Source organism: Cyprinodon tularosa, unplaced genomic scaffold (assembly GCF_016077235.1).
Source record: "Cyprinodon tularosa strain WSP-4 unplaced genomic scaffold, ASM1607723v1 ctg1017, whole genome shotgun sequence".
Classification (NCBI taxonomy): domain Eukaryota; kingdom Metazoa; phylum Chordata; class Actinopteri; order Cyprinodontiformes; family Cyprinodontidae; genus Cyprinodon; species Cyprinodon tularosa.
Window position 1 is genome coordinate 173136 of NW_024037802.1, and position 141906 is coordinate 315041.

At 37.5% G+C, this 141906-nt stretch overlaps 8 protein-coding genes and 1 long non-coding RNA gene across 12 annotated transcripts; 6 read left to right on the forward strand and 3 right to left on the reverse strand.

Moving 5' to 3' along the window:
* Positions 1-260: 260 nt before the first annotated feature.
* gucy2d (guanylate cyclase 2D, retinal) lies at positions 261-22862 on the forward strand. 2 transcript variants are annotated; one of them, XM_038278789.1, is made up of 19 exons: positions 261-724; positions 1685-2718; positions 2814-3115; positions 3215-3587; positions 3691-3775; positions 3859-3970; positions 4061-4180; positions 4278-4358; positions 5213-5389; positions 5934-6090; positions 6176-6325; positions 6422-6570; positions 6648-6811; positions 9335-9527; positions 10533-10707; positions 12145-12243; positions 14821-14915; positions 15015-15097; positions 19220-22862. In XM_038278789.1, exons 2-19 carry the CDS (start codon positions 1848-1850, stop codon positions 19302-19304), a joined length of 3471 nt encoding a protein of 1156 aa, XP_038134717.1. In that variant the 5' UTR covers positions 261-724; positions 1685-1847; the 3' UTR covers positions 19305-22862. The 2 variants fall into 2 exon arrangements, with proteins under 2 accessions (XP_038134717.1, XP_038134711.1); XM_038278783.1 differs by having other exon boundaries at positions 1689-2718.
* Positions 22863-29462: 6600 nt separating this feature from the next.
* Positions 29463-42857, forward strand: si:ch211-284e13.4 (insulin receptor substrate 1-B). The gene is made up of 3 exons (XM_038278802.1): positions 29463-30237; positions 33091-36216; positions 41763-42857. Exons 1-3 carry the CDS (start codon positions 29889-29891, stop codon positions 41768-41770), a joined length of 3483 nt encoding a protein of 1160 aa, XP_038134730.1. The 5' UTR covers positions 29463-29888; the 3' UTR covers positions 41771-42857.
* An 8598-nt stretch (positions 42858-51455) lies between these two features.
* On the forward strand, positions 51456-58446 carry slc25a15b (solute carrier family 25 member 15b). 2 transcript variants are annotated; one of them, XM_038278813.1, is made up of 7 exons: positions 51456-51638; positions 52419-52508; positions 54851-55109; positions 55198-55335; positions 57337-57512; positions 57584-57742; positions 57829-58446. In XM_038278813.1, exons 2-7 carry the CDS (start codon positions 52454-52456, stop codon positions 57948-57950), a joined length of 909 nt encoding a protein of 302 aa, XP_038134741.1. In that variant the 5' UTR covers positions 51456-51638; positions 52419-52453; the 3' UTR covers positions 57951-58446. The 2 variants fall into 2 exon arrangements, with proteins under 2 accessions (XP_038134741.1, XP_038134748.1); XM_038278820.1 differs by lacking the exon at positions 51456-51638 and adding an exon at positions 51674-51745.
* A 2029-nt stretch (positions 58447-60475) lies between these two features.
* Positions 60476-73539, reverse strand: LOC119779152. Its single transcript, XM_038278700.1, has 9 exons — positions 73332-73539; positions 72931-72996; positions 72341-72477; positions 72082-72262; positions 67935-68129; positions 64815-64880; positions 62968-63101; positions 62662-62881; positions 60476-61070 (listed from the first exon to the last, which is right to left on the reverse strand). Exons 1-8 carry the CDS (start codon positions 73506-73508, stop codon positions 62680-62682), a joined length of 1158 nt encoding a protein of 385 aa, XP_038134628.1. The 5' UTR covers positions 73509-73539; the 3' UTR covers positions 60476-61070; positions 62662-62679.
* A 3811-nt stretch (positions 73540-77350) lies between these two features.
* LOC119779145 (mannose-P-dolichol utilization defect 1 protein-like) lies at positions 77351-84456 on the forward strand. Its single transcript, XM_038278686.1, has 7 exons — positions 77351-77530; positions 77734-77799; positions 78835-78967; positions 80841-80926; positions 81845-81960; positions 82046-82156; positions 82885-84456. The coding sequence occupies exons 1-7, from the start codon at positions 77440-77442 to the stop codon at positions 82999-83001; spliced, it is 720 nt and encodes a 239-aa protein (XP_038134614.1). The 5' UTR covers positions 77351-77439; the 3' UTR covers positions 83002-84456.
* Positions 84457-94042: 9586 nt separating this feature from the next.
* Positions 94043-106726, reverse strand: slc25a35 (solute carrier family 25 member 35). Its single transcript, XM_038278830.1, has 5 exons — positions 106237-106726; positions 106094-106159; positions 105871-106023; positions 99722-99856; positions 94043-94916 (listed from the first exon to the last, which is right to left on the reverse strand). The coding sequence occupies exons 1-5, from the start codon at positions 106606-106608 to the stop codon at positions 94746-94748; spliced, it is 897 nt and encodes a 298-aa protein (XP_038134758.1). The 5' UTR covers positions 106609-106726; the 3' UTR covers positions 94043-94745.
* LOC119779252 lies at positions 99792-100465 on the forward strand. Its single transcript, XR_005280202.1, has 3 exons — positions 99792-100083; positions 100199-100284; positions 100431-100465. It is a non-coding gene; the product is annotated as an uncharacterized LOC119779252 (long non-coding RNA).
* A 22239-nt stretch (positions 106727-128965) lies between the features above and the next one.
* On the forward strand, positions 128966-135973 carry LOC119779262 (claudin-15-like). Of its 2 annotated transcripts, none has more exons than XM_038278835.1 (5): positions 128966-129416; positions 132368-132532; positions 135180-135261; positions 135364-135474; positions 135546-135973. In XM_038278835.1, exons 1-5 carry the CDS (start codon positions 129200-129202, stop codon positions 135643-135645), a joined length of 675 nt encoding a protein of 224 aa, XP_038134763.1. In that variant the 5' UTR covers positions 128966-129199; the 3' UTR covers positions 135646-135973. The 2 variants fall into 2 exon arrangements, with proteins under 2 accessions (XP_038134763.1, XP_038134771.1); XM_038278843.1 differs by lacking the exon at positions 128966-129416 and adding an exon at positions 130775-131334.
* A 2290-nt stretch (positions 135974-138263) lies between these two features.
* LOC119779276 (thialysine N-epsilon-acetyltransferase-like) lies at positions 138264-139673 on the reverse strand. The gene is made up of 4 exons (XM_038278857.1): positions 139466-139673; positions 139283-139384; positions 139118-139158; positions 138264-138985 (listed from the first exon to the last, which is right to left on the reverse strand). The coding sequence occupies exons 1-4, from the start codon at positions 139590-139592 to the stop codon at positions 138803-138805; spliced, it is 453 nt and encodes a 150-aa protein (XP_038134785.1). The 5' UTR covers positions 139593-139673; the 3' UTR covers positions 138264-138802.
* Between the last annotated feature and the right edge of the window lie 2233 nt (positions 139674-141906).

Genomic DNA, 141906 nt, shown 5'->3' on the forward strand with positions numbered 1-141906 from the left:
AAATCAGTACAAGCTTCAGCTTTTTTGAAAAGGAAGTAAATCATTTAAACCGGATTTAATTAATTTTAAACCCTCTATATGCAACAGTTGCTTGGATAAATCAGCATGAGCAGCACATGAGCGAACAGTGAGTGTGCTTCTACTTTCACCGCCCTCTTCTTGTGAGCCCACCCCCCCACCGCACACACACATGCTTCCCACACTAGTGTGGATTAAGAGCTAAAGAGGTTGAGGAGTCAAAGCTTGGCAGCCCTTCCCACTTTTTCCTTTCCTTTACTTATTCCCTCTCTCAAGATCTCAGCCCATCGAGCCAATCTATTTTTACCTATCCCAACTCTGGAACTAGGCAGCATCTCCTCTCATGTACCTGTGGTTTGGGGTGGGTCCCAGTCCAAAACAGGGACAACATAAACTCAACCAGAGAGACAAACACCCTGGACATTTGAAGAGTTTTTTTCTTTGCTATGTTTTGTTTTTGTTTTTTAAACCTGCTCTTAATAACCTAGACAAGAGATGAGAAGCATCTCCCAATATTACCTTCTTTTTTTATTCTTCATTGTTTTATATCTTAAATGAACTCTGGATTTGTGATGACATTTTTCACAATACAAGAAAAAAGATAAGTGCTCAACCTGAGCACTCTTAATCCACTTGGAATTTAGATGGTGCTATCTAATGACTGACTCAAACCCTGACATGGCTCCCGTGTAGGAAACTACTACAGGTAAGATTTCCATTATGAAGAAGGCATTTTGTTTTAATTGTTTTTTGCGTTGTAAACTTCTGTAGCATTGTAAAATCTGTCTGAAGAGGTGAGAACGTTGGAATCTATGGTTAATTTAATCACTTGTATTCTACTCATAGAATACAGAAAAAATTAAGATATGACGAAATATTTTACTCAACTTTAACTCAAAAGTTTTGTTTTGTTTGACAATTTTGATTTTCAGAATCACCTTCTTCAAGAGCTAATGCATAATAACACATATTTAAATTGGATATCTAATATTTTAGTTTAAAAATAACTTTGATCTCTACTTATTTGTGAGTTTTATATAATGAAAGGTAAATTCAAGGTTTCTAACTCTGAATAACTGCAAATTATACACTGCAAGAGCAAAAGATGTAGAGATTTACTGTAGATCTATGTAAAATGAGATTAGCAAACTTACTAAAATATCTTTCAGTAATTTCTGTACAGTTAAAAATACATAACTTTCACTCTAGTATGTTTAAGTCTCCTTCAAAGTCCATTGGCCTTTATTTAGAAAATAACTTTTAAGATAGAAGCCTATTCATCAGGCATAGATGAAAGTGTGTAACTGGGTGAGACTTAAAGACAGTAGGGAAACATCTAAAAAAAAACACAAGATAAAAGGAAATACAAAAAGGTTAAAGAACCAGATCCAGATTTAGCTCCTGGTTACATGGCATTTGATTTAAAGTCCATGACTATGAGCTAATGAGCTTGGTTACACACATGCAAGTAATTCTCCAACAGGCAGCACAAAGCCTACATCCTGAGCCATGAGGCCATATGGATGCTGATAAGAGTCATAGTGGAATGGTGACATTTCTTTCTTTTTTAAGATTAATATCAGGATACATATTTTGTTCAACCACAGATATCATTAAATGTTTTGTTTCCAATTTTCTAATATGTTTTTATTCTTGTCTCCTGGAGGCAGTGATGGCTTGGGGTCTTCTTGTTGCATGTCCGCCTTTGGACTAGAAGCTTGCAGAGTGCAAAGGGGAATAATTCCAGAACCAAAGACACTCACAAGCTTACCATTCTAAACACTCAGTTCACAACTGTGTCTGAGGCATCATAAAAGCTGCATGTGAAAATGAAAACTCATAGAGACCCTCAGTGTCTGCACAACCTTGCCTACCACCCACGATGGCGGCACCACTCTGTTAAAGTAATAAGAAAGAGGCACATATGGACGGTGATCATGAATAGTTTTGCTGAGTGTAGAATGTTTGAATTATCATCAGCATCATTATCATCAAAATTTTTGTCATCATCAACACCACAGTTGCCATCATCCCCAGTGCAGCACACCAGAAGATCAAGGGGGAACTGGTTTCATGTCCTTTTACTCATGATCTCAATATTCCCCTGTCAAGCCTGGGCAACAACGTTCAAGGTGGCCCTGGTTGGACCCTGGACATGTGACATCTTGTACTCTAAGGCTCTCCCCGACTTGGCAGCCCGTCTTGCCACCAGTCGTATAAACAAGAACTCCTACCTCAATAAAGGTTACTGGTATGACTACACACTGATTAATGAGGACTGCAAGTCAACTCGTGCCCTTGTTCGCTTTGCTGATATAGAAAGTTACGGGTCGGCTTTCTTGGGCCCTGCTAATCCAGGCTACTGTTCCTCAGCTGCACTATATGCAAAAGAGTGGGATGTCGGCATTCTGTCCTGGGGTTGTCTCAAACCCAACATGAATGCAGGAGACAAATACCCTACATTCCTAAGGCCGCTGCCACTGTCCGCCCATGTTATTTTCACTGTGTTAAGGTATTTTCGATGGGCTCATGTGGCCATCATCTCAGAGGAAACAGATATTTGGGAAGCCACAGGCCAGGAGTTGGCCACTTCCCTCAGGGACCTTGGACTGCCTGTAAACCCTGTTGTCACAATGGAGAGTGATAAGGACGGGCCTCGGAGAGCTCTTACAAAAGTGAGGCAAGCAGATCGAGTAAGAGGTATGATGCAATTGTTTGAGAACTTAAAATTCTATTGTATGCAAACTTTGAAAAGCAGTTTAGTATTTTGATTTTTTTTTTTTTTTTTTTTGCAGTGATCATCATGTGTATGCCCTCTGTCCTGATTGGTGGCCAAGCCCAGTACCGACTCCTGACCACAGCCTTAGCCATGCGTATGATAGACCGTGGCTATATTTTTATTACCTATGACACTCTACTGTATTCCCTACCTTACAAAGACACAAACTACTACATGCTAGGAAATGATACCAAGCTCCGAAAAGCCTATGATGGGGTTCTCTCTATCACTATGGAGTCTGGGGAACGTAATTTCTATGAGGCCTTCAGAGATGCTCAGAACTCTTATGAAATACGCAGCAGTGCTCCACCAGAACAGGTAAGACTTGTTGAGGAATCTAGTTGCTAAAAGTGAAAAAGAAATGTCAACAAGCATAAATCTTTTTACAAAATCTATATCATGACTTCCCTCTATTAGGTTTCTCCATTCTTTGGCACCATTTACAACATGATGTACTACATAGCTATGGCTGTTGAAAAAGCCCGATTAAGTGACGGCCTCTGGGTATCAGGTACAATCCTGGCAGACAGTGAGGGAGACTTCGAGTTTGAAGGATTCAATCAGCACTTGCGGGCCGGAAGAAACGGGGAAGGGATGCAGGCTGGCTACGTAGTGCTTGACTACAGTGGCATGGGAACCTCACTCTACTCCACGCATTTTCTCCATGCTAGTCACACAGATGGCAAGACTGGGGGCTTGAAATATCTTGGTCGCTCCGTACACTTTGCAGGGAGCACTCCCTACACAGATTCAAGTTGCTGGTTTAGTCCATACTTTGCTTGTACTGGAGGTCAGTGTGTTTGGAAGCAAACTGTTTTTCACAATATATCTATTCACCGAGGGAGTCGATGTTGTAAAATACTCAAACGTTTGTTCTTCTTTTCTTTCCAAAGGAATGGATATGACCACTTTCCTCTTTTTATTGGTGGTGTTCATTCTGTTGTTGGGAGGTGTCGTAAACTTCTTTCTTTATCTAAAGTATGTATAGCAGGGCTGGAATATGATATCTCACCTTAATCAGTTTTGATTTCCTCAATCTATTATGATGTCTTTGTGCACAGAAAACAAGGCAGGGTTGGGTTCAGCTTTGGTGGTGATGGAAATAGTGGCTCATCGAAGGTGATCCTGACTCTTGATGATCTGGTCTTTATCAATACCCAAGTCAGCAAACGGGTCAGTCTAACAGGATCAATACAGACAGATCTTTTACATCTGCAAGTGATTAACTCTGACATGACCTCTTTAATCTCTGTGCATAAGCAGAAGCTAAATGATGAAAGCATCATGAAAAGCCAAGGGGACATGAAGACGCCTCACCACTCTGTGTCTGGTCGTAGTTACCTAGCCTCCACTCCTGACAGTTCAAATGTTGCAGTATTTGAGGTTAGAAAATCCCAGATACAATGATATACAGATTTTTTGCTTTGAGTTCACGTCTCTGATATAGGAAAACAACTGTTTTGTTTTATTTATCTTCCAGGGTGACTGGGTTTGGTTAAAGAAATGTCCGATAGGAACGGTTTCTAGTGTAAGTGGAAGCACGGAGGTGATCTTTGTAAGGGTAAGTGACTCTGCAAGAGATTGTTCTTTTTGTTTAGGGGAAGCTTGCTCGAGAGCTGTTGATGGATTCCTTTTGAGTTAGTTAATCTTAATCAACATGCTTATCTTAAGCTTAGATTTCTAAGCTAATAAGTATTCACTTTTGTGTTATTCCTGTGCATAATGATCACATCGGCAGATAGGCATACTTTGCAAGGACAGAGAGGATCTGCTTAGTCTTTCAGAGGTGCTAAAACTAAATAAAAGTATTCTGTTTCTACAGCACTGGTTTTAGATTAGTTACAGTTGGTACTAGAATTATATTTTGGGGAAAAAAAATGTTCTGCACATGTTAAAGTATGAAATGTACTATACAGTGTTCTTGTTTTTGCACACTTGAGTAAATTAACAAAGTATATCTGTTCTTGTACAGTATGTGGTAGCCTGGAGGTTATATATTTGTGACAGGTTTAGTGAAATACAAATCAGAAATTATAATTAAAAAAACACCTTTAACATAGCAAATATAGCAATGTTTTAAACTATGAAAGCAGGGTTGAATTTTAAGGTCTTTCTTGGCTGGTGATAAATTGTTATTTTTTTCTACATGGGCTTTCCTGTTTATCTTTCATCATGGACCTGAACTTTAGTCTTAAGAACAAAATAATATTAAAGCTGAGATGCAGTACAAACAGAATATTGATATATATATATAAAACATAAAACAAGTCCAAGTTTTATTACATTAATATTTTAAAAAGGTTGAAATTGGGAATCCCAGTAAAAACTGGACAACATGTTTTTTGGTCACAAAAGAGCAAATTACAGTGATTTATAAGCTATTACAAAAATGCTACCATTTGTTTTCTCTTTCAGCTAAGGGAGATGAGACATGAGAACTTAAATCTTTTTCTGGGCCTGTTCTTTGACTCTGGCATCTTCGGCATTGTGACGGAGCACTGCACTAGGGGAAGCCTGGAGGATTTACTGGGCAATGAGGATGTGCGTCTTGACTGGATGTTCAAGTCTTCCTTGTTAATGGATCTCACCAGAGTAAGAAATACTCCTTTGTGTGTGTGTGTGTGTGTGTGGGGGGGGGGGGATTTTACAAGTATTTTATACTTGAAAATAAACAAGTATAAAATACATGTCGTGGGAAAAAGTATTCAAGTATTCATCCTAGTTAAATAAATGGAGATCGATGGATTTCACTCAGTTGGCACATTTATTTATATCTTTGCAAAGAGAGAACAGTCATCATACAGCCCTTATGGCACAGCATTCTGCTCTGTTCTGATCTGGACAGCGTTCGTTCCCCCTTTCTTACAACAATGGAAAGTAGTCAGAGTCATAACAAATTACAGACACTTTGGTTAAACAGTAACATGTTATGAATAAACCTTGAGAAAGAATCTGATTTGTTATGGGAAGAAGCTATGTCTGGTCTACAAACACAAGCCTGCAGAGAATTGTGTGGCCTTAAGAGAGAAACAGACTGAGTGAAAACTTTTATATTGAGTAAATAGGATAAATTAATATATAATAAAAGAGAGATAAAAAATTTCCGACAACATCATTTATTTATTTTTTTCCTTAGGGAATGAAGTACCTGCATCATCGCAACATAATTCATGGGAGGCTCAAATCCCGTAACTGTGTGGTGGATGGGCGCTTTGTGCTGAAGGTGACAGATTATGGGTTTAATGAAATTCTGATGGCACAAAACATAGAAAATGACGACGAAAAGCCTGAAGGTGAGAACACCTATAAAATTAGAATAACAAACATGCCCGACTTGTTTATTGCAAACAGTTGTGAATTTTTCTTTTCAATAAAAAGACTTGCTTTGGACTGCTCCGGAACTTCTGCGGGACCCAAGTCAGAGGAGGAAAGGCACTTTCTATGGAGACGTTTACAGTTTCGCCATAATCGTGCAGGAGATCGTCTCTCGCTCTTCACCTTTCTGCATGCTGGACATGCCTCCAAAGGGTGATTGACCTTATACTTCTGACATTTACATATAGCCTTCAGTTCTGTGTACTCTATGACTCACAATATATTCATGCTTATTATGTGTTTTGACAGAGATCATAAACAAGGTGAAAGATCCTCCACCTCTGTGTCGACCCATTGTATCGGTGGAAGAGGCCCCTTTAGATGTAATTCAGTTAATGAAACAAGCCTGGAGTGAAGATCCAGAGAAGAGGCCAACATTTGAGGATATCTTCAAACAGGTGAAAATACGGAAACGCATTCACTGGTTATTCTCTGATAAACTGAACCTCACTCTGAAACACCCTTTTAATGGCAGTTCAAGGGTGTCTCAAAAGGGAAGAAAACTAACATAATTGACTCAATGCTGCGAATGTTGGAGCAATACTCCTCAAACTTGGAGGACCTCATCAGAGAGAGGACTGAAGAGCTGGAGATGGAGAGGCAGAAGACAGATCAATTGGTGGCTCAGATGTTGCCCAAGTAAGTTTTCAACATGAGAAAATGTAATAAAGATGTGCTGGTGTGTTCTAAAATGGAATTTCTGATGTTGACAGATCTACTAAGATCTGTCAACAACATGAATAAGATAAGCCTAGAAAAAACCCTTAAGATGCATGTCTCTGACCTTTTCATGACAGTTTGAATGGGCCAATTCATCGGCAAACATTTCACTTTAAAAACAAATCATACTTGATTGTAAGTTTTCTGACTTCCACTAATCACTCACTCCTACATAAAGCCCCACTGGTCATTTTTGAGGACTTTATTGAATGCTTCTACTAATATTCACATCCATTATAACAAAACCCTCTGGCTAATCTAATTGATTGATTATGATTGCACTTGGTTGTGTTTGTCAACTACAGGGGTGGGTTATATTTTGGAAAATTGGTTTCCGTTTTCTTCTGAAAAAGTAGGTCTAGTTTACTGGTATCCTAATACAAAAAGAAAAACTACCAAAGGGTGGAATTACAACTGCACTTGAATTACTAAACCAGAGGTTGCAAAACACTTTGGCATATGCTTCAGGGTACACAATAGGCATCTAAAAATAAATATAACTTCACTCTATATTTATAGATTATATACTTTTAAATATTCAATATTTAATATAATTTTGAATGTATGTTTCATTGTCTATTGAATTGTGCATTTTACAATTTAGTTGTATATTACGTATCAAATATTATAAATATTACATCTACTTGGCTTGTGGGACATTTATATACGTTATTTCATTATATATTTTGAGCCTCCGTGTACATCAGGGATGATAATAACAAGGATTGTGAAAACACACTAGCCCCTCCTCACTTAAAGATTAATTTAATTGATTAGAACTAAAAAATAAATAACATTACAATCTTTTAATGTCTTTAAAGACATTTATTGATAAACATCTCACATTAACTCATACCGTTAATGTTAACCTTCAATTTCTCCAAAGTGTAGCTGTAGTTAAAGTTGAAAATGTAAATCAAATATTCAATTTACACCGCCAAGGAAAAAAATAAGTTTGACTAATATAAATAAATAAAGCTTCAAAGCTTGTTTGTGTTCATTTGAACAATTTTATTTTGGTCCAAGTCTGAATTTTAACATAGTTAGCATTAGCATGCGCTAACTAATAAGCAGATAAAATAATACTGTTATTCTGTGTGAACAAACTCATTCATTATTGTGAGGAGAATTCATTAATGAATTAATAAAACATTATAGAGCAACTTTGTCATTCCTACTGTTTCTTTTTTCACCCTGTAGAAGAATTTAAGAGAATGTTCAAATATTGTATAGCCTAGCAAACAATGGTGTTTAAAAAATAATGAATCTGCTTATAGTCCAGGTGAACAAGGTTATAATTTTCATCACAATGTTTAATTAAAACTAACTATTCTTTGTCCTAAAGGTGTAGTGGAGGAATTTTTAAAAGACCCGCCCTCTCCACTTAAAAAAATGTGCATGCACACCCCTGTACCCGTTATCGAGAGGGAACGCCTATTAAACGCGTGTGAGCTTTCAAACAGAGCCTGCACGAGCAGAAATGGGCTTGTGCAGGCTCTGTTTGAAAGCTGCTGTTATCATAACTCATACAAGCTTACTGTGTCCAAACGTCCGCCTTAACCCCTATATCATTCAATCACTATATAGAGCGGGGGCTATATAGTGGACAATGCATGTGCTCACACTGTGCAGCCTCACACTCTGATGCGATCTTACGACGGCCGACTGAATTTCAAACATGTTTAATTTTCGCCCGACCTTACGATTCCTGATCGGGATGTGGTCGTGAGAGGCTAATCGCCCCCGGTTACCCCCTGTACAGTACACAATGCACAACGTGCGATGAGGCTGACTCTCGGCCCCATCTAAAAATTCTCACATGACTGGAGAATCGGCCCGAAAAGGGCAAAAAAATCGCACCGTGTATGCCCGTCTTTAACTGACCGTTCAGACAGATGATCACTTGCTTTTGCTCCCCGTTGGTCACGTAAGTCCTCCTCCGCCGTGTGGTGCCTGATCCATTTTTGTTATTAGTTGCAGCTGTCGGGTAGCGACAGCCTATGGTAACAACAGGCAACTGTGACAGCAAATCCCAGAATGCTTTGCGTGGAGAGCTCTCTACGCAAAGCATTCTGGGATATATATGACTCTTCTGAGGCCTTTCGTTTCTTTTCATAAACTTCTTAGACACTTTTTCTCTTATGAACCTCGGCCATTTTAAAAGAACGTCAGTGAGACAGGTGAGCTTCAATGACTGTCTGAAACCGTAGCTCACCACAGATATACGCCTGAAAGTGTGCATGCGCAGAAAATGAAAGCTAAGGCCACCCTTTCGTAAACATATCACCAGAATGATTGACAATAAGGAGGACCACTTATTTAGATGATCCACCCGGAAAAAGAACATCCTCCACTATACCTTTAATTCTGCTTTAGAAATATGTTTCAGCTTGAATGTACATATGTTTTAGAAAAGGACACTGAACCACATTCCTCATTCAGGTCTGTGGCCCAGGCGCTGAAGCTGGGCAAGCCTGTGGAGCCGGAGCATTTCAGCGAGGTCACGCTGTACTTTAGTGACATTGTGGGTTTTTCCACCATCTCAGCTCTGAGCGAGCCCATCGAGGTGGTTGACCTGCTCAACGATCTCTATACGCTCTTTGATGCCATCATTCCGTTGCATGACGTATACAAGGTCAGCGTTAGCAGCCTGTTTGCAGCATTTAAAAGAAGCTTTATTCTGAATGTTATTCGTTTTTTTTAAAGGTGGTATTCTTACATTTCATGAAACATTTAGTTATTAATGTTTTTTTTCTTGACATTTTTAAGATAGCAGACCACTGTTTTACTTTATATTCTGCCATTGATAACCTTCACACCCAAAATAGATTTTTGCATCACATTGTCTATAGTTATATTTGTTTAACTGTCAGACTTTGCTTTTTATCTGTGGATCATATTCCTCTCTGCTTTTGATCAACATGATTCCAAGTAAAGCCCACTAACCTTTATTTTAGGCTAATTAAACATAAGCAGCAACAAAAATGTGATTCTTTATATCAATTGTTTAAAACTGATATCACCTCTAAAAGGTATTAAAATGAAAATAGAGTATTGGTCATTACTTTATGGTTTCAGTTGATTTCTGAAAGTTGTTTGTAACCCTTAGGTGTTTCAAGGTACATAATAGACTTAAAAACCTTTGGTAACATGATAGTACTGTGCACAACCTAAAAATATATAAGTTAGCTGTATTCATCAGTGGAAACTTAGTTTCAATACATTTGTTGCAAACTTACTCTTACTTATCTTCCTTATTCTAATTTCATTTTGTTTTTTTATTAGGATGAGACAGAAGTGAACAACAGACACTGAATTACTACCATTGATAAATAATTTAACGATACAGAATACTTTATTAGCTTCTTAATAAAATTTAATTATGGACTGTGCATCCAGACAAATCTGTATTTTTATTTTTTATTTTATTTCTAGCCAAACGCAACAGTGATTAGTGTTTTTCAAAACTTAAGGTTAATTTCGTTAGTTTATGATGGACTTTTCCATCATGCAAGCATATTTTATTATTGGGGTTTAGTTTCCTTGGTTCACTTTTTAGCTTCCTAATGATTTGTAAATGCAGGTCGAGACGAAAATCCTGCAGATGGGTTTGTTCACCTCTTCGTTTTGTGGTGTTCAGGTGGAAACCATTGGTGATGCATACATGGTAGCTTCTGGAGTCCCCACCAGGAACGGCAACCGTCACGCAGCTGAGATGGCCAACATGTCTCTTGATATTCTGAGCCTGATTGGAAGCTTCAAGACTAGACACATGCCTGACCTGAAAATCCGAATCCGCATCGGCCTGCACTCCGGTGAATATCAAGTTCCTCCTTTATGTAGATAATTATTACCCCCAACATTACCACCATGTACCTCAAAAACCATATCTGAACATTTCTTTAAAACTGAACAATATATTTTGAGTAACCCTCATGGCTGCATTTTTTAATCATTAATCAGCTCTTTTTTAAATGTATTGTAAAGAATCCCAAGGATTCAAAAATAATAATTTTTAGAGTTACATCTCCTTTGTCTCCATCCAAAAACTCTGATCTATATATTTCTGTCTTGGTCATTTCATACCAAAAATAAATAATTTCACACCCAAACAGAATTTTAGTCAAACAGTAATTAGTTAAAAATATATCATAATATGAAGGAAATCTTAAAAAAAAAAAAAATAAAATAAAATAACAATTAATTAAATGATCCAAAAATATTTTTGAATAAAAAAATATTAATGCAAATAAAGTAGATTTCTGAAACCAGTGGCTTCAAAGGACTGAAAATGTAATTGAACTAAAGTGTAATTATTTTAAAAGAAAACTTAACCAAGGACAGCTAAGAGCTGAGCCAATTCCTTGGAAGGTCCCTCAGAGCCCACAGATATATGCTACAGAAAAGCTCCCATAAAAGAGTTCAAGATGCATAAAATTATGAGAGATTTACTAAAATATTTTTCTTTTATTTCTAAAAAAACTGTCCCATGCAATGCATTTCTTATTACATGAGCATCATAAAAGAAACTTGCTGCACAATGCAAAGAGAAGAAACTAAAAAGTGCAGGAAGTCAGTAGTTAAATGTGTGGGTTCAGAGTAATACGGGGTCAAATAAACCAAAACTTCATTTCAGAGTGAGCAGCTGTTAAAGAAGAAGCCGAGTCCCCGAGTGGCTAAGTAAACGAGATATTTTTACCTCTTTTATCCTCGTCTGAAACTCGTTCCTGGAACACCGAAACACTATCCACTTAGAGTGCTGTCATCCAATTAAGTAACTGCACACTCTGGACCTTTGACTCTTTCTCTGTGTTCTCTCAGTTAGAATGCCATTTACACTGTAAAAACGTGATCTAACATTAATAAATAGTTCTTAAAATATGTTTATTTGTCCTAAATTTGTGCAGAAAAATAAGATGATCTGCCAATGGAATAATTATTTGTGCCCTTAAATTAGATAATAAGTTAATATTCACTTGGAATAGGATAACAGAGTTTTTTCTTATTTTAAATCAATATTTTAATTTGAATCATTTTATTCAATTGGCCTGCTCAAAAAAATAAATAAATAAAACACTCATTTCAAGAAAATCTGACTTACTTAGATTAAAATTTTTGCAGTTTCCAGTCAGAGATACTTTAATCCAGTGAAATAAAAACGAAATTATATGTTTTTTTAAATGTCATATTACTGATCAGAGAAGATGTTCCAAAAACATCTGGATGTTTGTTTTCACTTGCTTCAATCACAGGTCCAGTTGTTGCAGGAGTGGTCGGCCTGACGATGCCTCGGTATTGTCTTTTTGGAGATACGGTCAACACTACATCTCGAATGGAGTCCACCAGTTTGCGTGAGTCTTTTTAAATACAAGATTTCAACACTAATCACTTTTTCATTTTAATTTTTTTTAAGAGCCCCCTGGGCTGGAGGACAGGTGTATGGCAGTCTGAGTACACGTTGCCTCAGGCTAAATGGGGCTTTAGGAGAGCAGTGCTCACTAATCCTTTAACACTATCAGCAGAATTAAAGGCCAAGTTGAAGTTTCAGGATAAACTTAAATAATTACCACATTTAAATTTGTCATACTGATGCTTACTTTTCAAATTCATACATAAGGTTTAACATTTAATGTAAAGAAAAGGTAATTAATTCATCCATGAAATCTTTAGGTTTATGTATAAGAAGTACTGCTTATTAGATTAGTAACTCTTTAATCAAACACATTTTTTTTTTCTTTTGCACAATTTAAAATCAAATGCTGGGGATTATGGATGGACAGATGTTTAATTTAACTGACTGAAACTACCACTTGGGGTCTGCTGCCCCCTAGTGGAGCAAAATTAAACATTAACCAGATTCAAATATTGGCAGTGTGCAGGTTCTCCCCTAGAAAACTAAGTGAATTGATCTTACTTCCACAATTATCTGGTACATTTAACCTGAGCCCCTTATTTATTTAATTCTAAAACTTTTGTTAAATGAGGGAAATTTCTATGCCTCAATTCTTATTTATATTGAAGTAATTTGTACCAAATACTGATGCTAACATCCATGCAGAATAATAGAAACGTGTCTTCCCTCTCCAGAGGAAAGGCTGCCCCTAGAAGTAAAGTTAATGTGTAACGCAACTTGACAAGAATGCAGGTTATAAAACCACATCTGAAAACGGAAATAATCTGTAAAAAATACATTATGAAAATAGAATAAGAAAAATTGGGTAAAAAAATTACTGGCAAGATAAAATCTTAAAAAAAAACAAAAAAAAAACAAAAAAAACAATCAAACATCAAAGTTATTCTCAAGACCCTCACAATCTTTATTGAAAACTTTTTTTCAATTCTTTTCTTTTCAATTCTCTTCAATTACATATTTTGTAAGTTTTCATTTACTAAATGTGTTCATTGCAACAATAAAACAGCAGAATTCACCTCATATAGCATAATTGTCCCTCCAACTTTGCTGAATAATTGCTTTAATAAATAATGGATCTTCCATGTTTAGTCAAATGATCAGACCTTGACTGTTTTGGCATAAAAGGAACTAAAAAGCGTGTTAGTTTTTCTTTCTATCCAACTCAGAAAGAGACTGAAGTTGCAGAAAACTGGCTTAGCCCGGTTGTAGGTGATGTTAGAGCAGCCTGCCCACGGCCCACTGTTTAGAAATGTTAAAAAGAGGGAGGATATGTCAAAATATAAGTATTCAATTACATTTTATTTTCTCATATTATTGACAATCCTTTAACCCAACATAACCATTTCTAGACAGAGAATCTTATGCCCCTGTGCTGAAAACACATTATTTTTTATTTAAATGTACTTATTTTAAAAGTATTTCAAATATTTCAGATTGGTTTCTGCATTGTAACAAGAATCAATCTCTCAAAATAAGAGATGACAGAAGAGACTCTGACCAATTTAATATTTTATCTTTAAAAAGTATTTTCACACTTATTTAGAAATTACCATCAATTAGGTAATTACCGTAACCAGGAAATCTTAAAATAACCAATGTAATAGATTAAAATAAATAATGTGTAAACATAGACTTAACAAACTGTTGATCATATAGAACCCAAAGCATTTAAACCAATCAATTATTGCTTTGTGTTCCATGTTGATCACTGGCTCAAAGTTTTCAGTTAAAACCTAAAATAAAAAAAAAGTAATAGACTTTTAATTTTTGTTAGTATATTTCCTTTTTTTATGTTTACGTATGTGTGCTGCCATCTTAACGCAAAAGTTATAACTATTTGTATGGAGTGAATTTTCTTCCATTATTTTTGCAAGCAAAGAAGAATTTTTCCAAATGAAAACATGAACAAAGAAATATAATCCATCCATGAAGAAAAAAAAAATCGATTAAAAAGTTTTAAGAGTAATGGTGCTATTTTTTCAGATTTTATTTTTCAAATACTTGTTTGTTAATATTTTTAATGTTTGTTTTTTTATTAAATTTTTTCCAGACTTTATGATTGTGTTTTACTATTTTTTTTTATATTTAATTTTTTTCTTTCTTTTTTTATTTTATGAATTTCCTTCCTTTTAAATTGCATTTTGCAGATCACATTCTTGTAACCTCCAATCTAATAAAAACACTCTTATAACTCTTGACCAATGAAACTGTTGCTAAGGTCTATGCTGACCAATAGAAATATGTCCTCACTCCACGGCCCACCCCCAGAAGTGAACAGAATGTGACTGCTAAAAGGCAATTTGAAAAGGTTGCAATTCATATGACTAAATTAAATTAGTCTTAAGAATGTAACAAACTCTTAAATACATGAACCACCTCTATTTTTGATAAACCACATGTAGTCCTACAGTTTAGAGCCAGGTATTCGATAATTCTAACTCACATCCATCTGCTTGGACTAGTTCTAAAGACATTTCTGCATTACTGACACTGTGACACTTTTCCACTTGCTTAGCTTACAGAATCCATGTTAACCAAACGACAGTCGACATCCTGAACAACTTGCAGATGGGATACAAGATTCAGGTCCGGGGTCTGACAGAGTTGAAGGTATGTACTTCTAAAGGGTTAACTCTTACTCTTTAATATGTACAGAGGATAAAACTGTCCCTTCTGCAGAAATTAAAGCATAATATGATCTGATTTTAGGGAAAGGGTGTTGAGACCACCTATTGGCTGGTGGGGAAGGAAGGTTTCAACAAGCCTCTGCCGGTTCCCATGGACACCAAAGAGTAGGAAAACATTTTCTTTGCCTCTCCAAATATTCCTGAATGTATTTTCTCTTATTTAAACAGTGCAATGTTAAATGTTCATGGCAGAGGTGTAGACAACCTTATAGCTGCAGCAAGATTATTTGCATTCAGCCAGGAAAGCATAAATGCAGTAGTTGTACACAGTTGTATCCTCGCAGTTACAATTATACTCAGAAATTGAACATTTGATAAACCGGAGTCCTATTTACTCGGTAAAGGATAGGAAACTCTGACCACACAGAAAATTCTGTGTGGTCAGAGTTAATACTATTCAGAGGTAAAGCTTGTTTTTTAACAAACTTGAGTTAGTAATTTACTTGCACGTTTCTTTGAATGAAGCTGTTTCTCCAAATGGAATCTTGATTTGCTGTTACATTTTATTTAACCTTTTTATTTATTCAATTAAAAAACTTCAGAAAAGGAGTAATAGTTTAATATTCAAATCATTTCTACTCAGTACTCAAAACTTCTCCACTTCTATTTCCTATGGAGACTTAAGACAACAAAATTTTATTATTAAATATTGTGTAATTTAAATAGGTGTACATTTATTATGAAGTAAATAAATGTACCATGAAAAAAGGCTACGTCAAATTATATGAATGAGTATATTATATAATCTATATAATCATATATATTATAATGAAATTAATTGATAATGTTTTTTTAAATAAGTTCATTTACACTGCAAAAAACAATCTAGAAATAAGTAAAAATTCCTTCAATCAAGTGTATTTTACCTTAATTTTAGTAGGTAAATAGGATGATTTGCCAATGGAATAAGTATTTTTACTCTTAAAATAAGATAATTAGATAATATGCACTTGAAAAAAGACAATGCAGTTGCTTTTTCTTATTTTAAATGTAAATTGTCTTGTTCCATTGGCAAAGTGTCTCACTTACCTCCTCAATTCAAGAACAAATGCACTTAGTTTAGGAAAAAATTATTATTTAGATTTCCATTTTTTGCAGTGTACATTTGAACTTCTGGGGGCGGGCATTCCTCTGGACTGAGAAGCGAAGATGCATTTCTATTGGTCTGCATTAGGGTCAGCAACAACATTACTGTTGGGGTGAATAGATTGTGATCTGTAAAACAGAATTAGAAAATAACACAATTTATAAAACTCAATCTGAAAAAGAGACATTGGAAAAAATAAAGATAAAAAAAATGGAAAAAATAAAACCTAAGAAAACAGAAAAGTTCCTCTCAAAACTTTTTTTGACTAATTCTTTTTAAAGATTCAGTCTGGGTTTAAATTTTTTTTTCAATTTGTATTTATAAAATATGTTTTTTTAATTTTCATTTACAAAAAGTTTTCTTTGTTGGCAACGATATTGGAACAAAATCCATGCTATAATTGAAAAGAATCTAGGAGAATCTGTTTTGTTAATATTTGTTTGTATGGAAAGGTTAACTGAGTCATGGATAATCTTTTTGGAATAATCTGAGCAATAAAAGTTTAGCAGTTTTTCAAAATTTAAAATATATTGATGCTTGTTTGTTCCCAGGCTGTTTAAATAGGCCTCTGTCATAATACTAAATTGTGAATAGATACTTATTATTCCTCAGACTCTCCTGGTTACACTGAAACTATTGAAACGAATGTTTACAGTAGTTTGATAGCAGTGAACACATTTCAAATTTTTTTTTTTTAAAGTGAATTATTTAATAATTTTGTTTAAAACTAATTTTTAAAATTTAACCAAACTTGTACTGGGATGTCTAATAATAATTTGAGGATGAATGTAGCTCGACCAGAACTAGGAAAATAATCTATATAATATATATATATATATATTGAATATAAAATATTACAATACTAACACTTTCTGTTTTTCAAAAAATATATTTTCTCATATTTTTTTCATGTTTAATTTTTTCAAATAAATAATTTTTACTATACTTTCTCTTCACATAAGCCAAAAATAAACGCCTGCTCATGACAGTAAGAAAGGTCCTTGCTGATATCCATGCAGACTGGCAGAAGAGATAATATAAAACCTGTGAAAAAACAAAAAAAACAAACAAAAAGACAGTAGTGCAGTTTGTAGCACTGCTGCCTTGCAGCAAGAAAGTCCTGGGTTTGAATCCCTACCCAGGGTCTCTCTGTATGCTGTTTACATGTTCTCCTGGTGCATGTGTGAGTTCTCTCCTAGTACTTTGGCTTCCTCCCAAAGAATAAAAACACGACTGAACTTATCGGGAGAAGATGTATGGAGCAAATATAGAATATGGAAAAATAATACCTGAAAAAACAGCAATACTCTCAAAACCATTTTATTAATTTAAAACTTTTTTTTAAAGTTCCATTTCTAAATAGCATTTTGTATAGATTTCAGTTTAAGAGACGTGTTCTTTTCCCTCCATATTACACACACACAGAACCCCACGCCCGTTTACACACAAAGCATCCCTCTGCTCTCCCTACAGGAATCCTCTGTCTTTTGTATTGAATTATACATAATGCTGACACACTCTTTTTAAAGCACAATGATTGCATGTTTTATGGAAATACATGTTTTCATTACTGCATGCTAGTAGCTGACTTCATCCCTTTCCTTTACCAGCATTTTAATAACAGGGGCACGTGTCCTTGTGATGTGAATGAATATTCTTAATTTTTCTTTTATTAGTCAGTCTTAACATACTCTGTTACTCCTTACATGGCTGTAAGCAGCTATTGTGACCTCCTCCTCCTCCTCCTCCTCCTCAGACTCTCTTTCTGGGCATGTCTCTCCCCTTCTCCTCCTTATCTGAGTCCTCCTGCATAATTTTTTCTGCCATCTAGTTTTAAAGTCACTTAAAACCTTCATGTGGTTTTGTTTATTATTAATTTCCAAAGGTTGAGACACACTGATCTTTCTAGCTACAGTTTCTTAAATTGATAAAATTATAAAAAGGACATATTTCATGTGCCCTATACTCCTATCCTTGCATTTTTTAACACTATATTAATACATTAATTTAGTTAAACTAATAAATTATTTATTGAAATGAACACATTGAATTGATTATGCAGCCTTTGACATATGACAGCCTAGGACAGGTCCAGAAATTCACTATGGCCAACCGGGCTGTCATGGCTCAGCATCTAGAAGGGAGCAAGGGGAAGGAGATTGACACAAGGGGGCAACAGAGGGTATACAAGAAATACATAAGAACTAATAAACCAAAAACAACTTGAATAACAAAAAATTTAAATTAAACAAATGAAAACTCAAAAGGAAAACTTAAACAGATCCAAAACCACGGCACGGGCATTACCCTGATGGCCAGTCCAGCCCTGTGTAGAAGCTAGCCTTTTCATAATAAAACCAATAAGCCCTTAACATGGATGTCATATGGGGGGCCGCTTTAGGGATACGACCAGATTTCAAATTTAGGATTTACTTTGTTTTAACCACAAATAAGTTTATTTATATAGCACAATTCATTACAGAGCCAATTCAAAGTGCTTTAAATGACTGAAACAATGAAATAGACAATTAAAAGCCAGTAAAGATAAAAAAAAGGGTGGTAAATCAGGTGATAACTAAATATAAACCTTAAACCAGTGATACCTCAGTCAAAGGGAGTTCTAAACAAATGGGTTTTTAACTTTCACTCAAAGGAACTCCGGCTTTCTGCACTTTTGCAGTCTTCTTGAAGTTTGTTCTAGATAAGCAAAGCAAAGGAACTGAATGCTGCTTCTCCAAAGTAACATCCGCAATGTTGCTTTAATTAGAAAAATATTCTTCCTTTTAACAAGTACCAAAAGTTTGCATTAAGAGCTGGTAAATGTATTGTTATTCTTGATACATTTTGTTGTATATTTCAGTTGTAATGAGTTTAAAAACCCTCTGGGTTTAACAGTTTATACATTTGTCATCAGCAAGGGTATTCTTCCTCCGTCTCTCCGTCATGAACTGGAAAAAGTTGAAGACCCTTAACTCAGTCGGTGAAATAAGAGGCTTTGATTTTGAAGAACATGAGTCCTAATTTCTACTCTTCTTAATACTGCTATCTGTAAACACATATTATCTTGTGTTATATTTGCTGAGGGTATTTTCAGGTTCTGTATTTAAAACATAAAAGCTGTTTTCTTGTTGCTCTTACAGCGGAACCAATCATGGCATTGGACTGGATGAGCTCCCTCCAGACAGAAGACAAAAATTCCTGGATCGACAAAAGAAGACAAGCTAATTCATGATCGGAGGCTAACGATCATGATCTGGGAAATCATGTTTTTTACATGCCAAAGACATGTGCGACAGGAAACGACAAACCAATGACATACACAGTGATTTGGAATCAGTGAGAGTGTTTTTTGCAAAAAATGCAAAACTCTGTTTATAGTTTGAGTACAGCCCTTCATTATTAGGTCCAGACTTCTGTATGTAAAATACCGTAAGAAGAATACGACCTTCAATTGACTGTTGGCATGTCAGCCGTTTTCAAAGCAAAATTGCATAAGATACTGCATGGTGTGTCAGTGGAACATGACATGTCTTAAACGTGCTGATCTGCAGATAACTAGCAAACAATGACAGATATAATGCACTGCTGTACCATGGTTCCTGCCATGGTTTCTTTTGCTGCATGTATTCCTACTAACTGTTTTGAGTTGTAAAGATGTTGATCAGATTTTTCCACAAGTAGCACACAGAGCTCTCTATCTGGAACCATAGAGAGCTCTGTCATGCCAGACTCACTTTAGAGGCCCTGTTTATTACAATTACACATATATCAGACATTACCTCCCATTACAATGGAACTATTCAGCTTTTTTTTTTTTTTTTTTTTTTTTTTTTTTTTGCTGCAGTTCCATCTAATTAGATTGCTATTTACATTTATATAAAAATACATTAAAAATATCTAAAAAATGTTAATTAAAATCCCAATAGTGCTCAGGTCTAGATCATCTTTAGCTCCAACACAGAGAAAGGATCTTCTCACAATTGATGTAATTTTATCAACTACCCACAGGTTATTTCAATTAAGTTTCATTTCACTTTTATTTAACTTTTTTTAAAACCCACGTCATCTCAAGCAACTTTACAGAATCAGTTCAATCAGATCATCCCCAGATTGTAAGTTTTTAAATTAAGGAAACCCAGCTGACTGCATCCAGTGATTGACTTTGGTTGCAGCCACAGTTGAAAGGAAAACTCCCTTTAACAGGAAGAAACCTCTAGCAGCACCAGGCTCAGTGAGAGCGGCCATCTGCTTAGGGTGACTGGGGTTCAAGGAGACAGAAGCATACACAAAAAAGGAACATAGAAGCAATGATCCATGAAATATTTTCTATGTCAGAGAAGGTTACAAACTATAGGTGGCTCTGTCTTGGAAAGCAACAATTAAGCAGATGAGCTCTGAGCCAGTTTTTATGTCAAAGGGATGAAAGAGAGTACACATGATTAGTCAAAATGAAAGCCGAACCCATACCTATGTCTGGGAGTGAAACAGGACTTCACACTAAAAACAGGCCCAACTTTATAATCGAATTTTTGGTGGCAGAAGCCCAGCTGATATTTCCCCCTAGGTTGGAGTCACAGCCAAACAGGATCAGACCAGATGAAGCTGCTATGATGAGAAAACGGAGCGAGAACATTAGGTTAGGATTTGAACCAACAAATAATGCAGAATTTGAGAATAGAAATAGAATGAAGCAGAGAGAGGAAAGTGGTCCCTATTTCCTCCAGCAGTCTAAGCCTATAGCAGCATAACTATAGAGATAGCTCAGGATAACCTGAGCCACTCTTGACTATAAGCTTTACTTAAAAAGGGAAGTTTTAAGCCTAGCCTTAATAGTAGAAAGGGTGTCTGCCTCTCAAACTAAAACTGGTAGTTGGTTCCACAGGAGAGGAGCCTGATAACTAAAAGATCTGCCTCCCATTCTACTTTTAGAAATTCTAGGAACCACTAATAAACCTGAGAATGGTGTTCTCTGTTAGGAACATAAATAACAATCTGATGAGTTTTGTTATTTAGGCTTTATACATGAAAAACAGAACTGGCATAATCTGGTATAATGTTGCACTGCCCCTCCACCACATGCTGCAATCAGCTGACTGAAAGTAAATACCACCCTTTACCTTTTATTGAGGTAACATTAGTTGGCAAGCAGTTAAATCAAATAGATCATTTTAGGGACATTTACTTCTAAATCCCCATGTTACTATCTGATACATTAAACTGTAATTTTAACCAAGCCTATTCAGAGATAGTATCATAACTGCTCTCAAACTATAGATAACATGTGTTTTAACCATTTTCTAAAACAACTTGCTTAGTTTTGTTGTTGATTTTTTGATGGAGTGTATTTTGCTTTGGCTTTTCTTCCTAAATGGTTGCTTGCTTTCAGCAATGCCACTTAGGCTATATCAGTAAAGGCTGTCTATTTTACTGTAACATGCTATATGCATGGCTGAATGCACTTTTTGTTCGACGCAGCCCTTCACTTCATTCGGCATGCTTCGTCTGCAATGATGCACAGGTTTTTTACAAGCAATTGACTGAAATGAATGTTTTCAACACTGTGCTTCAGCAGATTATACTTGGAGAATCTCTGTCTTTCAGAGGGAGATGTCAGGGTTTCATTTCTCCAACCCAGAACTTCTGTTTGGACTCTTCAAGACTTGGAAAAACATGCATTGTTCCTTTAGTTTGGGGAAGGAGGGATGTATATAATGTAAATGTGTACATAGCTTGCATCCTGGACAATTAGGATTTTTTCTTGTTCCATGTTTTTGCCTGGGTTTCCTCGGACTTAAATGAAGATATCGACAAATATGGCGGTTCAGTCGCCATCTGCCACATTTACTATATTGAGGTAACAACAACCAGGTAATGATAAGATCTGAACTCTGTTAAAAACAGGCTGCAGACCCTTTTTGTTGTTGGCAGCTTGCTAATTATCACGTTTAACCTTGCTGCAGTACGGTAGTTTAGTGTGTAATGACAAAAAACTGGACGCCTGATGACTTGATTATTAGGTTGCATGTGGTGTATTACATACCACTCACTGTTTAGCAGTTCTGGCTCTTCAAGCACGATTAAACCCATGACAAAGAGAAGATCCCTAATTTAAATGAGCAACATGGGAGGAGTGGTCTTCTTTTATTGATGGGTATCTGAACAACAACACGGCAAATCCTATTTTAAAAGCAAGACCTATTTCTTTTTTTTTTTTTTTATTTATAACCAATTTGCCAAACAGATAGGTCACATCAAAACTGAATGGACAGCATTGTTCATTTTGGAAGTGATCTCAATGTGTTTCTGTAAATAAATCATGGTGTTAGTGAACACTATGTCGTCTTATGTCCGTCTCGCTCCTTACCATCAATTCTGCTGAGGCTCATCTCCCAAATGGTGGCCTGGCAGTTCCTCAAATCAATAAAGACGCTCAATGAAGGCAGTATGTCAATGTTAAAAAGTCTAAAGAACAACATTTAAAGGTGTCACAAATAACACATTTCTAGGGAAGTCCTCCCTCTCCATTCCAGCCTGATTGCTCTGAAAATTATGATGAGATTTGAAGCCTGTTGTGTCTCTATGTGCTGCAGAGACTCAGCTCTATAGAGCACAAATCTAATAAACGCACGAGAATGTTTTTTTACACAATGGATCTTCTTTAAAAGCATGTATGAGATCATTTTTCAATAATCTAATCAACCGAAATAAACTATATTTCACACGCTTATGCTGTGTATATACTACTGTAAATGAGAAGTCCTGAGTTATATTGTAATTGTTTTAAGTGGTTTGTGTTTGCTGATTAAAACTCCAGTACCTGGCCAGAGTCATGTATTTAGATAGATGATGATCTTCTGATTGTATTTGGTGCTTAATGCTGACCTATTGGCTTTTCCAACACTAAAAGACTCCTTAATTTAAGAGACGAGCCACTGTCGTAAAAATATAATTTTGAGAGAGATATTTTACCTTGGAAATCATTTTCCAAATGTCAATTTATCTTTTATTTATTAAAAGACAAAATATTTTCTCTAAAAACTTTTCTGCAGTTTCAAATAACATCAATTTTTTGCTATCTGTGTGAAAATCTGTTCTCTATGATAAATTTATTTCACTTTCAAAATTATTTTCCACTCTCGAGTAAACACACATCTGGACAACTCAAATGTTGGAAACTTATTAATAGACTTCTCTTTATTCTTATTATAAGATCAACTAATTTCACATTACCAGACCGGCATGCTTTGTAAAAACAAAATATTGAATAACAGTAATAATAAAATAGTAATAATAGTCAACAAGTACAGGGACTTGATACCTTGACGATCGTAACCAAAATATTTATACAGTAAGCTGTAAAAGCCTATGAGAAAGTAAAGTAGATGATATGAAATAAGGGAGAAGTTTATCACTGGGAGCTTTGGGGAACTGCTTTAAACTTTAAGCTGTTCTTACTACTTGCAGGTTTGTTTGCATAAAAACATGGAAAAAAAAGAAATTATATCATACCACTAGGTAAGGGTAAAAAGAAAGCAAATCTTGGGGAAATATCTCTGATTACTAATAAGGGATATTCAATTAGGAAGACAATTAAATAATAAAAAGTCTTCTCATAGCTTTAAAAATCTACAGCAACAAATTTTCATCTGTCTTTCTTCAGTAATGATTATATGACAAAATAAAACTTAAGCTTTGTTTTCTATTTTGTTGTTGTACAGTCTTTGACCTGCTTTATTTTAAAACTTCTGCTGGTAACCCAGTTGCTTTCTTCCTTTCTTTTTTATAAACTTATCACATAAATATCATCTTAATTAAAAGGGACAAAAAAAATACATCCTCCAGTAACCCCTTAATGTCTAAATTCATACCCAGTTGAACAAAACATTTACCAATTGTTTCCTTTTAGTTGATGTTGGATTAAACAGAGGTGACAAATTTTAGGATTTCATCTATATTTAATGCAAATTCAGGTATGAAACAATTGGTGACACTAGACAACTAAGGGATAACATGAAATGTTCAATCTTAGTATGTTGACTTTTTTAATTCTTCTGTTTTGCTCAGACCAAAAGTCATTAAGTCAAAACATGAGACTGTTATCATCTTAGCTTTTCAAATTTACCTAATTCATGGGAAGTCGACTTGTATACACAGTCCTAGGAGCTACTGTCTTTTTTCTTTGCTACAAGAAAACAATGTTAGAAATTGGACACTGTTAGAAATTAAGCTACATTGTGTTTTTTTGAAAATCACTGTTTCAAATTATCCAAATACTATAAAGTTACTTTGCTGCACTTCTCTATGAGCTGCTATTCATATTTTGCAATAACAAATCTGTGTTAGAGATGTTATCCCAACCTTGATCTTTTGAAAACCAATGCTTTTTTGTCAGTTGGTGTTTCCAATTGAGTTATATTTGGAGAAAATAGCTTTACTTGACAGTTCTAGGCGGTTCAATGCCCATATTTTATAAATCATTCTTGTATTATGGTATGAAACTACATCAATAATTATTTATTCATTTTGAAGTGGCTCTGACCTTTGCTTTAAGGCTTCATTTTCCCCAACTTGAAAAGGGAACTTGTTTCAGAAGACCTTTAACAGGACTCCTTTTAATGATCAAAAATCAAATCTTTGTTTTCTTTCTTTTATTTTGAAAGTTGCCAATGTACAATCAGGTGATACACCTTTTAATAAAAACAGGGGAAAAACACAAAAAGGATCAAAGGATTGTAACCTGATAACCAAGAAGGTCAATTTACCCCAAATTTAAATACTTTTAAAAAATGACAAGCGCATACGAATTAAATTAAATATCAAAAACTCACATTTAAAGCATCGAAAAAAGGGATAATTATCTTTGCACTGTTTATCAATACTTCTATCCTTAGTCTTAACTTTTAACTGTTTTAAATACACAAAACCATATTTAACAAACTACAGATAACAGTGAAACCTTTTAAAAAATGCACTTGATTTAATGAGTCTATCAGGATCTAAATCTAAAGCACATTTTATAGCATCCTTATTTCCACAGGTTTATGCATAAACCAGCATTTCCATTATACATAAACCATGTTCGTTGTATTTAGACTGAAACTGGTATGAAGCCAATCTCTTCACTTTTCAATTAGGGGATAATTGAAAAAAAATAATAGAAAGGATTCATGCATCCTGGAAATACAACAGATCACCCTGAACACATCATCCTGCTCATTGAAATATGGTGGTGGCAGCATTATGCAATGGGAATGTTGTCTACAAGCTGCTACTGTAGACTTTCTCCAGTAGGAAAATTGAAGCTGATGGTATGATGGATGGAGCTGAAAAAGTCCTGGGAGAAACTATGTTAGAAAAACACATTAGATGTTTTTCTCTAACATCTATCTCTTCTCCTTGACTCTACCTTGGTCCCACTGTGGCTCTACTGTTCTTATACCTCACCCAAATTACTCAGGTTATCCTGAGCTATTTTCTCCATTTGTGCTGCTATAGGCTTAGCTGTGTGTTTCCAGGACGGGACCGCTTGTGGAGCTGGTTAACAGTTGCCTTTTATATCTCTTCGTTTTCTATCTCTGCTTCTGTCTCCTTGAACCCTAGTTGGCCTCAGCAGATGGCCGCTCACACTGAGCCTGGTTCTGCTGGAGGTTTCTTCCTGTTAAAAGGGAGTTTTTCCTCTCCACTGTCGCTACAAGCATGCTTGGTTTGAGGGATTGCTTTTCTGGTTGACTGTATGATCTCGTTAAACAGTCTCTGTAAAGGGCCATGAGATGACGTGTTGTAAATTGGTGCTATAAATATATATATATAAATAAACTGAAATTCATTGAATAGATGGATTCCCCAGCATACAGCTAGAGGATATTCTGATAATATCCTTCACAGAGAAAACAAAAAAATAAAAATAATTCAGCTTATATTATGTTAGCAAAAATGTTGAATTTTCATTACACTTTTAAAAAATGTAAGAGTGATTTTTTTTTTCTTCCTGAAATAAATTTAAATGTATTTTCTCTTAATTTGAGTATAGGTATAAAAAAACTGTTTGCAAATTGATTATTTACATTTTAAACAAGAAAAAAAAATCAATCACTCTATTAACCAATAATCCTATTTACATGCTCAAATTGAGGGTAAATACATTTATTTGAAGAAATAATCACTAGTTTTCTCATCAGTTTTTGCAGTGGCAGTATTTAATCTTGATCTATGTCAGTGAAAGTAATTTAATATTTCATTTTAAGTGTTTTAAATGTGATAATGTATAACGAATAAATGCTAAAAACTGCATCATAAAAATAAAATATTTCTATTATAACCATACCTGATAGTTGCAGGATCTCTGATCATAGATTCAATTTATTATCACTTACCTGGAATCACTGTAATATTTTCCTGACCAGCCCTCCTGAAATGTTGAAGTTTTTAATAAACAACAATGTAAACTGATAACAAACGCGTTAGTTGCACAATAGCTATTATGCTGACTGTTGCGCAGTATGCATTCTGGGAACTTTCTCCCTCAATATGCATTTAGAGGAAGTGAGAATGGCATTCACCCATATAGGCTGCAGACCGCATTCGACCTTTGGAACAACATGTTCTGCAGCTGCTCTGCTTCTGTTTGTAAAATCACAAAATAAGAAACAGAAACTGCCTGTTCCTCTGCATGAGAGTGTTCACTGGATAAACCCCAACCATTCCCCCCCTGATTATTGTTTTTTTTTTTTTTCTTTTTTTTTTTTCATATATATATTTGACTGACACACCGGCTTGGAGATGCCAGTCAGCCATACGTCAATTTTCACAGAGATGCAAGAACAAACGGGGAAACCAAGCAGGGGGATTTACACAATAAAAGCATGCGAGTAACTAAAAGCTGGTGCAATACTAAAAACTGTGCGAGAAAATATTGTGATTAGTAAGAAGAAACAATATAGCCTTTATACACTAAGGGGCAATTATAAATCCAAGATAAACCTGGTTAAAATAAAAATAATTAAAGAACAGCTTTAATAATTAGTTTTCTTTTAATTTATTAGTGGTGCCATTAAATAGATGCTATGGGATGACATCCTTTGTTGCTCCATCTTGATTCCATTTTGTCCAGACCGATTCAATATTATCAAAATTTGTTTTTTCTAAAGGATACCAGTATCACTTAGATTAAAGTTTAAAAGAGATATAGGTTAGTATCCTAAAACTCAGATTACTACTTAAAAACCTTGAAATGACATGTGTTGTGAATTAACGCTATATAAATAAACTGAATTGAACTAATGGAAATACCACAATTGCAAAACATTTTAGAAATAAGCGGAATATAACTCCTGATTTTTAGATTTATAGAGTGGCGGTTCGAGACCAAATTGACCAGGGGAAAACAGATTAGGGCCGGTGCTTTTTCATGTTACTCAAAAGAAAAATATAAAACAATAGTTATCTATATTTAGAAAGACAGTGTCATAAAGCCAATTACAAACTTTTAAATTCCAGTTAAAAAAGTTATTGGAAAAAAATAATTCAGGGGAAAAACAGTTGGCATACACTGGAAACCCTGGAAGGTTAATTAAAATGTAAACTTATGTGGAATCCACTACCTCAAGAAGAATCTAGCAAATAGTCTAGCAAATAAACTTTTTTTTATGGATGGAAATACAATTAAATATCTATATATATATTAGAGTAAAACGTTTTTTTTTATAAACCTTTTGCCTAGACTGAAATTAAATTGAACTTGTAACTGAACTTTTATTCAATTCAATTTCAATTCAATTCAGTTTATTTATATAGCGCCAATTCACAACACGTCATCTCAAGGCATTTTACAGTTCATACAGTCAAATTGATTCAGAGTTTTCTATTTAAGGAAAACCAGTTGATTGCATCGACTCATTGACTCGAAGGCAATCCCTCACACTAAGCATGCTTGTAAGGACAGTTGAGAGGAAAAACTCCACTTTAACAGGAAGAAACCTCCAGCAGAACCAGGCTCAGTGTGAGCGGCCATCTGCCGAGACAGACTGGGGTTCAAGGAAAGAGAAGCAGACATACAAAGAGCAACTGTAAAATGCTCCCCCGTCCAGGAAACACACAGCCAGGCAGATGAGCTCCAAGCCAGCTCCCATGTCAGAGGATGAAGAGAGCACATCCAGCCAGTCACAGTCAGAGAAACAGGACTACACTGGAAAAACAGGCCGATATCCAACATCTAATTCACAGCCCATCAATAACATCAAATTATTGATCTCACATTGGAGAAATTTAGCTCTGCATTCAACCCACTCCCCTGGGTGAGTTAAATGCAAAGACGTAGCCAGAAAATTTTTATAAGGGTGGCCAGGCAATAACCAATGTACACTGAGGAGTGGCCGAAAGTAGATAGGCACCAAAACCTCACAGGCAATCTACACTGTTCCTACAGGTAAATTAACGAGCAAAACATCTGTAGTTTCTAAATAAAGACAAACTATACTTTCCCACAGCATTTGCTAACAAATAGACAAATATATCCAAACATCCGTGCTTTCTAGATAAAAAGTATAGCGGATAAAATTCTTTCATCTTTGAGTTCTGAGGTTAATATCTTTTCCATTGTCAACACTTACCTACTTTTATCAGTAATCATTCTGCATAAAATTGACATTAACAAGTACTAATATCTACTTAAAATTAGGATTTATTGTTTTATTAAAATATTTGTTTATGTATGATTTTACTGAAGACTCCTAGACGACTTGCAGAGACGCATAATTTTCTCTTTACCCCATAAAACACAAAATCTAGTTCTGAAAAGAGCATGAATTCTGTACTTATCATCTTAAATGTTAGTATATTGATGTGCATAATATACCACTGTGTTTTTGTCATCAAGTAATTGTTAATATATGAAAAATTAAAATATTTTGAATTATCGACTTGAGAGTATTACTGTTGCCACCATCTGTATTAGAGGGAAATAAACGGTAGGGGTGGCCACAGGGGTGGCCAATGATTGGCTAAGGGTGGCCATGGCCACCCCTGGCCCCCCATCTAGCTCCGCCCCTGGGGAGCAGTGGACCTCAGGATTCCAAGCTCTATGCCCTAACCACTCCCCTACTAATTATTTAACATTTTCAAGGATATTCTATCCAGTAGTTCACACTACTTAGTTAAAATTTGTAAAAAGAAGTTGATGAAGTTGACAGCTTTAGTATCATGTATTTTTTTTTACTCTTACATTATCAATTAATTTGATGGCTACATTTTGCTTTGACTCAAGTGGAAATATGTTGAAGCTTGGCTACTTTTACTTGTTTTCTGCCCACCTCCATGTAAACGTTCCAAATGGTTAAAGCGGCAGACAGCAGCTTTATTTTGAAAAGTCATAACGGAAGCTCTGTTTCCATCCAGTCTGGCTCGATGGTGCGCGTGTGGAGGGGAGGGTGAGGGTGTTCTTCACAGGCTCCGGGCATCCTCAGACAGGTGGAAGAGACGTCCTCAAGCAGCTGAACCGCACCGCGCTCGGACTGGGCTGGGCTGCGGGACAAGCGGCGGCGTTCGCTGCGCGCGCTCGGTGCACGGATCCCCCCCACCCCTCCTTCCTCCTCCTCTTCTTCCTCCCTGCAGCTGATGCCTCATCCGAAAACATGCTTTGGCTGATTCCTCCTCATCCTTATCCCCCGCACACATGCTCGGTATTCCCAGCGCGCACGCGGGGAGGACGAGGGATGTAGCCGCAGCTGGATAAATGAGGAGAACCCATGGGCGTCAGCTTCTTCCCTGAGATTCTCACCGTTTAACCGGGGATTTCACACCGCCGCTCCGGTCATGGAGAGCCAAGCAGTCGAGCCGCAGAGCTATGAAGATGTGCAGAAAAGCGGCTACCTCCGCAAACACAAATCGATGCACCGGCGGTTCTTCGTGCTGAGGGCGGCCTCGGAGCACGGTCCGGCTCGGCTCGAATACTACGAGAACGAGAAGAAATTCCGCAGTAAATCACCTGTGCCCAAGAAGGTCCTGAACCTGGAGACCTGCTTCAACATCAACAAGCGGGCGGATTCCAAGAACAAGCACATGATCGTGCTCTACACCCGCAGCGAGAGCTTTGCCATCGCTGCGGACAGCGAGGAGGTCCAGAATGAGTGGTACCAAGCCATGCTGGATCTCCAGTGCAACTGTAAGACACGCAGCGTGGGCTGTGATTCTCTGTCTGTTTCTCCATCAGGCCTGTCCCGCCCTGTGGGCTTGTTGTTCTCCATCTATCCAGATTATTAAAACCCATTTTTTTAATTCCCATTCTAATATTTGCTGCAGGTATTGTTTATTTGTTTATTTCATGCAATGTTGTGATAACTCAGAGCAAATATAAGGTATGTAAAGCAGAAGGTGCGTCTGGCTGAGCGGGGTAGACCATAACGCTACGGGCGGCATGCGTTATGTGTTTGTGCACCAATCCTAATGAGCCTCAGTATATTACAGAGCGAAATAGAGGAACAGTTTCTGTCAGCAGAATAAATAATGTGATGCATTCAATTGTTCATGCATGCTTCAACGCAAAATCATTTAGTCTGACTAAAATGAAGCCCGCATCGTTCGCACGACGGCGTGTTTTGCATGACGCAGTGGGCATATAGCAACCATCCGCGGGATGCATCACATAGTAGTAGCCTATCGCAGCGCGCTCCGCTGCAGCCTGTGTTTTTGTTTTTCCTGCAAGGCTCCTGACTTGCAGTTCGCCTAATCTACATTCTCGATGCACGGAATTTGAGGGGAGTTTTTTTTTTCTTTCCATGATATCGTGAACGTGCTCTTCAATGAAAATTGTTATAATATTTTTCTCTGCTGGTTATCGTCGTGCTTACGTTTTTAGCAGACCACCACCCACATTCCTCCCCCTTTTGATTTGCGTCTCTGTTTGTGACGGATGGTAGCCTACTTGCCCCGCTCCGAGGTGTTGTGCGCTGCGTTGGGATTTTGTTGACATTGCAATATATATATATATATATATATATATATATATATATATATATATATATATATATATATATATATATATATATATATATATATATATATATATATATATATATATATATATATATATATATATATATACTTTAATCAGGGGCTGATTTACCATTAGGCAATACTAGGCAGTTGCCTAGGGCTCCAAGTTAATGGGGGCCCCCATAAAAAAATCTGTTTACATGTATAGCTATTAAGGTACAACTATTACTTATTTGTGCTCATTGTTTTTGATGAAAATCCTTTTGTAGGAAGATAAAGAATGTCTATTATTAAGTATGCCTCAGCACCCCCCCTTCAGTGTCCACCATATTGGATCAGTCTATTTGCTGCACATGTTCAGAAAAGGTCCAAACAGACACCATCAAACTATTTGAAAACAAATGATGCGAAGCAGTGTTGCAAACTTAGTACTTGTGTCGCTATATTTAGCAACTTTTCAGACCCCTCTAGTACTTTTATTAAAAAAAAACGGCTAGTGCCAAATCTAGCGACTTTTTTCTGTTACTGGAGACTTTGGCAACAACATATGAAAGCACCAAACTCTGCTCTCCAGAGCAAGTAGATTGGTAACCCCGCCTCCTGCTCTCCTCTTTCTTGCTCTCTTCATTCATGCAGCTATTATTTCATCCAAATGAAAAATGGAGAACAGATGAGCAGATCATGGCTTTTCCACAGTGAAAAGAAGGAGTGTGTTATTTACTTTTGCCTTTTTGGGAACACAGGAAGAAGTAATCAGCTAAGTGAGCTTAGTGCTTGGAAAAAATCTTTAATTCCTTTTGAGACAGCATGAAAAGTCAGCTGAGTACAAAACATAGAGAGGAAAACAACAAGAAAAGGGTCAAGAAGAGGGGGACAAAACCTAGAACAAATAATGTATGTCTATTCTATAAAAATTTCTGAATTTGTATAATGGGTCTGTTTTATGTGTTGTCTTCTCAGTTCAGAGGGCCCCCTGCCTGTCTTTGCCTAGGGCCCCAAATTTCCTAAATCCGCCCCTGAGTGTAATGACAATAAAACACTGGAACAAAAAAAAAAACTTTTAAGAAATGGAATCTTCATGAGAGCTGTACAAAACAATTTTTTTTTAAATTCATTCTGTGTATACAGAATATTTTAGTTTAAGTCTAGAAGCTTCTCATTTACAAACAACCTGGTCAAGAGGCTACATGAATGAATAAAATATACAGTACATACACAATAGAAAAAAAAATACATTTAAAGAAATAGATATATCAAGAAATAAAAAAGGTACAATATGGCAGTACTTTGTTGCTTGATTTTAAAGCTGCAAATATTTATTGAACATATTTAAACTCAAGCAATAGCTTAGTTTAGTTTTTAAAGTAATGTCATCCTTGATCAAAATTTGAGATCTGTGGAATTATCTTAAATATTTTCTATAATTTTATCTCCTAATCACAGAAGGACATAAGTGAAATTATAAAGTGCAACTAAAGGGATGTAGAACAATTGCACTGAAAAAGCTGGACTGAAAATAAATAAAAGCAATTCTTAAAATGTTCTATTTTTAAGCATAAATCATCTTATTCCATTGGCAACTTGTCCTATTTCACTAATTAAATCAAAGGAAAATACTTCTTTCACTGCAAAAATTTAAATATAAGTAATTGTTTTATTGAAACAAGTGTATTTTCGCTTTATTTGAGCAGGTAAGACAATTTGCCAATGGAATAAGATTATTTACATCATATGCAAAACATCTTCTTATTTTAGGGGGGCAATACTCCTTCCATTAACAGATCATGCATCTACTTCCTAAGTTTTGGGTAAATGAACTCTATTTTATATTTTTTTATTTAATACATTTTTAGATGGATTTTTAGATAGAGTTGTTATTATTTCCGACTTATAGTTACATTTTTGCAATGTGGCTGTCATTTTCACAATATGACAGAGACGTTATAAAATGTCAGATCTACTTGTATTTTTTTACATTTGGAGGCGTAATTAACTTGTTTTTTATCCTTTGTTATCTTCCCAGGTAAAACCCCTGAAGACTATGGCAGCAGTGGGGAGTGTAGCTCTCCATCTCCCATCCCAACATTTAAGGAGGTATGGCAAGTCAAGGTTTGGCCTAAAGGTCTTGGACATGCCAGAAACCTGGTGGGCATCTACCGGTTGTGCCTAACTGATAAGACAGTCAACTTTGTCAAACTCAATTCTGACGTGGCCGCCGTGGTGCTGCAGCTGATGAATGTTCGCAGGTGCGGCCATTCAGAGAACTTCTTTTTCATTGAGGTGGGACGCTCAGCAATCACAGGACCTGGAGAGTTCTGGATGCAAGTGGACGACTCTGTGGTGGCTCAGAACATGCACGAGACCCTGCTGGAGGCTATGAAGGCCCTGAGCGAGGAGTTCCGACAACGGAGCAAGTCTCAGTCTGTAGGAACATCATGTGGTGGTGGTACTGCTTCGAATCCCATCAGTGTGCCAAGTCGGCGTCATCACCCGAATCTGCCACCGAGCCAGGTGGGCTTCTCCAGGAGAGCACGCACTGAGACTCCAGGAACAGGTGGTAGCAGCACAAGCACTTCCCCCACTTCAAGACACGGGTTTCCAAGGGCACGGACAGCCAGCATTGGAGCCCGGTCAGAGGAGGGAGGAGCGAGCGCCAGAGGGACATGGGCCAGTTCCAGCCCAAGTCTCAATGGATCCTGCTCAACTACTCCAACGCTAAGACCCAAACCCACCAGGGCCCCGACCCCAGCAAAGATTACCTTGAGCCTTGCACGTTACACACCTAACCCTGCTCCCTCTCCTGCACCAAGCCTGTCCTCCAGTTCAGGTCACGGATCTGAATGTGGCCTAGTTGGGTCTGTGGTGGGAGGCATGTCCATTTGCTCCTACGCCCGTGTTTCTCAAAGAGTTTCTGTTTCAGGTTCACCGAGCGACTATGGATCCTCAGATGAATACGGCTCTAGTCCTGGTGAGCACTCTCTGCTAATACCAAGTCTGTCTGGACATCACGCACACGGAGAAGGCTCCTCCAGCTACATAGAAATGGGACAAAGAGAAGGGCTGCACGGCTCCCATCATTATTCCAAAGGCAGACGGATTTTGCGACGCTCGTCTAGTCGGGAGTCTGAGGCCGAGCGAAGGCTGCTGAGTAAGAGGGCTTCACTGCCTTTGGCAACTCATGAAAGACTGACCCCGCACAGAAAAGATGAAGATGATGATGACGAAGAAGAGTACGCCATCATGTCACGGAGTACTAACAGAGAGAGGACAGATCTGCACCGGGGCTCAGAGAATCCAGCAGTTCAGGCCAGGCGGCTTGAAGATGAAGGGAAGAACAGGAAGAGGGCTGACAAAAGCAGGGCACATGGGGGTGAAGGAGCAACTCTAGACAGCGGCTATATGTCAATGTTACCCGGGGTGACATCCCCGCCTGTTTCGCTGTCTCTTTCGATGGGAATGTATGACTCCGGGGCTAAACCGGGGGCGGATGACGAGTACATGGCCATGACCCCAAACAGTAGTGTGTCCCCCCCTCAGCACATCCGCCAACCCACTTCAGAGGGCTATATGGTCATGTCCCCAAACAGCAGCAGTTCTACAGACCTGCACGGGCTGGGCATGTGGGAGAGCAGGGCGAGCATGGAGAGCCAGGTAGCCGGTGACTACATGAACATTTCCCCCATCAGCAGCCGCTCCGCTTGCAGCACTCCGCCTTCACACCATGAGCAGCACCAGTTGCAACCCAAAATGTTCAACTCATACTTCTCACTGCCACGAGCCTATCAGCACACCCTCTATACTCGCTTTGAGGAGGACTTGAACAAAGGAGAGGAAAAAAAAGACAGTAGTGGGAATGACAGTGCTGGAAGGGGAGGGAGAACGGGGTACAACAAAAGAAACAAAATAGCAGTGGGCTCTGCAGGAGGCTGCCAACTCTCCATGTCCTCCTCTTCTTTCTCCTCCAGCTCTGCCAGCAGTGAAAGCCTTGAAGACAAGTCCCTATCTACCGGCCGAGGGTTGAGTTTATTAAGAACCGGGACAGAATACAAAAGTGCAGGAACATCCACAAAGGATGGACGTCACCACCAAAAACGTTCATCTAGCAGTAAAAGCCCGAAGCAGCAGAGGAGGGGGCGTCCCCTGAGCGTATCTTCAGATATTGCAAAGGCAAACACTTTACCAAGGGTTAAGGAAAATCTACCACCATCAGGATCCCAGAATGTTGGGGACTATGTCAGCATTGTCTTTAAGGAAGACAGTGCATACGATAAGGGCAGGAGTGGACCGCCCATTATCCATGGAACTCTGCGCCCCATAAACCAGCCTCTCCTCAGTCACGATAACCCTGCTAACCTTCCCCGCAGTTTCTCTGCACCGCTGTCCACCTCTGCAGAATATGTGAATATGGATTTAGGGAAATCCACAACACCTCCAACTCATGTTAGATCCACCTTCAGTACCCTACAGGGTCCAGCAGCTGTCATCCCCAAGGCCCGACATGAACATGGCTCATCCTCTCCGCTGGCAGCAGAAGGCTACAGAGCAAAAATAAACACTGCAACAGTGCTGACTGATGTTCCAGTCCATTTTATTGATAGCAAAGGTTCAGATTCAAGGAACTCAGTAAGACCTGCCATTCATTCTAGTCAACCTCTATCTAGAGAGCAGGAGACAAGTTTGGAGTCTTCCCCGGTTAAGTCCTTCCAGTCGCCAGACCGGAGCAGCAGATTGGTCCGATGTAATCAGCAGGGACACTTGAGCCACAGATCTGAAGCATTCAGCTCACCATCATCTTTACCACCATACCCATCTTCTTCTACCTCCCTCTTCTCTGAGGGCAACCAGGCAGCCAGCCGGCAGGGTTTGGATTGCTCACTGTGGGAGAATGGGCAGGCCTCCGGTTTGTCTGCCCCATCTCCACCACAAGCCTCCACCTCATCCACTGAACAAGGCCTTAACTACATAGACCTTGACCTAGCCTTGAAGGAGAGCGCTCAGACTGGAGTGGAGCACACCTCATCCGTCTACAATGTTGGAGGGAGTGCAATGGGAAGCAGTGTTGGCTCTGCCCTTAACACTTACGCCAGTATTGATTTCTACAAATCAGAGGAACTTCGAACGAGCCAGAACAGTAGAAAGGATGGTCAAGGTGAGTTTTGTGGGTATTTAGACTAAGAATATCTCACATAAAAAAAGAAGTGTTTAGTACAATGCCTGGCCAAATAAAAAATTGTCACCAGAAAGAAAAAAAAATGGTCACACACTCTTCGTTGGACTGCCTTTAGCTTTGATTACAGCATGCACTTGCTGTGGCATTGTTTCCATACATTCCTGCAAAAGAGTTGCAAGATTTAATTCCACACATTGTTGAATATTTCAGCAAGATCTTGCATTGATTACGGTAGTTTTACTGCTGCCCAAGCCTTGTCCTGCACATCCCAAATATTCTTAATGATGAATGATTCAATCCATGTACGCAGATTATGTCTCATGCTGCCTGAACAATTCTTTCCAAATTTGAGTCTGCATCCTTGCATTGTCATCTAAAAATATGCCCGTGCCATCAGGGAAGAAAAAAAAATCCATTGATTGAATAACCTGGTCATTAAGTAGATTTAGGTACTCATCTGACCCCATTTTTTGAACCTTTATTTGACCAACTGCAGTAACCCCAGACCATAGTACTGCACCCACAGGTTTGTAAAGAAGGCTTTAGGCATGATGGGTTCATCATTTTACCTGCCTCTGATGTGTCCATTACCCTGGAATGGGAAATATGGACTCATCGGACCTTATGTCCTTCTATCATTCTTTATGTTTCCTAGCAAATTCAAGCCCCCTTTTTTTCCCCGTTAGCCTCAATGATTAGTGATTTTCTTATGTTCTACAGGTGTTCAGATTTTCTTATGTTCTACAGTTGCAGCATTTACACATTGTTCATGTGTAAATGCTGCAACTGTCACTATTAAACATAGCCCAAAGTTCTTCTCTGGCTCTCTACAATACGATTTCACCAGACGTTTAAATGATCATTTGTCATGATTGTTCAGGATTTTTTTCCAGCTCCAATTTTTCCTCAGAGACGATGGGTCCCCTCTATCCTTCCAGTTCTTAACAATGTGTTGGTCAGTTCTTAATCATTGCTAGTTAAATAACTTGTTGCCAGCTAAAAAAAATATAATCACCAATGCAGTAATTATCTTATGGGAAGCTAAAACCAATTTGCATTGTGAAATCCAGGTGGCAACATCTTTTTGGGCAGGCAGTGTGTGTACTTCAACATTAATCTAATATATTGTATTATCGAGTAAATGAAAAGTTTAGAAGAAAATACAATCCAGGAATAAAACCTTCAAAAAAATCTAATAAAAAAAAATGTTTTTAGAGGTTGTTGTTTTTTTTTGTGCAATTTTATCAAAATATTTGTTTCATATTATTTTCCTATGTTTATTTTGTATTTTATTTACAGATAAATTTTTTAATTTTTTCAAACTGAGTTTTAAAAAATGCATTTTTTTTCAATTGCTTCCACAGATCACATTCTCTTCACTTCAGGCTTAAAACAAAATTGACTGATAAAAATGTTGCTAACATCCAGCAGACCAAAAGAAATGCATATTTGCTCCTTACTATAGAAGAAAGCACGTCCCCTGAAGTGAAGACAATTGATTTGTAAAAAGCTATTTTAAATGCAACTCAATCTCAAAAATACAAATTAGAACAACAAAAATTCAAAAAGATATAATTTAAAAATTAATGTGACGACATAAAATATAATAAAAAAAAATATTTTAAGTAAACAAATATGAGAGAACAGCAAAGTCACTCTTATAACCTTTTTTGATTAATAGGCATTTCTGTGTTTAATTTCCGTATTGCATTTTATTTTTTCCCATTAAAAAACATGTTTGTTGCTTGCAATGATAATAGAGCACAATTCACTCCATATTTTATAAAAAAAATATTTTATTTTTCTTACTCTTTTGAAACTTAGGGTAATTATAAAAAAAACAGAGAAAGACAGGGCACTCTTGAACCTTACAGTAAGTTTGCTCTTCTATTTTCTGATTCTGTTATTTAACAAATAATTCGTCGTCCATGAAGTGCATGACCAGTGTTTTCGGCCTCTCCTGGGTCTTGGTATTTATGAGAAAAGCTTTTACTCTTGTCAAGATAGAGAAGCATCTCTTAGCTTTGTTTTTTTTTTTATGGGTTTGGTCAAAAACTCTTCTACATTGATAACAACTAGTACACAGCACCACAGCAGGCCACAAGCTCTTCTTTTCTTAAGATGAGACAATGTTCTGTCTTGGTCCCATTCATGCACTGGCTAGGTCTCCAGTGTGCTGTGCAGTGCATTTTGAGGAAATCATCTGATGATCTTCAAACCTGTTCCCCTGCAGCGAAGCTGCACAGACAAGATGGTCTGTGAAGGCGAAGCGCTCCACATTGTTTCCCTGAATGGTGTTACTCACCTACAGAGAGATGAATACAAATATACAGAATAATAAAAAAATTAACCGTCTTATTTATACAGTTATTACTTAATATTTAAGAAAAAATTAAAAACTAGCATATAGTTATATAGTAACCAAAAAGTTGTAGAACATACATACTCATTTTGCCCCCATGCCTCACCATTGAAACCTCTATTTAGACTAGTAAAACAATAAAATGCATCCAAATGGAAGTAAGGCTGAAAAGTTTAGGTCAGGCACATTTTATAAAAGAAATAAAATTTGATTATTATTACTGATTATTTACTAATAATTTATGTTTAATGTGTCAATAATTAATTTGTGGAGTTTTCATACGGGCTGCATCCGAGCCCCCTATTGACAATCTGGGAGACAGAAATTGAAAATTGGGGATGAAAATGTAAACAATTTTTATTCCAAAATTAAAAAGAATCATGATGACCTCATTTTAAAGTGACAAGATGAACATGTTGGCCTAAATATTATGTGGTTAGGTCCTACTTGACTGGAACCTACAGGGTAAATGTGTGAAAGCTAACATTTGCAGAGTTGTTTTCATCTTGTTGTGTTTGACTGGTGTAAATTTAGATAATACCACACTGTGTCAATGCCTCAAAGTTTTCATGAGCCTTTATACATGAAATATCTGTGGAAACTCAGTAACTCACCGGGATCACATTCCTGCCTTCCACACATGCAGGAATTAGCGCTTTCCACACATGCAAACTAGTCCCAAAGGTGGATTGGATGTTCCTAATATCACCTGCAGGTGTCAGCAATGCAAGTCAACTGATTTAAGTGATCGAGAAGACATTCAGATGGAAATTATAAGCTGAGTAGCTATAACGAACAATGCCTTTAGGAGCTGTGATTCTTCCAGTTGTCTTTTCATATAAGACTTTCATGGGCAGTTTTTTCGACAACTGACACATTATTTCACTCTTTTTGTGGACGGGGAAAGTTTTATTTTTCAGGACCAACCAGTTTCCATCTATCATCAAAGTTTCCCTTTTCTCAGGGGTGCTGTTTTTGCAGAGGTCAACAACATGTAGTTAGAGTCAGGACTGTTGTGAGGTAAAAGCAGTTACTCGGAACGTTTCACTTAAGTGATACTAGGACTCGACCTGCTAAATTGCAAGGTTCATTATTGTGGCTTTAATCACACATGACCCTGACCCAGTAAATTGCCAGTAAATCTTTGGGTAAGTTTGTCAATGTGAAGTGCCTTATTACTGCAGGCCTTTTGAGATATAAAGTGTGTAAATCCATAAAGAATCACAATTCAGCTGGTCAATAATTGGAATTACACAAATTCTTCTGATCATTAATCAGTAAAGAGTGAAAATGCTGTTTCTCTTTTATTCATTAAATTCATTAAAACTCTGAACTCCCCTTCCTATGGTTCATAAATATGTCTTAATGTAAGTATTGCTCATTTCAATTTGTTTCACTATTCTCCATCAACTGCAGACATTCAGATTTTTCTTTGATTCATGTTGGTTTTATAAATAGGATTTGGTTTTGGTCCCCAGTAGTTATGAAAAAAAGGGTTGACAGTGATGTAAACATTTTAAAATAGCTAAAAGGAGGGGAAAATACGAACGATTTACTCTAATCAGATTGGATACATGCTTTGACGTGATGTTAATAGTCCTCTGATAAAATCCTCGTCTGGGTCTTTAGTCACTGCTGCTTTCATCTTGCACTGATGTTTCCCATGGCTTTAAGCAGGTGGGCAGCGCTGTGCTTCCAGTCTGTGGGCTGTCTGTAGAGTCTCTTATTATCACAAGTGGGTGTTCGGAGAGCAGGGCCAATTGATTTGTCTGCTGGTAATGAGCCATTTCACATGAATGGAGGCATAGGGGACAGAACGCAGGCCAGGTGTTTTTATTTTTATATGTTGGTGGCTGTAGGATTTCTGATGACAATCTATGACTTGCAAACAATGGTTTATTTGGTTTAAGGTCCACTTTCATTTTCATCAATTTCACATTTGCTAATTTTTTTATGGTTAATTTTAAAGTTAACAGAGACAAATGCATCTGTGGCCAATAATCTTCTAGAAAATAAACTATTTATTTGGTATTTATATAATAGAAATCAATGCTCTGGGAATACTCCGCACATAAGTAATTATTTATGCTGTTCTTAATGACCGATCAAGCTTTTCCATAATGGAAACCTGCAACTCATTCATCCTGGTTTCATTAACTGTAATTGTTTTCTAATACACTATACCCCAGAGGTATTGGCCTTATTCCATTATAAACCTTAAAAAAAAACGGTTTAATCCTTAAACGTGGTTTAAGTTCCACTCTTCTTCCAATTCCAATCTTATATTCATTTTGTCTTTTTTAATGATTTACCTAAAGCATTATTTATCCAGAAAGATTACGGTATGTAATACACAGCTTTCTCGTTTTTGAAGATACGATTTGAATAAAATGGAACCGAAATGAATTGAAAATGATATATATATATATATATATATATATATATATATAAATATATACATACGTATATATATATATATATATATATATATATATATATATATATATGTATATATATATATATATATATGTATATATATAATATATATATATATATATTTATACATATATATATACGTATACATATATATATATATATATATATATATATATATATATATATATACGTATACATATATATATATATATATATATATACGTATATATATATATATATATACATATATATTACGTATATTATATACGTATATATATATGTATATATATATATATATATATATATATATATATATATATATATATACGTATAAACCTTTAAAAAGCTGATTGTTATCAATCTGAAGATAAGCAACCTCTGATGGTTCTGCCACTGTGTTATTTTAAAATGATCCAATTTTAGACCATCAGAAACTTTATGCTGCTCAGGTGGAAATAATAATCTGTGGAAATGATAAAGCTTTCACAAAGCCACAATATTGACATCTGTAACAACTTCCATGAGACCAATCAGGAAATCCTTTCACAAAGATATGAAGCGCTCTGTAATGTTTACCCAAGCTGCCAGCAGGCTCTCTAAATTAAACAAAAACAATATGCCTGAGTAAAAATATAAGCTAGAAAGGGGTTACAGAGGAGAAAGTACCTTTGTGTCAAATTAATATTTTTTTTATTATTAATGTCTTCTTTTTATTCCTTCACCCCAGACTGTTGATCTCCATCTCGGCCTCTGATGCGACTGCTCACCACTCGCCTCGCCTCATCATTTGTTGCCACAACAGGAACTGTAAGCTGGAGTTGGAACGCTGAAACTGAGGATTTCTCATCCCGTCTGCTGTTTTCGGTCAACCAAATGTGTGCCAAACACACACACACATTAACACAAACCCATATATATAAACTCTACACACAGCTACATTTGAAGGAAAGAATTTGCCTTGTTTGAACCATTCTGACACCTGATCTTTGTTTAACGTGGTACAAAGAAGGACTGAGCCCACATGTGTCCAATCTGTTGATTATTGACAGTTATTTCAAACTTAATTAATGTATTTAAGGCTAAATGAAACTGTTGAAATCCAGAAAAGCAAATTAAATCTTTTTGGCTGTGATTTCAGAGCCGATTGGCTTAATTAAAGTTTCACAAAACAGAAAATTAGCAGCTGTTTTTTTTATCTAATCGGTCTGTTGAATTTTTATGTGGTTCTACCTCCTCCTTCTTTGTATATATAGTTTTAAAGATCACCATGTTTGAGCAAATAGGAAGAAAACAGGTGAAGGCAAGTTTCTTAAACACACCATCTCACTGTAAACAGTTTAAAATGACCATCTACTGTAAAGTTGCCTAAAAAAGCTTTTATACGTCACTACTACAGCTCTTGTGTTACTGAGTTTCTTCAAAAACACTGCTAGAAATATTTTTACACACAAAGACTCAACAGAGCCCTTCACATTTATTTGCACTCCTGGTAAAGATGTGTAAAAAAGCCTTTAAATAAATGAGTATTTTACTGCATCAGCATAATCATAGTAAAAAAAAAAACTTGATCTTTATTTTTAGAACAGCTTTATTGAAGATACATGTTTACGTTTACTGATTTAGGATAAAAATCTTAATCCTGCAACTGGTAACTGGGTCAGTTTCTTGTGACGACTTGTCTAAGGTTTTTTTATAGTGGGTTAGGAGATTAAAATAAAAATTTTCTGTTGATACTTGGGAGTAAATTTGGATATTTTGCTTGCTGATCTTTTCATGGTCTTTGGAGGAGAAATAAGCCCACAGCACCACAGATCCTCCTCCATGCTTAACTCTTTTGTTTAAAACCTTAGTCTGCTTAGGAAAAGCATTTTATTTAAATTACCAAACCAGCTCTACTTAAAGTCCTAGGGGCATTTACCAGTCATGTCTATGATTGTAAGATGCAACTATGGCCTAGTGGTTTTTACAGAGAAACTTGGTGGTATAGTGTTGCAAACGTTCTGCAAATACATAAATGTGCAGCAAATATAAAAAACATATCACAAACACAAAAACCGGAGGCTAACACATAAACACAAACAATATGTGCAAAGGCCAAATGCTGCAAAAGAGAGAGGCTACAATTGCATTGAAGTAACAGCAGAGTGCAAATGCAAACACAAAACCCACTGAAAGATGCTAACACATAAAATATGTGCAAAAATAAGTGCTAGTTAATAAAAGCTGGCTACTAGGGGGAGATGATCACTAACCTCATAAGGGACCAAAATCTTAGTAAACCCATAAATGCGATACTGAGGAATATTAAGTGTTAAGAAAGGATTCAAATCAGGCATATCGCTAATGTTTTTTGCTAATCATCTGGTCCATAGGTAGTAATTTTAAGTAATATCTATGATCTGGTCCCATTAAGGCTGTTTTATGTTTGTATGTCTGCATGTGTGTTGCAGTTAATGCAGGTATACCCCCGCCCCCTCCGCAGCCACTCTGCTGCACCTCTCCAAAATTGTAGGTGACTGCAGACAGGAGGCCTCTGATTGGTCAAATCTACATCCGCTCTACAGTATGCGTATTTCCTGTTTCTACCTTACCGACTCGTTTTGTTTGTATGACAATTTTCCCCATTGGGGAAAACGATTTGTAAAGATGGACCAGCTAGAAGAGCGAGGTACGCTAGAACGCTGGGACCCTTTTTCCACCTGGACCCCCGCTCTTTTTTGCCCTCATCTCCCTACGTTGTCACACAAACTTGCCCCTCATGTTTTTCCACTTCCTCACCGCCTAGGCCGTATCTAGACCCACAGCTAGTTCGTGATTGTCCCTCTTGCGTTGTGGCGCGGAATAACATAGTGCAGACCATGCTTCAAAATTTGGCATAAATGTAAAAATATCTGCGTCATACCTGCGATAAGATCACTGCAACACAGTATAACCAGGCCTTTAGATTTCATGATTGTCTCCCTCTAGTGGTCGGGAGCAATTCCTGTTATGTGGAGCAAAATTTCAGCTTTTCTTGCCTTGCACTTGTTTTTGCTTCTCGCAGCATTATTCCTGTGCATGTGTTTTTGTGTTAATCTAATTTCTGTTTTTGCAGCACATCAATGTCCTTGCAATGCTTTTGCACCCCTCAACCACCGAACGATCCCTATAACAGACTCTGGAGATCTTAAAATCGAAGCTTTTTGTTTTCCTCAAGCAGCCTTTGTTTTATCCTACTGTTATTTGTAATTACTGCTCCTACGGTAAATATGGACATATTTAGATATATAGCTTTTTTTTCTGGACCTAACTTCTTGAATAATTGTTTAAAAAAAGTCTCATTTTAAAGAACAGGAAAAAGTCATATGTGTCACATTTATGGTTATACGTTAAGGAAACTGGAAGTCAGGAATTACTAAAATCGTTTCTTGACTCTCTTACCAAGAAGAAATTTAAAATAAAGGATCCGACTAATTGAATATTAAATAGGACAATTTAAAGGTTAACGCTAATATTTTTCAAAAAAAAAAAAAAATTTTTCAAGGCTCTTTACACATGTTTATAAAGATGCTTATTCATGTGAAGGTCACTGTGTTTTTGTTTGGGCAGGTTAACAGCTATATTTAACTGAAATCCACACATAGTGTGGAGTCTGCTCTTTGGATGACGGGGTGGGGGGGGTTCACTCCATTCAACATGTTATCGGTGAGATTTGTCTAGTTTTCCAACCTGAATAACCCCATCATTGTCACAGACCATCAAGTCAAGCTAGATTGTCATTGGAGAATATTCAGCTTGTATTTATGGAAATCTGCTTATAAGACGATAATAATTGTTCATTTGACACTGTAGCGGTTCAAAGATCTGCCAGGCAGAAAGACAGAAGAGGAAGACGAACACACGCAGCCGGTCTGCGATGTCAACATGGATATAGAGCTGCAAATATTCCCCCTCTTGTCCGCCTTCAGATTCCACTTAATAGCAGTATATCAGATGAGGCTGACACATGACTGTCAAATCAATTCCATGATGTCTGAGTCACGTCGCTTCAGAGGACAACTGAGGAAAGACCACCAGAGGAAAAAAGGAAACAGAGCTATACATTGTTGTTGTTTTATTTCTCGAAGCTTAACAGCATTTTGAACTTTTTAGTAACACAAACTTAGTAGGAAAATTATCAATGTTTTTCTTTTTGGCATCTTAAATTTTCTATTCCAACTGTATATAACGCAATGGTATATACTATAGTAATAAGAGTAGAATGACAGAAACTATAGTACATACTGTGGTTAGTTTTCCTCATTTGCAAAACAATGAACACAATTTTAATATGAAGTGACACACTACAATGGTATATGAAATATATAGTATACATATAATTGATAATACTATATAGCCTAGATATCTATATACTCTTTTATAAAGTGCCTCATTTTTGATTGTAGCTGTTTTTACACAGGTGATCTTAAAATGGGCTGTTAAAACAGGGGGAAGAAAAACAAGAACATTTCTCTTCAAAGCTTAAATTTGTGGAAGAAAGACAGACCAGAAACGTAACACTGCTGCCATTCAACAGTTAATAGATTGCCTTAAAGTGTTTTATCAGAGACATTAAAGTGAAAAAAATCAATCTGTTTTGATTTTGTTTGCAGTGCCTAACACTGAAGCCACAATGTAAGCACATGCGTCCCTCTCCCTTTCCGTTGGGTTTTGTCAAAATCTGGTTTGGCTGAAAAAAAAAAAGAAAGAAAGAAAGGATCCTCTGCTCATGTGTATTTTTAAAACATTAATCCTAATTTCTTTTCTATTTCTCTTCCATACATGCAGCTCAACAATACTTTATAAATTAGTCATACATGGTTACTTGCAAGTATTTCAAGTCTTTGAATGGTGAAACCACAAATTTTAGAATGCATTTTATCAGGATTTTATAAGACAGACTAACAGAAAGAAGAAGAAATGATTGAATCCAGTCTCTCTATATCCAGATGCGAATCTTTTAGGTTACACCATCTTTGCACGTCTAAGATCCTTGCAAAGAGTCTGGGATGTAAATTTTTTAATACTTGCTAATGATTACCACTTGGATTAAGTCCAGAGTTTTTTGCATTTTTATCTCCTCCCTGCAATTAATAGTCTGTTGGTCTGTCACATAAAACCATGATGACATAAATAAATACCACTACTTTTTAACTTTCCCAGTTTTGTACGTAAAGTGACCATAGTGTTGTATGTAAATAATGAATCCAATGATGATATGAATTATGTTTTCAAAGTGCTCCCTGAACCAGTTTTAGAAAAACGGAGCGTGCTTGTCTGCATCAAAGCAAAATGAACACGCTGTCAATGGTTTGATGATGTAGATGTCGATTGGGATCCCAGAAGTTGTGAATAGTTCTGTTTTATCAGTCATTTTTTTTCTTTCCTCACAATCAAACATCCAAAGTAAAATTGGATCAAGATCTTTTACACCCATTACCTCTTTTTTTATTTATTCTGGTGCAAATTACCCCAAAGAATTAAAACAAGATAAGTTAAAAAAAACAATTAGGGATCAGAATAATTTGTCGGTCTGATTTAGGAAACACAACCATAATTTAGATATATTTAGTTTTTCTCTTTTTAACACTCGTTGTGTTTCTCTGATGGCTGTGCTTTGACTTGGGTTTGACACCAGAGCCCCTGGCGGCAACATTTGGCCTGTTGTGATGTTCATGAAACTGCAGAATATTTGTGTTGCAAATACTTGGTGGAAAAATAAAATGTCTGCTGTGTAATGCCGAAAAAGGTGATGCAACGTTGAACCAAACTGGTTGAATCCAGGGCTCTGGCTGAGTGCACACAGGGTAAAAACAAATGAAAAGCTTCTTGAAGTTCAGATATTTTGTAGCTTTTCCCACATTTAGAGAAATTTTTTTTTTACAACCAATCTCTCGTTTAAACAAAAACAAAACTTCTTTTAAATGAATCCTTTGATCAATATTCACCTGATTTAGCATTTACAAGTGAGGAAAAGGTGGCAACCAGAGTAAAAGAAGTCGAAACTGGCCTAAAGAGATACTCTTCAACAGAAATGTAAAAATATGATTATGTTGGTTTTTCAAAGTAAAAGACTTTTGTTATCTACATTGTTTTCGAGATTTTAATAGCAGTTTGATTACTCTAATTATACATTCCCAGATTCTTAAATACCAAAGAAGATTTATGTTGCCATTAAGTTTCCAATTGTGATTTTTAACATTTGTCAGAATACCATTAATATTGACAATCTTAACCAAACAGCTGCTTGAGTTTATTTTACAGAAAGCATATTTTAATCTGATTTATTTATTCTTGCAGGGCTTCTATTCTAACTGTGGATTGGAGGGATTCTCTGACTCCACTTTATAATCTCAAATCAGAGCAGACGCAACAGTTGGTGTTACTGTAAATCCACTTGGCGAGTCTGATGTTGGCTTAGGAGCAGAAAACACATGATAAGAGAACCAAAACTACTGTAGTTTAACACCTTTGGATCTGTTGCATTTTCTTCTTTTCACCTGATGTGTCATCAGGCCATGTTATTTGTTAAAGAATAAAGATGGTTGCTTCCTCACAATATTTCACAGTGACGCACCGTGCAAACCACTCCATGGACTCTAAATGTGGGAAATGATACCGTATGTACAATCAGGAAACCTGTTATATTACAGTAGAAGAACATTATATGTATTTTGAATCAAATGATCCTACTTTGATAACGGTGTAAAGGATGAACAAGAATTATAGGTATGTAAAGTTTAATGTGTATAGAGAAGCTTGCTTCGAGGGAAGGGAGGGACGGGCGGCATGGGGTTCATTCTGTTCCTGGCAAAACAGTTAAAACAGAATATTGATGATTTTTTTTGTCTGTGATGTAGACAACATCAATGTTTTTTTTCTTTTGATAAAAGGCAAAGTAATATAAAAAATAAGGATTCTGTCTTTCTTTTTATTTGTTTTGTTTGAAGGTCTGAGTTCATAATTTTGGACTCTAATGAGTCTAGACTGCTGCTCAGTAAGCCATCACTGGTCTGAGGTTTTAAAGGATAAGCTCATGGACAGAGGGTACGTGTATTTAATCCCAGCCTGCTCTGTTCGACAGATGGGATTTGTACATTTGGAAAGTTGGGAGGTAAATAACAACTGAGGGAAGTTTCTGCTGCTTCAGTTTTACTTCAAGTATTTTTATGAAATTATAGCTGAGAAGATGGAAGTAAGACGACTGAAGCTTCCTTTCCAGGAAGGAACCAGAGCCAGTTAATACGTACTCCTCCTGGGTGTAAATCTTCTTTTATGAATTGCAGGTTGTTTAAAGAGATTCTTGTTTAAAGACAAGAATTACAGGAATCACGGAGCATTTTCAATCTCGACATGATCATATTTATACATACAATAGCACACAGGCTCAAATATACATGAAGCAATCACTCTTTGTGTAAAAGTCTTCCAAGAAATGGCTCGAGTACGAATGCATTTATAGTAAAAGGGCTGCAAGTATTGAGTACCTGCTGGATTTAATGATTAAAAATGTAGCCTACGTAATTTAACTATTAGCCAGTAAAGCGAAGCTCTGGGGAACTTCTGAATAGCAAAACAATCCTAATTTGTATCACTCTTAAAGTGCTTTCTCTCAGGAACTAATCCGAGTATTTTGCCCTGTTCTTCCCAGTAGAGAGGCTCTCAGAGGACTTCCGTCATTTAGGCAGGGTGATCGATCCATGGTGTTGTATATTACCCACTTGCACCTGTTATCTTCTGAGAGTACCTGGATGAGGACCTTTTTATTTTTGGCCATAATGAAAGAATTAAGGATGAACTTTCAACTCGTGACTACCCTCGGACCCTGAAGCAGCTGGAGGACCTGGCCACCCAGATACAGTAGCAGCTATTCAAAATGGCCCTTCCCAGTCAAACACCAGCCGAATGGCAGCCCACTTCCCTCCAACTCCCAGCGAAATCCCTTCCAACTCCCAGCCACTGGAGTGACCCCCTCCTTCTCATTGGCGTGCATATTTTTTTACTCTGACTTCACCCTTTCACTGAATTACAGGGTCAGACTAGGAGATGAAGCTTCTCTTTAGATCTCAATATCCACAAATCATGACAGAAAGAATATTTTAGTACATATATAGATGTTTAAAAAGGACTTGTAAGGGACCAGCCAAGGGCCCATTAGGGAAGGTGGGGAAATTTTGAATGGCTGCTACTGTAGATCTACGTCTCACAGAACGTCACAGAGAGCCGTGACATTGTCAAATTCACATAACTTATATCGGCTTAATTTACATTTTAACTTAATATGTCAACCATAAACTGATTTAAAAAAGTAGAGTTATTAATTATGCACATCATGATACTAACATAAATTACAAATGTGATGTGTATGTTATGGAGAACCATACCATTTAATAGCATAGATGCATTAATACATGAATATATTTATTAGATAGGGCTTAATGATGATCCAGCCTTTCTGTCTGATGTTATGCTTGTATATTTTGCCGCTGGTTTTGTGTGATTAGTGTAGATTGAACCTGGACGAGTTCAATGGATCAGCAGTCTTCTGTTACTCCTTATTGCAACCCTTATGAAACTTTTCTGGCTTTCTGGAGAAGCCAAACCATTTTCTTTTTCTTATATCAGAGCATTAATTTGTTGGATGATCCATTCACCTTGAAAAACAAACAATTACAGTACCTCAAATGAATACGACACATATCCATGATGAGTTCATGCAATCCTTCCACATGCATTCAATATATTTATTCTCTGACACACAAACAAATGAGTTCTTTTCCTCAACTGCTGTTGTCTCCTCTGGCTCTTTCTTTTGGTGAACTAAAACCTCAAATCAAAAATGTTACAATGTTACATTTCTCTAAGGCTTGGATGCAATGTGTTTCAGAAACACATCACAGGAGGACTACAATCAGTCCATTACTGAAGCCTTGGAGGAAATTGGCTTGGAATATCTGGAAAAGAGAAAATAGTACCATAAATAAAAGCTATGAAAAAACACCTGAGGTCTTGAGAGGTTAATGGCAGCACTAATATGGAGATTTAAACTGGAGGTTAATAATCCATTGATAGAGAGGAAGAAGGAATAAAAGGTTTTTCTCTTCAGCACCTCAGATGTAATCTTGCTTTATGTAACCCAGAGAGTTTGGGATGTTCCTGCTTCGGTTGAAGAAGGAAATGTTCTCTCAGACAGCCCCAATATTAAATCTTGAAGCCTAATTATGCATGAAGCCATTCGAAGAGCTGGGAGCACAGAGTTCCCTGGATTATTCTGATCAAGGATGTTCTGAGAAGTTTCTTGATAAGACGGTGTTTGCTGCGTGCGTGCTTTGCTACTTTGTCATGAGAACTCATTTTGATGCTGCAAGATGCATTTTGGCAAGTGAAACTACTTAATTTATTTGACACAAAAGGATCTGATTAGAAGAGGACTTTAAAGAACTGCCTTTCTGTTGCCACATGGTCTGATTCTAATATTCATGGATGCAATGAAACCAGGCGTAAGCTGCTGACCTTTCATAAGTTGAAATGCTAGTATACATATATATATATATATATATATATATATATATATATATATATATATATATATATATATATATATATATATATATATATATATATATATATATATATATATATATATAAAAGGCATCAGTGTTACCCGTGGTCATTGGGGCACTCGGGGTAGTGACCCCCACCTTGAGGAGTGGTTACAGCAGGTCCCTGGAAATACAGCAGACCTCTCAATCCATAAAAGTGCAGTTCAAGGAACAGCAAAGATACAGCACAGAGCCCTCAAGCTCCCAGGGGGAGGACCCAAGCTTGGAGGGAAAGTATTTAAAAAATACATGAATAAAAAACAAAAGTTTTATTTTTATTTATTGATGAAGAAAAGCAAGGATGTTTGGGACATTCTCTGGCACATATTCAGAGCAGCTTATTTGATAAAAACTCCCACTAAAGCTGTGTTTTATACATATATCAATAGTCAGACAAACAGATATTCGTTCAAAACGTAACGTCAGGAATTGATTGGGTGGTTTTGTGACATGAGCGATTTTTTACTTCAAAGCAACACGTGGGGGCGACATACTAAAAACTGATACTAACCAAGAAAAATGCGAACCGGAAGTTGTTTGATTTGTGCCATGCCGCTCCATCAAAGATCTTATGTTCAGATATTCACGCCTTAACATTTTTACACCCATAGTCACTTTTGCTAAAAAATCTGAAGCACGGCAAAAGATATGCCTATTACCTGCTACATATAGCGCTTTTATTAATTTAGATAATATGGCTGTGTTAATGTTAAGTATTTGACACAGGCTTACGTTTATTTGGAGACAGGAAGTGGGCAGATTTGGGATGTGGAGTTTGAAACAGAGTGAGCGCTCTGCAGTTTTTTCTTCTCCTGGGTGTGATGAAACAACCTTTAGATTTTTGCTCATCTCCTCTGGCTTTGAGAGCTCTGATGGAGCCGTTCAGCGGTTTCTGTGCATAAACTCAGCCGCTGACGGTGGAACCGATGAGACATCATTCCTGTAAAGCAAGGGACTTTAATGCGGCATGGATGCTAGCAACGGTCAGCTGCTCACAGGGTCACCGCTCACAGGTCACCTCCTAATGTTTGACACACAGACTCCAAAATTAACCTGATGCTCCACTTTGACCTAACCTCTGTCCTGTGAGGTTTGTATAACTAAACAATAGTCTGTTTTGTCATTTTAGCCTAAAAAGTTAGGCCCGGGGCGGATTCTTAAAAATAGTAGTTATCTTTGAATTGGCCTCGAGCAAAAAAACAAACAAAAAACCCTAACATTTGTTTTAGTAAAAAAAAAAAAGTCACAGCTAGAAAATAAATAACTTTCAACCCTTTTTGTTGAAGTGTTAAACATATGGTTCGTAAAATTTGAATGCTGAACAGAGAAGAGCATTTTGGCGCCCTCTTGTGGAACTTCTTTGAAAAACAGAAACGGGTTAAGCTGGCCTCTTTTCTATGCAGAACACCCTTTGTTTGGTTTGCATGGAAGTAACACTGTCTTTATAATTTACATATATTTTTTTATATGACGTTAAGAAGAGATTAAATGTAATTATTATGCAAATATGTTATTTGCATTTTTAAATCTAACATTTAATTTTTATAACCAGAACACTGCGGCTCAGGGTGACTAGTTACTGAAACCCTCTCTTGCATGATCACAGCTGCAAGTGTTTGAAAAAAAATCAGTATGTCAGCTGCTGCTCTCTGACCCGATCCAATCCTTACGTGAGGCCCACACATTCCTGCAGACAGACAAGTATTGAATAACTGTTCATGACTGAAGTTCTGTAACAAATTCTGTCCCTTTTTTGTCCTTAGGTTGCTGAAAGAAGGAGAAACCTAATCTGATAACCATGCCTCCACACCCCGTGGTCCAGGCTATCATTGATCTCTCTGCAGGAGCAATAGGTATAAAAGTAATTTTGCGTTTTCTGACTTGACGGCCACAGAGCTCTGTGTATTTCATTAGGATTTATTTTGATGGACCTACTAAAATGTGTGCTCAATTGTAAGGTTCATACTTTGTTATGGGATCCTTTGCAAAAACAGCTGCAAATATTTACTTATTTAGAGCCTGAAGGTTTAGCAATTTCTTTATAAAACAGCCAAATTAGGTGGGGAGAAGGTTTGTGGAGATTTGCTTTTTGAACAGATTTTGGAGTGGACTTGGACTAAACCTTTCTGAAATTAAAATGTTCATTGAATTTTCATTGAATTTTATTTCATTTAAAAATAACTTATAAAATTCATACACTCGCTCCCAAATCAACGCATCCTGACTGAAAAGAAGCAAAGAAATCAGTCTTATTATATCTTCCCTTTAATTAATTTTACAACAGCCCTGCATCAGCTCCTTTACAGTATTTAGATCCATCTTTTTTTGGTTATCGAGAGTATTTTCTGTGATTACATTTTACAGCATTTAAATATTTAGATAAATCACAACATAATACCACCATTATGTCCTCGATATTTCCCTAAAATTGTAGTTTTAATGTTTGTTTAAATGTCATCATCCTGGATTAAGTTCCGTTCCACAAATTAATTCCTTTTACTGTATTTTCTCTTATTTTCTTTTAATATCTGTTCATGTCAGTTTATAGTGACTTTCTATTTTTTCAAACCATTCTTAGCTGTTAACTGTCAATATTTTTCTATTTATTTGATACAAAACCTGGAGACTTTTAATGACCTACTAAATCATGGAATTTTAATAACTTTAAGAAAAAAAAAGGAGGAAATTGTAGCACTAAGTTGAAATATGCAGTGTAGTTAAAGAGAATTTAGTCAGACACCTGTTTGTGTAAGTTCTAGGTGAGAGAGGTCTATAATCTTCATCATAGCTTCACTGTGAGAGACAAAATGAGGAAAACAAATCCAGGAAATCATACAGTTCATTTTTTTTAAAGAATGTATTTGTAAATTTAATGTTCTCACTGATGGGAGAGGTTTTTTTGGTTTAAATCTTCACCTTAAGGTGGTCGACTGCCTCCATCTAACTCGCCTCTCACCGTCCTGATTTCTCCCAGATCCGTCTGCTGATCTCCATCATGTTTTTGATGCTATTTATTCACTAATGTCCTCTGAAAACTTCCATGTAATCAAATTACAAACTAGTTGCTTCACTTTCAGGGTTGTTTGTGAAGGTAACTGGTTCTGACTGATTGTAAAACAGAAACCAGAATGAACAGGACTGGATAAATGCAATGACAGACCAACAGTGTGAAAAAAAGTATTTTATTCTCCACCTTTGTTGCTGTTCTGCACTAAAGTCCCAACAAAGCGCATTCAGAATGAACACAGGGTTCCTGCAGATTCTTAAAAAGTCTCAAAAGCGATTTAATATAAAAATAAGGCCTTAATTAGTATTGAAATGTCTTGAATCAGTCTTTCATAGGTCTTAAAATTGTCACCAAGTCATAAATAGGATACATTTTGTAATTCATATCAAAAATTTAAATAATTCACGATAATATTTTGACATTTGCCGAACGGCTTAGCTGTAACCATTATTAGTTCCATCATGACAGCAGAACCAATAAAAACTATGTTGCAAACAAACCTTGGGGTGATGCGCCAATAATGTGGGAAATGTAAATTCAATGAAAATCCGCTATCCAGCCAAGAGTTTCCTGCATGGCTAACAACAGTACCAGGTGATGTGTTTGAGGAATGGCGTATTTTGAGCGAGAAGTTATTCAAGCTGGAACGATGGGAATTAAAGCTGTGGAGTCAGACAGACGTGTGAAGAGTGAAAAACAAAGCACTGAAATTAAGTTACAGAGAAGCAACAGCATTTCTCAGTTCAGTTCCACCTTTGTCTCTGCAAGGCCTCTACAGCCATATCCGACGTTAAAAACAGAACCAGTAGCACCAAATCTCCGGATGTTTGGTGGTTCACCTATAATGAAAGCAGAGCAATTATGTATATATCTGTTATCAGTGTGCTTTTAGCTTTCTTCCTATATGGAAAGTTTTTCAAAATTTAAACATTTCTACTGGGCCAGAAAGTAGTGGTTTATGTTAAAATAAGCATTAGGATAAATTTGGTTATCTTGTGTTTGGGAAGTTGCTCATAAAGCTTTATTTCAAGGGACAAAAAAGTCTTGGATTTAACTTGCCTTATGTTTTAGAAACTCTGGAACATGTTTGTGTTTTCAGTTGTAGAAATGGGTCCAGAGCTAGATTTAGTGAAGGGATGGTAAAAACTAGCTGCTCACATTTTGGTCCCCCCTCCCCTTCTGTTGTAGGAGGAGCCGCCTGTGTGTTCAGCGGCCAGCCTCTGGACACGGCGAAGGTGAAGATGCAGACCTTTCCCACTCTGTACCGGGGGTTCGTGCACTGCCTGGTGTCCACCTATAAACAGGTGGGCATGCGCGGCCTGTACCGGGGAACCACGCCCGCGCTCATGGCCAACATCGCCGAGAACTCTGTGCTCTTCATGAGCTACGGCTTCTGCCAGCAGGTCATCCGCTTTGCAGCTGGGCTGCATAGAGAAGCTGTGCTGAGGTAGGATGAGCTTCATTGCTATGGTAACCGATCAGAAAACACATCTACCTGTCAAATATCTATCTATCCTAATTATTCTCTCTATTAGCGACATGCAGAAGGCCTGTGCCGGCTCAGTAGCTTCCATCTTCTCCTCGCTCGTTCTTTGCCCCACTGAGCTCGTCAAGTGTCGACTACAAGCCATGCATGAGATGGAGACGTCCGGCAGGATTGCTAAGAGCCACAAGTAAGAATGTTTTCTGCTTTTATTGTCTCAACGTGGTGTAATACGTTTTAGTAAAAAAACAACCCGAGACGATATCTATTATGTGCTCCGGTCATAGGCAACACCTTAAACACTGGGGATGATTCTGGCAGCATCATGCTGTGGGCTGCTTTTGTTCTGCAGGAATAAAGGAAGCTGGTCAGAGAGGAATGGGAGATAAAAACAGAGGAATATTTGCAGAAAACAGCTGCAAAACGATGCAGGGTTCATCTCCCAGCAGCTACCAGGAAATACGACATACTCCGCGTTTCATTCGCCCCCTCCCCCATACCGAACGGCACAGATTGCAAGCTTACAACATCCCATAACACGCAGCAGAAAACACAGCTTTTAACTTTTCCAAGGGCAAGTTTATTTCTATTGAACATTACAGTGGAAAAATGATTCAAAGCTCTAAAAATGAGGGGGGAAAAAAGAAAAGGGGTTAGAGGCAACAGAAAAAATGGGAGAGAACAAAAGTGACGCATTGAAATGAGACAATTATATATATATAAAAAAAAATATAAAAATAAAGAAAATTGAGCAAAAGTCAGACTGAATATATTAGGGTTAATAATGATAATAACCCCTTACTGTCCTAGAAATGAAACCAACAGAAAACGTGTGACTTTTCTGCAAAGAGGGAGAGCGACTGGAGATCCACTGAGAAGTCTGTGGTCAACTCTGCCGGGACCTCTGCTTTTATTATCGGACTTCAAAGGAGTAACAGGAGGGGTCAGAAGTTATTAATCACCTGCAGCATAGCTGGATGAGACCAGACCCTGAGAGAAATATTTTCTCTTCCCGTTTGAAGTCAAAACAACACTTAACATTCCTAGCAGGCAATATGCCTCTAACTTAGTACAAATAAAATGATATTTACGTTTTTCTAACATAAAACTAGACTAATAATGTTTAGATGGCTCAGTTAAAGGTCACTCTAAACAAGTTTATAATCTGGGTTTAATGAACCTGATGGTTTCAGCGCTTTTAAAGTTTTTTTGATAGTTTATTCCAGAAAAATAGAGATTAATAACTAAAAGTGTCTTCTCCATGTTTGGTTCTGGTTCTGCAGAGATCTGATTCAGTAGACCTGAGAGGTCCGGCTGTTGATCCACTGTCTATTTCCTGAGATATGGGAGGCCAGTGGAAGGACTTTAGAACTGGGCTGATGTGATCTACTAATTTACTTCTAGTGAGGATGCAGGCAGCAGCTCTGATCCACTTCTTAGACAGAGCTGTGAGAGCTGCAGGGATCATTCTACTAAAGATGGACAAAGCAGGAATCAGTTCATCATTGTCCAGCTGAGACATTAGTTCTTTAATCCCGGAGATATTCTTCAGGTGATAGAAGGACAACTCTGTTCCTGTCTTTATGAAGGTTCAGGTCTGAGTCCATCGCTACACTCAGATTTAGAGCCTGAATGCTGATTTCTAGCTGGACTAACTGAAGCTGAGAACATTTAGTTCTATCAATGCTTTGATTTCTTCTCTGCATTTGTCCACAGCTGGAATGGGTTCATAGTCACCTGGTGATGTACAGCAAGGTGTCGTCTGCATAGTGATGGTAACTGATGTTTATTAAGATGTGTGTTAGAGGTAGCATGTAGATATTGAAAGGGAGGGGACCTAAGATGAAGCCTTGGGGAACACCACATATGATTTTTGTGGCCTGTGATGTAAAGGGACCTACTGACACAAAAATAGCCCTATACATCAGGTAGGATTTAAATCTGTCCAGTTGTGGACCAAAGAACATTGGTCAAGCCTTTAAGCGTCGGCGCCGACTTAAGGAAGCAGGGGGGCTCAGAAGGCACGCTTAACTTTAGGACAGGTAATCTTAATGTTTATTATTAGTGGCAAACTACGAAAAAAGAGGAGAGCTTGTGTGCACCACTTACTGGCAGGGAGGAGTTACACCTGTGGCAAGATAAGATAAAGATTGAGGTAATTGTGCTTGATTTGTGTCTGTTTTCTCTGAAGCACTGTTTGGTCGGTGGTGAAATCCATCATGAGGAACGAGGGACCGCAGGGGTTCTTCCAGGGACTGACCACCACCATAGCCAGAGAGGTGCCTGGCTACTTCTGCTTCTTCGGCGCCTACGAGCTCTGCAGGACTGGATTTGCAGACTACATGCAATGTGACAAAGACGACATAGGTACGTGCAGCAGAGCGCTTTGTTTCTATGCAGACTGGCGTTGATTTTCCCGCCGGCTGTGTGTGCTGCAGGTGTGGCTCCCATCGTCTTCAGCGGCGGCTTCGGAGGGGCGTGCCTTTGGCTGGTGGTCTATCCTATGGACTGTGTGAAATCTCGAATTCAGGTCATGTCCATGACGGGAAAACAGGCGGGGTTTTTCAAAACCTTCATGACTATCGCTCGCTCTGAAGGTATGCACAACCAGGAAACAAGAGGAGATACAAACACACTGTCTTTCCAGAGTTTAATCAGAATCCATGTTTTTATCTGTGTTTAGGAGTGAGAGCTCTGTACTCCGGCCTCACCCCCACCATGGTCCGCACCTTCCCGGCTAACGGAGCACTCTTCCTGGGCTATGAGGCCAGCAGGAAGCTCATGATGAAGCAGTTCGACAGCTGAACTCCATTAAGCTGCTACACTCCCTCTATGTTACTGCCCATGACACAGCTGCTTTGATGTTTCCTTAACTTGATGTTAAATATATTTTTAAACTCAGTTTTGTTTGACAGCGTCAGACTGAACAAAGCCGTGCAGTGAAACAGTGACACTCCAGCTGGTGCTTTCACTCCTACCTCTACAACATCATGGCTGCATCAAAAATCATCTCATTAGAAGGAAGTGGGACGCTTCCAATCATTGCTCCTTAAGCATAGGGAGCTAATGACCTTTTTATCTAATGTTAAGGTGCTATAAGGAATCCCAGAGTCCTTTGCGTGAAACAATGAATAAGCACAGCCCAGTCAAGCATTATCCATGTACTCAGATGACTTTGGACACGCCTTTCTCTCTCTGCCAGAAGACGTGCTGTGTTGAGAAACACATTTTATTTTGATGCAGTAACTCCTCTTTAAAACTCTTAGCATAAAAGCGTTATAAAAAATATCATTAAGTGTCATATAACGTGATTCAATTGTTTTCAGATCCGGTTAGATGATTTTGTTTTCTTTAAACAGACTTCTTGTTGAATTTGATTCGACTTTTTCCAGGAAAACAAGAAAATATTCTGACGGAAAATATTTCTTTCCATTACAGATTCCGTTTTTTTCACTTTGTTGTATTACTGCACTCTCATTTCACTCCCTATTTTTGCACGTTCTCTCACTCTAACTTTTTCTTTCTGTTACTCCATCATTTATCCTTTCTTCATTATTTTTAATCTTTAAACCAGTGAAGTTTCTCAGTCATCCAGGTGACGATCAGGCTTAAAAAGTTCAGTTGAGGCAAATAGACATGAAGTTTTCTAGAAGATGTTTCTCCTCTCATCCAAAAGGTTTCCTCAGTTCTTACTTGTGGTTGGGTAACCTGTTGGGAGCACTGAGATAAAAATTCTGTAGGTGGAACAAATAAAAGAAATGGTGGCTCTGATCCCACTTACTAGAATCTCCATGGAGGTCACCAGGGGACTGTTAATGGTCGCCAGGGCGTCTGATGGGTCGTTAACTCCCTCGTCAGAGTGGTTTCAGTCACATGCCTCATTGAAGTGAGTCAGGTGAGGGCAGGTGATGAATCTTCTGGGTATTGTTCCTAAAAGTTCCTTGTAAGTGTGTGAAAGGTTATGTGTAAGACCACCTCCTCTGTTGAGAGATGGTTTTTCCAGGTTAAAGAAGATGGCTTCTTTAATCCCTCTTTCAAACCATCTTTCTTCCTTGGTCAGAATGCGGACGTTGTCCTCAAACGAGTGTCCTTTAGCCTTCAGGTGTAGGTGAACCACTGAGTCCTGAGGAGTTGGCCCATTATGTATTGAGCCATTCGCCTGAATAGTGATTGCTTGGTCTCACCAGTGTAAAGGTGTGTGTAGTCTTCACTACACTGAACAGCGTAAACCCTGTTGTCGACCTTGTTTCTTCTTCAAGTCAAAGGGATCCAGTGCTGGTTGAAAATCCTCCTGAGTTTTTCAGAGACTCCAGCATCAAAGGGAATGGTTTTCCTTCTTCTCCATCAGCAGAATCTTCTTGTTGGTTTTTAGAAAGGTCCATCTGGGATAACCACAGTTCTTCAGGGATGTCCTAATGTGTCCCTGTCTTCACTTTATGTCCAGCTGCATAGACTGAACTTTTTCAAGCCTTGTTTTTACCCTTTATTTTCCATCTTTTTATTTATTTTTCACGCTTTTCATTGTTTTAGGCTTTATATAAGAACTAAGAAAGATAAGGACTGAGTAATGCCTTACCTCCATCTTTATCTTTATTGCCTTCTGCCCTGCCATGATTGTATCTGCCCTTTTTATGGCCTATCTTTCCTTCCTTAATTTCTTATTTCCTCTTATTTCTCATCCTTACTCTTTTTCTTTCCCTGCACCGTCTGTGCCTACACTTTTTTTTTTGCACTTCTCTTACATTTTGTGTCCTTCCTTGCTCCTTCATCCTTATTATATATTTGTCTCCCAGTAGTTTTGTATTAAAAAAACAACAGAAATTACTGAGAGCTGTTAAAAACTGAACCTGGATTTAAAAAAAAGTAGCATCTTTGCATAAAGACGTATTTGCTGCTTTAAAGGAACCTTAAAACATTACTTATCTTACTTATGTTTTAATGCCAATAAACCTCCTTAAACCTTTGCTATAGTTTTAAGTGTTTTTAACCTGCAAGACATTAAAATCAGCCGATAAAGGTTTTAATTTAGAGACATTTCTATCATGAAGTTTATGCTAATTTGTTTATCTTTATTTGCAGGTGTTTACAGTGTGTATTTTTTGCCATAAAGAAGAAATAACTAACAGAACATCAGCTGCCTCTCCTGCCCTTGAAGCCTGATTCTGTGTTTTTTATTCAGTGCTTTTATTTTCTAATCAATGCATATTAGAGATTTTGTTTTCAATGTGTATTTATACATCAAATTTAATTGGTGTTGAATGGAAACAAGAGGACCTTAGATTTTTTCCTGTGCTTTGTTTTAAATCAGTTTAATATTGAGATACAATAAATCAGATTTTACAATTTCTTTATTTGACAAATTGCAATTACAAAAATATGTTTTAAAGCTGCCTAAAAAAATACATAATATTTCTTTTACCACAGTTGTTCTGGTTTGTGTGTAAAACATTAAAATGTAAAAATAAAAAGAAATTTAAGCCAAATGATTATCTTGGTTCATTGAGCAGGGTTAACTGATGTGTTCCAGAATTCTTTAAAGCAGCACCTTTGCACATGCAGATAAAATCAAACCGTCATACAGCTCAGAATGTTAATGTGTTAGATTCTCTGCCTCTTAGGAGTTTACCTCGTTTAAGTGATAAAATGTTGAATCTGGACTAGAGCAGAAAATAAGTCCTTTCTTCCAAACAGAACAATAGTAAAAAATATTATTTTAATAACATTGTATTTTAGAATAAACCTTTAGAAGGCTCTACTGCATCTATGATCACTGGAGCTAATAATGTAAGAAGCATAAAATAGGCAAAAAATTTAAAAAACAAAACAAAAAACAAATTCCATTCAGAGCAATACTCCCTGCAGCCTTTACTTAGCTGTCAGCTTTTAACTGAACAGCAGGGGGCGCCCATCACAACCTCACAGCTGCTGTGAAGAAAAAAAATATCAGAAAAAAAATTTTAGTTTATCAAAGATTAACCAGATCCTACAGCAGAATATAGCATTAGAGCAGCACCATGTTTTACTGTTAAATCTCACATTGGCAGGTTTCATTTGTGTATTTATATGTAATGCACATGATCATTCTTTTAAAAATGTAATTTAAGTGTTATACAAATCAACAAAGACCTTCATTTTCTATGTGGTGAATAATTAACTTCAGTCTGCTTTTCATTTAAATTTAGAATTGATTTTGTTTTTAGCTTAAAAAGAGAATGATAAATGATTTATAGATTCATTACGCCCAGAGTAAATTATTGCAGGTGCAAATCTCGATTGTGGCCTACACATTTTTATTTTATTTTATTTATTTTGTTTCTCTGGAAACTTGACCATTACATAAATAACAAAGGTATTTAATAGCTGTGGACCTAGGTCTGGTATAGATTTACATTTGGTGAAAATTTTTAAGTAAATAGTTTGATAAAATATAAACCGGCTGAAAATTTCAAAAGCTTGGTAATTAAAATGGGTTAAAGAAAATCTGATTGGACCATTTAACGAAAAAATACATTTTAAATTTCTAAATATTTGTTTGTGACCCAAATTTTTAGGTCTGATGAATTTATCAGCCTTTTTTGGTTTCACCCCAAAAGACATTTAAAAGCTAGTGGCTAAACAACAGATGAGCTGTTTGACAATATTTATCTTTTAAACCAAAATGTCCTGTATAAATGACTGGATGTTCCCAACAGTCTTTCAAAGTAAAATCATTGGTGCAGATTTCTAAGACTTAAAAAGCCGCTCTGACAAATTGAAACCGATAAATATCATCTAGCAAATGTCATATTGGTTCACATCTTTGTCGTATCTTTACAGCAGTGTGCTCAAATCTGCCCTGCAAAAAAATGTAACCTGGGTGTTCCACAGGGGTCAAAACTTAAGCCTCTGCTTTTCTACCTATGTATAAATGATTTACTGAATATCTACAGACCCTACCTGCCAACTGTTAGCAGATGTAAGAGCTGATAGTCCTTATCAGGCCGCAGAATTATTAACTCCCAGTACACACAATTAGATTTCCTTTGTTCTGAACTCCTCTTCATCATGTCTTTGACAAGTTTGTTATTAAAAGGGGATATAATACTGGATACTGTGTCTAGTAATGTTGATACTTTTATTAACAATTTTCCAAATTTATAATTTTACAAATAAAACAATTTGTTTAACCTCTCCCCACTAAAAATCCTTCTCCTTTCCTTTGGTGGAACAAAGGACCAATAACCTATAAACATATGTGGCCATTTTAAGTTGAAATTGCTGTTGCTGAATACTTGCTTACAAACGTTATATTACAACATGTTTACAATAAAAAAGATAATATCATCAACAACTAATTATACGTAATTTTATATGTACAAATGCCGTAAAATGTGCAAGAATATGAGATGATGATGATGAAAATTGTGTAAACTGTTGAAAAAAGTTGGATTGTCTTCTTGTAGCTTGAGGTTGATGCATTTTGGAGTCAACAAAGCATCATGCAAGTACAGGCTGGTTACCATTCTGATCTAAGTACCTGCTCGTTTAAGGCACTTCAGATCATCTCTGTTTCCTTCCTCATGCAGGTCCCACACAGGCAGCCGATGAGCCCGTTGATCATCTGAACAGCACAGAGTATCATCTCCAGGCCGCTGGTCACAATCAGAGTGCTGAAGAGTCCAATGTTGAACACGACGATGTTCTCAGGCTCCGTGCACGTGTTCCAGATCGAACTATTGCCCAGGTAACTGTCTTCACTGTGAAAAACAAAAATTCTTTGGCACGACCAAAGCTAAAGATGCCAAACAGACACCATCATCTTGGAGTCACATCTGGATCTTACCGGTCTTTGAAAGGCCGCGTCCAAACCAGTAACACTTTACAGTAGGGTCCATTCGTCAAGCCAACGGCAGCCACTATGAAGCAGTACAGGGCGCCGGCAACGCCAACCGCAGCAAACAAGATAGACAGGAACATCTGCAGGGACCAGAGGAGTGGGATACAAACATTTTCTGTTGCTGTTTTCAGAAGTGAGGAGAAGATCCCCAGCTTTACATCCACACAGCAGCATGGGTTTGGTCTCCAGTCAGAAGGAGGAAGTCAATCCTAAACTTAGCATGTGGGGAGAATGTCAGACTGTTTTCTTTTTTCTGAGTCAAGTCAGCATGGTGAGAAATCCTCCTCCTTTTATTTAGAAGGTGATCCACCCTTTTCAATGTTCAAAGTCTTTCTATGTTCAGTTAAATTCAGTTTATCTATATAGCACCAATTCACAACATATGTCATCTCAAGGCACTTTACAATTCAACCAGATCATACAGTCAAACTGATTCAAAGTTTTCTATCCAAGGAAAAAACAGTTGATTGCATTGACTCATTGACTCTCTGCAATCCCTCATACCAAGCATGCTTGTAGTGACTGTGGAGAGGAGAAACTCCATTTCAAAAGGAAGGAACTTCCAGCTTCCATCTGTGTTATATTGTTTTATTATAGGGGTGTTGTTCTGTTTCTACCAGATTTGGAGATTCAGATAATGAGAATTGACTTGTTTAGCTCAGATTTCTCTAAACCAGGGGTTTCCAAGGTGGGGTGCAGGACCACGCGGGGTCCCAAATGGGGGGATCTTCACTGACTGGTTTTCATGATAATTGTCATGATTCCTGATGTATATGGAGGGCCAAAATATACCATGAAATATATACCTGACCTTAACGGGACCATTCTAACACTTGGACTGGATATTTTATTGTAGCTTTCAGGTCTTTAGTCTGCTGGAAGCGGGGCTGTCCGGACTGACTGGATAGAAGCAGGAAAAGCCCATAGTAAGGACCTGGGTGGGACTAATAAGGTCATAAAACCAATCAAATGGCCATGATGGGATGCATAAACATCTTGCTTTTGTTTGTTGTTTTTTTTTTATAAAGAAAGGCTCTTTTAGCAGCCAGTTTAAAAAAAATAAAAATAAAATCCAGCTCATAGAGGAATAATTAAAGGTTACAGTAAAATAATGCTGTTTACGGAAAGGCACTGTTGCATTATGTGCCGGATTATGGCGCTACTCATAATCCGTAAACAATACTCTTTCTCCATGGTCTCTCCTAACTCCTCCCAGAACAAAATACCTGCTTGCTGCTTTAGTGAGTCCAAAAAGCCAAACAACTTCAATAAGACACTTTCAGTTTGAGTGCCTCCCATAATGCTGGTGTCCCTCACTGGGTTTGAGTGTTGCCACCATGACAGACACCACAGACCTCATGGCCACAGCCACAGGCGGCTGCATCAGCAATGGCAGCAGAGAACATGATCCACTCACACTCTGTCTCCAACCTTCCCTGGAATCTGGGAGAAGCTTTACCAGAGGTAGAAGTTGAACATGTTCCTAACTGAGGGCTCCACCAGGATAAATTTGTTCAATGATAAGAAGATTTCCTAAGATAAAAGATTGCACTGAATATTGTTTAGGGGTTTAAAAAAAATATATATATAGTTTTGCTTCTGCATGTTTCATTCAGATTAACAGTACAGGTGATAGGTGGTTAATCTTTGTTAGAGGAACATTTTTGCCTCTTTGATTATTGTTTAATTACTTCCTTGTTGCAATAAAAAAGTGTTTATATGGAAGGGACATTTTGTTCAGTAGTTCCCTTTGTTAATCTCTCACTGTTGTTACTTTTTCCTGTGTGACTCACCCCACAGCGATTTCCACAGCAGCCCTGTTTGCCAGTCAGGTGGATGTGAAGCGCAGGGAGCAGCACCTGGAAGGGAGTACATTTTAGTACATCATCAGATTTAGATTCATGAATCACAACCTCTTTATTTAAAATATAACAGAAGTATTATGAGAACTTTGTTCCATAATTTCGCAAGCAAAGAATACATGTTTTAAATGGAAATTTGATTTGATTTGATTGATTTGGTTTTGAAAGTAACTTTGGTTTCAGAGATCATATTATCTACACTTCCAGCCCAATTCAAACACTACCTCAGACTAAGATAAAAATGACTTTGCTCCAAACTCCAGAGGAAAATCCTGCCTTCAGAACTGAAATAATTTGAAACAATAAAAAAAGAAAATGTGAAAGAAAACATATTTTTAAAAATTACAATCTGAGAAAATTGGGAAGATACTCTAAAAAACTTTTTGATTAAACTTTCATGTCTGGATTGCATTGTTTTATTTTATTTCCATTTACAAAATTTGTTTGCTTGCAAACACAAGTGGAACAAAATTCTTTTTTACATAAGAAATAATAAATCAAAAAGAGGATAATGGTTTGAAAAAATAAAAATGGAAAAAACAGCTCTGTTATTATCAAAACCTTTGTGGATTAGTACGTTGTTTTTTTAAAGATTCTTTTCCAAATGACTTTTGTTTTTTATTTCCTTTTATTAGAAGTTAGTCAGCAGTAAGATTTAGGCGGTTTTATCCAGATGTGGGCAGATAGTAACTAGTTACTTTACCCTGAGTAAATTTTAGGAAAATAAAAGCTAGTTTTAGTTAGTTATACTCTACGGCAATTTTTATTTAATCAACATTCCTGTGAGAGTTTTGCTTACCTTACCTGCATATTTTCAGTTTACTCAGTTTGTTTTAATTATTTAAAATGCCAGAATCTGCACAGAACTTTACATTTCGGTCTGTTTTATGTTATGATTTTAAATATCAGATGCTATGATAAGTTATTGAGCACTTGAATAAAATTATTTTTTACTCTTACTTGCCAAAGTGTTTTTCCAGAGTTAGTGGTTTTCTTCAAAAAAATCTGGGTCACTACGACGGCTGCTCTGATAATGAACTTGGATAAAAGGATTTATCTTATCATCTTGTTTTATCTTAATGCTCTCAGGTCTGTGTTATATTATTACATGCCTACAATCAAAATGAATTATAATTTTAAATCTTTTATACTTTCTGCAATTAAGCGCTTGTTTGTAATTCGAAGCATTGTGTATAAACTATTGTAGCAGAGACTTGTGTGTTTTTCTGTGTGTTTCTGGCCGAGTCGCTGCAATGATTTTACCTTCATGGGATTAATGAAGGTTTCTGTTCCTCAATTCTTAAACGGCTACATTTTGCTCTTAAGCAGAAATATAATGAAGTGGTGTTGCTGTTGCTTGAGTAAAATTTTGGGAATTCTACCCATCTCTGCATATAAACATTATCTACTGTAATATTGGTTTAATACATTTATATATATATATACACTATATTGCCAAAAGTATTTGCTCACCTGCCTTGACTCACATATGAGCTTAAGTGACATCCCGTTCCTAATCCATAGGGTTCAATATGACGTCGGTCCACCCTTTGCAGCTAGAACAGCTTCAACTCTTCTGGGAAGGCTGTCCACAAGGTTTAGGAGTGTGTTTATGGGAATTTTTGACCATTCTTCCAGAAGCGCATTTGTGAGGTCGCACACTGATGTTGGACGAGAAGGCCTGGCTCTCAGTCTCCGCTCTAATTCATCCCAAAGGTGTTCTATCGGGTTGAGGTCAGGACTCTGTGCAGGCCAGTCAAGTTCATCCACACCAGACTCTGTCATCCATGTCTTTATGGACCTTGCTTTGTGCACTGGTGCACAGTCATGTTGGAAGAGGAAGGGGCCAGCTCCAAACTGTTCCCACAAAGTTGGGAGCATGGAATTGTCCAAAATGTCTTGGTATGCTGAAGCATTCAGAGTTCCTTTCACTGGAACTAAGGGGCCAAGCCCAGCTCCTGAAAAACAACCTCACACCATAATCCCCCCTCCACCAAACTTTACACTTGGCACAATGCAGTCAGACAAGTACCGTTCTCCTGGCAACCGCCAAACCCAGACCCGTCCATCAGATTGCCAGATGGAGAAGCGCGATTCGTCACTCCAGAGAACGCGTCTCCACTGCTCTAGAGTCCAGTGGCGGCGTGCTTTACACCACCGCATCCGACGCTTTGCATTGCACTTGGTGATGTATGGCTTGGATGCAGCTGCTCGACCATGGAAACCCATTCCATGAAGCTCTCTGCGCACTGTTCTTGAGCTACATGAAGTTTGGAGGTCTGTAGTGATTGACTCTGCAGAAAGTTGGCGACCTCTTCGCACTATGCGCGTCAGCATCCGCTGACCCCGCTCCGTCAGTTTACGTGGCCTACCACTTCGTGGCTGAGTTGCTGTCGTTCCCAAACACTTCCATTTTCTTATAATACAGCTGACAGTTGACTGTGGAATATTTAGGAGCGAGGAAATTTCACGACTGGATTTGTTGCACAGGTGGCATCCTATCACAGTTCCACGCTGGAATTCACTGAGCTCCTGAGAGCGACCCATTCTTTCACAAATGTTTGTAAAAACAGTCTGCATGCCTAGGTGCTTGAATTTATACACCTGTGGCCATGGAAGTGATTGGAACACCTGATTCCAATAATTTGGATGGGTGAGCAAATACTTTTGGCAATATAGTGTATATATATATATATATATATATATATATATATATATATATATATATATATATATATATATATATATATATATATATATATATATATATATATATATATATATATATATATATATAAAGAGTTTCTTCATTTTAACAATTAAATATTATGAACCACCAACGAATACTTGACTAGACATTTTACCGTATTATTATCTTCCCTACTGTTTTACTCTTAATTAATTTCTTGAATAATTCATTTTTATTTTTATTGAAGTAAAAGATAAACCATTAAAGTATTCTCACTTTGGGTGCTCTACCCACCTCTGATTTTCTCCACCTTAAAATAACTAGAAAACAAGATAAAACTGAAGCCAAAACAAGCAACTCACCAATAGTCCTCCTCCAACGATTCCCCCCATGTAATACACCTCATCCGTAATATGTTTATCTTGGACGTATTTGAGGTCCCCATCAGGGAATAACAGCACAATGTTGCAGATGATGGATATGAGAGCCAGAGGATACAGAGTCACTGCAATGCAGAGGGAACACTTTCCAGTACACATGCTGGCTGGTTGCTGAAATTAAACCTCCTTCTGGTCCACGTTAAGCTCAGGAAGCTTCTCTTTGATACTGGAAAAATGGACCGTGGTATAAAGGCTGTGGCCTAAATGGTTGGACTGTGGGGGCCGGCGTGTTGATAAGAAAGTCAAACAGAGCCTGGGATAGGCCGCAGAGTGACTCACTCTCTGCTGCCTTGGAGATGCACAGAACATGTTTTGTTGGGTTATTGGAGGCAATGTGGACATTAAGGTTTTATGGTCTTAATCAGACCCTATTATGGTACCTGGAACTTGAGAGACCACACCTTTGAAGTTCATTTTTTTCATGCTGAATAAGGGGGGGAATCTTCGTAATTTAATGTAACACACAAGGTTGCTTTTGTTTTTGTGACATGCTGAACATTCTTTAAATATCCGCTCGCTGACAGCGTTTAGGCTTGTTTACTCAGTCACAGTAGGAGCATTCAGGATTTGAACTTTGCACATCCAGCCGCAGATGTACCGGTAAGAGAACAGCACTTGTGTTGGTGAAAAGTATGCAGACTATAACTGGTCAAACACTTTCTCCACATGATGCATGCTTCTCTTTGTTTCTGTGGGGCTGGACTGATTAAAGGGTAGTAGTCTTATCACTAATGGGAGGGAGTGAGCAATCGGACAAGCCAAAGCTATGAATTATACCCTTATAAACATGTTTTCGTCTCTGAGCAACATTTGGGCGAGGCAACATTATTCATCATGATAAGAGTGTCGAATCCTCTTTATGTATCAGCAACTTATGGCAAGACCATCGTTAGTTTCAGCTCACTCTCTTTAAAATGATAAAAGATTTGTAGTTAATGATTGCAAATTTATGAAGAGTTTAGGTTTCGAATCCAAGCAGCAACCAGAGATAAATATTCTGGGATGGCCATTATCAAGGCTCTGAAAGAAAACATGTGAGCAGAGCTGAAATGGTGGGTAATGGAGGAGGGGTGGGTCAAATTTAAAATCAAACTCTTATGTCTAGTGTTTCTGACATAAGTTATACAGCTAAATTAAAGAAATAACTCAGAACTAACTTAAGGAATCAGACATGGAGAGACTCGGGTATAATATGAAAGACAATCTGAAGTATTGTTAGCCAATTTCTAAGCTTCCCATCATTCCTAAATTTATGAGAAGCTGGTTTATTATCCGTTTTAGGAAGAGCAGGTTTTAAAACTACAAAACACTTAAAGGGCTCTTTTTAGAGCATTTAAATTAGATACAGATTCTGGTGGCTGTGGGATTTTTGTTACACAGCATGAAAGACCTGATAAAATTCTTTTAGAAAATCACACCTCTCATTTTCCTAGTATAGTTAAGCACAATAAAATCAATAATCCTTTTATACAGCATACTGTATGTTAAGTAGTAGATTTTAATTGTACAAAAGGAAAAGTTAAGTGTTGAAGTTAAGTTATATTTTGTCATATTTTGAGGAAATAAAAAAACAGGCTAGTGAAATAAAGAAATGCAAACCAACCGTGTCGAAGTTGATGATATAATTGCCACTCCAATGTTAAATTATTGATCAAATTTTTAAACAAGTTATTTTTCCTTTCGCTTCCACAACCAGGGCTGACTACTGCTTGATATGTACATTTTAAGAAACAAGATCAGAGGTGTCAAAAGTATTTATTTATTACTCCAGTAGAAGTATAAATCCTACTGTTTAAAAACACTTGTTGAAGTTAGAGGATAAACTTAAGCTTTTTACTCAAGTAAAAGTATAAAAGTAAAAGTAATGCAGGAAAAAATGTTAAAGACAGAAGCTTTACTGCACTAACCTATTAAAGGAAAAAAGAAATCTGCAATTCCAGATGATAACTTCATTATACTTAATTTTCTGTTTTATAACTAATGGTAATAGTGTTAAATTTAACTTTGCATCAACTTGAAAAAAAATGTATTTTGGTATGTGGTGAACAAAAAATTGGAGCAGCACCGAGTCCCACCACAAAGAAATTTATTATCTGGATGAAACTAATTATTTTGATGGTTTTTATCTTTTTTAAATACCAACAGGCCCTAAAGAAAACGAGATTAAATAAAACTGAACTAACAATACTATTTTTAAAATGTAAGGAGTAAAAAATGTTCTAAAAATTTTTACTTCAGTAAAGTTTAGAGCCAACATTTCTTTTTAAGTAAGGTGACAAAGTATTTGTACTTTGTTACTTGACACATCTGATTCTAAGATAAATACTCTTCATTAGTTAAACCTCATACTTAGATTTTAAAAAACTCCTAACTTGCTATTGTTCTTGAAATAGCTTTAAATTCCTTCTAAATAATTATGTTTAGATATGGAGATACAAAAACAAAAACTAATCTCCATCGAAAAATGTTATTGTGGTCAAAAGTTTTGTATTTTATAGAATTAAAAAATTTTTGACAAAATTTATTATTTCAGTTAAGATTAGTTTTTGTTTGTATAATATTGAGACAAATTTATCCCCATAGAAAGGCTAAAAATAGCACTCTGTGGAGAACACGCTCTTATGGGTTTATAACAAGCAAACACAAAAAAACCCAAGCCGCTCTCATTTCGATATAAAAAAAATCAGATTTCCAGGTGATGAGAAAGAAAGTCGGCATTTATCCTTCTGAAGGTTACTATGCTTTTCTAAGGTTCTTTGGGGATTCTATTTTTAATGACCACTGTGACCAAAGTATGATGTTTCAAAAGGTTTAGGTGCTTTAACCTCTTTCATAAATCATCATCTAATACAGGGGTCTTCAATGATTTCACTGCTAAGGACCCCCAAACTGATGGCGAGATAGAACGGGGACCCCTTAATTATATATATTATATGAAATTGTGTTATAACAAACTGGTTCTATAGTCACTCTACTACAGATGCATTCATATAATGAAAGTATTTTCACCTTGGGATTCTCCCTGGGATTATCAAGGTATTTCTGATTCTGATTCCGGTTGATGGGACAGGTGTTATGAATGAAACGGTGCCCAGCTTGAAAGAGCTCCTGTGTGTCGCTGAATGTGTGCATTGATGACTGAAAGACATCTTCTGCCTCCATTTATCTGTTTACTACAGTGTGTTGAATCCATTATATGTGCATTTAAATACTTTTCTATTAGATGAAAGAAGTGGAGGGGGGAATATAAAAAGAAAAGTCTGATCAAAACTTTTGCAAACCCCATGCAGTACCTCCTTGGACTCCGATCTAATTATTTTATTTTATTATTTTTTTTTTTTTAAAGAACATCACACTTATCAACCATGGTGGTGGAGGTGTGATGGCCTGGGCCTGCTTTACTGATTGAGGACTTATAGCACTTACTGAAATTAATCAAACTGTATGGATAAAAAAAATCAATCATGTACAGTACACTCACAATTCTTGTCTTTAAAAGGCATTGACTGCGCTGAACTTTATTGTCAGGAAAGAATTAAGTTTGTTCCATAAGTTTTTGCAAACGTACAATTAACTAATATTCATTACTGCGAAACACAGAGCAGGCATTTGATGCAAGATTTCATCTAAAGCTTTATTGAAACTTATTCAAACATGAGAAAAAGAAAATGCAATATAAAACACATCCTTAAAACCAGGAGCCAATTTTTATTAACCCTTCAAATATATTTGGATAAGGAGCAAAACGGACCACATTTTAAAACTCTTTAAAGCATTGTTCTTTTTTTGCATGTGCATTTGCAAAAGTGTAAAGCCTTTAGAATAATATGGAAGTGAAAAAGCTCACACAGTTGGAGAGATTGATATTAAATTGAGCAGTTTCTACAAAGGAAATGAAGAGCTTGTTTCCAGACATACATCAGATGATGATGCTGCATGAATACAGCTTCTTGAAAGCCTCCTGTCCTTAAACTTGGGGTTCCTGTAAATGAAAGAAAACCAACCAATGAAAGCTAGGCTGATTGAGGAAGTGAAGTTAGGATGTTTGACTTTACCCAGCTTTTCAGACCTCTTTGTTGCAGGTTCCACAGATGCATCCGATGAGGCCGTTGATAACTTGGCTGGCACAAAGAATCCCTTGCAGAATGCTGGCCACCATCAGGGTGACGAACAGACCCATGTTGAACTGAATCACGTTTTTCGGCTCTTCGCATTTGTCCCACATATGTTTTAACAAATGTTCCGGGTTGCTGAGAGTAAAAGCAAAGAGTTAAATGAGCAGTTCTTGGGAACATCACCTACTGTACAAAAGCATCTTAACTTGTTACCCTTCTTTAAGAGGGGTTTCCCAAATGCCGTTGACAGTTTTGCAGAGAGGTCCATTAGAGAAGCCAAGCATTGCCACGATGAAGCTGTACACGGCTCCTGCAGCGCCCACCGCCGCAAATATGATGGAAAAGAACATCTGTCAACAATTAAATGAGAAGAAGAGGTAAAAAAAACACTAAAGATAAAACTTCTTTACATTATTTACGCATGAGTTTATTTCCCCTTTTCATGTTAAACCATAAGAAGTTTGAACTGATTTCTTATTTTCATCAAAGGCACAAAAGCTTAAGCTTGGTATCTTTTATATATATATGTATCATAAATGCTTGCAAAAAAATTGCCTACTTATGTTTAACTCTAATATTCTTTTAAACTAATGTTAGAATGTCACGGTCACTGGTGAACTGTGGTTTTGTTATCTATATCAAAGAGATCTAGATGTTCTGCAATGATGATGCAGCACAACACAGCATATTTCTTTGGCCCAACATCAACTGACTAGTTTGCTTTGCTACATGTCTCCCATAATTTAAAAGCAAAGTTGTGTTTGGTTTCCTGTTTCACTTGAAATTAGCTCTAAATGACTCACCCCAAAGCGATTTGCACAGCAACCTTGTTCTCCAGTCAAGTGAATGTACAGTGCAGGGATCAGCACCTGTGTTTGGACACATTGGGGCGGTTAAGTTTCATAACGGTTGCATCGTGTGTCGTTCACAAGTCACCAAACTTGTGTGAGTTGCATCTCAAACCTTTCTGCAGTCTACAAGTTATGTTTCTACAAAACGGATGTGAGTTTGTCTCCTACTAAATAATTTATCTCTTTTTAGCTTTTATTAAAGATGGCAACCATCCCAAGCTAATCCCGGAGAAATATCTTAAAACAGTTTTAATATATACAAAAAAAAACTTCTTCTATTCAATAAGCTCAGTACTGAACTAATAATATTTTACAAAGTCTAAAACACCTTTCCATTTGGGCAGTCTACTTACCAGAACACCACCTCCGATGAATCCCCCCATGTACTTCACCTCATCAGTGATGTGTCCTTCTTTGACATACTGGGTGGACCAGCCAGGGAAGAACAGCAAAATGTTGCAGATGATGGACAGAAGAACCAGAGGGTAGAGTGTAATCGCAATGAAGAGGGAGCACTTCCCAGTGCACATGGTGTCTGCTTGAAAACTCACCTACTGCAGCAAAAACCTCTGGTCCTGTAAGTTTTAACCCAAATAGTTCCTGTTTTCAGACCAGTCACACTCAGATCATGACCAAAAATGCCGAACGTACTTTTCCTTGTGGTGATGGGTTGTATGACTGTGAGGTAGAAACAGAATTGTTTAATGATTCATTACACTCATGCCCAGTTAGAATCTGTTTTTTGTTTTTTTGGTGTGCCTATTTTGAAGTTGTTTTATGAGACATATTTGGTGGCCCAGGATTGAGCCAAAAATCATTTATATATATATATATATATATATATATATATATATATATATATATATATATAATTATACAATACAGGTAGAAAAGTACAATACACGTACAAGTTACAATTAGATGGGAGATTTAAGGAGACAGTAATACCAGTGTCTACACAGATCAGGCTGGTATCTGATTGCACTACGTTTGGTGTCAGTGTTAGGAATCCAGTTTGTGTGTCCTGTTTGTTTGTTTCCTTCTCTCCACCACCAGGAGTTGCCCTGTCTTCGTTGGGCTCCCTGCACACCTGCAGCTCATTGGACCATTATCTGGAGGAGTATTTGAGCAGTGGGCTGTCACTACCTCGGCGCCAGAGTGTTTGCCAGTTTTGGGTACTCTAGCCAAGCTTAGATTAGCTGAGTCTAACCTACAGTAGCTTTGTTTCTCTGAGTCTAACGAGTTTTTGTCTTTGCTCCTCGGCAGGAAGCTTTCCTGTGTTACTGGATTCCTGGACCTTCTCTCCCCTGGAAGGAAAAATCGTGTTACGCTGAGCAGGGGAAAACCTCCACATTTTCCGTTCAACTACCCATCGGAAATCCGAGTGACAGTCTGCTCCATTACTCCTCTGGGTCCAACGCTTGTCAACCTGTCCACCCTCCAACGTGTGCACCATTCTCTGGATTTACCACACAGGCTGGATTCAAAGAATAAAAAGGCCCACCTCTAACTTCCGGATTACCAGCTCACTGAGTTCCAGATCCAACTCCTGTTAAACCCCCTCAATAAACCTTGTTAAACTTTTCCGTTGTTCTCTGAGTGGTCTCTCTGCATGTGGGTCAGATTCGTAAACCGATCATGACAGTCAGTATGTGTCAAGATAATATAATTGCCAGATGCATTTATCCTTTTTATAAAACTATACATTGCCTTTTGTAAAACAGCATGTAGGGTATTGACTCTCGTTTTGACAAATCTTACTCGCACTAGTCCATCTTGGCCATTTAAAAGAAGCCGCAAAGCATCATTATAGGCCACCTGTAGCCTTTGCAGGCTGTTTTTTATATGTAAAGCACAGGTGAGCTGTGTACAGAGAGGTACAATATGCATTAAAAAGTTCCACTGTAATAAACCACCAAATTTAGGAGCAAGGGTATTAGCTTGAGCATACAACATTCTACATTGTCTACAGATATCATCATCTGACAGATTCTCTTTGATGATGTTCCCAAGTTACTTGTTTTTTTTTTAGTGACACTCAGCACAGTATTTGACAGATGAAAGTCTGGAAACTGAATATTTGATCTATTTTACTCCAACAGGTCCTGACCACACTTTTAGATGGATTGTAATTAATGTCATGTTCCAGACCGTACTCAGAACAGATGTTAAGTAGTTGCTGTAACCCAGTAGTACTTGGAGTAAATATTACTAGCTCATCTACAGGCCACAAAACCAGTGTTTCAAGCTCCCAACTTGGTTGATAGGTCATTCAAATTAAAAAGAACTGTGGACAAAATACCACCTTGCCTCACCCCGTTACTAACTTTAATCGAATGCGAGACACAGTTTGTATGCATGAACCCTAAGGTTAGAGTGAGGGTCACGGTTAGGCTGTAGAAATGGGTTAGAAATGAATGCAATTTTATGTTTAGAATTTTAAAGTTATTTTAGTTGTTTTCAAATCCATTAATGGACTTGCCCCACTATACCTATCTGAGCTTCTACATCCTTATAGACCTAATGGCTCTCTCAGGTCAGCAGGTCAGCTGCTCATAAGAGAGCCTTAAACTAAGTGGAAGCTCAGAGGGGCCCGCGCTTTCACAGCTGCAGCTCCAAAGCTCTGAAATGACCTGTCTAAGCAGATCAGACACTGTTTTTAAATCTCTTGTCAAAAACCACCTTTCGTCTTTGGCTTTTAAACAAGCAAGACAGAGGGCTTTATTTGATTTTTTATCTTTTTAATCTTTTTATCTTTTTATCTTTTACTTAAATTTTATTGATTTGATTGTGTGAATGTTATTTATACCCATGTTTTAATGTTTACATTGTTTTTTAATCCATACTGTTTTAAGTTTAGTTTTATTTATTTATTTTTTCTGTACAGCACTTTGGTCAGTTCTTTTTTTTTTTTTTTTTTTTAAGTTCTTAACAAATAAGATAGGATTGGATTGGGAATGGAAGACAATTGAAAGTCCCCACGAGGAAAGAGAAACTGGCTTGTGTGTGTGTGATTTAATCATTTATTGTAAAATGAAGCGTTTGTATAAACCAGAAACGGCTTTAAAATCTTATTGTTTACATTTATATTTCTGTTTTGATTAACAGTAATTTGTACTTTTTTAAAGGTAAATCTATATTTTTTTTAATGTGAGTTCATTTTGAGGTCATTTTTTGTCTTCCCTTTATATCCTGAATCTGAACATAAATTAATTTCTTGGATTACTTCATGGACTTCAGGGTTGTCTGGACTCATTAGTAAAGTAGGAATCTGGACGATTGTGGGTTAATAGGGACAGTAGAAAGGAGACGGGGTATGATTAAATACATTTTTACAGCCTAAACTATACCTTTAATGTCATTATATAGATCATTAACTACACATAATGTTTTTATGTGTTAAACAAAGTTATTTATTAAAAATGATTAATTTACTCAAGGTTTGTTCTTAAAATATAGGTTAGGTTTTAATTGTGTGGAACCCAGGATCCAGGTTCAGTCTTTAAGGAATATCTGAAAAAGTATTTTCATATATCTGTTGATCTTTAGTTACAGATACTGAATTCATGAGTTATTAAAACAGATAAATTCTCATTATTTGAACACTGGAAAATTCATAATTTCCTGGTGTCCAAAGAGGTTTTCAGAATTCTGAAATCCACATTTAAAAATAATTGTTTTTTAAAATGTAAACCAGCTTTTTCATCAAATATGAACCAAAGCATCCCTGAGATAATTTGACACAACATGATTAGTGTATACTGGATATGGGATGAAACCCAAAGCATGACCCACAACCTAGAAAATTAAAGAAGAGTTTAATTAGAAATACATCTATGTCATTTTCATGGGCGATAAGAAGGATACGTTCTACAACCCAGCAATGCTATCAACTGGACCCTGGGTAGCCCTAAATAATTTACTATTTACTAAACTAGCTCTTCTAGAGATGATCGAACAAAAGTTATCTCTACTCCATTAAACTTTAAATTGAATTTGCACATGTATGGAAAAGCTCATTCTAATTATTCAACACTGTATGAACCATTTCTTGTTTTCGCTTGTACCAGTTCAGAGTAGATGTCGAACATGCTGTAAGCCATAGACTAACCCCATACTAAATGTGAATGTTAATTTAAGTTTAAAACCTCTTTTATAAACCAAAGCTATAAACAATTGTATCAGTTAAACACATTTTATCATGTCTGTGGAAGAAATATGTCTGTTGAGTCCACCTGAAATACTCTGGTTCCAAACTACACACTAATCAAGCAAAGGTCTGTTGAGCAATCAAGGGTTAACTGCAGTTTCTGGGAGCCCCTGCCATTAAAATCCACGGGAAACAGAAACAAAAGAAAAAAGAAGGGGAGGATCTGCTGAACTACAGGTCAGAGCTCATGTGGGATGTTTGGATGGTTCCCCCTGCTGCAGCAGATCATTCCTGTCCACAGCTGATCCACCATGGACACATCTCTCTTCAAAGACCTCCTCGTAGGACATTTAATGCCAGAAAAATGCTATAATGAGCTTTTTGTCCAAGTTCGTTTTCACGGTGAGGGTCTGTTTGTGGGAAATATCAAAACAGAAAGCAGCACACGTTTCCTGGCATGCAGATTAATAACATTTGGCTGACTTTAATATGGACTAATGATGACTTTAATCATCCATAAATGGGGGAAATAATGTTCATAATTATATAATTTGCTTTGATCTGTCTTTTTTGATTGCTGTTTTTATGTTATGATTGTTTTCCAGCTCCCTGCCTCAGGTTTGTGCTAAACAAAATTGTCGGATTTTGGATCATATTGGATACATTTCTGGGTAAGACTGTTTATTATTGTTTTATTGTGATTCAATGCATTGTCATAGAGTTTTGGTTTTGTCATAAAAATTGGAAAATATAGGCTCATATTTTTATACACGTGAAATGAAAAGTTCAGCTTTTATTCTAAAATTCAATAATAAATCCCAGAGGCTTTTATGTTCAGAGTTGACCTAATTTAAAATAAAATTAAAATACAGATTAATTCTCAGTATGCTCTATGAGCATAAGCAGATAAAAGAAAAGTAACGACACATGATAAAATCATAAAGACTTAGAAACTGAGCAGACAGATCATTGATACGTAGTGGAGAAAATTAAAGCAGGTGAAGGTTAAAAGCAAAGTCTATAAAGTTTGAGCATCCTAAACAGACCGGTTCAGTTCATTTGTGGCGCAAGCATTAAGTCAACTTTTAGGTCAGAGAAGGAGATAATTTATCAGAGAAGCTGCCAAGATGCTGATATTATCATTGGAGGAGCTGCAGAGACTCACAGCTCAGCTGGGAGATCTTACAGCACAACAACCCTAAACATTCAACCAGAGACATGTTTGGATCAAAAGAAATCTAAGTTGTATCTGCAGCATAAAGAATGAATTAAAAAAGTTAATAAAGTGATGAAATGTTAAAAGGTTTTTAAAGGATTATTACTTTTAAGAAGCACTTCAGGAGCACTAGCACCCTGAACCTAAATACTGACTAAAGCTTTTTGCTCTTTCACATTTTGATCAGAGGTCATGATTTAATTAAAGGACTCAAATAAAAAAACTTTGAGTGATTATGTCTTAATCTTGATAACACAGACATCAGTTTCTCGGAATCCACATCAATGTCATGTTCTCTGTATGCAGAAGCGGTAGGGTTAATGGAACTAACTCACATTTTTTAATGTAATCATGTTCTGTGACGAACTCAGCAAGGTGCAAACAAGACAACCATGAAACTTTAATAGATTTTTATCACAGATGATGCCTAATCCTGTTAACGCCTTTCCCTCCAAATTCTGTTTTCAAATCTATCACCTTTGATGAGCAGCGCTGCTCCCTCAGCTGCTGAAGATTGCATGGAGTGGAAGCGCAGAGGGCCTCAGCCTGACCTCCTTCCTGCTGCAGCTCTATGCTTTATCATGTCCGGTCATTTACGCCACAGCCAGCAACTTCCCGTTTTTGTAAGTAATTAATAAAACTTCTACGTGTTGTTCATTTCTTCTGTTTGACTTTTCTGGAAACACTGAATAATTCTCTGTCAAAAAAAGCAATTTAGGATCCTTTTGGACTGGATGTATAAGGTGTAGCCTGGTAACATAGTTTCTTAACCCACTGTCCTTCATATTTTAGATGTGTCTCTATTCAAGCACCCCTGATTCAAATGATTGCATTACCTCCTCAGCAGCCATCAAATGTTGCATAAGCCTGTTGATTACTTTATCATTCAGCTCAGGTGTGTGGAGGCAGGGGAAACCCTTAAAACATGTAGGGCCCTGAGGACCCAGAAACCCAGGTCTATGATATCCTATCAGATTATCCAGAAGTGCTTCTGTTGGCATCTTTAAATCTAACCTGACGCCATGGTTCTCAATCAGAAATATCAGAGCATCACCTTTTGTCTGTTGAGGTGAAGAATGATCAGCGTAAATAATAATGACAAAAAAAATAGTTCACAAATCAATAAATATGGTGGTTTATTACAAAAGTTTGTTTATTTCCACTGTTTGCTGTTGTCACATCCTTGTTCATCTGGAAGGTTTCCTGCAGAGGTAGCGGCTTGATGCAATCATTACGGTTTAAAAAGACATTTTTTTAAATACAGAACGACTATAAAAAATCTCAAACAAAAAGATGTTTGAGCTGAAGACCATACAGTTAAATTTTTGGAGCATACAAAATAGAATCAGATTTTTATTTTTAGTTTTTTTCACATTTCCATGTATTGTTTTTAGCTCTTAGCTCAGTGATGGATATCCACAATCGGTTAACAGTCCTTAATGGGCATTTCAGTTTTTCCTTATATTTCTGTAATGTACCTTATAGTCACCACAAAATACTGATGTTAATATTTGACTAAATCAATTTAGGCCAAATTTCATCCTGATAGCGTTTACTTTGTCCTTTGTGAGCCTGAAAATAATGTTTGCCTTTGTTACAGTCAGCAGACATCATTGTACGCTGTCCCCACCTACTAGCAGTACTTACGCATACATCCATCAGCGGATTAAACTTCTGTAAACACAATCTTTTTGGTTATATTCTGAGCGCTAATAGTCTCTTATCCCTCCAATAAATGTTCAGTATTCTTTGTGCTTTTTCACTCTTGATCTTGGACTTCTCCTTCTTTTCACACCTTCGTTTAAGAAATAGACTTCCTTGTTTACTTACAGTATGGCCCACATCCACTGCACCTTCAGTCATGTGGTATTGTGACGGTAAAAATACAACAGCTTAATTTGACTAAAAAATAGAGTAAAGATAAAGTGTAAATGCAAAATCAAAACGTAATTTAATGGTAAAGCCATTGATGTAGAAATCCATAAAGCCACCAAGCTGCTCATCTTTTTACAGTTTCGGTTTAGCTTTTGGTTTAGCTTTTTGATTCCCTGTTTTTCATGTAGAATTTGGGATCAGATATAAATAATTCTGAAGATTTTTTCCTGTCATTCTATAATTCTCTTTTTTGGTCAAATTTATCATTTGGTTTGCGGTTTGACTTTGTCCGTCTCTCTCCAACATACCTCTTAGTTTGGTGTAAACTTAATTTCATACTAGGAACATCTCTTCCTTTACTTTTGGACGATTGTTCCCCCCTTCCTCCTGGAAAAACACTAAGATATTTGATTCATGAATGTTTGATTTATGTATAAAGACCACAGTGAGAGAGGGAGCTGTTTGCAAAGTTCCCTGAACATACAGCTTATCAACTCCTGACTCCCCCATTAGGACTTCCTCATAGTTCAAAGACGCGGCTTCATTAATGTCCAAACATTTCAGAGTCAGTAGCCCCTCTGTGTTTACCATACAGTACATCTGTTTTCTGTTTCTGTACAGTGCCTGGGCTGAGAGGCTCTTCACGTTGGCTCAGTCAGCAACCATCATCTTCCTCATCCTGCATTATCGGGGTCAATCACTTAAAGGTCAGACCTTAATCAGTGTTTATGCTAAATCCCAAAAAAAATAAAATAAAGGCATCAGTAGGACAGCTGTGAATCATGATTTAATGAGTAATCCATCTCTCTTCATTTACACCGGATGTTGCAAAACAACATGCAGCATGATCAAGCGCTTCTCATGCAGTGGTGGTTTTTAAAATGGACGATTTAGCTTCGAGCCTGGTTTGGCTCCACAAGACAGCAAGACATTAAATTAAGAGTAGTAATATTTGATATGGATCATTGATGCAGACAACAGCTCCAAAACTCTAAAGCCTATGATGGTAAAAATAGCTGAGTAAAAATCCTGATGTTGCTATCTGATGTAAAAAGTCACCGTCTTCAATAAATAAACGGCCTAATAAGCAGTTAGTTAAGGATTCTTGGCAGCATTCGGTTCATATCTAAATCTTATACACTGACTGCAGGCTTAAACTAAAATAAAACTACATTTAGTCTTTAAAATAAAAATTGAAACCATTCTGTTTGTAAAAACACTCAAACAGTTTGGTGTTATTCTTTTTTTTTGTCTTGCTTCCCTGCAGTACCACCTTGTGGTTTCTTTTGGCTTCACAACACTGCAAAGAGTGAAATATAAGTTAGTAAGTTTTCTTGGAGCTTAGTGTATTTCCCCTGTTTTGGGGAAGTAAGAGAATTTGCCAATGGAATAAGATGATTTTCATTCAAAATAAGAAACAAAAGCTCCATTATCTTATTTCAGGTTCCTAATATCTAATTATCTTATTATCCATTCTATGATCAGATCATTTTATTCAACTTAAATTAAGGTCAAATACACTTATTTTAAGATCTTTTTTATATTAGATTTTGCAGTTTAGATTTTATTTTTTAAACGGTATTCTAGATTTTACACATTTTCACATGCATCTATTTGTTTGCCAGGCGTGCTGGTGCTCCTGGGTTATGGAGGTGTAATGCTCCTCCTTGGCTTGTACGCCGCTGCAGCTGTCGGCAAAGTCATACACACATCCACCATTCCAGCTCTCATTTTAAGCAAGGTAGTAATATATCAGTTTATTGTTTCTGCAGATTTCTAGACTCTTCTATGTTGACACATCTTTGCTGCTTATTGCTTTTTTCCAGGTTGTTCAAACTACAGCAAACCACCATAATGGCCACACCGGTCAGCTGTCCATCCTGTCATTGTTACTGTCATGCCTCGGCTCTCTTGGTGCTGTTATTGTGTCTGTGCAGGTATGCAGTCAGTGCAAAAGCCAAAAAGATTATTGTTATCTTTATCAAACATTTATTTATATAAGGAAGAGGATTAGTGCCATAAAAGATATTGATTTATGTCTTTAATATCAGAATTCTGACTTTAATCTTAGAATTATTATCATAGAAATATGACTACTGGGAATATTCCTACTTTATTGAAGTGATAATCCTTGGCTTTGGCGATAGAGTCTTATGTAATTTGACTTTTAATTCTGAACCAAATTCCGAATTCTGGAATAAAGTTAGGATTCCGAGAAGAAAGTCAGAATTCGCAAAATAATGACTAAACTCTGGAAAACAAATCAGTATTCTGATATTAAAATCAGAATTCTGAAGGCAAAGCAAGTTTATGAGAAAAAGTATATAAGGGCCAAAAGATTCTGCTTTGGATGAGATCTATTCTCTGAGCCAAATGGATTCAAGGACTTCAGAACCGGACTGATGTGCTCTACTTTCTTAGTTCTAGTGAGGACATGGGCAGCAGCGTTTTGCATCAACTTTAGCTGAGTGATGGACCTTTACAAGAGTAAAGTCAGAATTCAATAGCCTGTTTTTAATGACCCTAATCCTCTTTATTTATACATAAAGTCTAACTGAGATGGGAGCTCTTATTTAAAGGGTAGACATGTAGCCAGGTGAATGTTTTACACTTTTCTGCCATATTCTGCAATTTAACTCCATTTTTATGAAAATGTTTGTTGCAGGAAAGCGGAGGATCCTTTACTACTGTGTCTCTGGGATTGTCTTCATGTCTTAGCATCGTCCTAATGGCCCAGGTCCTCTACGGCACAAGGGTTGCTGTCTCTAAGAAGATGGAATAGCTCTGAAAGGACAGCAAGTGTCTGTGTGCAGTGATCCTGAGCAGATGTTTGTGCTGTATGTGGATGTTTACAGTGTTTTGATAGTCATTATGAACCAGCGTCTGTCTTTAGAACAAACTCTGCTTCCTAAATTAAAGCTTTTCTGCTGGTTTTAAATATCAGAGGCCCGTTTCACAAAGCATATACAAACTTAGACTCAAATCCTTAAATGTGAATTGATTGAGCCTAAGGTTGGAAGCTCTGAGATTTCAGTTTCACAGCAGCTTTTTGATTTAGTTTAATCAACTTTGAGTAGGTCCACTCAGAGTCGAGCACGTGCATAACAAGTCATTAAAGGTGTGGCCCCAATTTAATGAGTCACCATGACAACAGGTAAGAGGAAGTGCCCATATTGCATAGAGATTTGAATGCAGAAATGGAAAAAAGAGAATGTGTTTAAAAGACAGAGCAACAGTGCTAGAGCTGCAAAGGAGAGGGAGATGATGTAGAAGATTGCTGTACAAGTTAATCCACAGCTTTATATAGTCTACTATGACAGTTTTTTTTAACATTTATTAAAAGTACTTTCCTCTATTTTGTTCCACTTATAGATCACTAAAATAAGATTATTACTGTTCAAAATCACATTCATAGACTGAACTGTAATAATAGATTTTCTAAATTGCATTTTGCAGCAGAAACTGAATTTCAGAATGTAAAACTAATTATACTAGTAAGAATTAAGTTCAATGTACTTAGAAATGTTTACACATTTTAAGTGGTTTTGTACATTAATCAGCATGACTGAATATGTATTTATATCTAAAATCCATATCTTCTTCATTAAAATAATACAAATTATGACGAGTAACACTTTGATAAGTGGTGAATGGTAATGTATCAATGTAGTATATTTCAAAGCAATCCCACCCGGGAGAGGTGCACCTGTCAGCGGGTGAAGGAAAAATGTTCAAACAGGTAGAACCTCTGTATCATGTCCTGGGTTAATTACCTAATTACTTAGCTTCTGTATCACTTACACAGTCATCTGTTCAGATGTGATCAACCATTAAATGGCTGTTATTACAGGTTATCAGTCCCATAGAATATCTTAAGATTGCGCCTTCTCTACCTTCTAATAGATAGCTGATAATATGCTGATTACAGCTGCTTCAGCCACGTCTAAAACCACGAGTTTCACTTTCTAATTACCTACTTTATACTTGTATCTACTTTATTTGCAGCCTATCTTCTTAAAAACAACTATGTCTTAAAACCTGCTTCGAAAGAATTCCACATGTTTCAGTCACACAGATTTAATGCAGTGATTAAAAACAACTCAGTTAACATGATAAGAGATTTTTTTGGGAGAGGTTGTTCGATGTGATTCTGAGATTAAAGTCAGAATTCTGACTTTTCTCCCAGAATTCTGACTTTTTTCTCAGATTTCTGACTCTAATCTCAGAATTCTGAATTAAATCTCAGAATTCTGACTTTTTTCTCAGAATTCTGACTTTAATCTCAGAATTCTGACTTTAATCTCAGAACACTGACTTTAATCTCAGAATTCTGACTTTTCTCCCAGAATTCTGACTTTAATCTCAGAAGACTGACTTTAATCTCAGAATTCTGACTTTAATCTCAGAATACTGACTTTAATCTCAGAATTCTGAATTTTTTCTCAGAATATTAAATTTTTTTTCTCAGATATGGTAACAAAAAGAGAGGTTGAGAAAAAATGTCTTTGTGAAACAGAAAACGAAAAACTTACCCTGAATTTAGGTTAAGAAAACTTTTCAGTAAGCCTGCTTTGTGAAACCGACCTCAGTACCTCTGTAGATAAGTTACAGTTGCCAACAGAATAAATAGCCTTGCAGCACCTTCTATGGTGTCAATAAGAGCAACATTATCTCATATTCCAACAAAGAGACAAACAACCATTCAAACACACATTCACAGCAAAGGAGAATTTAGAGAAGCCAATTAACCTAACAGTCATATTTTTGGACTGGGGGAGGAAGCCAGAGTACCCATAGAGAACCCACACATGCACAGGGAGAATATGCAAACTCCATGCAGAAAGACCCCGGGCCAGGAATCGAACTCAGAACCTTCTTGCTGCAAGGCAGCAGTGCTACCCACTGCATCACTGTGCAGCCCAATGTTCAACTTTAATGTAATTGAAATCTATTTTGAATTTGCTTTTCTGACTTGGGATTTGTGAAAGAAACTAAAATACGTATATTTAAAACTAACATATCTCTGTTTTTTTATGTTCGTTGTCAGAATGATGCTTCCTGTAAGTAAACTATGTTGTTGTTTTTTTTTCTTTTTGAAACTAAAGAACTTTTTTCCCTCTTTATTGATGATTACCCATTTAAGAGCTAAAAATCTGTTTAAGTTGAATCAATAACAAAGCAGATATATCTTTTAAACATCCTGACACTAAACAGACTCTGAACATATAAACACTGAGGTGGTAAATCCAGTGTTCTTCTATTGATCCTAGTGTCCCGATGGAAGCAAAGGGGAAGGACCTTGTGACAATGTAGTAGAAGTAAAATAAGATTCCAGGATGAGTCCCTCTTTCCTTGAACACATCTCAAACATTTATATTTATCTCCTTTTAGGAAGACAAAGTTTATTGGGTAGTTATGTTGCAGAGTTAGCACAACAGCTGGATGCTTCCAATTGCTCTCTTCCAAGACTAACAATAAGGTAAAAACATTTAAGTATCAACAACATTCTTGTACATTGCTGTGTGCCTTTGTGGGGATCAAGTAGGTACAAAAAGTACTTAGTTTCTTCACATTACCTCCTGATAAGGACTTTAGGTGCCAGAGGTTGCTTTTCGCATGGAGAACTTTGTAGTAACTTCTCACACCCGGGATTGTCATCTTTTTTCCAACATGTATATATCTAAGAGCCCGCATCAGGGAGAGACCAATGGCTTTTTAAAAAAGGGGATAACTTCTCCCTTGCATTTTTAGGATAGGGGATTTATGAAAGAAGGCTAAGACAGACAAGTCAGTGGATGAGGGAGAAGATGACTCTCCTGTCCCATTGGATGTGTTCATGAAACTCGACAATGCGTCGGCTCCACACCCTTGTTGTGATTCTATAGTTAAATTCTATTCCCAGCCCGCTGGGAATTTATGTTTATGATACTTTAAGATGTGTATTGCCCTCCCCTGTAGGGGTGGTAAAATATCTTATTTAATCAGATATTATTTCAGCTGTTATATACTGTTTATGACACACAGTCCTACTAACTGTGTGTTAGAAGAATAGATGAAAGAGTGATTCGAGCACTAATCATGGTCAAACAGTTATTTCTGCACATACATGGAATAAATTCACCACAACTTCTGTTCAAAACATAGATTTTATTAACAAAAATCATTCAGCTCCACATCAAACGTATTTCAGTTTAAAACTCTCAACTAAGACTAGTAAAACTCAACTAAACTAAACTAACTACTATGTACAAAGAGGAAGGGGAAAGCGGTTGAAAAACATATTACAGTTTAAGATGGATTCTGTGTTTGAAACCAAAGTTTATCTGGAAGAATTTGGGATATGATCAAATTAGCTTTTCACTAATTTTAAGGACATTGGAATGTTTTCAGACCAATTCACAATGCAAATCCATGAGGTGAATAAAACATTATTTGGCCAAATAATGTTTTATTGAATGATTTGCTTAATCAAGAACCAATAACCTTTAGCTAAATGATTCTTTACCCTCTTTGAAATAACTAGCAGCGAATAGACATCAGGATTCCACTAAATGACTCTTGGTCATACTTGGTAATGGAAATGTAATGAGCATTTGAGGAACACATAAACACTAATGTTATTTCAGTGTTTAAATCCTTAGTGAATAAAGCTTGTCTAAGTTTTAGCAACAGCTCAACACATATTCCTGTAGCATAGCGTAGCATGCAGTCCATTCTTTAGCATCAATTAGCGTTGTCTTTACTCCGCAGTAAACACACGATATGATTAGCATCATCAAAAGACACATTGCTTGTTCTGTCCCTAATCATGCCAGACCTGCAAACCTTTTTCCATGTCCATTTGGAAAGCTTGTGTTTCATCCAGTTTTGCAGCTCTGCAGTCAGGGACTCATTGTCTCAGCCTCACAGAAGGGGTCCTCTGAGTCTCACACCAGGGCATGCTCCTCGTCCAGTTTGGCTCTGTAAGTTCTGAAACTCAAGAGAAATGTGTTGCAAAAGTTCTGTTTGCAGCAGTTAGGTTCTGAAGAGTTCTGACTCATCCTTGATGGTTCTGGGGATCTGGTTCCCCTGGGGCCCGCATCTCCACTGTGGGCCACAGTGGGCCCCAGCTTTGAACGCAGGAGCAGAAGGGAGCAAAAGAGAGAAAGAGACAGAATCCTGCATGCTCTGTGGTTTTCTCTGGCTTCACGGGGAGAGGGGTAGGTTTTCACACCTCTGGTGGCTCCCATGTGACTTGCCTGTGACTTTGGCTGAAAAGGGGGGGGCTGCAGAAGTCCCCCAGCTGTTATCCACCAAAGCTGTGTTCTTTCCTCTGGTCATCCTATCAGGATGAAATATGGACACTGCTTCCCAATGTCCAAAAAGTATGATCATGGCATATGGCACAACACCCTAAAGCCGTTGATCTGGTGTTGGAAGAAAATCAGTCTCTCCCAGAGGAAATATGTCAGCAGGTTGAGAGCCTAACGCTGAAACAGTGGTTCAGTATTTACTTTTTCTGCCTTTTACAAGAAGTTTTCTACAACACAAGCCTGTAAAAAAAAAAAAAAACAACCCGTAAAACTCAAAAGTATGAAGCAATAAAAAAAAGCCCTACCAGATTCATAGTTTGAAGATAAAAAAGGATAATTTCATCTTAAAAGTCATAATTGTTTATATATTTTCATTTATTGGGAAATTAATAAATGCACCATTAAGTGTTACATTTTTAATACATAATTATATTTGCTTTACGGATAATCAAAATCCTTTCTGTGGTCATGTCCCCGTCTTCCACTCTCACTCGAACACCTCCTTGATGCTTTTTGTTGTTATTCTCCTGCTCATTTGCTGCCTGCATCACTTTCTGTCCCTCCTCAGCATCTTCTTTCCCACTTCGTTTGGGTTGTTATACGTTTTGGTGCCATCTTACCAGTGGATTCTGATCTTTGTTGTGAAATTTGAAGCAATTCAAATCTTATTTAATTTGAAAATGTTCCTTTAGTGTCGTCTGAATGTTATTTCACTTTATAGTTTTCTAATGAATTCACCTTGACATTTATGGTAGCAGTGTCTTCTGAGACAGCGGTTCAAGGGTTGCTGTAAATTTCAACCAGTATCTCCATTAGGCGAGCAAGTAGTCGTCTAGATGGTAGTACTTTCTTTGAACTTAATGAAACACAGTGATGGGGTTCCCCATAGTGTTTGTGACTTTACACCTTTTTATTTGGTCCTTAATGTTTAAATGAGAAAAGAAGATAACCTACCTTTTGCTCATTAGCTGAAATAAGATACACCTGACATCTCACCATCATCACCGGCTCGAGAATGCAGCGCATTGTCTTGGATATGCGCACTGTGAAGTTTGGGGCCATCAATATTAATGAGATTTTTTTACTGACTTTTTCCTTCCACTCAATTTTCCATGAGCATGCTTGAATATACCACTCTGTCAAAAGGGAGCTTTCTTAGACTTTTCTGTCGGAAATTATTACAAGTTTAGCCTAATTTATCTTTTTTTGTATTTTATAAATTTGAATTGTATTTAGGTAATAACATATAAAACTATATTACATACTTTGAATTAACTTCATCTGCAATATGATCTATTTTCTGAAATAAGTCGTTAAAATAACACATTTTCAAAAGAATAATAATCCAAAAAAAAAAAACAGATTTGTAATTAAGAGAAAAAATGTAAAATGATAAACAAAACAAGAATCAATACAAGATCCTTCATTTTCTCATCATGGTCAAAATAAACTAATGGAGAACATCCTGCCAGTCATGAAACGCTGAGAAGGCTTCAACCTTTTTTTTAACATTATTTCAAAGGAAAGAAAATATTCCACACTAAGGGTTAATACGTGTGCATGCACTATTCTCACACCTCCTGTAATAACCGAGGGTCATAAAGAAAATTATAAGTAAATTACTTAACAGGAAACGGTTTCCTGGCAAGTTAATTTAACTAGTTTATTGGTTTTAGTGGCATTTTTTATCCCAGTGGAATAAAAAAAAAGTATTGACTATCAAATATTTTTCTAGTTATCTGTATTATTTGAATATTTTAGTACAACCCTATCCAACACAAATCTGCCTTACCTTAATGACAGCTTCTATTTTCTTTGCTTCTTTGGAGAAGGAGATAAAATAATCTGGTCTCTTTATCAGGACATAAATACATATCCAATTTAACAGAATTTTTCCTGCTTCCTCAATTTTTTTGAATATTTTAAAAGAAACTTGATTTTTTTCTTTGAGCTTTATTGTTTACCTAAATCTGCTTTATAAATCAAATTATTTCTTTTTCATTATTGATGGGATAATGAACTGCCTTATATTTTGCCATCATTAAACAGCAAACAGAATCCTTTTTATTTATAACACAAGACATTAAAATGTAAAGCATGTATAAATAAAGAAAAACACCACTTGTGATATTGTTTTTAAAAATTTACATTTCTTTTTATTTCTAAGTTTGTTTTTAACCAATTACTTTTCTCCTCCTGCTCATAAATCATATGACCAAATTTACAGCATCTTATTCCCTGAAGCGATTCTTGGGGCCATTATTCTCATCCTCTGGGAGATTAGGTTGCTGTCAGTGAAAATAAATATACTTTAAAGCTTATTACACATTTCTATTAAGGCGCTACAGCCAATAGGAACAATGGAAAGGATTGTGTGTTTTTTTATTTAAGTTTAGCCCTATAATCAAGTTACTGTAAATATTAAGGTATTAATAAAACACTATGGATTGAAGGCACATTCTAATACCTTTTTCATGTAACACAGACAAAATGAAATAATGCTGATCAATTTTGTACAAAAATGATTACTTTATTACAAAGTCTTTGAAACCCAAACAAATACTATAACATACATAGCATACATAAAAAAAGGCTTCATGGGGAGAAAATTCATAGCTTTATTAAATCTTTGTTTAAAAAAAAAGCTGCTTTTTAAAAGTAGGGGGAAATGGCACATAATCAAATTTTTTCTCCTGCTTTTGCACATTACGGAGATCACAAAGTGCTTTTAAACTCAGCTCATCATGTTTTTGACCCATGTAGGTAGAAAGCACCAGACCAGTTGCCACAGCCACTTTTCTGTGGAGAATAACTCAGTGTTTTTCACCGTATCCTGATGATTATTAAAGGAAAAGTCTGGTAATATTCAGAATTCAATCTTCTGAAAGTGCTTTAAATATGAAATTGTTACATACTGTTCAATAAAAGAGTAATTTTCAATTAAATGTGCTTTACTGAAGACATCCATGTTCGTCAAAGAACACTACGGCCACCTATGGGTTTGTGACGTCACGGTGCAGTATCGGCTGTTGATCAAGTCCCAGTGCTTTATCTGGTGTTTGTCACAACAAGCTATTATCCAAGTCATCTTGAAAACATTCTTCCAAATGTTGGCTACATATTACGTGTTTTCTCTCTGGCCAGAAGTTCGATGGCAAATCTTCCCTCTTCAAGTTGGCAATCCAAAGACAAATCCTTACTTGGAGGATCATGAATCGGAAAGGTGAAATAACTCATTTCTTTTTCACTTTTACCCGATGTATTGCAACCTCCAACTGCCATGCACGTGGGCATTGTCAGTTTAACTATAGCTCTCACGTATTTCAATGGTGAAGTCTTCTTGAAATCTTAAATAATTGTTGTTGATTGCAGATGTGTCTGGTTGTTCCCATTGATTTTGTTTATAAGGCGGGGAGAATGGCGCTCAGCACCGTGACATCACTGCCAGGAGTGAGGCGTTAATATATTTGTCCAAAAATGGCTGGTCCCAGACTCAGTGATACCAACTAAAATTATTATTAATTTATTTTATTTTTTTACTAATTAATGCCAATTTCCATAAATCACTGTGAACTTATTAGTTTTAGTTATAAATGATGATCCATTGATTATTCCTTTCTGACGGGACTTTTCCTTTTAAAAGGTTGATACATTTCAGTGCTGAAAACCAAATGTCACTATGAAGGAAATAGTATCAGTTTATATCCTGGATAAATTCTTAAGGCACAAGATTCAAGAATAAGAATCATTGCATCAATAGATATAATTTTTAAGAGAAACTAAAGTTTAACTTGTGAAGTATTTAGTCATTGTGAGGTTCTTAGTTGGATCATTTTAATGTCATCAAGTTTTAGTTTTGAAGAAGAAGCAAACTTTAAGAATATTATATATATCATATATATAAAGTTGCATTAAAATTCAGAACAATGCAAACACTGGCTATGAAAGATATCAACCAAAGACTGAATAATAAACTAGAACGTATCTGTTCTCCAAATCGCTTTATGACTTCATGACTGAACTTGATATAAAGGTTCAGGCTCAGGCTGATGGTTAACTAATACGTAACGCTTGTTGGTATTAAGGTGCATTAAAATACTTTTAACAACCAGTTACGTCCCCCCCCCTTTTTTTTTGTTTGTTGTTTATAGATTAAATCCAAACTGATCACGTGTTGAACCAAATCTGAGCACTATATTATCAATCTGGGTTGCCATGTAAGTCAAAAGTCTCCTTTTAGGAGGCAAACTTACGGAGACGCCTGTTACACCATTATTACTCTTCTTTGTCCCCCTGCAGCATTATGCAAGAAAACGCAAGACTTCCCTAAGAAGTTTAACACCGTTCCTGCAATGATATAAAGGCAAGCAAAAAAAAAATAATGCAACTGATTAGCTGGGTGACGTCAAAATCTGTCCATTAAAGTGCGAAAGCTTTTAATCAAATAGACCTGAAGAGGTTTAAGCCTGAATGGCCTAATGCTGAGGCTCTGATTTTTGAATATTTGCTAAAAAGTTACCTGAGATTATTTTATAAATAACAGATAACTGGATCATCTGACCTTTAAAAAAAAAAATTTTCAGGATAGATTTTTCATATGAACCTTCAGACCTGAAATGCTTCAGCTGTTGGTCTTTCTTTAAGGCTGTACTTTGTTCATAAACTAAATTAATTGTATCTCAGAAACTCGTCTTCAGATAACCTGGCCTTTAACCATCACTGCTGTAATATACAGTATATGTTGATGCCATGTGGCTCGGAGACATGAAATTCCACTCTTATATCAGGCATAGACTTGGTCAACTAAAACATTTCATAATTTTTGGGCAGAGTAAAATACCTCGGCTTTAAAAAGTTAATCAACCTTTATGAGGTTATTAAATACGGTGGTGTATTTGTCTGTTTTTTCCTAATTTTCTTCCAAACATCAACCAAACTGCAGAGCTGAGTGAACATTAAACTAGGCTACTTCTTTAATGCGGTAATATGGCATCATTCTTGTTATGACTTTATTTTTTGTAATATTACAACTTTATTATAGTAATTTCATTTCTTTAATCTTGTAGGTTTAATATTACAACTTATTGTCGTAATCTAATGGGAAATACTTATTGCTTTTGGGCATCTAAATACTTTCAGGAGTTATATTCTACAATCTGTGGTTACACTGAGCGTAGAGAAGCTGTTCACTGCAAAAGTGGATCTAAAAATCAGGAAAGATTTCTTAAAATAAGTGTATTTGCCCCTGATCTGAGCAGGCAAATGGGATGATCTGCCAATGCAATGAGCATTTATTTCTTTAAAATAAGATAATTATTATAAATATAAATAATCTTAATCTATTGACAACCTGCGATTCTTGTCGGCTCAAATCAGGAAGGAAAAAAAAACACACTTCCAGAAAAACTGGCTAAACTAGTTTTAAATTTTTGAGTATTTGTTGCTTATATTTTTTAAACATAATGTCCAAACCTTAGGTCACCTATGTTAATAAATGCAGTACAGTAATTAATCTAATGTGAGATATTGATAATAGACTCATGTATAAATCTATTTGTAAATGCCTTATTAGGCATAAAAGTTTATGGGAAAATATAGTTGTCTTAAGTAAACTGCTTTAAAAATCTGGATGCTGGATCCCTCACTTTCCTATTGGAGCGATGTGATTTCTAAATAATACAATAATAGAACTTTATTGATCTCACATTGGAGACATTTACCTCTGCATTTAACCCATCCTCTTGGGGAGAAGTAGGCTGCCATTGTAGGGCGCCCAGGGATTAAGAGTCTTCCTCAGAGAGCCAGAATGGCAGTCTGTGGGAGTGGGGCTTGAACTCTGAACTTCAGGATTCCAAGCTCTATGCGCTAACAACTAGGCTGTCACTCCCCCAGGCTAAATATTTACTGCTTTACTTGCTCCAGCCCAAAGCAAAAGTTAGGTTAATTCGAATTTTACAGCCTTGCAATCCATTCTAGGACACTGTAAAAACTATCATTGGTTGTAACTGTTGTGTATTTGCAGCTCGGTTAGCAGCTGGGTGGGGTTAATGCTGTAATTCAGGCGGGAAAACTAAAAGCACATTTACAGAGAACTCTAAGATCGACCAGCAGGGGGCAGCCAATACCTCTCTTACCTTGCACGCTGTTGCAGCGCATTACTTGCTGTTAGGAATTAAGAAAATTCCAAACCTTGAAATAACTTATGTCATATCTTTTTTAATGTTCCTTCAATCAGTTAAACACCTTTTTTATGTTCTGAAGAGTTTTAAAACCTTACTGAACCAATCATAGTATTAAATGTACACCTCTCCATTAGTTTTTTTTTTTTATTTTATTATTTACTTTTTTTCGGAGGGGAGGGCAAAAAAAACCCCAAATTTAATAAATAAGCTTCTGATGAGAGAAGAGTTTATCAGGTTCGACTTGGCCAGAACTGGACGAAGGAGGACGGCTCAGAGGACATAATACTTTCTTTTTCTTTTCATTAATATAATGTTTCTTTTACAAAGACAACACTTGAGAAAAAAAGGATGAGTTTGTAAAAATCTTTTAATCTCAGTTCCTGTTTTAAAGTTTTACTTCCCACGGGGAGGTGCCACAGCAGTACTAAGATTCCCCTTTTTTTTTTTGCTGCTGACAACGTTTCTACAGATTTGAGTTTATAGAGGAGTTTCTTTTTCATTTGACTTTAAAAGGACAATTCCATCTTATTCTTGCCTCATCCTAAATTCTTCAGGAAGATTCAGATCTTCACTTTTTAAAAACTTGTATGCATTCCGGTTAAACAAGCGCCATGTGCACTGATGTGACGATCGACCCCTCAGTAATTAAAGCTTTAGAAGGTCCGACGGAGCCTTTTCATCTGTGGCCGATCTGATCGGACTGTATGAGAGTCACTTCGCTGTTTTCTCTACACAGATCAAATGCAGTTTCGATGCTTCGGAATGGTTACATGTTTACAGCACCTGATGCATCGTGCTACAGTAGGAAGCAAATGCTAGTGGTTAATGACTGAGCCTCTGAGAGACTTTTAGACATTTCTGACCTCATTTCCTGCATAATTCAAGTTGAAACTGTTTTCCCAGCGGAGTGTGAAAAGTAACTTTTGCTCCTTACTTGGAAAAAAAAACAACAGCATCTACTTTTTCTTCCACCTCTTTGAAAGAGGACTCGTTTAACCTCTGCACTCAGAGCTTAATGAGTTACTATATTATTTTTTTTTGGTTTCTTGGTGTTATCTGAGCTTTTGGTAGAGTTTGCGTAGTTCATCCCAGAAGAACAGAGACAGGATGGTGTGTGGGCCCAGACGGAAATAAGAGGCTCCCAACCCTTTGTAGAGTCCAGTCAATCCCTCCTTTTTCAGAGTCTTGGAGAAGCAGTCGGTGAATCCTTTATAAAGCTGTCCCTATAAAGAGAGAAAAGAGAATTGCATTTTACCCAGAAAACAGAAGCTTTCTTGTTTCTTTTCATCCCAGTCACACTGCAAAAACTAAAAACACACGCTAATGTGCTTAAAAACAATCAATGAAGCATCAGAACGACAGCATAGGGCTGGGAGATATGACCTCCAATAAATATCCTGATACATTGGGCAGTTTTACCTCGATAATGATAAATGCACAATAAATGATCTGGCTCCTCTATTAGAAATAAAGGCATGTGTAAAAAAATTCAACTGATCTATTTATAATTTACTTACTCAATAAATCACATTACATATTACTTTAAATTAAATATAAAAGTCTTCTACCCATTCAGGCTTAAACATTGAACAATGTCTCACTGAACAGGAGAAAAATGTTTTCATGCAAACAAATGTTCTCAAAGGTAATGGAGCCTTTTGCATGTTTGAACTAAACAGCGTGGCTGTGCTGTATGTGGTGGAGGTCTGATGTGTTACTTTGGGTAGTCCCGACAGTTTTCAGCCATACAGGTGCTGGTCATAAAATTAGAATATCATGAAAAAGTAGATTGATTTCAGTAATTCCATTTAAAAAGTGAAACTTGTATATTATATTCATACATTACATACAAACTCATATATTTCAGATGTTTATTTTGTTTAATTTTGATGATTACAAATGACAACAAATGAAAATCTCAAAATCATATCAGAAAATTAGAATATTGTGAAAAGGTTCAAAATTGATGGCCCCTGGTGCCACACTCTAATCAGCTAATTAACTCAAACCACCTGCAAAAGCCTTTAAATGGTCTTTCAGTCTAGTTCTATAGGCTACACAATCATGGGGAAGACTGCTGACTTGACAGTTGTCCAAAAGACGACCATCGACACCTTGCACAAGGAGGGCAAGACACAAAAGGTCATCGCTAAAGAGGCTGGCTGTTCACAGAGCTCAGTGTCCAAGCACATTAATAGAGAGGCGAAGGGAAGGAAAAGATGTGGTCGAAAAAAGTGTACAAGCAAGAGAGATAACCGCACCCTGGAGAGGATTGTGAAACAAAACCCATTCAAAAATGTGGGGGAGATTCACAAAGAGTGGACTGCAGCTGGAGTGAGTGCTTCAAGAACCACCACACACAGACGTATGAAAGACATGGGTTTCTGCTGTCGCATTCCTTGTGTCAAGCCACTCTTGAACCACAGACAGCGTCAGAAGCGTCTTGCCTGGGCTAAAGAGAAACAGGACTGGACTGCTGGTGAGTGGTCCAAAGTCATGTTCTCTGATGAAAGTAAATTTTGCATTTCCTTTGGAAATCAAGGTCCCAGAGTCTGGAGGAAAAGAAGAGAGGCACTTCATCCACGTTGCTTGAAGTCCAGTGTAAAGTTTCCACAGTCAGTGATGGTTTGGGGTGCCATGTCATCTGCTGGTGTTGGTCCATTGTGTTTTCTGAGGTCCAGGGTCAACGCAGCCACATACCAGGAAGTTTTAGAGCACTTCATGCTTCCTGCAGCTGACCAACTTTTTGGAGATGCAGATTTCATTTTCCAACAGGACTTGGCACCTGCACACAGTGCCAAAGCTACCAGTACCTGGTTGAAGGACCATGGTATCCCTGTTCTTAATTGGCCAGCAAACTCTCCTGACCTTAACCCCATAGAAAATCTATGGGGTATTGTGAAGAAGAAGATGCAATACACCAGACCCAACAATTCAGAAGAGCTAAAAGCCACTATTAGAGCAACCTGGGCTATCATAACACCTGAGCAGTGCCACAGACTGATCGACTCCATGCCACGCCGCATTGCTGCAGTAATACAGGCCAAAGGAGGCCCAACTAAATACTGAGTGCTGTACATGCTCATACTTTTCATGTTCATACTTTTCAGTTGGCCAACATTTCTATAAATCCTTTGTTTTTATTGGTCTTCAGTAATATTCTAATTTTCTGATATGATGAATTTGAGATTTTCATTTGTTGTCATTTGTAATCATCAAAATTAAACAAAATAAACATCTGAAATATATGAGTTTGTATGTAATGTATGAATATAATATACAAGTTTCACTTTTTAAATGGAATTACTGAAATCAATCTACTTTTTCATGATATTCTAATTTTATGACCAGCACCTGTATTTTGCATTCTTTATTCTTTTGCTCAACATCTATGGCGTAATTGTTTGTGCCACTGAACTGAGCGTGCATTGAGAACAATGTGCATCGTTTAAAGTCGCACACCTTCACTCAAAACCAGTCTGCCTTGCTCCACGCTGAAAACGCGCTCTTGATCTCTTCTCTGCATGCTCAGCTTCATCTCTGCTCTCGCTCGGCTCCACATGATTAACTGATGTGATTTTGTTTAGAGATGTGTTAGATGCTTCTTCACTGGGCTCATCCACAATTCTCTATGTGTTTGCTTCTGACTGGATCGGGGGAGTCACAGAATTATACACATGCAGCAGTGTCCTAAAGAGAAAGGAAATGCCAGCCACCAGCACACACAGGAAAAAAGGCAGAATAAAGTTCATTTATTTTATCGACATGGGAAAATTGTCGCCGGTTATGAATGACGATAGTCTATTGCCCAGGCCTACTGAAAACCATTTGTCGTGTCAGTGTGTGGTATTTTGGGGAGCATTTCATTTACAAAGATTTAGGGACACTTTCACCTAAATGTTATCTGTTAAAATAAGTTCAGACCTTTGAAAGATGTATTTAAGACATTTAATGCCAATAAAAGGCCTATTATTTAGATTCCTGAATGTAATGCCTTTTAAGACTTTCAAACCTGTTTATTGCGATTCTTCTTTGCACCAAGTTAATGTATGTAGATGTTTTACTCCAAGGTTTCGTTGTTTTTCCATTATTGTAGGACTTTTCTAAATTGTGATTATACTGCAAATGTAATTAATTGCCTAGCCACAGTAGGCGTATTTTTATTAGAAGAGAACTAAAAGCAATGGAGCTTGCAGAGTAAGAAGTAAAGACTAACAATACTTTTCTTTATAAGCCACAATTCACAACCTCAAGCTCTTTATAAAAAGCCTACAGAAATACCAACTCTACTCTGAACAGTTCGGTTGACTTATTATACCATGAAGAGCAAAGGAGCCCCTTATGACTTCTAGGTCTAACTTAAGGCCTCAGAGAGCTTAATAAACTGACTTTCCCACAAGAGTTTGCATGAGTTTGCATTTACTGCACAGAAAGAACACCGTGTGCCTTTGAGAGAAAAAATAAAATAAAAAGGTTTTATGAGTCAAATGTAAAACTCCTGCTATCGCCTGAGGCATTAACCGACAGACTGGGCTGAAAGCTGTGCTTGAGCAAAACTAGAATTTTAATTACAATTTTATAGTAAGATATATTTAAATGATCCATTTGCTGTTATTCATTCACTCCTATAGGCTCAACTATCTACTGGTGAATAAATACTAAGAGCAGCTCAGAAAGTCGCAGAATTGGAAAAGCAAACTGTGAATCTTCTCACTGGAATTTAGCCAAACCACAACCTCTTGGGAGCAGTGCTTTTAAACAGCTTCTTATCTTGCCACATGTCTGAAACCAGCTGTCTGTGAAGCTTTTTTAGAGTACATTCAATATCTGCAGAAAGGAAATGTACGAAAAGCTTGTAACTACATTGGGACAGAGAGTCTCCTCTTACAGTGCTTTTAATGCCAGACCAACCGATCAAACCACAGTCCTTGGCTAAAAGTTTATCAGACTCTATTAGCACCAATAATATTGTGTTTACTAAGAGGACCTTCATCAGTGCTGACGGAACATCTGCATAACGTAGACTGAGATTAAGTACCATTATTTGTTCTGTGTGCTGAACTTCAGATTAAAAAATAAATCATTTATCTTGATCTAGTTCAGTTTAAAGAGCGTGATGCTCATCAGGAAGTTTTATTTATACGATTATTTTGAGGGGGTTTGAGAACCATTTGACAGCCTTGTATTTTTGGGCGTTTTCTTTTTCTACATCTAAAAACTGATAGCATTCTATATACCAAGAGAATCCTCATCACACCAGACAGAACGTCTTCTCTAAGTTGATTGGGTAAATTACCAAGAGGCACCTACCTCCCATGTCAAGCTTTAACCAATCACAGCAGCAGTAGCAGCTGTGACATAGCACACTGTGCAAATTTGTTTCACAACTAGCTAATTATTTGTAAGATTTACAAATCTGGTTGCAATGAAGATCTTTCCCCATCCACAAAGGCAAAAATGGCGTCCTTTTGCTCGTTTCTCAAAAAAAAAAAATAGAGCGTATTTAAGCTAAATCGGACTGAATGGTGGAGTCTACAGCCTCATCCAACGGTGCAGCCATATTTATTTTGATTGAGCCTTGCGCTTCTGGTTGATGCTTACAGATCACTGCATTTCATTGGTTCAAAACACTTCTGTATTTGATGCAAAACACCTGTTTTTGCATCTTCATTGAAGTTTATATTGTTCAAAGGTTCAAATCTGATAGCATTTTGTATATAGAGAATCTTCGTAAGTGCAGACAATGTCTGCATAACAGAGTGAGATAGTTACATTATTTATTCTTTGTTCATTTTAGTTTAAAATAAAAATGAATTAAAAACTGATCTGACCATCTCTTAATTGGCATTTTCTACACTTTGTCATTTCGCATTTCACTGAATTTGCTTTTTAGTTAAGTTCCTGTAAATACCTAAAACCTGTCAGTCAAATCAAGATGCATTTTTACATCTATATTCAGCCTAATGAGGCTAAAAGAAACGGGTCAAAACCTCACCCATAAATAACTCTTACATTTGTTTTTACTTACTTTTCCCAAATGATCAACAGGCTGATTGTAGAGCCGTGTGCTGACCACATCAAAAGGCGTCATGGCCAGCACCACCATCACGCTGCTGATCATTCCCGCACTGAGAGCCACCAACCAGCTGTCCTTGGGGAAAACCTACAAAAAGGGGAAAGTATTGTTAGGCTGCATTCTGAGCATGACAGGAGTGAGTTTCCAACAGGGATCATCATTAGCCTACCCCTTCATAGCAGCTAGGTCTAATTTTAGCTCTGCGAAACAGAGGAATGGCTCTAAAATTAGCACCTGTGTTACAACACACAACAGCAGCAGAAGTCTAACCAGTTTCTAATGTGCCTTTCACCATGCTGGCAGACACTGGCCTGGTAAGGATATGGAGAAAGCCTTTATCTCAGTCAGAATAACTTAAATACTTTTTATATGCATTTTGTTTCATAGACTGCATCTGATTGAGTTTTTAAAATGTCAGTTTTACTAAAGAGCTCATAAAAGCAAACAGATGTTACCAAGGAACCATGGAGGACAAACAGGCCCGCAGCATCAGACATCCTCCCCCGTGTATAACAGTAGGCAGAAGCCGTTTTCCACATATATCCTTTCATTCATCCAAAAACAATAACAAACTTTATAGATTATTCAGCTCTTTCATGCCCCGTCTTTATAACGCCACTTTTTTCTGCTTTTTTCCTTTTTGTTTGTGTTCTATATGCAGACAGAACAAATTGTTTTATGACTGAAATCTTTGGTGAAAAATAAACCTGCTGTTAAGAAGAACGCCCAGTAGATACCGTTCTTCCTGCAGGGACTCAACAACTTTCCACTGGAGTAGAGATCTGATATCCATCAGGGTTCTCGCGAGAATTATTCAATGTAACGGGCCATTAGGCTTTAAAAAAAAAAAAAATAAATCAGAGTTTCGCTTAACATCCTGCGTTGACTCAACAACCTTCCATAGAACTTTTTTTTTTGTTTCCCCCAGCAGAGACACTGTTTACACTGAAACTTTTGGAACTACAATGGAATTATCTGGCCCTATGTGAGCATTCTCTAGCGCTTTTGCATTGCACATGCCATCGATAATAATGGATGTAAGAGCACATCGCTAGGTGCAACAGCTCCTGTCTGAAAGCCCATTTACTTGCAGACATAAGGGAAATTGCGTGACAACGTGAAGCGCACCCAAATTAAGACTTGCTGCCCATTGTTCCAGGAGTTCAACTGTTACTGATGTGAGGAAAAGTTCTTCTTTCTACTCTTAAGCAGGAGTCTGTCCTCCAACTGCAACTATTTTATAACCTTAGCGTATTAGCGCCACCCAAAGGATTGGAGTGAGAAAGTTAGCGTCTTCAAAAATGTACTGTTATGAACCCAAAATTCTGCCATAAGTGTCCACATGCTATAATACTCATACGAGCCGTTTTATTTAAAGCACCCACATGTAAACTACACTCAATGCTCATTTTGATCACTTTATGTGTGGAGATTCAATACTATGAGGCCTCCATTGCATCACAAACATGAGTACATGTTCCTTCTCTGCGCTCTCTTGTTTTCCTGTGCCTGTATATTCCCTTCTACTCATGTGTGGATCTGTTTCTGTGCGCTTGTGTTAACTTACCCATAGACATATAAGTAGACATTACAACTAATTTACCCTCTATAGATCATAACATTGATTATCAAAGAACAATCCTTTAAAAAAACAGAATAATAATAATAATAATAATATACTGTTTAAGAATTGTAATACTTGCTTGACTAGTCTTTCATGTGATTAAAATGAGATCTAAGGCTGTCTGATCCAAGATGGCCTCCCTGCAGAGTGCATGCAATGAGGATTCTACCTATAGAATATCTATGGTAGAACCAACTGGATAAAGTTAACAGTGTTTGACTACCTTTCAGGAAATCTTGGCCTCTTGACACATTAGTATTCTTTTCCTAGTTGCTGCTAGTAACCTTAGCAAAACAGCGTCAGGCTAATAGCTGTTCTCTTCAAGGGTTTAATTCTGTCTTCATATGCGACAGCATGTCCGACATCAACTGAAAACTTTACAAACGGTGATAGAAGATGGAAAATGTTTAACAGTAGCTGAAAACAATTGACTGCGTTCAACTATAAACTGTAAATTCAAGCCTCCCTTTCCTCAATATAAAAAGTGAAGCTAAGGCTAGCTTAGCTCAAACAAAGTTCCAAGTTTTACGTGAATCTTTTGTTAAAATTCATGATAAACTAAGTAATTTAGTTATAACTTCACTTAACCAATGTTTACACAAAGCAGTGAATTTTTTGGTTGAAAAAAGGGATTATTATCATATTTTCTATTCAATTGTTTATTTTTCTCCTTTTCTTTTCAGTTGTAGTGTGAAATGTTAATGCTACCTCTATACAAGATGATTTTTTTCCCTTCTTTTACAATTTATCAGAAGTGCCAGTAAAATACTACATAATTGTAGTACTTTGTAAAATGTACTGCTCTTCCTAAAATACCATAAATGAGTAGAAACCATAACAGCAGCTAAACTATTTCTGTAACAGTTACAAACCAATGAGGGGTAAGCAGCTAACATACCAGTTTATGTTAGAGACAAGGATGTGTTTTATTTAGGATGTATAACAGCTCCTAAATGGGCCAGTGTTGGCTGGGATGCTTGGAGTAGGAGGGGGTCCAAACACCCCCCACATCTCCACCCACTGACTTTTTGCAACAGAGTGAGTTGCACAATTTGGAAAATGGTTGAATAATTCCTTAAATTCTTCCTGCCAAGTAAAGATAACAGACTTTAACCATCTGTATACTTCTTTAGCTGCAGATCAGACAGCTGGGCCCACCAGTTAGCTCTTGCTCTGGTTGTGCAAAGCAGACGTTTTCCGACAGAGGGGCCCAGCAAAAGGTGTCCTATTTCTATTCCAGGGAGTGAATCACAGAAGGGTTTTGTCAGCGCAACAATGACTGCTTGTGCAATCTGTGCACAGCTACTGACTACAAATCAACTCCTCTGTGGATCGAATGATTTCATTGGTGTTGAGCGAGTGTGCCAATCTTTTTACCCCATCCAATTATTACAGCTAGAACGATTTGTTCTGTCTGGCTAAAAATACACACTGGAATCTCCAATAAGATTCTCCTGCTGTTGTAACTTGAATGAAAGAGGCTGCCAAAGAAATGTTCAAACAGCAATAAAGAATTTGATCGAATTTCTTTTTATCCAAAAACCAAAAAACATATAATACAATATATGTTTCAGACATGATCCTGATTACATCACCATAGGTGAGAACAGGAATATAGACCGGCGCCCGCTAAACTGAGAGCTTTGCCTTTCCCTCAGCTCTCTCTTTACTGCCACAGATGTCTTTTTTTTTTTTTTTTGTCTTTTTTAAACTGAGTTTCTTCAAATTAGTTTGTCATGTTTACTTTGTTAAAATTATATATTTTTTAAAATATTTATCTTCACTTCAAGCCCTATACAAACACTTGTTCTTGACCAGTAAAAATATTGGTCAAGCAGACCGATAGAAATGCATCTTTGCTCCTCACTTAAGACGAAGGCCTGCCCCCGGAAGCGAACAGAATGTGATAAGTGAAATAAAATTAAAAAAAAAAGGAAATTGATAAAACAAAAACTTGGAAAAAAGGTTTTGAAAATATAAAATTGGTTAAAAAAAAAAAAACTAGAAAAGCAATCAAAGCACAGACTTCCAAGCAGCATATTGGGACTGAAACCTTTAGCTAAAACTAACGCGTGATCTGGATCATTACCAAATTTAAATGAGTTTTTTTTTTTTTTTTGGCATGAGGCGCACCTTTGGTAACAATTTCCTCAAAATCCTTCCATAAGTTTATAAAGCACCACTTTTGTGTCTGCAGCCTCTGGCTTTTTTGAGTCCAATGCAGAAGCTGTCAGAAGTCGTTGCTGACACTCTCTGGTTTAAGGGGGGGGGACTGATTGTCCACCAAATAATGTTAAAGAATCAATTTTTTTTAATCCTGCACCCGGGTTATGATGTGGATCATCACCAAAATTTTATGGATTGTTCATTGAACTGAGGTGCCACTTTAGCATTAAACTCATTAAAATCTGCTCATAACTTTTCATGTTATCCTGTACACAGAAAAACACACACACACACACACACACACACACACACACACACACACACACACACACACACAAACTTGACTAAAAACATAACCTCTTTGGCAGAGGTTAAAAAAATATTTAAAAAAAAAATAAATAAATAAATAAATAAGAGAAGACAACAAAGTCAACAACAAACATTTTTAAAGGTTTAATTTCTAAAATCACCCTTTTTCAAATTTCAGTTTACAAAATGCGTTCTTTGTTTGCAACAATAATGGAACAAAATTCACTCCATATAGATTGAGCTCCTTTAGTTCAGCAAGCATAAATGTCTGCGTTTTTGGTGACCAGACATTATGAGAAAAGTCAGTTTTTGCTTTTTTATCCAAATTTTAAAAATTAAGGCGCCTTCTTTCAGCCAGCTTACAAGCAGTAAGCAGCAATAGGTGGAGAAATGGGAGGCCGGAATGGTTGATGCTCTCAAAGCTTCCCTCCAAAACTTCATGAAGAATTTAGAATATAGAAGTTGTTTAATAAAAAAATGTTTTTTCCATCTATCCATTTTGTTCAGATGAACCAAGTCATTCGGTCACTGGTTAACAGACCCCTCCAGCTCATCGTGGGTAATTCTACCAGTTCTCAACCAGCTCCTTCAGCACCTTCATTAGGATCTTCATCTTCATCTGCAACAGATTGTTGCACCCAGAAAGTCCATAAAGAGGGTCTAATCAGATGCCTCAGCCACCTGTCCAACATCTTTCAGTGAGCAGCTGCTCTACTTTCAGCTTCCAGCAGATGATGAGCTGCTCTGCTGATCTCTGAGGCTCATATCAGATCTTTTTTTTTTGGTATGATGGGTTCCCGAAGGGGGAAGTCACCAGTGGGTTGCAAGATGGTTTCATGATGTGATCCCTGGGGCCATACTATATCATGAAATACAAATATAAAAATAACACCATTGTTTACAGATGTTGGAGATCGGCCTGTTTTCCAGTGCAGTCCTGTTTCTCTGACTGTGACTGGCTGGATGTGCTCTCTTTCATCCTCTGACATGGGAGCTGGCTCCGAGCTCGTCTGCCTGGCTGTGTGTTTCCTGGACGGGGCCGCCTTTTACAGCTGCTTTTTGTATCTCTGCTTCTGTCTCCTTGAACCCCAGTCGGCCTCGGCAGATGGCCGCTCACACTGAGCCTGGTTCTGCTGGAGGTTTCTTCCTGTTCAAAGGGAGTTTTTCCTCTCCACTGTCGCTGCAAGCATGCTTAGTGTGAGGGATTGCATTTGAGTCAATGAGTCGATGCAATCTACTGGTTTTCCTTAGATAGAAAACTTTGAATCAATTTGACTGGATGATCTGGCTGAACTGTCAAGTGCCTTGAGATGACATGTGTTGCGAATTGACACTATATAAATAAACTAAATTGAACTAAATTGCAATATATAAATGTCAGAAAAGCAGATTTAATATTTATTTATTCAAAGCATGCCTCATTTAATCCTAAAAAGAGATTTTAGGTAATTTTATTTTCCATTTAATTGAAAGAAAAAAAGTAAAATTTATCGAATTACTAAGAAAAATAAAATAAATTTAATTTATTAAAAATTGTAGGGGGTCCCTGGTCTGTTGGGGAGTTATATTTGGGGGTCACAGGTTGAATTTGAAAGGAAACCCTGGTTTATGATCCATATCTCACGACCTTAGGTCAGATTTGATACAGGGTTTCTCAAAGTAGGGGTTAGTCCTCTATGTTAAAGCATTTAATTTCTTCCAAAAATTAAAAAAAAACAAAAAAAAAACAATCCTCTGGACTTTGTTTCCAAGTTTGAAGCATTTTGCTTCCATCAAAGAAGATTTTTCCAATTCAAAATGTCAAAATTAGTAATGAGTTCGAGGCTACTATAATTTAGATGACTGAGAATCTTCAGTAGCACATTTCATGAAACTTCTTTGCTCCGAGTTAAGGCATCTCCCAATTTTAACCCCTTTAAGTGTGACCATGGAAACCAGTTTATTGAAAGTGGATTATTAAGATGCTCCAGGACAAAACAGATGAAAACCAGGCTTTTCTTACCTGTAGGTCAATGACTAGCTCCTTAGAGGAGGAGAAGGTGGAAAGCTGGGTTGCAGAGCCCACGCTGACCCTTGGTACAGCAGCACTGGAGCCCCTCCACAGCCCCAGAATGCCGTGCTCCCTGTGGATGACCCTGAGAGCATGGATCATCCCCTGTCAGGAATAGAGGAATCAGATCAGAAACCTGTCTTCAACATCTGTGTGTTTGGGATAGATCTACTACCTGGTGTTTATACTGATGTCCCACTGCGATGGAGGAGGTAGACTGACTCTGCAGATGAGTCTTCACCTGTCAGATGGGAGAGTTTTTAGTTAGAATTCACCAGTTAAACTTTTTAGACCCATAAAGTGAAGTCGGCTGCTGACCAGGTACACAGGGCTGCCCATGACGGCGCCCACCACCCCAGCGGCGGCTCCTGCTGCGATGGTCTTCAGAGCGCTGACCCTTCCGTTGGTGTGGATGTGACCGGCGGACTCAATGATGGCGAAGGAGCCGAGCCGGACTCCATTCATGAAAAACTGATAGAACAGACCGGGGACCAGGCCTTTCTGCAGACCGGCCAGGCCGTCCACTTTACCGATGGTGTAGAAAGCGTGGAAAACGTTGCGGTAGTAAACCTGGTAGGTGCCGCGGCTCTTCAGCTCCCCTTGAAGTTGCATCCGCGTCTTGACGACTTCCAACGGGTTGGTGAAGAGGCAGGCGCCGCAGGCCGCCACGCCGCCCAAGATGAAGTCCATCCGGGTAGATCGACACAGCCGCCTTCGGTGTGTCTGAAGGACAGCGGCGGAGTTTAAGCAGGCTGACCCTGGATCCCGTCCTTCATCTTGTAGGGTTTCTACCGTATAGCCGGGAAGGCCCCGCCCACTTTATAAAGGACGCCACAGACGCACGCAGACGTGGCTACTTCACGGGATTTCTCAAACGTCGTAATTTCAAATTATGAACGTGTAACGCTACCCATCGATCTCTGGACTATTTTATTTAATTAAAAAAATATTGCAAAAAAAGGACATACATGAACAATATATAACATTGATAATTACAAACATATACAACAACAAAGGGCTTTACAGAACAGAGGGTCGAGGGTTATAGGGCAGTTATGATTTCCATAGCTTTAGCATTTTAACAAAATTTTAAGGATTCTACATAGATATCAATAGAGGATAATAAAATCTGGAAATTAGGTTTATGTTGTAAATATTTGGAGGTGTGAATTTGATATTTACCATAAATAATAATAATTAAAAAAAATAATATATAAAAATTCTCTTTTGACAAGTTCACATTTCTCCATTGTCTGTTAAAGTAATGTTAAGATTTTTTGTTGATGAAAAAAAATTGACATATCTCCCCAAAATAGTTTTGGTATAATTACAATCCCAAAAAAGGTGAATAAGACTTTGTTCATTATTTTTACAAAAAGTACACATTTGGTCTAAATCCGTTGAACTCTGGGCTAGACCGCATTCACTAAAAATGTTCCACGTCATCTAGTTTTTTATTTTATTTTATGTTTTTCCAAGGGAAATTTTGTATTTTTGGGTGCAGAATTTTAATTTCCCTTTACCTAAAATTAAAAATGCCTTAAAAATGGGAAGGAAAGTAGCCTAACTGAAATAATTAGGCGCTAATTAAATATCTACTAAAAGTTAAATTGAAGCTATCACCTTAATCTTAAGAGCATAATTAAAATAAAATGTTAATTAAATAAGATGAAATGGGTCAAAGGGAGCATCAGTCACTATTGTCAGGGTTTCATGCAGAGGTTGGTATAGTGTCCAAAAATTGTTGCTGACTAAAAGTAATAGTAGCCTACTTAATCATACTTTTACTCAAGTCAGAAAAAGAAGCCATCAAAGTAATTACCGGTACTAAAGAATATAACAGTTCTTGGTTAAAAAAGGCAATTCAAGTACAGAATGAATTAAAGATAGATAGATAGATAGATAGATAGATAGATAGATAGATAGATAGATAGATAGATAGATAGATAGATAGATAGATAGATAGATAGATAGATAGATAGATAGATAGATAGATAGATAGATAGATAGATAGATAGATAGATAGATAGATCGATCGATCGATCGATCGATCGATCGATCGATCGATAGATAGATAGATAGATAGATAGATAGATAGATAGATAGATAGATAGATAGATAGGTAGATAGATAACGTCCTATTAGGTTAACATCTTTTATGGTTCCACCACTGGGTGTCACTGGTGAAGGGGTAGAGAAAAGAGTGACAAAAAAAAGGAAGTTGATGGAGAACTTACTCTATCAGGAACACATCCATCCATTTTCTTGACACAAATTTTTTGTTGCAGGGTGGCAGGACAAAGTAACCACACAGGTACACATTAGACCTAAAGTTAATTGAGACACAGTACTAGCTTTTGCATACATGTACAGAGTCTGCGAATTAAATCAAGTGATCAAGTCATCTGCAGAAAAAAGCTAGATTTTTATTATACACTTTAGTCAGGATTTAAAACCTGGATCTTCTTGTTACAAGGTGTCAATGCCAGCAGTTCCCCCACCAAAAAACACTAAATGAAATCTGTAATGGAAATGATAAAATAAAATAAACAGAAAGTCTAAAACAACTATTGGTCATTGTTATTAAACACTGACTTTCTAAACCACATCTAAGAAGTAGAAGGTCCTGAGTCAAATGAAAGGCTGAGTCTATAACCTTCTTTAATCCAACTAAACATCACTGAGCTGCAAACAAGGAATGAATGCAGCAGATATAAGAGACCAGCAGGGGGCTATTTGAAGAGTGATATGAAAGGAACAAGTTATTTAGTTATTTTAATCAATCAAGACCAATTTTCTAATTTTCTCCAGTATTTAAATCACTTTCTATTCTTTTGAAATAACCAAATGTTAAATAGGCAGAGGTGTAAAACTAATGATGCAGAATGGTTTGGTGGTAACGTGGGTTTTTAGAGATAGCAATGACTTCTTCACCCCTCTAGATATATAAAAAAAACAATGAACATTTCCATTTTTAAAGAAGTATACTCAGATGTATATATATAAAAAATAACTTTAAAAAACAGCAATGTGCTTAATCACCACAGACCAGAGAGAAGTGTTGATCTGGAAAAACAGAGCACTCCACGCAGTCTCGTTTTTCAGCAGAATTGTGCGGTAACTAGTAACATATACCCAGTTACATTTACTTGAGTAACTTGAAAAATCTCTCTTTAGGAGTAGTTGTGTTTTACTGTACTTTTACTTTGACCTCAGTCATATTTTTTTGAGAGTGTAGATACTTTAGAGTACATTTTCTGGCTACTCCATCTACAACAAGTAATTTAAGCTATTTGGAGATCAGGTAAAAAAATACAGGAAACAGTAGATTTTTCTCCATTTCTAACATGTATGCATTGCCTACTGTAATGATTGTTTTTTTTTTTTTTTATTTAATGTAAAAACAATTGAAATTGAAAAGTTTTGTTAGGTTTATTCTTTTATACATCATGTGAATTGTTATTTTGTTAGTCAGATTAGACAGAGTAGAAGGCCTTCCTTCACATTGTGGATGTCACGGTGTGTACAGAGGTCATCTAATCGGGACAGCCTTCTTATCTTTAAGAGTACACAGGATATGGGCACATCTTGGAGCCGGACTGATAGAGGATAGCTATCTGTAACCCTGAGGCATAGAAGCAAGCTGCATGAAGTTCAAGACATGGATGGTGTGTCAGTTTCTGATACAGCCAGCTCAAATCCTTCTCATTTTAACTGTTTCCTCTGCACAGATTTGTTTTTAATTAATAATAATTTAAATTAACTGATCTCACCTAGAAGAAATTTACCTCTGCATTTAACCCATTCCCTTGGGGAGAAGGGGGGGCTGCCATCACTGGACACCTGGGGAGTAATCTGTGGGAGTGAGTTTTGAACTCACAACCTCAGGATTCCAAATTTTACACCCTACCCACTAGGCTGCCACTCCCTCAATTTGTTTTATTATTTGTTTTCTTACATTTTTATACAATGAAAAAAACAGAATTTTCACAGAATTCTCTGTCTGATTATGTTATATTAAACATGAAATCAGATGTTTCGATACTATAATTACTCAGTAATTGAGTAGCTATTTTACTTTCTTACTCAAATTTCTTGTATGACTACTTTCAACTTTAACGTGAGAGGAGAAAAAAAAAGTTCAAATAATGCTATCCATCCATCCATTTTCCGTCACGCTTATCCCAAGCGGGGTTGTGAGGGGTGCTGGTGCCTATCTCTAGCTGTCTACCTGTGAAAGGCGGGGTACACCCTGGACAGGTTGCCAGTCCATTGCAGGGCAAAACAGAGACAAACAACCATTCACCCACACTCACACCTAAGGAGAATCTAGAGAAGCCAATTAACCAAACAGTCATGTTTTTGGACTGTGGGAGGAAGTCGGAGTACCCAGAGAAAACCCACACATGCTCAGGGAGAACATGCAAACCCCATGCAGAAAGACCCCAGGCCAGCAATCGAATCCAGAACCTTCTTGCTGCAAGGCAGCAAAACTACCCACTGCATCACTGAGAAGCCCCTCAAGTAATGCTACTCCTGCTTAAATAGAATTTTTGGGCACACTACCTAAATCTGGTTTTAGGCAGGTTTTAGAAGTAAAAATTAAAAAAATAGCTGAGCTTTAGAAACGAAACACTAGAGATAAGTTCTATATTTTATTAATAAATACATATAGTCAAAATAAATAACTTAATGCTTGTTTTCCATTTGTATGTGAGGCTTGATTTGTAAAGAGCTCATCAATAGAAGAGGGAAGATCTCAGCAGAATTACATGGTTTGAGAAATGCATGAAAGCTTTATGACTCAATTACTTTGTTCTACTTTGCACATGATAACATTAATTCATGTATGTTGGAACAGCAAAGTCTTTAGAGATTTTAGCATTTTTATGCTACATGTTAACATTCCTTAGTGTGTTTATGTCTTAATAATGTTTCACTTCCATGCAGGCATCGTTTTACACATTCCTCTTTTTTACAAAAATATTCAGGCTGGGCCTATAGTTTAAGTTACTGTCATAAAGTAACTGTATCACATTGGTAGAATATTGTCCCCCCCGGGTTTAAAATCTTAATTAAGAACCTTTGGTAGAACATTTCTAGCAGCTTAGCATGTTAGCAAGATACTTTTAAAATGTAATTTTCTGGTAAACACACACAGTGTAAACTGTCAGAGTTTTGTCTAAATAAACAAAAATAGTGGGTAGTTAATTTCCCTACTGATGGCTAAAATATCTAAACAAAAGAAGTAAAATGGATGAGATGGAAATGGATGATCATGATCAAGTGTTTCACTAACCTGGTCTTATAGTGCAGCTTGAGTCTAAAGGTAGACAATGATTCCGGCCGGTGCGGCGATGGCCACAGGGGAGTATCAGACGCTGTTGTATCAGAGGTCGGAGGATAGGCAGGAGATCCGAAGGTAGGATAATCCAGAGGGTGAAGCCAAAGCCGAAGTTGATGACGCGGTGCGTTGTCAGAGCCAGGAAGTCAGAGATCCGTTGAGGCACAGAAGAAGAATCCAAGACTGAGTCCGGTCACAGTTCCATGTATCGTACACAGTGGGGCTAACAGGCTGGACAAGGGAAACTTAGTGGTCGGGAAATGGTTCCAGTCGCTACACAAGAATTCACTGATCAGGCAGGACTAGGCAGGCTCGGATGTCAAGAGGCAGAACGGTTCAGGATCAGGTAGTCAGAACACAGGGACGCTGGAATAATTGTCACCCACGGCTCGAATAATCTGGCTCTGTTGACTGGTCTGAAGGCTTGTTAGATAAAAACTAATGCAGGTGGATCAAATGAGGTGCCATTAAGCAGGTGAGTGAAATTAGTAATTAGAGCAGACATCAGTGCGAGATCATGAAATTATGTCCATTTGGAAACCTAAAGAAAAATACTTTAATATGGATAATAGACCAAACACAAAAATATATTTTCAATGGTTTATACAACCTGACACTAAATATAGTTGTTCTGTTAAATATACAGCTTTTTACTTAAGCAGTTTTACTGAAACATGTCCAAAAGAGGAAGGGTTCATAAATCTCTCCAACTCGTTAAAAGGCTATGTTTTATGAGCACTATGGAGATACACTATATTGCCAAAAGTATTTGCTCACCTGCCTTGACTCACATATGAGCTTAAGTGACATCCCGTTCCTAATCCATAGGGTTCAATATGACGTCGGTCCACCCTTTGCAGCTAGAACAGCTTCAACTCTTCTGGGAAGGCTGTCCACAAGGTTTAGGAGTGTGTTTATGGGAATTTTTGACCATTCTTCCAGAAGCGCATTTGTGAGGTCGCACACTGATGTTGGACGAGAAGGCCTGGCTCTCAGTCTCCGCTCTAATTCATCCCAAAGGTGTTCTATCGGGTTGAGGTCAGGACTCTGTGCAGGCCAGTCAAGTTCATCCACACCAGACTCTGTCATCCATGTCTTTATGGACCTTGCTTTGTGCACTGGTGCACAGTCATGTTGGAAGAGGAAGGGGCCAGCTCCAAACTGTTCCCACAAAGTTGGGAGCATGGAATTGTCCAAAATGTCTTGGTATGCTGAAGCATTCAGAGTTCCTTTCACTGGAACTAAGGGGCCAAGCCCAGCTCCTGAAAAACAACCCCACACCATAATCCCCCCTCCAACAAACTTTACACTTGGCACAATGCAGTCAGACAAGTACCGTTCTCCTGGCAACCGCCAAACCCAGACCCGTCCATCAGATTGCCAGATGGAGAAGCGCGATTCGTCACTCCAGAGAACGCGTCTCCACTGCTCTAGAGTCCAGTGGCGGCGTGCTTTACACCACCGCATCCGACGCTTTGCATTGCACTTGGTGATGTATGGCTTGGATGCAGCTGCTCGACCATGGAAACCCATTCCATGAAGCTCTCTGCGCACTGTTCTTGAGCTAATCTGAAGGCCACATGAAGTTTGGAGGTCTGTAGTGATTGACTCTGCAGAAAGTTGGCGACCTCTTCGCACTATGCGCGTCAGCATCCGCTGACCCCGCTCCGTCAGTTTACGTGGCCTACCACTTCGTGGCTGAGTTGCTGTCGTTCCCAAACACTTCCATTTTCTTATAATACAGCTGACAGTTGACTGTGGAATATTTAGGAGCGAGGAAATTTCACGACTGGATTTGTTGCACAGGTGGCATCCTATCACAGTTCCACGCTGGAATTCACTGAGCTCCTGAGAGCGACCCATTCTTTCACAAATGTTTGTAAAAACAGTCTGCATGCCTAGGTGCTTGAATTTATACACCTGTGGCCATGGAAGTGATTGGAACACCTGATTCCAATAATTTGGATGGGTGAGCAAATACTTTTGGCAATATAGTGTATCTTCAAGGGCTACTCTGTGCTGAACAGCAGGATGTCTAGTTCTGTTAAACGGACATTACTGGACATTCCTGGAAGAGCTGATATCACATTGTCATAATTTGTTAGTGTCATGATGGGTCTTAGGTTCTTAGCCCACATGCAGAACACAACGGAGGCTGGGTAAAAGTTTAACAGAGTTTATTGAGTTATACACAAAACACAAGATCATGAACTGGATCAGGAACTGGTCCGGGCTGGTTCAATTAAGTCTGCAGAGATGATAGTTTGATTAGGAAGCAGGCTGATGAGTTATGAGTCTTTGATAGTTCAAGAGTATACCTTGACAGAGTCCGGGCTTCTCTTTGAGAGAGAGGGAACTGTTGGGTCCAGAGACTGTTTGTTCAGCAGAGTCCAAGAGCAGCTGCAGCGTCTTGCTTCTGACTTTAATGACAGACCTTGATCAGAGTTTTCAGCTCTTAACAAAGAGCAGCAGGGGAATCCACACAGGAATCTTCAGGTTTGGCTCACGAGGGCAATCTCAGCAGGTTAAGCTCATCCAGAGCTTCAGGTTAGAGACAGGTTTCCTGTGAGGCAAAAACGAGGGAGAGTTAGAATCAGATCTCTCTCTAGAGATAGCTAAGATTCTTCAGGTTCTAGGCTTAGGTCACTAACCAAACTAGGTCAACACTGCGGCGTCGAAGCAAGGTCTGGCAGCTGGTTATAAAGGGCAGGTTTCTTGATGAGTAGATGCGTCTCAGGTGTGCTGGAAGACTCCAGCTCCAGGAGACCCACGGTGCACTCTGCTGGAGGAAGGTGGTACAGCTCCAGATCCCAACAGTACCCCCCTCTCAACGACCGCCTCTTGGCGGTCCAGAAGATGTCGACGGGAGGGAGCTCTCATATTCCTCGATCAGTGAAGGATCGAGGATATAAGAGCCAGGCACCCATGTGCGGTCCTCCGGACCGTAGCCCTCCCAATCGACGAGGTACTGCCAACCGCGACCTCGCCGACGGGAGTCCACGATCCGGCGGACGGTGAAGGCAGGATGTCCATCGATGTCCAGGGCGGGTGGAGGGGAGTCGGATGGAGGGCACAGGGGGCTAGAGACAACTGGCTTAATCTGGGAGACATGGAACGTGGGATGGATACTGAGACTCGGAGGAAGGTGTAGACGTACAGCAGAGGGGTTAATGATCTGAGCAACCTTGTAGGGACCAATGAATCGGGGGGACAGTTTTTGAGACATCCCCTTGAGGGGAATGTCTCGCGTGGAAAGCCATACCTCTTGGCCTATGGAGTAGTCAGGGGCTGGACGTCTCTTGGAGTCAGCAAAGCGTTTAGTGGAAACAGAAGAACGGTTGAGGGTGGCGATGGTGTCCTTCCAGACCCTCTGACAACGACGGATGTGTTGATGGACTGAACGGACCGAGATCTCTCTCTCGTCTGCAGGGAAAAGTGGAGGCTGATAACCGAGACTAACCTGAAACGGGGATAAACCGGTGGAAGCTGACTTGAGTGAGTTGTGGGCGTATTCGATCCAGGTCAGGTACTGACTCTAGTCAGTGGGGTTGTTTGAGGTCAGGCAGCGGAGAGTGGATTCTAGTTGTTGGTTCATCCTCTCCGTCTGCCCATTAGACTGTGGGTGATAACCAGAGGTGAGCGAAGACTTACAGTTCAATGCAGAACAGAAGGCTTTCCAGACTTGGGAGATGAACTGTGGACCGCGGTCAGAGAGAATTTCCTGTGGGATGCCATAGAGCCGGAAAACATGCTTCACCAGAAGCTGTGCCGTCTGGAAAGCCGTGGGAAGTTTTCTGAGGGGAATTAAATGACAAGACTTGGAGAAACGGTCGACCATGGTTAAAATGGTGGACATACCTCTGGAAATCGGGAGACCAGTGACAAAATCAATGGCAATGTGAGACCAGGGACGGGTAGGAACAGGTAGAGGATGCAACAGGCCTGAAGGTGGTTGGTGAGACGTTTTGTTTCTGGCGCAGATGGAACATGCCAACACGTACTCCTTTACGTCCTTGTGTAAGGATGGCCACCAGAAACGTCTTGAAATCAGGGCAATCGTTCGTCTCACTCCCGGGTGGGCGGAAAACTTAGCTGTATGCATCCATTGGATCAAACGGGATCTGACAGAAGAAGGGACATAGGTTTTATTTGGAGGACTGTTACCTGGGTCAGGTTCAGAGGCTAGGGCAGAGTTGATGAGATCAGTCATCTCCCAGGAAACCACTCCAACAGTACAGGAGGTGGGAAGAACAGGCTCAGGCATCTCAGGTTGATCAGCAGAGTAAAGACGAGAGAGAATCGGGTTTGATGTTCTTGGAACCAGGTCTGTAAGAGATTATGAGATTGAAACGGGAGAAAAACAAAGACCATCTGGAATGACGTGGGTTAGCTTGTTTGGCGGATTGGAGATAAGCCAGGTTCTTATGATCGGTCCAGACCAAAACTGGATGTTCGGCCCTCTCGAGCCAGTGTCTCCACTCCTCCAAGGCTAGTTTGATGGCTAGGAGTTCTCGGTCCCCAACATCATAGTTTTGCTCTGCCGGAGAGAGTCTACAGGAAAAAAAGGCACAGGGGTGACTCTTTTGGTCTGAGTCGAATTGTTGGGACAAAACTGCACCAACGCCGGAGTCAGAGGCATCCACCTCGAGGATAAACTGCTTAGAAGGATTTGGCTGGATCAAAATGGGAGCTCTAGAAAACAGGGTTTTTAATTTCTCAAAAGCGTTTTGAGCTTCAGGTGTCCATTGAAAAGTCTTTTTTACCGAAGTCAGGGTTGTGAGAGGTAGAGCTGTTTGACTGTAGTTCCTTATGAAGCGTCTGTAGAAGTTCGCAAAACCAAGGAATCTCTGAAGCTGTTTGCGGTTTTCAGGTGTCGGCCAGTCCAGAACTGCCCTTATCTTGTCTTCGGATGGCTTAACCTGCCCGCCCTCGAGCACAAACCCTAAAAAGGTGACAGATGTTTGGTGAAACTCACATTTTTCAGCCTTTACAAAGAGCTTATTTTCCAACAGTCTTTGAAGGACCAGGCGGACATGTTTCTTATGCTCTGAAAGGTTCTTGGAGTAGATCAAAATGTCGTCTATGTACACAAACACGAAAATGTTATAAAAATCTCTGAGGACATAATTGATGAGCGCTTGAAAACATGCAGGAGCGTTTGTGAGACCAAAAGGCATGACCAAATACTCAAACTGGCCTAAAGGGGTCTTAAAGGCTGTCTTCCATTCGTCTCCTTCTCTTATCCTAAGAAGGTGATAAGCATTTCTTAAATCGAGCTTGGGGAAGACTGTTGCCCCCTGAACAGGTTCAAATGCTGATGCTAGTAATGGAAGTGGGTATTTATTTTTGACGGTTATCTGGTTAAGGCCTCTGTAATCTATACAGGGTCGTAGGGAACCATCCTTTTTGCCCACAAAAAAGAAACCAGCACCAAGAGGAGAAGAAGATGGACGGATTATCCCAGCAGCCAGAGACTCGTTAATATACTTTTCCATGGTCTCACGTTCAGGCTTAGAGATGTTGTAAAGTCTACTGCTGGGCAGGGGAGCTCCTGGTAATAATTCAATGGCACAGTCATATGGTCTGTGAGGTGGAAGAGACGTAGCACTGACCTTACTGAAGACAGGAGCCAGATCATGATACTCGGAAGGAACAGAAGTAAGGTCAGGAGAGTCCATCTCCCCCCTACCTCTAGGAAACTGAACAGCGGGAGCTGCAGAACGAAGACATGTCCCATGACAGGGAGTGGACCAGGACTCAATGTGGCGTTCAGCCCAGTTGATATGGGGATTATGTCGTTCCAGCCACTCGAATCCAAGCACCAAGGGGGAACATGCAGAAGGAAAAACAAAAAAAGTTAATGTCTCAAGAGGATTTCCGGAGATCAACAGCTCAAGAGGTTGTGTTTGATGAGTGACTTGATGGGGTTTCTTTCCATCAATAGCGGATACTCTGAGAGGCTTGGATAACGGAACTGTTTCAATCTGTAATTGCTGAACCAGGTTAGAATCAATGAGATTACGCTCACATCCAGAGTCAATGAAAGCAGACAAGGTGAGATTCTGGTTTGAAAAAAAAGTGTAGCAGGTAGCATCAAATGAGGAGCATTTTCAGTTTTCAAATGGCCCGTCAGACTCCTCAGTTCCTCTGACGGGCCCTGGCTTTTAACTTAGCCGGGCATGAAGCTATGAAATGGCCAGTCTCACCACAGTATAGACACAGATTGCCCCTGAAACGTCATTGTCTTTCCTCAGGAGTTAGCCTTGTGTGTCCAATCTGCATGGGTTCGGCCTCCGCTCCATCTGAGTGAGAGACTTGGACAGGAACAGAATAAGTCTGGTTTTTTGATCTTGGCTTGGAAACGGGTTCTGTGGATCCAGAAAAAAACAGAAGCATTATTTAATGCAGGGGCAGGCAAAAAAAAAATTAGACTTCTTTGTCTAGTGCTGTTTCTAGTTCGGAGTCTGTTATCCAACCTGATGGTTAAAGGAATAGTACACCCAAAACATGATTAGCCTTCATTTTCTACTCACCTCCATGCTGAACAACACTCTGGAGTACTTTTTTGATATCTCAAATGCATCTGGAGATCTGGGAGGCTTCTTGCTGTCTGCTGACATTCAAATAATGGAGGTCCATGGCGCCCGAGACAGAAAGGTCCATAAAAGTCCACAAAAACGTGTCAATATTCCTCCATACTGCTCGTCCAATGTAATCCAAGTGTCCTGAGTGGGTAGCATCCAGAATTTACTCGAAACGAAGTCATTTAGAATGTTTTTAGAGCATAAACAGTAGTGTATAGGATTACCTAATAGCGCCCCCATGCGCGCTCGCGATTCTACGGAAGCCGGCAGACCAAACCAGCGCATTCAGCTCGGCAAAGAACTCATGCTCTTCCTCAACACTGAAGTCCTCAGACATTTTTCTTTCGTTGTTTCTTTCTTTGCACAGGTAAACAGCACATTTCTTCTTCTACGCTTGCATTATCGGCAGACCAGACGCTGAATGCGCACTTTCTTCCGGTTTGGTCTGCCGGCTTCCGTAGAATCGTGAGCGCGCATGGGGGCGCTATTAGGAAATCCTATACACTACTGTTTATGCTCTAAAAACATTCTAAATGACTTCGTTTCGAGTAAATTCTGGATGCTACCCACTCAGGACACTTGGATTACATTGGACGAGCAGTATGGAGGAATATTGACACGTTTTTGTGGACTTTTATGGACCTTTCTGTCTCGGGCGCCATGGACCTCCATTATTTGAATGTCAGCAGACAGCAAGAAGCCTCCCAGATCTCCAGATGCATTTGAGATATCAAAAAAGTACTCCAGAGTGTTGTTCAGCATGGAGGTGAGTAGAAAATGAAGGCTAATCATGTTTTGGGTGTACTATTCCTTTAAGCGGATTAAATCCTCTAAACTAGTTGGTTCGTCGATCGTGGCTAGTTCATCCTTGATGTTATCACTTAGGGCCTTAAAATAAGCACTTTTAAGTGCACATTCGTTCCACCCAGAGGCTGCGGCTTTGACCCGGAAGTCGATGGAAAACTCAGCCACTGTGGAATTTCCCTGCTTTAAATTCAGCAGAGCTCGGGAGTCAATAGTTTGATCAGAGTCATGGTTAAATACCTGGGAAAATTCTGAAATAAACTCAGAAAAACTACACCTGAAACTGGACTCAGAGGAGGACCTTGCCTCCGCCCATTCAAGGGCTCTACCAGTGAGTTGGGACAAAATAAATGATATCTTCTTTCTATCATTCGGAAAACTGCCAGGAGAATGTTCAAAAAGTAGTCGACATTGGAACAAAAATCCCTTACAATCCTTCTGGTTACCTGAGAACTTTTCAGGGAGACTGGGACGGAACTCAGGAAATGACGTCACTACTGGTGACCTTGGAGGCGGAAGTGGATCCGGAACTGGATGTACCGCTGGCGTGGCGTTAGCATTGCCCATGTAGCTGGCATATGTTTGAAGCATTTGATTCTGGTGTTCAATTTTGGTATGCAACTCACGGAGGGTTTGCGCATGTCCGTGGATCTGAGCGTCTTGTTCCTCAAGCCTCCGACGGAGGTGATCTGCTGGGCTTTGTGTTTGGCTGCAGTGTTCTGTCATGATGGGTCTTAGGTTCTTAGCCCACATGCAGAACACAACGGAGGCTGGGTGAAAGTTTAACAGAGTTTATTGAGTTATAAACAAAACACAAGATCATGAACTGGATCAGGAACTGGTCCGGGCTGGTTCACTGAAGTCTGCAGAGATGATAGTTTGATTAGGAAGCAGGCTGATGAGTTATGAGTCTTTGATAGTTCAAGAGTATACCTTGAAAGAGTCTGGGCTTCTCTTTGAGAGAGAGGGAACTGTTGGGTCCAGAGACTGTTTGTTCAGCAGAGTCCAAGAGCAGCTGCAGCGTCTTGCTTCTGACTTTAATGACAGACCTTGATCAGAGTTTCCAGCTCTTAACAAAGAGCAGCAGGGGAATCCACACAGGAATCTTCAGGTTTGGCTCACGAGGGCAATCTCGGCAGGTTAAGCTCATCCAGAGCTTCAGGTTAGAGACAGGTTTCCTGTGAGGCAAAAACAAGGGAGAGTTAGAATCAGATCTCTCTCTAGAGATAGCTAAGATTCTTCAGGTTTTAGGCTCAGGTCGCTAACCAAACTAGGTCAACACTGCGGCGTCGAAGCAAGGTCTGGCAGCTGGTTATAAAGGGCAGGTCTCTTGATGAGTAGATGCGTCTCAGGTGTGCTGGAAGACTCTTGCTCCAGGAGACCCACGGCGCACTCTGCTGGAGGAAGGTGGTACAGCTCCAGATCCCAACAGTTAGCTTTTCTTTTTTTTTTAGCCTTTTTTAACATTTTCTTTTGTTGATTAGTTTTCTTTTGTTTTTACTTGACCTCAAAGTGATATTTTAAATTTACATTTGAAGCTTGGAGTCAGTTTTTCTTGTTTGGTTTTTTTATGTATTATGTTTTGTGATCATGCCATGGGCTGATTAGAGTACTATCTGAGATTTTGCATATCGATTGATTTTTTATCCATGTTTTTACGCCTCATTTTGTGCTTTTTAGTTTATACTCAAGTCTTGTCCCTCCCAAGTTATTTTTGTTTAAGTTCAGAGACATTTTTAATGTATTTTAAAGAGGAATAGAATAATTAACAATATTAAAAATACAGATTTATTTTAAACAGTTGCCTTCAGTGGTTTTATATATTTCTGTAAATGAGCAAATGTATAGAATGCTATATTCCTTTGCTTTTCAATTATTGTGATGCATTTATGATAATTTTTGATCCACATCAGCATTGGAAGTCTGGGAGTGAAGAAAAAAAATCATTTAACTATTTATAAAACTAGTGAAGAAATCAAGTCGATTGTATCCTGCTATTCGGATAGTACTTATTAAGGCGACTGAGGACGTAATTCTGCCATGGCCAAAAAGTCCCTCCAGTTTTGATGTATTTGGATTGAGCCCATGGCTAGTGTGTACCCACTCAAAGCAAAAATCTGTGATGTTGATGGTGGATAACTTGAACCTGACAAGCGTTTACATGCAGAGGATGGCACTGTTCCAGGATGAAACAAAAAATCTTTTAGATACCTGAAACAAACATGCAGATGTGGTTTATGGCTTTTTCATCTGCTTTTAATATGATCAAGGCAGAGATTTGAACACAGGTGTTCCACAGGGTTGTGGGTCTGATCCACCAGTTCTCTTTGCATACTTCTTACTTTATTTTTAATAGAAACTTATCACTTGTAATAGGTGCTGATGACACGATGTTAGTCACTGGCGCGAAAGGTGCTGATAGTGTATATTACCCTTATAACTTTGACCAGCTTTCCTCCTTGTTCAATGACAAATGTTTCCACCTCAATCTAAGCAAAACTGGGGGTTATGTCTGGGTGGAAGGTTAGGAGCAGCAGGCGCTGGACCTCCTTTAAAAATATTGTGATGAGAGGGAAGGAAGTAGGGCAGGTCACTGATTTTACAAACCTGGGCACAGCTATAGATAAGAACGTGCTGACTGTCTTTCTTTTAAAGTACCATCCGCATTGCTCCTTATTTCCATGTGCATTTAATGTTTGAAAAGTATCTCACTGGAAGATGTTGCAAAGAAGACCAAAGAACGTGCATGGTGTTGAAGTCAGTGTGCCGCTATCTCAGCTGTGATTGATATGTATTTATTGAATTAGGCATGCTAAAGAATTATGTTTAAGAATGCTATTTATCTCACAAGGTAGCAACTTAGAGTGAAATATTAAAAACAAGCAACGCTGCAAGAAATATGGACACAGGTGGACACAGGTTTTAGCTCTCAAAAACATATCCCTAGCCCCACCCTCATCTGGTTGACCCAAAACATCTGGTCAGCCAGACCAACAATACCCCTAACAACCTCCTTTGAGATGCATAGACCTGTATCGGGTATTACAGGCTAATAAAGAACCCAAACTCCGCATTCCTAAGGGGCGGACCTGTTCTTCCAGTTCAATTTGTATGTTTTCCAAACCAAAACAAGGCTTTGTTTTGGGCTTCCCTATAAAGTCTTAAACTCAACGCTATTTCTAACATTCTAAATTGAAAAAGCTTCCTGGATGGGAAGCGAAACGTCTTCAAACTTGGAAACAAAGTCCAGCATTTTTTTTTTTTTTTTTTTTACTTTTTTGGAATTTCATTTCTATATTATTTTGATATGAAATACAGTTTTTTTTTCTGCCTTATGTGAAAGTAGTTTTGACTTAGAAAAGTAAATGATTCAACTACCGTACAAATCTTAAAGTTCTCACTTAAAAAAAACAAAGGAGAAAAAAAACAAAAGGAAAATTCCACCTTTATTGTACCTAAAGGGGGAAATGTATCTACATTTTACCAAACTGTTTCTTATTTTATGGACAATAACAGTGTGAGTTTTGAACCTGCAACCTTTACTGTTGCTCCAAGAAACAACTCCTGCTTACTGGTAAATACTTATAGGTCACTTCAAACGTGAACAAGAATTAAATAAGGCTTTAATGTCATTGTACAGGACGGACAATCTTATTTTGATTTGCAGCATCTCTTTAACATTAATTTATATCGTTAAAATTGAACATTAAAAGACATTAAATCAAAAAGCCAACTTCAAAGGTTAGCTTAACTTTCACCTTTTTAAATAACCAACAACTTAACGGTATAAGTACAGCCAAATGATTCAATAAAGTCAAAGATTACCACCTGGGTTTTCTGAACTGCTTTGAATTATTGCACCTGTATTTAACACTTACTGGACTTTTTCAGGTCAGCTGTGATTTTTCAAATAGGAAGAGTGGCTCCAGGAAAAACCTTCTTTTCTAGGAACACCACTTTCCAGGTAACCATTAAAATGTTGGAAATCAGCCCCACAAGGTCTTGAAGTAACCTTTAATCTGGAACTTAAGGCACCCATTTAAATGCAGACAAGAACCTAGTGTCTGGTATTACACCATGCAGGCTCAGTAAACGAGCTATTGGTCAAACACAAAGGTTTTACTGAGCATCATAAAATGGAAGAAAAAAAAATCATAATGATAATTTCAAATAATTTAGAAAGCAAAAATATAGAAAATGAAAAGAGATAAAATCATCAAAGACAGACCTCGGTGTGTTGGTTTGCTCTCTTTCAGTTTGTTTTACAAATTAACTCAGTTTTTTGAAATGATAATCTCTTTCACCAGAGAAGTTTCAAGCACAACTGCATTTCTTAAAACATTGTTGCCATATATTAAAAGCCACATTTAAAAAAAAGAGTATTTATCAAAGTCTTCCTGAAAGCTAGAAAATATAACAACATTTCAGTTTTTTACTTTGACCGAGAGGCTTTTTGTTGATCATGGGGTAATTTAGGTGATTACAGAGATTTAGAGAATAATGAATCACATTAAAAATCATTACACTCCCATTTAGTCATGATTTATTGCATTATCTCAAACAGTTAGTCAATAAACCCGTTGCTGAAACTGGAAAGCTGATCAGCCTTAATGCATCTCTAAAAAATAATATTGCTGAAGTTTGCATTGTAAGATTTTAAGATTATTGCTGAAAAAACATTGATGATATTCAGAACGGTAGGTGGTTGATGAAACCAACAACTTTTTAGACAAAAATGCTGGGTAAAGTGAAGTCGTTTTATTCAGCCACATATTGAAGTACTGACCTCATCGAAACTCTGTTAAGTACACTTTACAAATACTGACCCTTCAATGCTAAACCAAGGTGACATTATTTAATCATTTTGCTGAACACACCGTACTAAGCACATAAATGCCTCATAAATCTAAGTATTGGATTTCTTTTTTATGCTGCCTCTTTGTTTAAACCAGACAAGCCCACAAGAGCACAATTTTAACCCTCCTCCTTGATATACACCAAAATGTGAGATTTCACCAATCACAAACTCACCTTCAGACAGACAGACAGACAGACAGACAGACAGACAGATAGATTGATTGATTGATTGATTGATTGATTGATTGATTGATTGATTGATTGATTGATTGATTGATTGATTGGTTGATTGATTGATTGATTGATTGACAAGAGCCCCCTCAAACACTTTCCGGTTCACCAGTCCACTGAGTTCCAGATCCAACTTCTGGGTTTTCATCTACCTTTAATAAACCTGGTTCTCTGCATGTGGGTCAGATCGCTTAAACCAATCATAACAATGGCAGGTAGAATAATCTACAGTCATCTTTGCTTTTTTATATTCCTCCAGACAAGGCTAACAATTGTGTCATGTTTTGGCTACTTTAAACATAAAGTGCAACGCACTATGGTCATTCTAATCTTTAGGAAGAGTATTTGCTGACGAACGTTATCTTCTCTCCAGTGAATGTGACTATTTTAATACATAATAAACACCTAAGAGACCTACAGACACCCTTTATCTGATCAAATATAAAAAATAAAGCTGTGCAATGACTGATCTCACCGACATAGTAGAATAAATTTTGGCTATCAGCAATAAAAAATTTTAATGTGTGTTCTTGCCTGGAGGTTGGAACAAACCCCAAAGGCTGCCGGGTTATAATAGTGAAGAGGTCAATACGGACATTTGTGCATAAATAATTCAGATGACAAGAAGGGGAGGATAGAATAATGAAACATTAACTAGTGTCAACTCCTCTGAGATAGCACGGGATACAATTTTTGGCAATTTCTATTTAATTTAATTTTTTTTTATTCAATGTATAACATGAGTGCATAAATACCTCATTTTATTTCAATGTTAAATTCTGTTTAAAGTAGGGGATTATAATTACAAATGTCTCTTGACCTTTACTGGTTGATGATTTTCTTTATTAGGACCCCAATGATTTTTATTTGGTTACCCCTGGTTTATTGTTTATAAACATTTATTTCATGTCATGTGAGCCAACCAATGCAGATCATTGGAGCCATCCACATCTAGTGAAAACTAGTGTAACTAGATGAGTCATATAACGCAAACATTCATTGGTTAGATAAAGGAAATCATCAGAAGCAAGCAGGTGTTCTTCAAACTGCTAACGTGAATTGTCTATGCCATGCTACAATGTCGGATTCAAGAAAAGATGTTGAAATGTCTGAAAGGTCGGACACAGGCGAAAACGTATCGGGAGACGTAGACCAACAAGACCTCCCTCATCCTTGGCCATATCTCAAATAATTTTTCAAAATAGTCGAAAAATTTAGCTTTCAATTCATATGGTGGCATATGGCTGTTTTATTAAAGGTTACTTTATACTTTTATACTTTAAGTAGTTTTTGGAGCACATACTTTTTTCAATTTTCCTTGAGTAAAGAGGTCAAGTTGATACTTCAACTTTTACCACAGTGTTTTTAAACTGCACTATCTATACCTCTACTTAAGTAACAAATGTGTGTATTTTTGACACCACTGCGCTTATCTGATCCAAATGTATTAGTCTGTATTTAATCAGCCTTCAGACCAGTCATTAGTGCCAGATTTTTTTAAGCCATTGGTGAGTTTTTCTAGCGTTCCTGTATTCTGTTTAACTGATCCTTACCTGTTCTGCCTCTCAACCTCTGAGCCTGATCTGTTTACCTGACCTGTCTTGACTCACACCACATATCTGCCTGTCCTTGTCCCGTACCTGGAACTGTGACTCAACTCTGTGTTGGATTCTCCCTCAGCACCTCACCGGCTCTCTGACATCCTGGTTCTGACAACCAAGCACGCTTCTGACATCGCCTTTGGCTTTGCCCTTTGGATCATCCTGCCTACATTTGTCTGCTCGGTTCTGATCTTTCTGTTCTCAGCCTGACATCACTAGCTTATCTGAAGTTTTTAACTGAAATGTTTTTGACTTGGGGTTAAATTATTTTTGTTAATAAATTATTATATTTTCAATGGAAGTTGCTGGGAATTTACTTCATATGAGTTAAATTTTTGACTATGATTAAGCCAGTTGGGCATTTGCTCATAGAACAACACATCATAGTTTGAAAGATATTTGAATAAATAACATAAATTCACAACAAATTTACTATCATGTGTTCCCTTAAGAACCACTGGTGGGCCCTCAGCATCTTTTGAGAACAGAACAACTCGACTCGACTCGATTTATAGAGCATTTGAGCATTTTTATAGAATTCTAAAGGACAATATCTTAAAGAAAATTAGAAATTAAAAGAGAGAATAAAATATGTGTATGATACATGAAGTTTGGGTGAATACTGATCTCTTCTATTCATAGATCAGAATTGGTTGCCCTTCCTATGGCTCAGTACCCATGAAGAAGCCCTCAGCTTTAAAAAGGTTGGTGAACCATGCTGTAAAGAGTATAAATCCCCCTCAAATTATTTTTTTGTAGTCCAAGGTGTGGTGGATAAATGTAATGAAATCTTAATCTTCGATTACAAAAATGTATTAAAATTCACTTGTGTTTTTTTGTTTTGTTTTTTTTGCATTTTTGAGTCCATAAAAAGAAAATTCTACTTCAGAGTAAAAGACTCCTGATGAAGTTTCCTAGAAAAGGCTGGTTGACTCACTTTTTTTTCCCCATAGGGTATTATTTCCTGTCAAAGACAGATGGTTTGTTTAAAGGGGAGGCACTTTTTTTAAGCCACCACAAGGACATTTTTTCTCAAGTCAGTGACAAAGCAAAATAAAAAAAAACCTGATTGATTAAACACAACCAGACTGTCGATATGTCAGTTACCAATCAAGATGATGTAATATACAGTGTATACATCACACTCATCAGCTGCCTGTAATTACAGTGAACCTCTGGCAGCTGGAAACAGCTGAGTATTTGCTGACAAACCTTATCTTCTCTCCAGCGAATGTGACTATTTTAATACATAATAAACACCTAAGAGACCTACAGACACCTTTTATCTGATCAAATATAAAAATAAAGCTGTGCACTGACTGATCTCACCGACACAGTAGAAAAAAATCTGGCTATCAGCAATAAAAAATTTAAATGTGTGTTCTTGTCTGGAGGTTGGAACAAACCCTAAAGGCTGCCGTGTTATAATAGTGAAGAGGTCAATACGGACATTTGTGCATAAATAATTCATATGACAAGAAGGGAAGGATAGAATAATGAAACATTAACAGGAAATAGATTAGGAGCTAAACTGAATAATACTGTAAGCAAAGTGCAAATTAGCACTTTGTACCGACCTCTTAAAGAAGAGAATACACATGCGATAAGATACAGACAGTAACTAAAGAGTGTAAAGTTTATACCAAACAAAGATATTTTTTTCTTAGCCAATCCACCAGGTAAACATCACAGCTCCCTTTAAACAACTAGATTTGCAGACAGCTGAGGACTTTTAATTGTCAAACTTGTCCATATGTTGGATATTCGTGAAGGATGAATTATGAGAGGGCTTCAGAAGAGCCGTGTCACATTCGGGTTTTAACTGAAAAGGCACCTGTTGCATTAAAGTTTAAGAAAAAAAAAAGACTTCAATGCATCTATTGTAGGGTGACCAAACGTCCGTATTTCCCGGGACATATCCGTATTTCACGTCCTGTCCCGGGCGTCCCGGGTTTTTTTTTAGAAAGTGAGGAAATGTCCTGATTTTTTAAAATACTGCGCACGACGCTCCGTGTGACGTAATCCCTGAGCCACGTCAGTGCGGGCAGCCCTGTTCTTAATCAGAGGCTCTGTTCGAAAACCTGGGCTGCATCCTCCAAGGACGCGGTCTACCTAGACTAGATCCTTTCGAAGTCCTTGAAAATAAGGAGGCCAGAAGAGTTTTGTCTGTAAATTCGAACAGGTCCACCCTTCAGCGGGTTTTACCGGCGTATGCTCTGTTGCTTAGCAACCGTGAAAGTTGACACACAAAGCAGGAAAAGAATGAATACCGAGGTTTTCAAAACTGTTTGTTTATTTATTTATTTTTAAAAAAGTTAAAGCGAACAAAAACTACACTCACAAGAATCCAGAGTGGAATAAAGATTCCAACCACCGGGAGCAGGAACAAATAAAATCAAATGTAATGATAGAAACTTTAGTCAGTTAAATAACATGCTGCTGTCATTCTGCACATCTCTGATGTTGTTGCTATTTTCAAATATCCATTATTGTAAAAATGTCCATAGCTGCATATTGGTTATTAATTCTCCAGTTTTATATTGTTAAAACACTTTACAGTATTTTATTGTTTATATTTTAACTCTTCCCTATTATGTTATTCTTATACATTATACACAAAGGTCCTCATTTGTGTGACTATTTTCAATAATCTTTCTGCTGCTGTAAATTTGCCCATTGTGGGACAATAAAGGGATTTTCTATACTATAAAAGGGTTAGAAATACATAAGTAAATCTAAACAATGTATGTATAAAAATATATCTGCAAAATCTCTAATATTCAACAACAAAAAATACTTAGTTAAGCATATTGTGCAAAACAACAATAAAAAAATTAAACTCCTATCAGATTTATAGTTCCCACTCTGCAGATCTATTAGAATCTGTCCTTAAATTACAGCCAAACTCATTTACACAATAACAGATAAAAACCTTTAGATAAATCAAACACTACCGCCACATAGCCTATCTGACTCAATAACCATTAAAACAACTATTTTCATTCATTTCAGACGGAACTATTCACAGAGTTGTATTATATTAAACTGAACTTCCAATTTTCACCACTGTTCTGCGCCAATTAACATTTCCTCTGATCACGGAGCAAATCCCCATGATGACACAAAACTTGTCTTGCAGCAAAACTTGTTAATGCTTAACCGGAGTTGACAAAAAAAAAAAGGATAAATTGTTTCACACTTCTCTCGGCTCTCACTGTTTGCTCTGTTCTCAGTTTAGTATTTCCACATATGTAGCCTAAGTATTTACTTTTGATCTCAAAATAACCTATTTTCGGATTTTGGCTACCAAATAATTCTTCAAAACCGGAAAGGGGGCAGGGAGGGAAGATAATTTGATCAACTCAGACAACAATGGCAAATCCTTAAATATGATGCTCGCTTATATGCAAAGTTTAATGGCCAAAAAATCCACTTATTTTCACTCAATTTGTAGATTACTTTCTATAATAAAACTTCTAAATAATTAAAATACAGAAGAACAAGGTAATACAAATAAATCAAGAAGGTAATGTAAGAAATAACTTTGTTATTCATTTATTTTTTTAATTGGTACTTATAAAGTTTTGTGCTTAAATACTGATTTATTAACTCCTAGGCACGTGCTTGTGTTTGAAAAGCCATCAATTTTGGGCGGGAATAGCACACTTAAAATGTAACTACAGCAACAAATCAATGTTCAAATTTTCAGGTTTGGCTGTTGCAAGTGGAAGAAAAAAACAAAACCCTGAGTCAGTTCTCACACTCCCAAAATGTATATCAGACACAGATGTAGGATATAGAGCTCCTGGCAGAGGTAGGGTCCATCACATTTAATTATTGATAGAAAATTACTTTGCAACATGCAGGAGTTTATCGAGGTTCTAGCACTTTTCCTGGGCTTTGGGGGCTGGATACTGACTTACGTTTCACTGGAGAATCATTATTGGAAAGAATCGACGCAAGATGGGAGCGTAATTTTAACCTCTGCTATTTATGAGAACCTCTGGATGTCTTGTGCAAGTGATTCTACGGGGGTCTACAACTGTCGGGATTTTCCATCCCTCCTTGCCCTTCCAGGTAAGTGAAGGAATTGACTAAAAGATTGATCTCTGCAAAAATTAAAGGGTATATCTGGGAGAATTTGCAAACATGAATTTTGCAATGCACACAGTTAAATGACTTTATTAAGATAGAATAATCTTAGCTTACATCAGTATTTTGCCAACTGTAATATTTGCTCTCTTTTTATTCTAAAGATTCAGCAGAATCAAAATAGCTGACTGAGCATTTTCCATCCAAGCGTCAATGCAGAGAAAAGGCTGGTTTCTATTCTCATGGAACCCTTTTTTTTTAATAAAACAAATCGCTGTAAATTATGCACCTAATTTTCTTTTTACTCAAACTAAACATTAATATTTGACTGCATGCATCTGTAATATTAAACAGTAATGGGAGATTCAACCAGTTACCTCTTCAAACTCTAAAGTTATTTAAGTTTATTTTGAGATTTTGGTGCAAATCTAAAAAAAAATAAAATAAACTAATTATTTGTCTGATTTTTAATTGATTTTATAGGTGTGTGTAGAGTTTCAAGTCCTGTAGTTTGGTGGAACCATTACTACTGGTATTATAGAGAGAGGTGAATGTAATAAGCCATTGAAGCATGATGTAGCATATTTGATTTTTGAGTTTTTGAGACATTACTGTGGCATTTCTTTTTCTTGAAAATATTTAACCATCCTATCAGATACATGTAGTAAAAAGAAAATGCATAATAAAATGCACAGTAATGCTTAATCTATCACAAATGATATAGATTAAAGCTCCTATAAATTAGTAAATATTATTTGTTATTTGTCGGAATGCGCAGTAAAGCCTAAAAATATGAATATCCTGAGAAATTATTACATGATTTAGGTTTTTCAAAATTAAACTGTAATTTTTCACTGTCTCTAAATATTTTTCTTGGACTTTGTGAGATCTAGAAAACATTGAGTAGAAGATATCAGCCCAGGTTAGCCTTTAATTTTTAGAGATATTCATTGAGCAGCCACAAAAAAGGACTGAGATCAAACAGTTTATAGTCCAGATGAATGACTTTAAGCCCTCAAGAAGAGTGTAAAATGGTTATGGCAGGTTTTACTGCACTGGTCTAGCGAAACGGTTCTCTACAGGAAATGTCGTTAAAGAAAAAGGAAGTTAATATTTCTTTCAAGCTTTGATGATTTATTTCTGGATGATAGGCAAGCAAATGCCCCCCCCCTCCTTTCCATCAAACTTGGTAATCCCTGGGTCAATATTTAATTACCAACCCCCACCTCTAGGGGCTGCACGGTGTCCCATGATGCTTTCCCAATCAGGGAGTTTTAAGGAGTTGGAGCTTGACTTGAATCTCATCAAGAATTTATTTAATATTGTTGACATAGTGTTCAAAGCAAATGGCCATAGGTGATACATAGTGTTAGGTCTATAGACTTTGGTGAAGAGGTTTGAAAGGCTTAGGCTCTTTGTAGTTCCCCAAGTTAGGTAAACAGTTAGCCTTTCAAAAGTTTCAATAGAAAGTTGAATAATAGGGAAAATTATAAGTGAGGTACATGGAATTAATCACTCATTTGAAGGGTTTTGTAGCACCTTAGCGCAAGGTTTGCTGGGAACTGGTTTGTGGACCTGTGGCAAACAGACCCTTAGGCATCAAGAGAGCTTCGCTGGTTTAATTTATTAATTCGTCTTCCTCTGAGCGGATCATTTCAAGACAAGCCAGAAAAAAGAAAGGACAAAATGAATCCAATGGTGGAAGCTTTTGCTGCCTTTTTGGGCTTTTTGGGTTGGATCATGGTTGGTGTGGCCCTTCCGAATCGATACTGGAGGGAGTCTAGTGTGGACGGTAATGTTATCACCACCTCGACCATCTACGAAAACCTGTGGATGTCCTGTGCAACTGATTCTACCGGGGTTCACAACTGCCGAGACTTCCCATCTTTACTCGCTCTTAATGGTATGTGGTCCTCACAAAACCGCGTTGATAATCCACAGTTAATCTGATCAGAAATCCTGAGATTGAAGAAGGCTGACTAATCGAACCATCATGTAAGAAAAGACAAAAATTAAAAGTCACAAGAGACTATGGCCATAAGTCTTAGAAAGTAAGAATAGATTACAGTCTTGTTCAATTTGACTTTATCTAGATATGAGCATGGAGCATTTTAGAGCCAGAAGCCTTGTATTGTAGTGTCTATAGCATGTTGTAAACACATAAAATATCAGATATGATCAAGTGAAGGAACAAAGGAAAGAGTGCCGCACTAATTACAGCAGCAAACAAGAGGAAAGAAAATGTCATAGAAGTTTAAAACTCTTTCGAAGAGATTCATTCAGTCATAAACTAACTCGGCAGACTGGCTGAACTTGTCTCCCAAAACAACATATGACATAGTTTAAGAAGTCATAAAAGGATAAAAACATTGTTTGCTGTGTTTTTTGTTCACACAGTTTTACACAGTAAGAAGATATAATAAAAAAAAAAAAAGTGCACCGATATTATGACAGCATAAGGATTACTTGCTATTTTCTTTGTTCATCGCACATCTAAGAGGGACTTTTATTTAGTGGTGAAAGTATAAATTAACTTTGAATTTTATGAAGCCTTGTTTTGCTGTTACAAAGCTGAGGAAACAAACGCACTGGTCTCAAGACTATTGACAAAACTTGTGCAACAGTGAATAGTGTGGCTGAAACCACACCTACGTATGTTTCCCCATCAACCTTACTGTTACTAATGGAAACCACCTTTGAAAAATTGACAAGTTCTGGTGGATTAATATTTAAAATGTTCAAGAAAAGCAACAAAAGGTTATTGAATTAAATGTTTAATAAATTACAGTGAATTTATACCATTTTATAAGACAAGTCAAACATATCAATACACCTATTGGTTACAGTTTAATATTGGTGTGTGCATTTTTGAAACACGTATTATTTCGCAGGTCTCAGAGCAAATACCTGATGTATGACTTAATGTTTTCATACAGGGTACATTCAAGCCTCCCGGGCGCTGATGATTGCCTCCATTGTGTTTGGGACGTTCGGCCTTGTGGCGTCTCTTGTGGGGATGCAGTGCAGCAAAGTGTGTGGAGAAAACTACGTCCTGAAAGGGAGGATTGCGGCAATCGGAGGGGTGTTCTTTTTACTCCAAGGTAAAAAGGTCTTAGAAAAGAACTCAAATTACTCAAACGTGATAAAAGGAATAAATAATAGGTTTGGTCCCCAGAGCTGAATAACCAAAGAACAGTGTTAAGAGAGCTCAGCCTAACCTCTTCACATTGAACACTTTGCTAGGTAAACATGTCAGGCTCTCCAACCTTTGTGTACCGAAGACAAGCTATCAGTAAATAGTTGATCTTTTGAAAAGGTTATCTTGCTCCTAATAGAACTGTCTGTTCACAGAGGACCTTTATTAACACTGGTCTGTGAATTGTTGAAATAAAGGTGTCGAATTCTAGGTCAGTGTTGGTAGAAAGGGCAAATCAAGCTTTAGCTTAAACCGCCTATTTAAAGACAGCAAATCAAGGAGGAAACCTTGAACATTAAAATTGGCTTATTTTGGGGTTGGAGTTTGTTTTTCTTTATTCTGGGTGAAAAAAAACACACTTTAAAAATGCCTTTAAAATTGGGATGTTTGATAGTAAAAAAAGATAATTAGTTGTTAGTCTTTTCCTGTCAGCCTTTGACTGAGGGTAATAACTAGTGTTGCACCAACGCCATTTTTTGGCCCAGATACCCGAACCTGGCTGTGCAGTATTGGCCGATACCATCTGTTTGAAATTGATGTGTGTGTATATATGAAGAACTGCATACTACTTGGATGTAAAATAATTGCCATCATGGCTTTGTCAAACTGCTGCTTACCTTTGTGAAGCAGGAAAAAGTCTATGGTAATACAGTAGAAGTTTTTATTGCCTACCTGGAATGGGTGACAATAGTTGAATAAACTTTTGGCTCTCAAAATGGTATCGATGCCCTATTTGCTGGTACTCGCCTATACCGATACCACCATTTTAGTGCTGAAACAGGGCCCCGCCCGATACTGGTATCGGTGCAACACTAGTAATAACAGAAGTTGGTATCAGATTCACAGCTTATCATTAATAGTAGTGATGTCAGATGGCTTAGTATGCGAGCCACTACTGGTGTTTGACAAAGGTTTATTGCTTATTTGTCTATTCAGTCCATGAGAGTGAGCGCCACCCTCTGCTCTGAACAGTGTGCCTTGCTAATAACAGCAAGTCTGGTACCTTATTTCTGATTTTTATCAGATGATAACTTGAAAGGCCCTAAATTTATTCTGAAACTCTGACTGACTTTCATGTTGCCACCAAAGAAAAAAAGTGGATATGCAATAACTTACGCAACACTGCTTAACTTTCATCAAAGTATCAATTTAGTTTGGGAAATTTTACATGATTTCTCTGGTCAATATTTCACATTTGCCCTATATGAATTCCCCTAGAAGTAACGTGAAAGAGGCCAATTTCTCGCTGAATGAGTCCTGTGACCCAGAGCGCCGCTTTACAGCAGTTCGAGTGCAAGACATGTGAGCTAACTGAGCTGAAAGTTGCTCTTAGCCAACAAAACAGATATGACTCCTACCTAATCAGACATATTTTTTGGTTCTCTGATGTAGGATTTAATCTAGAGGGATAAATTAGGCCTTTTCTTTACAAGAAACTCCATGTTTGCTAAAAGTTACAGTGTTGATTTAAAACAACATTACAGTTGTCTAATCATACTGACACCTGTGGCCAAGACACAGAACTGCAGGATTCTGCAGTTTGTTCTCGTAGAACCCGCTAATACTTAGAACAGAATAATCTGCTTAAAAGAAGAGGTTTTACTCATAGACATACTCCTGGTACACTCCTGAGAACTGGACAGAACTATTTAATATGGTCAGTGTTAACTTGTATTACCTTCTGAGTAGAAAGAAAACCATTTGAGGGTTCCTTTTTATTCCAAACTTGTCTCTAAGCTCCCTCCAAGACTCAAATGCATATCCAGTGTTGACCATTGTCTTTCCCTGGAACCAGTCGCTCTCAATCTTTTAAAGGCACTAAATAAGTTTGACATTGTTGTCCAAGTTGAGCTGGATGGCTTCTGCGTATCTACAAAATCCCTCTTGATTAAAAGGCTTCAATCGTCCATTTTAACATGCACACGTTACTTCCACCGAGCCACGCAGGAACTCCCAAAGTACATTCAGGGAAAATAGGCTTACAGATTCATTGGCGCTAACCTACTGAGGTGTCAGTCTACTGATTAAACAATGTTTTAGTCATAAAGGGTAAAATTAAAAGGATATTTTTCACTAAACACTTTCAAAATGTCCCTTTAATAAACTGGTTAAAATTCTCAGTCATCCAGATCATAGTCATTCCAAAAAAAGTAAAAAAGAAAACGAATAAAAAAAAACAATCTAATGCACTTTTGGCAACATCTTCAATCAGCGAAACATCTTCAAACTTGGAAACAAAGTGCAATGGATTGGTTTTGAACTTTTTTTGGAGTCTCTTTAATGAACAAAATAGATAGAGGTGAGTATGGGTTGGATCTGGAGCCAATTTGCGTACTCTTAAAAAGCTATTAAAAAACTTCTATTTATTCTAGAAATATTTAAACTTGTTATCCACTTTTATTCCAGGCCATTTTTTTATTATGTATCAAGTACCTTCATTTACATGAAAACATTTTCCAGCAATCACCAGAACCATTTATATGCCACAAGTGTGATGTCTGTGTGTTTAACAATCATTAATATGCTTAAAAGAAACTTTTGTGTTTCCAAAGGGCTTTGCACCATGATTGCTGTTTCTTGGTATGCAGCCAACATCACCCAGGAGTTCTTTAATGAACTTTATTTAGGAACAAAGTAAGTTAACAAGAACATTACACGTCAGAACAACAGTTATGTCCAGTTTACCTTGAAATAAGCCAAAGATAAGGAAATATGAGATAAACTATCGTGTTACAGGTATGAGATTGGACAGGGTCTGTACATCGGCTGGTCGTCTGCTGTACTTGCCATCTGTGGAGGTTCCTGCTTGTTATGTGCTTGCAAGCAGAACTCTCCCAGTGAAAAGATGTGAGTATCTGTCCTTGCATCGTGTAGCGCACTTTAAAAGCCAGTGCTGAGCCGTATTTTTTTTCTTTTAGATCCTACCCATACCAGCCAGCCTCCAGGGGACATGTTCTGTCAACTGTGGCAACGTCTCAGTCTGCACCGAGTAATTATAACAGGAACGCGTATGTGTGAGGGTCCTCCAAGGAGAACCCACTTCAGCAGATCCTTTCTTTTCCTTTACCTAACATAAAGGTTTAAATCACTAAGAAATTACAGTGTGAGTAATTAATGGAAATTGATTTTAGGAATTCACTGTAAACTGTATCAGATATTTTATCCCAAGCAATGCGTTACAAGATTTTTAATGTTTAAACTGTTACTGCAACTTAACTTTCCTTTTCTGTACTTAGATGATTTGTACTCAATAACAATCAGCAGGCTTAAAGATTGATAATCCTGTACTTTTTATACGACTAGAAGCGATAAAGTTAACTGAATAAAGAATATGTGATCATGTTAATGTAAAAAATGTTTTTAAGTTGTTTTTCAAATTAAAAAAACATATATTGTACCTGTTCCATTGTAACATTTTATCTCCCTAAAAAAGTCAAACAGATAAAAACCTTGGAAGGCTACGGATCAGAGTAATGATCCCCATTAATGTACCGGTACACTGCAAGGATTACTAACATAAGGTTTGGTAGGGCTGGTTGTTAAGTGTGCTCAATAAATAAATATGACTCATTTCTATACATCACTTCTAGACATATTATTCTAAATCAAAGATTCAGAATAATATGCAGCCGGATTAATATCTTTAAAAAGTTGCAACCGGAGGGTTGTCGGTTCAAGCCGACATTGCTGTCAGTGACATTGTGTCCTCGGGCAAGACACTTCACCTGCATTGCCTACTGATGGTGATCAGAGGGCTCAGCGGCGCTAGTGTGCGGCAGCCTTGCTTTTATCAGTGAGTTATATAAGTGCAAGCCATTTACCATTCTTTTTCTGTATGGAATAAATGTCTTGATTCATGTGTAGTATGTAACAAGCTAAGACAGAGATCCCCCATCAACATTAAGAAGGCAAGGCACCTTTTCCTGAATAAGAACCATGGTCTTGGAATTAAGGAGCTGATCACCAGTAAGCACTGAACTGAGAACTACCCAGATACAGCTGAGGCTTGTATCACGAAGCAGGACTACTGGGTTAGCGAGAAAACTTCAGATTTAACCTTGACTTTCTGGTACCATAAAGCTGGATTCATTCTTTTACCCTTTTCCCACAGGCTGAAAAACCTGTTTCAACCGGGGGACAATTGGCTTTAAGTGGCAGCAGGAAGAGCTAACTGACATGTATCTACTTGGGTCAAACGACTCATCAAGCTACCCACGTTTAAATCGCCTCAGTTCTGATCGGCATGCTATGAACCACCAGAGCCAGGTTGACCCACTTAATTATGTGATACCATTGAACACAACATTCGGACATAGGCACACCGCGGCAGTTGCTTCTGAACTAACAAGCCGAAACAACTCTGCTTACATTCCATAAACATGGAGGAGCTCTGGTGAGATGGATTCAGACAGATAATAGAGTGAAACAATAAAGCACACTAATTCCTTGGCTTCCTTACATATTGCTCTCCATTGTTTACTTTTCTGATTTCTGTCGCAGTATTGACATCATCAATGCTTACAGAGCGTGATGGTGTCACACAGCTGCCAGCGAGGGGTTAGACCAACTTAATTTGCCAGTGGGAAGGGAGCCAATTAGCGATTGTTAGCGAGTCGCCCCATGTTTGAAAAACACGCTTTAACCTGATATTTTCAGAGGGAAAGAGGCTTTAGTGAGGATAGTCACCATGGTTACGTATTCTGAACAGCAGACCTGGTCCAGGGCAGGCTAGCTTTGAGGTGTTCAGTAAACAATGAAGTGTCGTTTCATTGAAGACACTATTTAATTCTGAAGGGGAAAGAACTTAAGCAAAACATCACAAAAGATGGACTTGAAAACCAAAAAGCAAGTTAAAACAAGATATTTCCTTGACTAATCAAATAGTTTAAAATGTCTTTTTCCCCCCCTCCTTTTGGACATACACAACCAACTTTTAACTATTCTAAATTAGCTTTCTCCTGTATAATGTTTTTTTTAATTGTGTTTTTAAACACTTCTGACATTTGCTTCTTGTAAAAATGTTATATAAAGCTAAATTTAAAAAAGATTAAATAAAAATCAGTGCACAAATTGTGAGAGGATCCTTTGGATCACAATGACAATTATATGAGGGATACAGGTTTTCCATGGGCCGGAGTGGCATATATATGCCGGATCCCAGAAACGTGTTGTCTGTATGACCCGCAGGAGTGAGGCTTTCACTGTATCAAAGACTGGATGTATGGCTATGCGATATTAGACAACTGGCAGTTTCATGTACGCTGTCAGTGATGCTAAGCAGCTCTGGAAAAATATAGTCTGTAGAGCTGTCAGTCAAGTATCCAATGCCCTGATGCAGTTGATGAATGAACCGTTTTTCCTGCATGGCCTCTTACCTGTACAGCATATAAAAAAGGATTTATGGCATTGCAGGCAAGTCAATAGCTGTATTTCTAAGAATCTTTTTTCTTGTTTAGTGTAACAGCATAAATGAGAAAAGGAAATGTTAGACTAAAGCTGCACTAATCAAGGATTGTTCTAAATCAAAAATCAGACTTATTGTATTAATATGATGCAATTGTGGCATTAGCTTCTAGCTTTATTGTAGACCAAATATTATTGAATTAAAAATTCCAACTAACCAGATCAAATGTTGAATTGTTTTATTTTTATCTGCTCCCAGGTCCTCTTATTTCCCGAGGGGAACGCAATTAATATAAAGTCGTTATTGGGATGCAAAAAATTGGCTGATGTGCAGCTTGCGAATTTACAGTCATTCCTTTGTCAAACCATTTGGCCATCTCTTCCTATATGTTTGACTTTTTATTGAGCAAAGTTGCTTTAAAAACCTTTTTTTTTTTTTTTTTTTATAAAGAGATTTTTAAAGCAACTTTAATGGATAACAGTTCACTCCACATTTGCTGTGCGCCAATAAAGGGTTCTCGTTATCTATTATATTCTGATACTCCTCAACAATATACACATTTATGACTGTGAGGTAATAAAAAAAGGATAGCAAAATGAAAAATAAAATCACTTGGGCAGCAAATTTTAAATTAATAATTATAACAGCCATTTAATTAGCCACTTGATGTAGCAGCATTTGCAAACATCTGTTGGTGAAAACCTGGATAAATCAAATGTGGATTACCTGAATTTATCTATATTTCAGAAATTAAAGTATGGGGTAGTTTAATTATAGATCTTTAGGAGCTTCGTTTGCTAAATTTTCCAGGTTCTGTCCATCAAAGCGAATGAAGTGCCAGCCTTCGCTGACAGTCAGATCCTGAGCTCCTTTAGCAGCGTAGAAGTCTCTAGAGGGAGTGTTCCAGTCGAGCACCGACAGCTGCAGCCGCACACAATCCTTCTTTCTTCCCACCTGGTTAAACACAAAACTCAACAAATTAATCATGCCATGAATCTAATTGCAACAGCTGGCTCCTCTCTCGAGCAGATTAAGCAGCAAAACTAATCTGTATGAATCAGAGGTGAGTCAGGAAATAAAACAGACCTCAGCAACTTTGCACAATAATCCTTTCCCAATGCCGTTGCCTATCACAGAAAGAAAAAAAATTATATCAAAAGGTGAATTTTTAAAGAAGAAAACTACATACTGAAGACCTTATGTGAAAAAGTTATCTTTAACACTCTGTGAGTTCACTGAAACATTTTATACCTCTGAATTCTGGCATGACGTACAGATCTTCCAGAAACACCGATCGTCCTCTCCATGTACTGTAGGTGTAAAAGTACAGCGCGTATCCAACCACTGTACAGCCTAGCAACAGAACATAAACTTTGTTATATTATTACCAAAACAGAAAAAAAACAATCTTTAGGACCTTAGATCCTGATTTACCTTCTTTGGATTTATGCTCCTCAGTAACTTCTGCAACGAGGCATTCGAAAAAGGGATTCTGGCAGAAACCGTCACGCTCCAGCTCTAAACTCACACAAGGATGGATTAGAAAACAAACTATTTTCATTTTCCATGCTGATCTTTTTACATATAGGCCATTAATAAATAATGTTTTGACTGGTTAAAGTTAGTTTTAAAGGTGCATAGTCACATTATTTCCCTCAAGTGCAGAATTTTATTTCCGAAAGCTTACAGCATCCTGCTGTGGTATTATTCATTATTACTGTGTTTTACATTTAGTTTTGGCTCGATTTGTCAGTAAACAAAGGCCTTTTTATATATTTATAGTAACAATGCCCGATCAGAGGTACAATATTGCGCATGTGTGTGATGAATAAGGAATAGATAGATCAACTTTATCTCTATAGAACATATAAAAAGAGGAGGCGTAACCAAAGTGTTGTACATAAAAACAAGGTTAAGAAGAAATTAGGGCTGCAACTAACGATTATTTTTGCAAAACGATTAATCTGTAGATTTTTTTTTTTATTAATTGATTAATAATCGGACAGTAAAATGTTCCTTGAGAAAGGAAGCGGGTCGCTCTGTCAGCTAAAGGCATGTTTTAGAGTCTCTATTCTCCATTTAACGATTAATCGAGTACTAAATTAGTTGACGATTATTATAACTAGAAAAAGTTGCATTTCCTGCGAAAATGCAGTGTGAATGCTGTACGCTAAACTGTAAGCTGTAAGGTTTAAATGGCAGAAACAAGCTGAAATTTAAAGTCAAAGCTGCTGAAATGGTATGGAATAGCAAAAAATGTCTAATTAGTTTCTTAAAAGTAGCTGAAGCCAACAGCAGAAACATGGCAGACATGTTATGAATTAACAGCAAGCAGAAAAGCTTAATGCCTTTCCAGAAAGAGAGCAGAATCAAGCCAAAATTGGAAAAAATATGCAGAAATTTTATAAAATAGCAAAAACGGTAACATAAACAGTAAAAAAGTTGAATCTTAACTAGTTGAAGAAAAAAATGAGTAGCTTAAGGATAGGAAGATAAATGTTGAATATGTATAATAAGTATTAAAGTCTGAAATCATATGTGGAAATGTCAAGACTTGTAAAAAAAAATTGAAATTAATTAAAATGTGTCAGTTGATCAGCATAGAGAAAACAGTGTCATCCTTAGAAGCTTGAAAATCCACAAACCAAAGTACAAGACTGACCATAAGAAGCACAGGAAGGACAGAGAGAGAAGCTTATAAAAAGAGAGCTAATAAAATTTAAGGAGCTGAATTTATCAAAAAATCTAACCTGCATGTTATGAGCCACTGTGTTGATGACAGCACCGTTGGCAGGCTTAGGCTGCATGTTACAAGGTTAGCAGATGCTTTATTACAGTGTAAATCTTAGAACCTGATTAAGAAATATGCACTTAGGTGTGGGGTCAACAGGCCTTGGTAGTGTAATTTGAAGAAATTGGTTGAGTTTGGGTCATAGCTACAAGCCATATGGCACAATGAATGAGTGTATGTAAGAAAGAGGCTTTTATTTTGTAGAGTCCCTTTAGTCTTATTTTGAAAGTCTATCATGGATGTGTGTCAAGGGAAGGGTCATGCCAGGCAGTGATATAGAATCCATTTCTAAATATGCAATCACTTGTTTTCCATGTTATTGGGTGAATAGATGCTGTGTTAGAGCATAAATGGGAGACTTTTATTGTGAAATTCGCTCTGGGGTATGTTTTGAAAAGGTCCCTAGAGTCTAATAGAAACAAGCTGGTAGAGTTTGGGTCATAATGCTGAGCCATTTGCATCAATTAATACACAAGTATAATATAGAGGCTTTTATTTTGTAGGGTAACTGGAGTCTTATTTTGAAAGTCTAGCATGGCTGTGTGTTGAGGAAAAGGGTCAGACCCAGCAGTGACACTTGATGACTTTCCAATCATTAAATCACTCTTTCCCCTGTTATTAGGGCAGTAGATGAAGTGGTAATGGGAGGCTTTTATTTTGAAATTTGCTGTGGGGTGTGTTTTGAAAAACCCCTAGAGTCTCATTTTTAAAAAAGTGGTTGAGTTTGGGTCATAATGTTGAGCCATATGCTGGAAAAAAATATGAGTTTAATGTAGGAGCTTTTATTTTGAAGGGTCCCCGGAGTCTTATTTTGAAAGTCTATCAGGGTTGCGTGTGAAGGGAAGGGTCATGGCCAGTAGTCATATTGTATCCACTTCCTAATGTTAAATCAGTGTTGTCTCCCTCCATTAGATTAAAATGTGCTGTTTAAAGTGGTGGAGGTAAAATCTCTTTGAAGCACGGTTACCTTGACGACGTTAACGAGCCTGTCAGTGACAGAGAGACATGCGCATCACTTTCGTTCCTTAGTTCTCAGGCTTTTTTGAATGGGATTATCAGCTCCGAACAAACGAGTGCTGAAGAC

Coding starts and splice junctions, on each gene's coding strand:
- gucy2d (XM_038278789.1), top strand. CDS start 1,848: ATGAAAACTCATAGAGACCCTCAGTGTCTGCACAACCTTGCCTACCAC. Junction 6,091..6,175: donor TGACGACGAAAAGCCTGAAG/GTGAGAACACCT, acceptor TTCAATAAAAAG/ACTTGCTTTGGACTGCTCCG. Junction 10,708..12,144: donor CCGCATCGGCCTGCACTCCG/GTGAATATCAAG, acceptor CTTCAATCACAG/GTCCAGTTGTTGCAGGAGTG.
- si:ch211-284e13.4 (XM_038278802.1), top strand. CDS start 29,889: ATGGAGAGCCAAGCAGTCGAGCCGCAGAGCTATGAAGATGTGCAGAAA. Junction 30,238..33,090: donor GCTGGATCTCCAGTGCAACT/GTAAGACACGCA, acceptor TTATCTTCCCAG/GTAAAACCCCTGAAGACTAT.
- slc25a15b (XM_038278813.1), top strand. CDS start 52,454: ATGCCTCCACACCCCGTGGTCCAGGCTATCATTGATCTCTCTGCAGGA. Junction 55,336..57,336: donor AGGATTGCTAAGAGCCACAA/GTAAGAATGTTT, acceptor TTTTCTCTGAAG/CACTGTTTGGTCGGTGGTGA. Junction 57,513..57,583: donor ATGTGACAAAGACGACATAG/GTACGTGCAGCA, acceptor TGTGTGCTGCAG/GTGTGGCTCCCATCGTCTTC.
- LOC119779152 (XM_038278700.1), bottom strand. CDS start 73,508: ATGTGCACTGGGAAGTGCTCCCTCTTCATTGCGATTACACTCTACCCT. Junction 72,263..72,340: donor GAAACCCCTCTTAAAGAAGG/GTAACAAGTTAA, acceptor TTTTACTCTCAG/CAACCCGGAACATTTGTTAA. Junction 62,882..62,967: donor ACGCGGCCTTTCAAAGACCG/GTAAGATCCAGA, acceptor TGTTTTTCACAG/TGAAGACAGTTACCTGGGCA.
- LOC119779145 (XM_038278686.1), top strand. CDS start 77,440: ATGGACACATCTCTCTTCAAAGACCTCCTCGTAGGACATTTAATGCCA. Junction 78,968..80,840: donor GCCAGCAACTTCCCGTTTTT/GTAAGTAATTAA, acceptor GTTTCTGTACAG/TGCCTGGGCTGAGAGGCTCT. Junction 80,927..81,844: donor TCGGGGTCAATCACTTAAAG/GTCAGACCTTAA, acceptor TTTGTTTGCCAG/GCGTGCTGGTGCTCCTGGGT.
- slc25a35 (XM_038278830.1), bottom strand. CDS start 106,608: ATGGACTTCATCTTGGGCGGCGTGGCGGCCTGCGGCGCCTGCCTCTTC. Junction 106,160..106,236: donor TGGGCAGCCCTGTGTACCTG/GTCAGCAGCCGA, acceptor CCCATCTGACAG/GTGAAGACTCATCTGCAGAG. Junction 99,857..105,870: donor AGCTAGTCATTGACCTACAG/GTAAGAAAAGCC, acceptor CCCTTTTTGTAG/GTTTTCCCCAAGGACAGCTG.
- LOC119779262 (XM_038278835.1), top strand. CDS start 129,200: ATGCAGGAGTTTATCGAGGTTCTAGCACTTTTCCTGGGCTTTGGGGGC. Junction 135,262..135,363: donor GAACTTTATTTAGGAACAAA/GTAAGTTAACAA, acceptor ATCGTGTTACAG/GTATGAGATTGGACAGGGTC. Junction 135,475..135,545: donor AACTCTCCCAGTGAAAAGAT/GTGAGTATCTGT, acceptor TTTTTCTTTTAG/ATCCTACCCATACCAGCCAG.
- LOC119779276 (XM_038278857.1), bottom strand. CDS start 139,592: ATGAAAATAGTTTGTTTTCTAATCCATCCTTGTGTGAGTTTAGAGCTG. Junction 139,385..139,465: donor GGAGCATAAATCCAAAGAAG/GTAAATCAGGAT, acceptor TTCTGTTGCTAG/GCTGTACAGTGGTTGGATAC. Junction 139,159..139,282: donor CGTCATGCCAGAATTCAGAG/GTATAAAATGTT, acceptor TTTCTGTGATAG/GCAACGGCATTGGGAAAGGA.